The sequence below is a fragment of the Aethalodelphis obliquidens genome, unplaced genomic scaffold (genome assembly GCF_003676395.1).
Source record: "Aethalodelphis obliquidens isolate GAN/ISIS:26980383/991018 unplaced genomic scaffold, ASM367639v1 scaffold93, whole genome shotgun sequence".
Classification (NCBI taxonomy): domain Eukaryota; kingdom Metazoa; phylum Chordata; class Mammalia; order Artiodactyla; family Delphinidae; genus Aethalodelphis; species Aethalodelphis obliquidens.
In genome coordinates this window covers 2,525,794-2,669,972 of record NW_020838037.1, presented here as the reverse complement: position 1 = coordinate 2,669,972, position 144,179 = coordinate 2,525,794, and the positions used below count along the sequence as shown (strand labels likewise).

The 144,179-nt window shown below is 36.8% G+C and overlaps 2 protein-coding genes and 2 pseudogenes across 5 annotated transcripts; all 4 read right to left on the bottom strand.

Annotated features, from left to right (window-relative positions):
• Positions 1-41,364: 41,364 nt before the first annotated feature.
• Positions 41,365-56,259, bottom strand: LOC113614307 (caspase-12-like; annotated as a pseudogene).
• A 7,020-nt stretch (positions 56,260-63,279) lies between these two features.
• On the bottom strand, positions 63,280-81,291 carry LOC113614303 (caspase-13). 4 transcript variants are annotated; one of them, XM_027095698.1, is made up of 10 exons: positions 81,229-81,290; positions 77,192-77,443; positions 72,831-72,940; positions 71,642-71,815; positions 70,187-70,421; positions 69,202-69,345; positions 67,959-68,068; positions 66,312-66,415; positions 66,083-66,085; positions 63,542-64,142 (listed from the first exon to the last, which is right to left on the bottom strand). In XM_027095698.1, exons 1-8 carry the CDS (start codon positions 81,233-81,235, stop codon positions 66,317-66,319), a joined length of 1,131 nt encoding a protein of 376 aa, XP_026951499.1. In that variant the 5' UTR covers positions 81,236-81,290; the 3' UTR covers positions 63,542-64,142; positions 66,083-66,085; positions 66,312-66,316. The 4 variants fall into 4 exon arrangements, with proteins under 4 accessions (XP_026951498.1, XP_026951499.1, XP_026951501.1 ...); XM_027095697.1 differs by lacking the exon at positions 66,083-66,085 and having other exon boundaries at positions 63,280-64,142; XM_027095699.1 differs by lacking the exons at positions 63,542-64,142; positions 81,229-81,290 and adding an exon at positions 80,950-81,196 and having other exon boundaries at positions 65,642-66,415.
• Positions 81,292-88,141: 6,850 nt separating this feature from the next.
• On the bottom strand, positions 88,142-100,162 carry CASP1 (caspase 1). The gene is made up of 10 exons (XM_027095674.1): positions 100,098-100,162; positions 99,211-99,477; positions 97,131-97,193; positions 94,023-94,138; positions 93,208-93,381; positions 92,503-92,737; positions 91,891-92,034; positions 89,197-89,306; positions 88,652-88,754; positions 88,142-88,241 (listed from the first exon to the last, which is right to left on the bottom strand). The coding sequence occupies exons 1-9, from the start codon at positions 100,102-100,104 to the stop codon at positions 88,656-88,658; spliced, it is 1,215 nt and encodes a 404-aa protein (XP_026951475.1). The 5' UTR covers positions 100,105-100,162; the 3' UTR covers positions 88,142-88,241; positions 88,652-88,655.
• Positions 100,163-104,269: 4,107 nt separating this feature from the next.
• On the bottom strand, positions 104,270-114,064 carry LOC113614306 (caspase-4-like; annotated as a pseudogene).
• Between the last annotated feature and the right edge of the window lie 30,115 nt (positions 114,065-144,179).

The following is a 144,179-nucleotide window of genomic DNA, read 5'->3' as shown; positions in this document are numbered from 1 at the left end:
AGTTACTACATCATTTAAGGACATTGAGGTTTCTTTAATTGTGAAATATTCATATGATTGCTAAATATGTTCCATAGAGCAATTTGTGACATAGTTGACATTTAAAAAAAAGATAATGCTGTCTACCTCAATATGTTAATTATACTTCTGTTTATCTATAATATTCCAATAGAATTTGCTTTTAAAGTGGTCTTTTTTGGTCCAGTGTATTATGGTCAATCTACACAGATTCAATCAGTGTTTTGTTTTATTCCTCTACCTTCCTCATCACCCTTACCATAGAAAGTATTGGATGATCTTCTCTAGAAGGACATTTATGTTTTATCTTTTTGTTGTTGTTAGTTTCTGCTTTATAACAAAGTGAATCAGTTGTACATATACATATGTCCCCATATCTCTTCCCTCTTGTGTCTCCCTCCCTCCAACCCTCCCTATCCCACCCCTCTAGGTAGTCACAAAGCACCGAGCTGATCTCCCTGTGCTATGCTGCTGCTTCCCACTAGCTATCTATTTTACATTTGGTAGTGTATAAATGTCCATTCCACTCTCTCACTTTGTCACAGCTTACCCTTCCCCCTCCACATATCCTCAAGTCCATTCTCTAGTAGGTCTGTGTCTTTATTCCCATCTTGCCCCTAGGTTCTTCATGACCTTTTTTCCCCCTTAGATTCCATATATATGTGTTAACATACGGTATTTGTTTTTCTCTTTCTGACTTAGTTTACTCTGTGTGACAGACTCTAGGTCCATTCACCTCACTACAAATAACTCAATTTAATTTCTTTTTGTGGCTGAGTAATATTCCGTTGTATATATGTGCCACATCTTCTTTATTCATTCATCTTTTGATGGACATCTAGGTTGCTTCCATGTCCTGGCTATTGTAAGTAGAGCTGCATTGAACATTTTGGTACATGTCTCTTTTTGAATTATGGTTTCCTCAGGGTCTATACCCAGTAGTGGGATTGTTGGGTCATAAGGTAGATCTATTTTTAGTTTTTTAAGGAACCTCCATATGAGATATCATCTCACACCAGTCAGAATGGCCATCATCAAAAAATCTACAAACAATGAATGCTGGAGAGGGTGTGGAGAAAAGAGAGCCCTCTTGCACTGTTGGTGGGAATGTAAATTGATACAGCCACTATGTCTTTCTTATATTAGCTACAGTACTTATATTCCAGGCATTCTCCATGTTATTATAAAAAATATTTCATGGATCATTTATTTTTCCAATAATAATATGGTGCTGTATAGTATATAAACACTTTTAGCCTAGCATAAGTTGAGTCACCTGGTAAACACACTCTGATATGAAGATTAGTGCAGGAAGTTTGCTGAGGAATATTCTTTAGAAACAATTTATATGAGGGACAATAAAAAACAGCATTGGGCTGAGAAAGAATATTAAATACAATGCAATTTCAACTGAGGCTTTGGCTAATCTCATGGGGAGCACATTCATGCTAGGGTGAAATTTTAGGGACATATAAAATAATGGGACTATATATTTGTATACCTCACCCCCCCTAGTAATTAAATGTGGGCTATACCATAGGAAGGGACATGTTCTTGGTTTTGCCTGTTCTCTTCTTCTTAGTCTAATTCATGTGTGGGCTTAGTAGAGAACCCTCAGCAGCCAGCATTCCTTGGGGAAGAGAGTGTCTTAGTAATAAAGGGGGATCTGCATAACATAAAGCAGTGTCTCACTGAGCCAATCAGATGCACTTGATTTGTATGTAAGGTTACTCCATCTAGGAACAGCTCCTTCAGAATTCTAAACTGTCTCTTTTCATAGTGAAAAGAGAAACTAGTGAAAGAGAAACTAACATAAAGTGGGAGGAAGTATGGCTCCAGGTGCTGCACTGTTCTCAGGGCTACAATTGATATTCATAATTCCTTTGTTTTCTACTTTCTATATTCCCTTCACATTTAACTAGTATCTCTGCTAGTTTTGGAGAATTATCTGGTTACATGACCCAGACCCACATCACTAAGGTGTCCAAGATCCTGTTCACTAATATCTTTCTAACGTTCTGGCTGCTGTACTTTATAATCTGTCATCTAAGTTAAGGAGGAGAGTACCAAGACTTACCCCAATTCACCCTCTGGATGCCAAGTGTAGTTCCCTGTCCTCCTCCCTCAATGCATAACATCAACCCTGTTTTATGACAGTCAAGGTCATTTACTCATACCTGGAAAATAACTCCATTCTTTGTTTGCTAGACCCTTGGCACAAGGAGCCCAAAATGACTAGCATTAGTCATAGCTAAATTTTAATGAGATTCTTCCTTGGTGCTCTGGGAGAATCATATGTCCTCTGGAAACTTCTGGAACCAAAGATATACAAGTAGTACAAACAGGAAGCACAAACTCTCCTATTGAATCATTAGGAGTATTGGGAAGTGGAGCCACTCCTCTGCTACTCAGAATTCCAGGACTCATGTGTTTTACCTACTAGGGGCATAGCATCATAAAATGATTATTGATTTAGAGTGTAACCTACATCAGAAGATTGGTGTGCCATTTTAACAGAGTATGTATAATATCCAAACTGGCACCTCTGCTGCACCTCTAAAAGGATCTTTCATCATTCTTTCAGATTGGCAGTCTTTGCAGTATGTATTAGAACTGGTAGATTTTTATGATCATATGCCCATTCCCACACTTCCTTTGCTGTAAAATGGTTTCCTTGGTTTACATAATATTATTTGAAAATCATATGTAGATGGGGATATATATGACCTTGGATAGTGTACTTGTTTAGGTCCTGTGGATAGGAAATAAATGAAAACTTAACCAAGAATATGTATTTATTCCAGTCACAATGACTTACTGACCTTTCCAGGAGAGAAGAAATTCAATGTAATCAACATTCCAACAAATGCTTTGCTGTTATCCTCTATGGATAGTGCTCTATCAAGGGCTCAACATTGGTCTCTATCTTGGACAGATTGGACATTTAACAGTGGCAGTGGTCTTAGATATGTCAACCTTTGAGATACTTGATAAATAGTTTTTGGTTGATACTTTACTAGGCATGCTTTAAAAATCAGGGAATCTAGCTCTAACTGAGCTCACACAGAGCTAAATTTTTCTGACAAGAAAATCCAAGAGGAATATTAAATACCTAAAGAAAGAAAAGATCAAATCTAGAAGACACAATAATCAAGAAATATTCAGTAGTAATGTTTGGAGTGAAATGCTTTGTGATGTGTAAAAGAAACCTTTCTTCTGTTTCTCTTAAAAAGATAAAAGAAATTTAATATATTTTCCCCACACTAATATTCATGGTATACATTTTCTTGGGTAACGCCAAGAAAGGTTTTTTCCTGCCTCAAGGCTAGCGTTAAACAAAAATATTGTAGCCACAACAGAGAGTGAATTTTACTATACTTATATATAAAACAGTGAAAGACACTATCTCATAAGCACATTGTTGAACAGCATTTAATAACTGAACTTTATATGCTGAAAAAGGAGGTACAACTTCTTCCTCTTGGTTGTTTCATCTGCAGTACATACCAGAATACCTCAAATATGTAAGGTTTCCACTTCATTTTTAATGAAAAAGTCAATATATTTGTACTTTTTACACTGTCTAGTTGCACATATATATACATATGAATATTTTGTTTCATTGTGTATGAGTTAGCAAAAATAAAATATACTTCATTTAGTTGTTACTAATGCATTTATCTGTTCAACAAATATATATTTTATCTATATTATGTTTTAAGCATTATACTAGTAACCAGGGGCAGACAATGTCTTCCTTGTATTTTATCTAACAGAGAGATATACCATTTAGCAACAATTAAAATAAAGAATGATAAATGCTATGAAAGGAGATAAACAGATATTGGTACCCAACATTCCTAATAGGTAAATTAGGAAAATCAAAAAAAAAAAAAGTAATAGATTGATATTAAGACCAAAATGATGATTAAAAGTTATCTATCAAAAAAAAAGAGGAAGCAGAGATACACACCAAGTGGTCTCATGAAGAGGTGTGGTGCATGTCTAAGGGAAAGCAAGAACAATGAAGGTCAAAAGGATCTTGCTGTGATTTATGTCATAGAGTGTTCTGCCTGTGTTTTCCTCTAAGAGTTTGATAATTTCTGGCCTTACATTTAGGTCTTTAATCCATTTTGAGCTTATTTTTGTGTATGGTGTTTGGGAGTGTTCTAATCTCATACTTGTACATGTACCTGTCCAGTTTTCCCAGCACCACCTCCTAAAGAAATGCAAATAAAAACAAAAATAAACAAATGGGACCTAATGAAACTTAAAAGATTTTACACAGCAAAGGAAACCATAAAGAAGACCAAAAGACAACCCTCAGAATGAGAGAAAATATTTGCAAGTTAAGGCAACTGACAAAGGATTAATCTCCAAAATTTACAAACAGCTCATGCAGCTCAATAACAAAAAAACAAGCAACCCAATCCAAAAATGGGCAGAAGACCTAAATAGACATTTCTCCAAAGAAGATATACAGACTGACAACAAACACAGGAAAGAATGCTCAACATCTTTAATCATTAGAGAAATGCAAATCAAAACTACAATGAGATATCCTCTTACACCAGTCAGAATGGCCATCATCAAAAAATCTAGAAACCATAAATGCTGGAGAGGGTGTGGGGAAAAGGGAACACTCTTGCACGGCTGGTGGGAATGTAAATTAACACAGCCACTATGGAGAACAGTATGGAGGTTCCTTAAAAAACTACAAATAGAACTACCATACGACCCAGCAATCCCACTACTGGGCATATACCCTGAGAAAACCATAATTCAAAAAGGGTCATGTACCAAAATGTTCATTGCAGCTCAATTTACAATAACCAGGAGATGGAAGCAACCTAAGTGTCCATCATCGGATGAATGGATAAAGAAGATGTGGCATGTACATACAATGGAATATTGCTCAGCCATAAAAAATGAAATTGAGTTATTTGAGTAAGGTGGATGGACATGGAGTCTGTCATACGGAGTGAAGTAAGTTGGAAAGAGAAAAACAAATAAAGTATACTAGCATATATATATATGGAATCAAAGGGGGAAAAAAAAAGGTCATGAAGAACCTAGGGATAAGATGGGAATAAAGACACAGACCTGCTAGAGAATGGACTTGAGGATATGGGGAGGGGGAAGGGTAAACTGGGACAAAGTGAGAGAGTGGCATGGACATATATACACTACCAAACGTAAAATAGATAGCTAGTGGGAAGCAGCCGCATGGCACAGGGAGGTCAGCTCGGTGCTTTGTGACCACCTAGAGGGGTGGGATAGGGAGGGTGGGAGGGAGAGAGACGCAAGAGGGAAGAGATATGGGAACATATGTATATGTATAACTGATTCACTTTGTTATAAAGGAGAAACTAACACACCATTCTAAAGCAATTATACTCCAATAAAGATGTTTTTAAAAAGAAAAAAGAACGATGAAGGGATAAGAGGATTGGTTGTTACTTTATTTTAGAGTACAAGACAGGGAGTACCTAGAGATTATGAAAGGCAAGGCTTGACTATGGTAGATCAGGTCTGGTAGATTTAATCCTAAGGACAATGGGAAAATATTGGAGAATTTAAAGCAGGAAAACTTTCATAGGGTAAGGACTCCAGTAAGGAGATATGAAAAATTATTCTTGTGAAAGGCAATATTGGACTTAATGAAAATTTTGGCAATAGAAATGGAGATAATGGGTAGCTTTGAGAGACATAGGATTTAGAGGTCGATTTGGTGTGGATGTAGAAAAAAAGGGAGAAGGCAAGGAGGGCTCTTTGTTTCTGGCTTTGCTGCTGGTACAATTAATTCAACAGAGAAATTTAGATGTATAGCATGTTGGGTGTTGAACTGCACCCTGCAAGCCTGCAAGCCCTGTACTTACTCAGCTTCAAGACTGAAGAAATATCCCGTATCTGCAGCAGAGATATCAATAGTTTAATGGATAAGAGGATCTTACATGTCTGAAGCAAGGTCCTGGAGTGACACACCAATGTGTGGGCAAGACATGGTGGCAGTCTTTGCACTGAGGGGGAGGGGGAGGTTACCAGTTATAGGGGGAACTGATGTCAGTTTGGCTCATCAGTTACTAGGGAAACTAGCAGAGGGACATGGCCCTCACTACCCCTTTTTTAAGCTATCATGGTAGAGATGTTTTGATCTAAAGATTAGAACAATCACTAGCTGAGGTGGGGGCAAATATGTAAGAAGGTCAGTCATGTGAATACTGTGTAGGTGAAGCAGGCACTGGTTGAGCAGGGGATGTACAGAAAGCAAGAGAACAGCTATTTTTGGTGGCCTGACCATATACTGGGCAATCAGAGATAAGATGACATCACATTTGAACTTGCAATACATCCACTGGACAGTTTGAATAAAGGGTTGGGTTTATGGGTCTAGACCTCAGGAAATACAGATTTTAAAGCCATGTCTGTATACATGGCCACTGAATCCATAGAAACAAATAAGATATTCTACATATAAAAGAGGACAAGTGAGTCTATAAATAAGGAACTGAGAATACCAAATATAAAGTAAGTTGTAAAAGTGGAGCCTGTCTTTGGAAAATTAATGAGAGAAGTGCCACTGAATGCAAAGAATATAGGAGGTTAAAAATAAACCATGACTTTTTTTGGAGAGAAGTCAAGTAACTAAATTTTTCCTTTGGATTTAAGAGTGATTAGTGACCCTGGAAAATGCATTTTCTGTGAGGTAGTTGTGACAGGAGTCAGATTTCAGTAGCTTTACAAATGAGGGGACATTAGAAAATTAAGAATATAAATTGAAACAAACCGTTGAATGATGCTATTATAAAGGACTTTGAGATTTTTAAGCTGGAAGAAATATGACCAAAGTCAGAAGATATCAGCAGAAAAGAAGCTGTGGTTACACATGATATCTACACAAGAGTTATACAGGAGCTATGTGGCTCTAAGTAGAAGATAAGGATAAGTGGAAGGCTAGCATTCTATGTTCAAAAACTCCTATTACTTTCCACCATCTCCAAAACAAGTCACATCATTCATCCTCTCTCATTCTTTATGTGTTTATTTATGACTGTAGGAGTATTATTCTTATTGTTCCTTTATTATTGACCAGCCATCACATTTTGGAGAGAAATAAAATCTTATCATATAAAACAATGAAGAAATTACACACTTACCTAACTGTCTTTTAAGAGTAAAAATACAATTAACTGTTTCCACAATGGCATTTCATTAATTAAACAAACATGAACTGAGTGTCTACTAAGTGTGAAACACTGGAGATATAGAAAGGAATGTAATATTAAAAAAAAAGGGGGGGTTCCAGTCCAAGAGGGTGATATAGGAGGGTCAGGAACTCACTTCCTCCTATGCACTGAATTCACAGCCACACACAGACCAACTCTTTCTGAAAGAAGTCCAGAAATTAACAAAACCCCACAGTACCCACATCAAAATGGGTAGGACAGGCTGAGACACACTCTTGCCATAAGCACCACCCCTGGCACAGTAAAATACCATCTGGAGGGAACTCACAGATTCCAGCTTCTCCCTGAGGTTCAAAGGGTTTGGATCCAATATATAGCACCTCATCTTATAATACGTCCACCTGCGGCACAGCCCACAAAACACCTAATTCTGAAAGTCAGTGAGGCTTGCATCCATGAGATGCACAAGACTGTAGCAGACAAAGAAGCAATTCTTTTTCTTTTAAATATTTTTTTTACTGGAGAATTGTTGATTTACAATGTTGTGTTGGTTTCTGCTCTACAGTAAAGTGAATCAGTTATATATATATATATATATATATCCACTCTTTTTTAGTTCTTATTCCCATATAGGTCATTATAGAGTATTGAGTAGAGTTCCCTGTGCTAAACAGTAGGTTCTTACTAGTTATCTATTTTATATATATTAATAGTAGTGTGTACATGTCAATCCCAATCTCCCAATTTATAAAACCTCCTTCTTTCCCTCTTGGTAACCATAAGTTTGTTTTCTACAGCTGTGACTCTATTTCTGTTTTGTATATAAATTCATTTGTACCCTATTATAGATTCCACATATAAACAATATCATATGATATTTGTTTTTTTCTGTCTACATACTTCACTCAGTATGCCAATCTCTAGGTCTATCCATGTTGCTGCAAATGACATTATTTAGTTCTTTTTTATGGATGAATAATATTCCATTGCATATATGTACACAGTTTCTCTATCTATTCATCTGTTGATGAACATTTAGGTTGCACCCATGTCCTGGCTATTGTAAATAGTGTTGCAATGAACATTGGGGTATGTGTATCTTTTTGAATTATGGTTTTCTCTTGATATATGCACAGGAATGGGAATGTGGGATCATATGGTACCTCTATTTTTAGTTTTATAAGGTACCACCACACTGTTCTCCATAGTGGCTGCACCAATTTACATTCCCACCAACAGTGTAGGTGGATAACCTTTCCTCAGCATGCTCTCCAGCATTTACTCTTTGTCGATTTTTTTGATGATGATCAATCTGACTGATGTGGGGTGATACCTCATTGTATGTTGATTTGCATTTCTCTGATAATTAGTGATGTTGAGCACCTTTCATATGCTTTTTAGCCATCTGTATGTCTTCTTTGGAGAAATGTCTGTTTAGATCTTCTGCCCATTTATTAATGGGTTTCTTGTTTTTTTGTATTTTTTTTTTGATATTTAGCCACATGAACTGTTTGTATATTTCAGAAATTAATCCCTTGATGGTTGTTTCATTTGCAAGTATTTTCTTCCATTCTGTGGGTTGTCTTTTTGTTTTGTTTATGTGCAAAACCTTTTAAGTTTAATTAGGTCTCACTTGTTAATTTTTGTTTTTATTTTCATTACTCTAGGAGGTGGTTCAAAAAGATCCTGCTGTGATTTATGTCAGAGTATTCTACCAATGTTTTCCTCTAAGAGATTTTGTCTGGCCTTACATCCAGCTCTTTAATCCATTTTGAGTTTATTTTTGTGTATGGTGTTAGGGAGTGCTCTAATTTCATTCTTTTACATGTAGCTGTCCAGTTTTCCCAGCACCATTTATTGAAGAGACTGTCTTTTCTCAATTGTATATTCTTGCCTCCTTTGTCATAGATAAAGTGACCATAGGTGTATGGGTTTATCTCTGGACTTTCTATCCTATTCCATTGATCTGTAGTTCTATTTTTGTTTCAGTACCTTACTGTTTTGATTATTGCAGGTTTGTAATATAGTCTGAAGTCAGGGAACTGGATTCCTCCAGCTCCGTTTTTCTTTCTCAAGATTACTTTTGCTATTTGGGGTCTTTTGTGTTTCCATACACATTGTTAATTTTTTTGTTCTAATTCTGTAAAAAGTGCTATTGGTAATTTGATAGGGATTGAATTGAATGTGTAGATTACTTTGGGTTGTATAATCATTTTGAAAATATTGATTCTTCCAATCCAAGAGCATGGTATATCTCTCTATCTGTTTGTGTTATCTTTTATTTATTTCATCAGTATCTTATAATTTTCTGAGTACAGGTCTTTTGCCTTCTTAGGTATGTTTATTCTTAGGTATTTTATTCTTTTTGATGTTATGGTAAATGGGATTGTTTCCTTGATTTCTCTTTCTGATCTTTTGTGGTTAGTGTATAGGAATGTAAGAGATTTCTGTGTATTAATTTTGTATCCTACAACTTTACCAAAATTATTGATGAGCTCTAGTAGTTTTCTGGTAACATATTTAGAATTTTCTATATATAGCATCATATTATCTGCAAACAGTGACAGTTTTACTTCTTCTTTTCCAATTTTGATTCTTTTATTTCTTTTTCTTCTCTGATTGCCATGGCTAGGACTTCTAAAACTATGTTGAATGAAGGTCGCAAGGGTGGACACCTTCTTCTTGCTCCTGATCTCAGAGGAAGTGCTTTCCATTTCTTACTGTTGAGAACAAAGAAACAATTCTTAACAAGCTATCTCCCTAGGGCTCAACACAGGGAGAGCTGACAGAAACACTAATCTCTCAGTCTTTCTCTGAAAGAGGCCTATTTGCATACTTTAAAAGCTGCAACCTGAGAGTCAAGCTTTTAATTTAGTGTGCATCTAGAGTATGACTGTGATCCTTTCATTAGACCCAGGAGTCCTATGGGTGCAATCTCTGTATTCTCCCTCTGACCCACTCCAAGTACCTAGAGTCTCCCTGGAAGAAGCTTGTTCACAGATCTTGTTCTCCAGCTTTTGTAGCAGCCACCCAGGGAATGTACCCCTTGATTGACTGGCTCCATTAGCCAGATGGGCTTCCATTCCCTAGCCCTGCAGAACTGTAGCAAGGAAAAAAATAGTTCTTTACCAGTTATCCTTCAGGGTTCAGTGCAGATAGTCTTTCCCTGAAATAGGCCTATTTGCATACTTTAAAATCCACTTCCTGAGCATCTGTCTTCCAATCTAGGTGTTGACTGAGATCATCACCCTTGGAACACTGACTAGTCTTGACACAATCTCAACTACTAGGAGCTGCTAAACAAAGATGGTAGCTTGGACAATCACAAAGGATTGAGAGAGAATCAAGAGCTTGGGCTGGGCTGAACAATAAGTTTTATCTCCTCCATGAGACCACACTTTCAAGACTGGGAGAGGTGATTTTATATCCAATGTATAGCACCAACATAGAGAGTTTAGGAAATTGAAGAAACAGAGAAATATGTTTCAAACAAAAGAACATGATAAAACTCCAGAAACAGATCTTAAAGAAATGGCCATAAATAATTAAAAAGATAACAGTATTAAAAATAATTATAACTATAATAATTTGTTAATGGATTCAGAAGGTAAAAATATGTAAATTGTGACATCAAAAGCATAAAATGGAGGGAGGAGAGTAAAAATGTAGAGCTTTAAGTTTTCTATTATTTATATGTGGAATCCTAAAAAAAAATAAAACTCATAGAAACAGAATTTTGAAAAGTAGTTGCTAGAGGCTGGGGTGTGGGAGAAACAAGGAGAAAATGGTAAACGTGTACAAACTTTAGCTATAAGAAGGTCTGAGGGGGTTTCCCCGGTGGCACAGTGGTTGAGAGTTCGCCTGCCGATGCAGGGGACATGGGTTCGTGACCCGGTCCGGGAAGATCCCACATGCCTCGGAGCGGCTGGGCCCATGAGCCATGGCCACTGGGCCTGCGTGTCCAGAGCCTGTGCTCTGCAATGGGAGAGGCCACAACAGTGAGAGGCCTGTGTACCACAAAAAAAAAAAGAAGGTCTGAGGAGATAATTTAAAATATGGTGACTATAGTTGATAACACTGTATTGTATAATTGAAATTGGCTAAAAGAGTAGAACATAAATATTATAAAAATGAAGATAAGCATATGAGGTGAAGGATGTGTTAATTAACTGGATGGGGGAACCGTTTCACAATACATATATATATATCAAATTATTATGATGTACATTTTAAATATCTTATAATTTTATTTGTCAATTGTACCTCAATAAACCTGAAATTAAAAATAAAATAAATAATATAACAAAAACAAAAATCTGCCTCATATTGCTAACATAGAGCCCTTACTTATAATTCATTTTTATATTAAAGTTAATGTAGTTTCAAATATATTTTATATATAGATAAATTCCATTAAATTCCAAGGTAAGGGATGAGGTATATCATTTCTTGTTCTTTCCCTCTTCCCTTCATGTCTAATACTTTATCTAATAGTTCTTTGAATAAATGAAATAATATTAAAATCACCCATTTAATTACTACAAAATTTTCTTCTGCAAAAATATTGGTGACTAAATGATTAAAGATATTTACCAGTATGAGATATTGAATTGCTCTTGAATTTAAGGTAGCCATATTGTCTGGCTGTGTGTTATGTACATGAGGTTGGCCCAACTTGATATAATAAAGGGAGAAACCCAGAAATTTTCTAAGGGAAAGCACAGTAATCTTTATCAATGCCCTAACCTTAACCATTTTGCTTCAACTATTTTGGACTTAAAAGTATTTAGACTAGTCTTGGAAATTTCAAGGTGAACTCTTCATCATGTAACATGACTTTATCATGTCAGCTTATAAATTGACCTTCATCTGTTTCATTTCTCATTTAATTCTTCATCAAATTAGAGAAAAAATATAGTAACTATGACCATTTCCTTTCAAAGTTACTTTAACAGAAAACAACAATGTACAGGTAATTGGATCTCTGAAAGTAAAAATGAAAGTACTACCTAAAGTAAATATCTTCTCACTAATAAAAATGTGTTGTTCTCAAGTAACTCAATAACAAAGACAATCTAATAAAAAAAATGGGCAGATGACTTGAATAGATGTTTTTCCAAAGAAGATACAAATGGCCAACAGATGTTTTAAAAGGTATTCAATATTACTCATCTTCAGGGAAATGCAAATCACAACCATAAGGAGATATCCCCTCATACATACCAGGATAGCTATTATCAAAAAAGATTAAAGATAACATGTTTTTGAGGGTGTGGAGAAAAAAGAATGCTTGTACTGTGCTGGTGGGAATGAAAATTAGTACAGCCATTATGGAACATAATTGTTCTTCAAAAAATTAAATAGAGGTTCTTCAAAAAATTAAATAAAACTGTTATGTGATCTAACAATTCCTCTTCTGGGTATATACCCAAAGGAAATGAAATCAGTTCCTGGAAGAGGTATCTGCACTGTCATGTTCATTTCAGCCTTATTCACAATAACCAGGACATGGAAACAACAATCTAAGTGTCCACAGATAGATAAATAAAGAAATTATTGAATAAATCCAACCTTAAAATAGAAGATCTTTACATTTGCAACAACATGGATGAAACTGGAGGACATTATGCTGAGTGAGATAAGCAATACACAAAGAGAAATACTGCATGATTTCATTTATACATGGAATCTTAAAAATATTGAATGTGTAGAAGCAGAGAGTAGAACAGTGGTTATCAAGGGTGGGGAAATGAGGAGATGTTGGTCAAAGAGTACAAAATTGCAGTTATGTAGAAGTCTAGAGATCTAATGCACAGCATGATGACTGTAGTTAATAATACTGTATCGCATATTGAAAATTGCTAAGAGTAGATTTCAAGTGCTCTCACCACACACGCAAAAAATTGTAAATCTGTGACAAGATAGATATGTTAATTGGTTTGAAAGTAGTGATTATTTCACTATTATATGTATATTAAAATATCATGTTGTATACCTAAATACATACAATTTTTAAAAAATAAAAAATGAATAAAAATGTATTGTGATTTTATTTTCAAATCTATGTTGTAAATTCATACATAAAATGAAAAGTAATTTTAAAAATTATTTTAGTAAAGTGAAAGTCAGCACCACAAATAACTTTTACATGATTCTGACTAACTGGCATAAAGGAGTCATTGATATGCAAAACCTGTCACTGTCGAGCTTGCACCATCTGTAAAGCATAGAAAGTAGTTTAGTTATAGTATTATGTATTTGAAAGTGTAATTTTAGTTTAGTATATTTTTGTTACACAAATTTGAAGTACAAATGAAAAAGGAATAATAACAAAATAATGAGGCTCTCAACACAGCAAGCAAGTTGGAAATTCACCAATTAACAATGATTGCAGATTCTGTACAGCAAGTATAGCACTTACTATACACTTTAAATAAATGTCTCTTTAAGGAAACTGCAATTTAATATTTCTCATAAAAATATAGAAAACAACACTGTCTCAATACAAAATAAAATAAAAACATAATGATAGACAGCTGAAGTAATTGCTGTGTTCAAGTTATCTTGTCCATTTTTTCATTAAAAACATACGCCCTACTTTCTTATTCCCAGCTCCAGAGATGAAAATATATATGTGTGTGTGTGTGTGTGTGTGTGTGTGTGTGTGTGTGTGTGTGTGTATTGCATTTTAGATTGAAGCCATGCTCACATACCTTTACAAAAAAAAGAAATAAAAGGAAACTAAATTGGAAAAGAAGTAAAGCTGTCACTGTTTGCAGATGACATGATGCTATACATAGAAAATCCTTAAAGATGCCACCAGAAAACTACTAGAGCTAATCAAAGAATTTAGTAAAGTTGTAGGACACAAAATTAATGCACAGAAATCTCTTGCATTCCTATACACTAGCAATGAAAGATCAGGAAGATAAATTAAGAAAACAATGTCATTTACCATTGCAACAAAAACAAAAAAAATACCTAGGAATAAACCTACCTAAAGAGGCAAAAGACCTGTATGCAGAAAACTATAAGATACTGATGAAAGAAATCAAAGACAACACAGATGAGGTGATATACCATGTTCTTGGATTGGAAGAATCAATATTGTGAAAATTACTATACTACTCAAAGCAATCTACAGATTCAGTAAAATCCCTATGAAATTACCAGTGGCATTTTTTGCAGAATGAGAACAAAAATATTTACACTTTGTATGGAAACACAAATGACCCCGAATAGCCAAAGCAATCTTGAGAAAGAAAAACGGAGCTGGAAGAATCAGGCTCCCTGACTTCAGACTATAATACAAACCTGCAGTAATAAAGACAGTATGGTACTGGCACAAGAACAGAAATATAGACCCATGGAACAGGTAGAGTCCAAAGATAAACCTATGGTCACATATGGTCACATTATCTATGACAAAAGAGGCAAGAATATACAATGGAGAAAAGACAGCTTCCTCAATAAGTGATGCTGGGAAAACTGGGCAGCTACATGTAAAATAATGACATTAGAACACTCCTTAACACCATACACAAAAATAAACTCAAAACAGATTAAAGAGCTGAATGTAAGGCCAGACACAATAAATGTCTTAGAAGAAACCATAAGCAGACACACTTTAGCATAAAGTGCAGCAGGATCTTTTTTGACTCACCTCCTAGAGTAAAGAAGATAAAAACAAAAATAAACAAATGGGATCTAATGAAACTTAAAAGCTTTTGTACAGCAAAGGAAACCATAAACAAGATAATAAAACAGCCCTCAGCATAGGAGAAAATATTTGTAAACAAAGCAACTGACAAAAGATTAATCTCCAAAATACACACAGTTTTAATATATGTGATTTCTGTAACCACCACCACTGTTATGTTGATGAACTGATATACTTTTGTAGCCACAGCAAACTCCCATTTCCACATCTCTACCCTCTGACAAAACTGGTCTGCTCTTCATCTCTATATTTTCTTCTTATTTCAAGAATTTTGTAACTATGGAATCAAACAGTACATAATCTTTGAGATTGACTATTTTACTCAGAACAATTTTCTTGAGATCCACCCAAGTTGCTGTGTTAATGGTCCATCCCTTTATACTGCTGTATAGTATTCCATCATGTAGAGGTACTACTTTTTATTTAATCATTTGTTCATAGAAGAATACTTGCCTTATTTCCCATTTGGGGCTATTATAAATAAAGTTGCTATAAACACTCATAAACAAGTTTTTGTGTAAACATAAATATTCATTTCTCTGGGAAAAATGTCCAAGAATGTCCAGTTTTTGATAGACTTTATTCTATACATTTGAAACCTAATAGACTATTAAAGAAAAAGTTTAGTTGAATAAAAAAAATGTATTTTAGTAGGAAGACAGACAATAAAGTAAATAAATAAATTTTAAAAGTAATGCAGATCATGATAAATGCTGTGAAAGAAAGAAGCTGTGATGCAATGGAGGGTGAGTAGGGCAGGAATCTACTTTAGATAGAGTAGTCAGTGCAAGATTCTGAGAAGAGGTAAAATTTTTACTGAAAACTGAAGTGAAATGAACCAACTTTGAATATTAGAAGTTATTTTTTATTTTTCTGTATATTTTCTTGGAGAATTTACTAGGTCAGTGATTACAAAACCCTGCCTTCTCTGCCATTACCACAAACAAATGAAGTTAAACTTAAAATATGAAACGTTTGCATGGTGACCATTGATATATAGGTGGCTAATATTTCACAGAAAATGTAGTAACTATTAGATCCTACCACATCAAGTTTAAAGATATATGTAGGACAAGCATTGCCAAAGTTTCCTGAAAATCAAAATCTAATTGAAAAGTGGGCAATTAGTGCAACTCTCTAGGGTAAAGGGTGGGTAATCTAACTACTGGGATATTGTACTTTTTTTGACTAGAAGAATTCCTTAAATGTTTCTTCAATTAGATCATGTTGTGACTTCAAAGATCATGACACAGAAACAATATATTGTCATCCATGGAAGTTATCAATAAACCATCATCCATGGAAGTTATTAACAAGGCTCTTGTTTTGGATAGGCTGTGCTCCAAAGCCTAAAGTCTACATAGATCATCCGTAAAATAGGATATAGTGAAAAATAATTTCTGAGTTGGGGAAGATGGCAACATTTAAAAGAGCCTTCTTACTCTCCTGGATGAGTGTAATCACGATGTAAGGAGATGGAATTGGATCAGTAAACCTGTTTGAAGACAGATTACATGGTAAGACTTTAAAATTCAACAGTCGTTAATTAGTCTATTGGGGAGCTCTGTTTTAGAAGCTTGTCTTATTTTCCAAACTGTAGAGGCAATAGTGAATATGATTCTGATCCTATCATGAACTTTTTGATGTAGAAAAATGAAATAGGCTTATAATGCTTAGAACTGTGGGCTGGGGACTGCATTTAATGACCTTGCTTTCTGACCAAGACAGCCTAACATTTTCCTTGGCATGACTAAATTTTAGACAGGCTGTTACCTCACTATAGGACTCTGACCTCCCTTTTCTTAGAGCATTTACCTTAGAAAACTTACAATTGTAGATTTTCTCTCTGTTCCTTGAGATGTAAATCTTCTTCTAGTTTCTTGCCAGTATTACTATCCAAGAATGTCTTTCTCAAGAAATATAGTGCCCCTATCTTCCAGTCTTGGTGAGAAGGCAGGATCCTAAATTCCATAAACACCAATCAGCAAACACATATGGCCTAATGCATTGACCAATCTCTCCACTAATGTCTCTCAGTACTTTTCCACTAGCTCACCCCAGTGCTTAAAGATTCTTCCTGTATTTTTCTCAATGGAGTTGACTTCAAACTTTCTCCCCTATTGCAATAAATTGTTTTTTGTTTATTTTTCTGGTCTGTTGAAAATTTTCTTTTACATTTCCTGAAACAATATTCTGATTAGGTTATACATTTAAGTTGCAATCCAGCGTTTCCTAAAGTTGCTTAACACTTTCATTCTTAGTAGTGTGGATAGTCAAAAGTTGAGAGTGAAGGAAGGGTCTGGACCAGAAGATTGACATGTAAACATGTTAGAGTTTAAGTTAATGGAGATTAATAAAGGTAGAATTGTCAGATAGAAACAATATGACAACTCAGGAAGGGACTTGAGTACCTCGAGACTAGGTAAATCAAAGTAGAGGAGGAGTGGACACTTCCCCGCAGAAAAGAGATCGACAGAGTGAGGAATTTTAGCCACATAAGCACCATTTAATAGATTGAGAGTGGGTGTGATGGTGGTAGAGAGAGGCAAAGAGCAAGAGATCCAAGCATATAGTATGTTTAAATAAAAGAGCAAATCTCAGCAAGAGTCTGTATATGGCATATGGCATAGGACCCTAGCCATAAAAACTATCCTTCCTTTCCAGGGAATTTACTGAGTCAGTCCCAGACAAACAATGATTACAGTTTGCATTTTAAGAACCAGTACCTCAAAAGAGATATAATCCCATTAATGAAACTTGCCATCATTCATCTATGCTTATATTACACTTATGTTGGGATTTTTTGTCTGAAATTATCTTCTCTGCCCTTTCTTATCTATCATTTACCCAATGTTTAAGACTCAAATATTAGACTCTTTCTTTATAGTGCACCTCTAGGTTATTTGCTCCTCCTTTCTGTTCTCTGTGTATCCTTTGTCCCAGATGCTTACCTTGAACATTAAATAGCTATTTTTGAGAAGACTCCCCATCAAACTGTCTGTGCCTTAAAGTCAAGGACCATATTTTATCTCTCTTTGTATCTCTAACTTCCATTAAAATCACTACATCAACTTTTACTCCAATATAGTTTTATATTGGAGTATAGTTGATTAACAATGTTGTGTTCACGTCAGGTGTACAGCAAAGTGATTCACTTATACATATACATGTATCTATTCTTTTTCAGATTATTTTCCCATTTAGGTTATTACAGAATATTGAGCAGACTCCCCTGTGCTATACCGTAGGTCCTTGTTGGTTATCTATTTTAAATATGGCAGCGTGTACATGTCAATCCCAAACTCCCAGTCTATACCTCCCTCCCACCCTTCCCCCCTGGTAACCATAAGTTCATTCTTAAGACTTGAGTTTATTTCTCTTTTGTAAATAAGTTCATGTGCATTGCATCACTGTTTATAATAGCCAAGACAGAGAAGAAATATAAATTTCCATCAACAGATGAATAGATAAAGAAGATGTGGTACATTTATTCAATGGAATATTACTCAGCTATTAAAAAGAATCAAATAATGCCATTTGGGGCAACATGGATGGACTCAGAGATTATAATACTAAGTGAAGTAAGTCAGACAGAGAAAGACAAATATCATATGATATCACTTACATGTGGAATCTAAAGAACATGAAAAAAGGTTGATCTAGTGATTTGAATGGAAGTGAAGGTTTCAAGTTTTATTTGTGGAAATCCATTCTGGAGAGTGCAAATATCATTGTGAAGAAGATTTTCTTGTGGTCAAATAGAATTGAAGTAAAGAGGAATAAATCTCTCAAATTGCAACTCTTTTTTATTATTCTATGAGTCCTTATCAATATCTAACACTCTTGAAAGAATCATGGAGGCCATGGATCATGTTTTATCTTCATGCCAAGATGCTAGAATTCCATGGATCGATGGACTTCTAGTATCTTGGCATGAAGATAAAATACTTTGAATTTGAGTCATAAATGGTATGTAAATTCTTATCTATAAGTGATTTTATTTCCATTCCATCTAGCTTAACATCCAGTATATCCAGCATTGGTGAATTCATATACTTTTGGGGAACATATATCTTAGTTGGGAATTTTTCCCATATCATAAATATTTCTGAGGACCAATTCTGTTTCATATACTATGGTAGGTGTTATGTATACAGAAATAAAATAGGCATGTTCCTAATCCTAATGGAATGTTTAGTACTAAGGGAAGACAAACATTAAAAAAAATAAAACAAACACACACACTGGAAAATATATAATTACAAATTGTGATGAATGCACTGAAGGAGAAAAAACAATAATTTTTATGCCAGTAAACAGCAAATAAACAGAGTTTGTGGAGTAACTAAGGTGAGAAATTTCTTGGTTAATTGTGGTTCAGAGAATGGAGAAAAGACAGTCTCTTCAATAAGTGGTGCTGGGAAAACTGGACAGTTACATGTAAAAGAATAAAATTAGAACACTCCTTAACACCATACACAAAAATAAACTCAAAATGGATTAAAGACCTAAATGTAAGGTGGGATACTATAAAAACTCTTAGAGGAAAACATAGGCAGAACACTCTTTGACATAAATTGCAGCAAGATATTTTTTGACCTACCTTCTAGAGTACTGAAAATAAAAACAAAAATAAACAAATGGGATCTAATTAAACTTAAAAGTGTTTGCACAGTGAAGGAAACCATAAACAAATCAAAAAGACAACCCACAGAATGGGAGAAGATATTTGCAAATAGTTTTTGCAACCGACAAAGGATTAATCTCCAAAATATACAAACAGCTCATACAGCTCAATATCGAAAAACAAACAACCCAATCAAAAAATGGGTGGAAGACCTAAATAGATGTTTCTCCAAAGAAGACATACAGATGGCCAAGAAGCACATGAAAAGATGCTCAACATCACTAATTATTAGAGAAATGCAGATCAAAACTACAATAAGGTATCACCTCACAATCTTCTCTCTATATAGTTTTCTTTAGATAAGGAAGAAAGTCAACACTCTCCTTTTCCAGTTCTAAAGTTTTTAGAAAATGTGAGTGATTCTTCCTGAGAATTGTCATGTCAGACCAAAGATACACTCAAATCCAGTAGAGGATTGAACATTTCTGAGACTGAAGGGCTATGGAAGCATGCCAAAGCAAGGCCGAGTGGGAGGTGTGAGAGGTGTGTCTTCCTTCTCTCATATCTCAGAGTGTGTGTGTGTGCGTGTGTGTGTATGTATGTATGTGCACACTAGTTTAGGGAAACTATGTGTATTCTATGTAAGTTTCACTTATATAATTTCTTCTTATCTTCAAAATGCATATCTTCTTTTAAAGGCCAACTTTAATTAGAACATTTCTCCTATTTGCCTTCCTTAAACTCTCAAAGGATCCTAGACTCCCTTTTCCTTTTTGGATCTTTCAAAGTCTGGCGTCTCATATATTGGACTGATGTTAATGGAGGCTTTTTCAGCCTAAGGTTGGCTAACTCTGATAAAAGCCAAGGGCTCCATTCCCTTGAGATAGATAATCTTCTTCATTCTCTCCACCAGTAAATGTTAAAGATAATTTTTTCCCAAATTACTCAAGGGAAAACACATGAGTTTTAAGCATATTAAATATCCTCTAAAGAGTACATGGTTTAGTCTCACTAAAGAATGTAAATTTATCCTATAAACTTGATTTTGATCTGACTTGAAAAGTAACAGCCTTGGCATTATTGTTCTCGAAGCATTTGCCTCCTTTGCAAGTCTTCTTTCAACACAAAAGCCCACAGCATTAGCTGAGAAGTATTATGTAGGAAATTATGTTAATGAAGTGGTAGTCTTCAATATACTAACCGAGAAGCTATCCCAGAATTTGAAACAGAAAGTCTTTCAGACTAAATAAAAATGAAAATGTGGCTTATCAAGTCAATTAAAACACTGAGCAAGAAGGAAGGAGAATGAAATAGGTCAAATTAACACATTTAGATAGGTGCAAGCAGGTTAAAAGGACCACTCTCCTTGAGTCCCGATGTTCCCAATGTTCATAAATCCTGCTTCTCTCTTGCTATATCAACCTTCACAACTGAAGTTTTAGTGATGAGGACCAGAGTTGAGGTTGGATCAAGGAAGAGTAACAGAGGGATATATCTTGAGCCAATGACACACACCTGTTCTGTCAGAGTTGCAGGGGAATTGTACTTGATGCAAGAGTAGCTGCCAATTAGCTTGTTTAACAGCCTTTGGTCTTATTTGCATTCCTTGGGTAGAGCACTTGTATGACCAGAATGGGACTCTATTGGATTGTCAACAAATGGTGTTAAATTCATATATGATCAAGTCCTAGTCTAGAGGTTGCATGATCACAAAGTTGGTCTTTCATCCCTTTGTATCTTTAAGCAGCATATTTTTATTTCATTATATTTTATATTTATTCTGTCTTTGTCAGTCTTACTAACTTACTATCTATACTTACTAAATCATATGAATTCTGCCTACATTCCAAGAGTTACTTTTTATTCATTATATATAAACCTATCCTATGAGTTTTGCTTATATCTCATATGTTTACTTTGTAGCATATTACTATTTATACTTAACATTTCTTATGAATTCCATCCACTTTGTTGTTTTCTTGTTTTCCAGAGTAGAATTGAATATTTTCAGCAGTACAGAAAATGCCCATTACAGAATACCATTAGCTGAGCCATTTATTTATTATTTTTTTTTGCGTTACGCGGGCCTCTCACTGTTGTGGTCTCTCCCGTTGCAGAGCACAGGCTCCAGACACGCAGGCCCAGCAGCCATGGATCACAGGCCCAGCCGCTCTGAGGCATGTGGGATCTTCCTGGATCGGGGCACAAACCCGTGTCCCCTGCATCGGCAGGCGGACCCTCAACCACTGCACCACCAGGGAAGCCCTGAGCCATTTAATTTGATGAGTATCATAATCACAAAACCTATTCTTTCTATTCGCCAATATATCCCCAACAAAAAAGGAGAATTTGCGTGTTTTAATGGCATCAAGACACACTTGCAGTAGTTCAGGTGAGAGATGATGGTGTCTCAGCCTGGACTGAAAGTATAGGATGTTGAGAAATGGATGAAACAGAGAGGGAATCTATATATCTAGGTGACAAAATTTAAGTGGGGTTTTCAGAAGAGAATGATATCAAAGATACTCCCAAGTTTCTTTATCTATACGTGTATCACTAGATAAAAAAAAAAAGTGAGAAGAGTGGAAAAGAAGTAAGTTGGGGACTGTACAGGTGAGTAATTTACACAAATTCAATTTTGGAATTATGCTCCAAGGGAGATATGTAGTTTGTAATTAGTTAAATACTAATGTGAAATTTAGAAGACAAAACTATCAATTATATACAGTGAGAATATTTTAAAATATATTGATAGATAGTATTAAATACCATAAAATTGAAAAATATCATCTAGGAAGAGAATGTAGAAGGGAAGAGAGACTCAGTGAATCAATATTATGAGCATATATACATACATGTTTATAGGGTATCAAATGCAGGTTACTTTTTAGTTTTGTATTGTGTCAACTTACTAAGCTGGAACTAGGTTTCTCAGAATTTCCTTCCCTGCAAGTTCAAAGTTAGATTCAGCCACAAGAGATATTTTCATGAGATTTGGAATGTCAGTGAGGCAGCCGCCATGTTTTCTTTAAATATGGAAGGTCAGTGAAGGACATGAGACAATTTACAGCATTACCACCTACATGCTTAGCTTGGAAAAACAGCCAGGCCCAAAACTCCTCCAGGTCCAGTCTGATTTCCTCCTTCAGCTTTCTCATCTCTTGGGTCTGATAAATGTTGAATTACAGATGTGAGTCCTGAGGACACAGCCATCTCTGAAGTTGGAGGCTTGGAGACAGTGAAAGACTGATGACTTTTATCTTGGTTTCTATGTAATCCTCGTAGGTTTCAGCTGAGTTGCTTCCTTCACTTCAAGTCCATCTTCGCTCACCTCTTTTTTTCCCAGTGAACTTTAGGCCCCAGTCATTGACACAGGCATTATCTTTACGCAGACCATTTTATCAGCTTCCAGGTAGTTCTGCTTCTCTGACTGAATCCTGAATGATACAGTTATGAACAACCTGAATTTTGTGGTAATACTAATGTAGCACTGAGAAAAGAAGAGCAGAATGACCTTGACAACCTACAGAACACAAAGCCCGGCACTGTACCAATCATTAAACGATTCTTTATTAATTTCAAATTCACCCTTCCATATTCTCCTTCATGATGTTGGGGCTGGAATTCTGCAAACAATTTTTCTTTGGTCAGCTAGCATCCAGTTAGGCTCTACCAATAAGGGGTAAAGACAGAGATAAGAAAGCATAAGGATAAGAGAAGAAATTACTTGTTTATCTATTCCTGTCAGCATTGGCAAAGCAATGACCCTTTATTCCAGAAGCGGTAATTAGTTTCAGATCTGGGCTTATTGCAACACTCCTAGAAGCAGCTTCATCCCATCCCCTTGAGAGAACTCATGTCAAAAGTGGGTAGAGCCTTTTCCTCAGAGGTCTAGAGTCTACTTCATGGAATTTCCATGATCAGGCTTTAAAAAACCAAAGCTACACCATTATGCCCTTTCTCAGGGGTCTGAGTACTAATTTCGAAGGCCCTCCCCTCTGAATAACTTAGGTTTTGATAACCACAATTACTTCTTTTGAATTCCCTCTACCCTAGATTGATTGGTAAATGCTTCCTGCAGATATCACCTTAGTGTTTCCTCAATATTCCTTTTTTTCTTTTACAGTGTTTGAATACCAAATTAATAAATCCGTATATTAAGTTTCATCTCTTTATCTATATACAATAGTATCTTTTGTTGTCCTGTGTGGACAGTGCCTGATAAATACTGCCCCCCAAGAACATGTGAAAACATATTGGAGGGGCTTCCTTGGTGGCGCAGTGGTTGAAAGTCCGCCTTCTGATGCAGGGGACACTGGTACGTGACCCGGTCCGGGAAGATCCCACATGCTGTGGAGCGGCTAGGCCCGTGAGCCTGCACGTCCAGAGCCTGTGCTCCGCAATGAGAGAGGCCACAACAGTGAGAGGACCACGTACCGAAAAAAAAAAAAAGAAAGAAAAAAGAAAATGTTGGAGGAGTACCCATAGCTAAGAGAAAAGTATCAAAGAAAATTACCCTGGAAAACTGAATCTTCAATAAGAAAATATTTATAAAGTGTTTTGTGAGTTGTTCCAGGGAAGCAAGGTTAGTACACAGAAAGGCATATAATGCATTCAGAGGCACATAAAACATGGAGACTTGAAAGTATTTCAACATAGCTGGGATTCAAAATAGAAGAGGAAATGTTGGAGGAAGTAAGGACACAACAGAGTTTGTGAGTTATGAGAGTATGTTTGTAGCTTACTCTGAAAAGAATAGGGAACTAATAAATTTGTGAATGATGAATGACATTCATTTCAGAGCAATCTCACCAATGATAGTCTAGTGTATTAGAGGAAGACAAATGTGAATTTATGTTGACCAGTGATGAGTCTATGTATTACTTCAGATGAGAAATAAAGGGGGTTTGACCTGAACAGGTGAGAGTGATTATGGGGAGAACAAAGAAGATTTGGAAATGCCAAAGTAAAGCTGGCAGATTTGGTGATTGATTTCATGTCAAAGGAGGAAAAAGAAGGAGCTAACTTACAAAGCTGGGATTCTGGCAAGGAAAAGTGTGGGGATGGAAATGCCAGCCATCAACATAACAATTTTGGAAAAAACAGAATTGGACTGAGATTCTTAGTTCAGTTTTCAGAACATGATATTCATTTTAACATTTGGGCTGCTGTAACAAAATACCACAGACTAGTGACCTATAAACAGAAGAAATGTACTGCATACAGTTCCAGAGGCTTCCAGTCTGAGATCAGGGTGCCAGCAAGGTCAGGTGAAGTCCCTCTTCTGGTCACAGATTTCCCCTCATATGTTCACAAGAGGAAAGGAGTTAGGAATCTCTCTGGAACCACTTTTATAATGGCAGTAATCTCATTCACGAGGGTTCTACCCTCATGACCTAAGCATCTCCCAAAGTCCTCACTTTCTAATACTATCAAATTGAGCATTAGGATTTCAACGTATGAATTTTGGGGGGAACACAAACATTCATTTGATAACAGTGTGTTTTAGATATTTATGTTAAATAAACTCTATATAAGTAGCAAACCTGTCTATCTTTTTCATTGTTGTATCTCCAATGGCCACTATTGAACTAGTCAGAGAACAATCACACAAACAGTATTTATAGAATGAAAAATGTTTGGTTGTGAAGAAAAGAATGTATTATGAATTTCTAGCACATAAATAGTAGATGTTCTCAAGAAGAATCTAGAAAAAAATGGCTTAGGTTTAATAAAATAAGAAATAGCAATTCTCAACAAAAACTAAGTTTTGCACTGAAAAAAAGTTTGTATTGCAAAGCTATTTGCAAAGTGTATTACATATTTTATCTCTCTAGCTACATGGCAAAATGTTTTCTAGATGTATTGATTCACCTAGTCAAAAATTGGTGTCTTCTCTGTGCCAGACACTATTCTACACTCTGTGAATACAATAACAAACAAAGTCACTGCCCTCATGGAGCTTATAGTCTCATGAAATGAGATGGACATATAAATAGTCAAAACAAAATTATGTGGTGTGTCGTACGGTAATCAGTACTGTAAAACAAATAATGAAGCAGGGTAAGGATGTAGGGAGTATCAGAGACAGGAAAGGGCATGCTGTGTTATTTAGAGTGGTTAGGGAAAGCTTCACTGATAAAGTTAGGTAATTTAGCAGACATCCAAAGAAGGGATGTAGCAAGTCTTATAGATATGGGGAAGGGAGGGGTTATTTTTCCAGCCAGGGGTTTTAGCAAATTCTGAAGTAAGAATGTGCTTTTAGTTAGAAGGAGAAGCCCTGGAAGGGTTTGAAGTCACTGAGGTAGCCTAGGTGCCAGTTCCTATGAGTTTAAGACAACCCTATATAGAACTTGTGGGCAAGAGGAGGCACCAGCTAACATTTAAATAGTATACAATGACCAGTAAGTGTGGGAAAGAAGCTTAATCAATTTATAAATCAAATACATAAAAATTAAAATGATTTTGTTTTAACCTGACAAATTAAGGAGATTGATCATGCATGATATTGATGAAAATATAGAGAAAGAGACTATATCACTTTTGGCTCATGGGGAGGGCACATGTGGACAATTTTTTGAATAATACCTTACATAGAATTTTTAAAATTTAATGCTTTTGACCCTGTCATTTTAGTTTTGAGAGTTTATCCTAATAATATTATCAGAGAGAAACTTAAAGATATATTTATAAGGATTTTTTAAATTTTAAAATTGCTTAAGATAAAAAATTTGGAAATTACCTAAATTAGTAATATACATTCTAATATATCCATTAAATGGGATATTAGGTATCCATTGACTATGGAAACAATGTATGGTAGAGACACTGTTGAGACCAAATATGTTTTCTTTTTCCTTTCTTAGTAGAAACTCCAATTTTTTTGGTTAGGCATGTGGCAACATGCAATAAACACTTAATTTCTCAGCTTCCATTGGAGGTATGATTTGCTTTTTGACTAAGTTACGGTTAATTGCTTATTGGAAGAAAAGATACTCTGAAAGGGATTGGGCATGTGCTTTTTCATCTCTTCTTTTTTCTTGACAAAGATTTTGTCTTAGTAATATAATCATTGCTTGATATCAGAACACCTATTAATATACTCTATCAGTAGTTCAAATAGAAAGATCATATTTTCTTTCTCTTTGCTCTAGTCTACATAAGGGCCCAAATAACATTCATCTCTTAGAGGGAGAAAAAACATATGAAAATAACAATGTAAATATACACTTTATTATCAAAAAATCTTGCTTAAATCAATAGAAGGAAAACTATCCTTACTGATGAAACACTGGAGGCATTTCCACTAAAATAATAATTAAGAATGCCCACTATCACTATTTTAATGTTTATTTTATCTAGAGGTATGTGATAAATATAAAATTTCATGAATATGAAATAAAAGCTGTGAATAGTGGCAAGGGAAAGACAAGTTTATGATTTGCAGATAACAAAATTTTATATGTAGAATTTTCAAAAGAAAAACTAAGTGAAAGATTCTCTACAACAATGAATGTTCAATATGGCTGCTGAATTAAATTTATATATAATTAAGAATCAACAGTGCCTGTCATTTTCTTTTCTTAACACTCACAGCAATAACCAGTTGGAAACTATGGAGGAAGTTATTTTCATTCAAAACAGTAAAAAATACAATCTATTCAGGAATACCTTTATTGAAAAATTTGAGGAAGTTATGTGAAGGAAAATCTAAACTTTTGCTTAAAGATAAAAATATAATATGTGGCTTAATGATTACATAAAACATAGTCCTAAGGATGTACTTATTTTAATTCCATTAAAACCCCCTTTTAGTTGTCAGAAAACTTATAACATCTTTCTAAAATTCATCTGAAAACATGTACAATACAAGAATAAGAAGATTGTGAACAGGGAGAACTAAAGAAGACTATAAAGCAATAGTAATTAACAGTGTGATGTGGCATAGCCCTGAAAGATAAATCAGTGCATGTAACAGTAATGACTTCTACTATCAAAATTACCCACTATGTGACAGGCAGTGTAACAGGGAGGCACTTCATACACATAATATTGTACCTGCTCTATATGAGTCAAGTGTTAGTGTATCCACTTCATACTTGGAAAATTGTGTCAGAGACGTTAGCTAATTTATTAAAAATTATAGATTTTTATAGATGCAAGATTTAAAAGAAAGACCCATGCTACATTGGAGGGGCTAATCAGAGAGAATGATTTCCTGACTTTCAATTTTCTAGACCAGATTTCCAGAGACATGGCTATTTTTTTGTTTTCCACTTGTAGGAATATTAGATTACCTGTTGTATGCTTACTTTAAGACTGTTATTTTGGTGGTTTTTTTTTTTTTTTTTTTTTTTTTTTTTTTTTTGGTGGTTTTTTTTTTTTTTTTTTTTTTTTGAGACTAGTTTGAGTGGATTCCAATCCCTGGTAGTCAAAGATTCCCTAATGTAAAAACCAAAGTCTAGTATCTTTATTATATATTATCAAAAAACAAGTAGCCCAGAGCACATTCTAAATTAATATTAAACAATTAGTAAGAAAATGAAGCATGAATCAACAAGTATTTCTTTCACAATTTGTAATTCGTTGGAAAAAATAGCAATAATATTCTTAATAATAGTATCCCACAATTCATAGGAAACAACATATATAATTTAGAGAAAGATAAAAAAAATCTTAAAAGCAATTTTAAAAAATTATGGATGAAGTAGTGCAATATTTAATTTAAAAAGTAGAAGTAAATGCAGAAAAAATATAAGTGGATGTCATTACTGAAAATGTCAATGTTCTACATGTCACATAATATCATACACAAAATACAATATCAAATGAAGAAATACTTGCTAACATATGACCATGATCTAATAACATAAGAACATGGTCTAATCCTTCCTTCTAATACAGGGAGTATTTGCATAAGTTGATAAGAAAAACACAAAAAACTTGAAACAAAATAGGAAAATAATATGAATTAATAATTCATATTAAGATCTAGCTAATAAAGACATTAAAGATATGTTCCAATGAAATTGACTATTTTTTTTTTAACATCTTTATTGGGGTATAATTGCTTTACAATGGTGTGTTAGTTTCTGCTCTATAACAAAGTTAATCAGTTATACATATACATATGTTCCCATATCTCTTCCCTCTTGCGTCTCCCTCCCTTCCACCCTCCCTACCCCACCCCTCCAGGCGGTCACAAAGCACCAAGCCGATATCCTTGTGCCAGGCGGCTGCTTCACACTAGCTATCTACCTTACGTTTGTTAGTGTGTATATGTCCATGCCACTCTCTCACTTTGTCCCAGCTCACCCTTCCCCCTCCCCATATCCTCAAGTCCGTTCTCCAGTAGGTATGTGTCTTTATTCCTGTCTTACCCCTAGGTTCTTCATGACATTTTTTTTCTTCATAAATTCCATATATATGTGTTAGCATACGGAATTTGTCTTTTTCTTTCTGACTTACTTCACTCTGTATGACAAACTCTAGGTCTATCCACCTCATTACAAATAGCTCAATTTCGTTTCTTTTTATGGCTGAGTAATATTCCATTGTATATATGTGTCACATCTTCTTTATCCATTCATTCAATGATGGGCACTTAGGTTGTTTCCATCTCCGGGCTATTGTAAATAGAGCTGCAATGACATTTTGGTACATGACTCTTTCTGAATTTTGGTTTTCTCAGGGTATATGCCCAGTAGTGGGATTGCTGGGTCATATGGTAGTTCTATTTGTAGTTTTATAAGGAACCTCCATACTGTTCTCCATAGTGGCTGAACCAATTCACATTCCCACTAGCAGTGCAACAGTGTTCCCTTTTCTCCGCACCCTCTCCAGCATTTATTGTTTCCAGATTTTTTGATGATGGCCATTCTGACTGGTGTGAGATGGTATCTCATTGTAGTTTTGATTTGTATTTCCCTAATGATTAAAGATGTTGAGCATTCTTTCATATGTTTGTTGTCAGTCTGTATATCTTCTTTGGAGAAATGTCTATTTAGGTCTTCTGCCCATTTTTGGATTGGGTTGTTTGTTTTTTTTGTTATTGAGCTGCATGAGCTGCTTGTAAATTTTGGAGATTAATCCTTTGTCAGTTGCTTCATCTGCAAATATTTTCTCCCATTCTGAGGGTTGTCTTTTGGTCTTGTTTATGGTTTCCTTTTTTGTGCAAAAGCTTTGAAGTTTCATTAGGTCCCATTTGTTTATTTTTGTTTTTATTTCCATTACTCTAGGAGGTGAGTCAGAAAGGATCTTGCTGTGATTTATGTCATAGAATGTTCTGCCTATGTTTTCCTCTAAGAGTTTGATAGTTTCTGGCCTTACATTTAGGTCTTTAATCATTTATAGCTTATTTTTGTGTATGGTGTTAGGGCGTGATCTAATCTCATACTTTTACATGTACCTGTCCAGTTTTCCCAGCACCACTTATTGAAGAGGCTGTCCTTTCTCCACTGTACATTCCTGCCACCTTTATCAAAGATAAGGTGTCCATATGTGCGTGGGTTTATCTCTGGGCTTTCTATCCTGTTCCATTGATCTATCTTTCTGTTTTTGTGCAGGTACCATACTGTCTTGATTACTGTAGCTTTGTAGTATAGTCTGAAGTCAGGGAGCCTGATGCCTCCAGCTCCTTTTTTTGTTCTCAAGATTACTTTGGCTATTCGGGGTCTTTTGTGTTTCCATACAAATTGCAAAATTTTTTGTTCTAGTTCTGTGAAAAATACCAGTGGTAGTTTGATAGGGATTGTATTGAATGTATAGATTGCTTTGGGTAGTAGAGTCATTTTCACAATGTTGATTCTTCCAGTCCAAGAGCATGGTATATCTCTCCATCTATTTGTATCATCTTTAATTTCTTTCATCAGTGTCTTATAATTTTCTGCATACAGGTCTTTTGTCTCCTTAGGTAGGTTTATTCCTAGATATTTTATTTTTTTGTTGCAGTGGTGAATGGGAGTGTTTTCTTGATTTCACTTTCAGATTTTTCATCATTAGTATATAGGAATGCCAGATTTCTGTGCATTAATTTTGTATCCTGCTACTTTACCGAATTCACTGATTAGCTCTAACAGTTTTCTGGTAGCTCATTAGGATTCTCTATGTATATTATCATGTCCTCTGCAAAGAGTGACAGTTTTACTTCTTCTTTTCCCATTTGGATTCCTTGTATTTCCTTTTCTTCTCTGATTGCTGTGGCTAAAAATTCCAAAACTATGTTGAATAACAGTTGTGAGAGTGGGCAACCTTGTCTTGTTCCTGATCTTAGTGGAAATTCTTTCAGTTTTTCACCATTGAGGATGATGACAGCTGTGGACTTGTCATATATGGCCTTTATAATGTTTAGGAAAATTCCCTCTATACCTACTTTCTGCAGGTTTTTTTTTATCATAAATGGGTGTTGAATTTTGTCAAAAGCTTTCTCTGCATCTATTGAGATGATCATATGGTTTTTCTCCTTCAATTTGTTAATATGGTGTGTCACGTTGATTGATTTGCATATATTGAAGAATCCTTGTATTCCTGAAATAAACCCCACTTGCTCATGGTGTATGATCCTTTTAATGTGCTGTTGGATTCTGTTTGCTAGTATTTTGTTGAGGATTTTTGCATCTATGTTCATCAGTGATATTGGCCTGTAGTTTTCTTTCTTTGTGACATCCTTGTCTGGTTTTGGTATCAGGATGGTGGCCTCGTAGAACAAGTTTGGGAGTGTTCCTCCCTCTGCTATATTTTGCAAGAGTTTGAGAAGGATAGGTGTTAGCTCTTCTCTAAATGTTTGATAGAATTCGCCTGTTAAGCCATCTGGTCCTGGGCTTTTTTTGTTGCAAGATTTTTGATCACAGTTCCAATTTCAGTGCTTGTGATTGTTCTGTTCATATTTTCTATTTCTTCCTGATTCAGTCTTGGCAGGTTGTGCATTTCTAAGAATTTGTCCATTTCTTCCAGGTTGTCCATTTTATTGGCATACAGTTGCTTGTAGTAATCTCTCATGATCTTTTGTATTTCTGCAGTGTCAGTTGTTACCTCTCCTTTTTCATTTCTAATTCTATTGATTTGAGTCTTCTCCCTTTTTTTCTTGATGAGTCTGGCTAGTGGTTTATCTATTTTGTTTATCTTCTCAAAGAACAAGCTTTTAGTTTTATTGATCTTTGTTATTGTTTCATTCATTTCTTTTTCATTTATTTCTGATGTGATTTTTATTATTTCTTTCCTTCTGCTAGCTTTGGGGTTTTTTTGTTCTTCTTTCTCTAATTGCTTGAGGTACAAGGTTAGGTTGTTTATTCGAGATGTTTCCTGCTTCTTAAGGTGGACTTGTATTGCTTTAAACTTCCCCCTTAGAACTGCTTTTGCTGCATCCCGTAGGTTTTGGGTCATTGTGTCTCCATTGTCATTTGTTTCTAGGTATTTTTTTATTTCCTCTTTGATTTCTTCAATGATCACTTCATTATTAAGTAGTGTATTGTTTAGTCTCCATGTGTTTGTATTTTTTACAGATCTTTTCCTGTAATTGATATCTAGTCTCATGGCATTGTGGTCGGAAAAGATACTTGATACAATTTCAATTTTTTAAATTTACTAAGGCTTGATTTGTGACCCATGATATGATCTATCCTGGAGAATGTTCCATGAGCACTTGAGAAAAATGTGTATTCTGTTGTTTTTGGAGGGAGTGTCCTATAAATATCAATTAAGTCCATCTTGTTTAATGTATCATTTAAAGCTTGTGTTTCCTTATTTATTTTCATTTTCGATGATCTGTCCATGGGTGAAAGTGGGATGTTAAAGTCCCCTACTATGAATGTGTTACTGCCAATTTCCCCTTTTATGGCTGTTTGTATTTGCCTTATGTATTGAGGTGCTCCTATGTTGGGTGCATAAATATTTACAATGGTTATATCTTCTTCTTGGATCGATCCCTTGATCATTATGTAGTGTCCTTCTTTGTCTCTTCTAATAGTCCTTATTTTAAAGTCTATTTTGTCTGATATGAGAATTGCTATTCCAGCTTTCTTTTGGTTTCCATTTGCATGGAATATCTTTTTCCATCCCCTTACTTTCAGTCTGTATGTGTCTCTAGGTCTGAAGTGGGTCTCTTGTACACAGCATATATAAGGGTCTTGTTTTGTATCCATTCAGTCAATCTGTGTCTTTTGGTGGGAGCATTTAGTCCATTTACATTAAAGGTAACCATCGATATGTATGTTCCTATTCCCATTTTCAAAATTGTTTTGGGTTCGTTATTATAGGTCTTTTCCTTCACTTGTGTTTCTTGACTAGAGAAGTTTCTTTAGCATTTGTTGTAAAGCTGGTTTGGTGGTGCTGAACTCTCTCAGCTTTTGCTTGTCTGTAAAGGTTTTAATTTCTCCATCAAATCTGAATGAGATCCTTGCTGGGTAGAGTAGTCTTGGTTGCAGGTTTTTCTCCTTCATCACTTTCAGTATGTCCTGCCACTCCCTTCTGGCTTGTAGGGTTTCTGCTGAGAGATCAGCTGTTAACCTTATGGGGATTCCCTTGTGTGTTATTTGTTGTTTTTCCCTTGCTGCTTTTAATATGCTTTCTTTGTATTTAATTTTTGACAGTTTGATTAATATGTGTCTTGGCATATTTCTCCTTGGATTTATCCTGCATGGGACTCTCTGTGCTTCCTGGACTTGATTAACTATTTCCTTTCCCATATTAGGGAAGTTTTCAACGATAATCTCTTCAAATATTTTCTCAGTCCCTTTCTTTTTCTCTTCTTCTTCTGGAACCTCTATTTCGAATGTTGGTGTGTTTAATGTTGTCCCAGAGGTCTCTGAGACTGTCCTTAGTTCTTTTCATTCTTTTTTCTTTATTCTGCTCTGCAGTAGTTATTTCCACTATTTTATCTTCCAGGTCACTTATCCGTTCTTCTGCCTCAGTTATTCTGCTGTTGATCCCATCTAGAGTACTTTTAATTTCATTTATTGTGTTGTTTATCATTGTTTGTATCATCTTTAGTTCTTCTAAGTCCTTGTTAAATTTTTCTTGCATTTTGTTCATTCTATTTCCAAGATTTCGGATCATCCTTACTACCATTATTCTGAATTCTTTTTCAGGTAGACTGCCTATTTCCTCTTCATTTTTTAGTTCTGTTGCATTTTTATCTTGCTCCTTTATCTGCTGTGTGTTTTTCTGTCTTCTCATTTTGCTTATCTTACTGTTTGGGGTCTCCTTTTTGCAGGCTGCAGGTTCATAGTTCCCGCTGTTTTTGATGTCTGTCTCCAGTGGCTAAGGTTTGTTCAGTGGGTTGTGTAGGCTTCCTGGTGGAGGATATTAGTGCCTGTGTTGTGGTGGATGAGGCTGCATATTGTCTCTCTGGTGGGCATTTCCACGTCTGGTGGTGTGTTTTGGGGTGTCTGTGGCCTTATTATGATTTTAGGCAGCCTCTCTGCTAATGGCTGGGTTTGTGTTCCTGTTTTGCTAGTTGTTTGGCATAGGTTGTCCAGCACTGTAGCTTGCTGGTCGTTGAGTGAAGCTGGGTGCTGGTGTTAAGATTGAGGTCTCTGGGAGATTTTTGCCATTTGATATTATGTGGAGCTGGGAGGTCTCTTGTGGACCAGTGTCCTGAAGTTGGCTCTCCAACCTCAGAGGCAGAGCCCTGACTCCTGGCTGGAGCACCAAGAGCCTTTCATCCACATGTCTCAGAATAAAAGGGAGAAAAAGTAGAGAGAATTAGTAGAAGTATGAAGAAAGAAAGGAGGAAAGGAGGGAAGGAAGGAAGGAAGGAAGGAAGAAAGAAAGAAAGAAGGAAAGAAAGAAAGAAAGAAAGAAAGAAAGAAAGAAAGAAAGAAAGAAGCAAAGAAGGAAAGAAGGCAAGAAGGAAAGAAAGGAGCGAGGGAGGGAGAGAGGAAGGAAGGAAGGAGGGAAAGAAGGAAAAAAGACAGAAAGAAAGAAGATACAGTAAAATAAAATAAAGTATAATAAAGTTATTGAATTAAAAAATACTTATTTAGAAAAAAGAAAAAAAAAAAAGGGACGGATAGAACCTTAGGACAAATGTTGGAAGAAAAGCTATACAGACAAAATCTTACACAGAAGCATACACATACACCCTCACAAAAAGAGGTAAAGGTGAAAAAATCATAAATCTTGCTCTCAGAGACCACCTCCTCAATTTGGGATGGTTCGTTGTCTAAAGGAGGGAAGGAAGGAAGGAAAGAAAGAAAGAAAGAAAGAAAAAAAGAAAGAAAGAAAGAAAGAAAGAAAGAAAGAAAGAAAGAAAGAAAGAAAGAAAGTAAAGTATAATAAAGTTATTAAAATTAAAATTAATTATTAAGAAAAAAATTTAAAAAAAAACATGGACGGATAGAACCCTAGGACAAATGGTGGAAGCAAGACTATACAGACAAGATCTCACACAGAAGCATACACATACACATTCACAAAAAGAGGAAAAGGGGAAAAAAATCATACATCTTGCTCCTAAAGTCCACCTCCTCAATTTGGGATCATTCCTTGTCTATTCAGGTATTCCACAGATGCAGGGTACATCAAGTTGATTGTGGAGCTTTAATCCGCTGCTTCTGAGGCTGCTGGGAGAGATTTCCCTTTCTCTTCTTTGTTCTCACAGCTCACAGGGGCTCAGCTTTGGATTTGGCCCTGCCTCTGCGTGTAGGTCGCTGGAGGTCGTCTGTTTTTTGCTCAGACAGGACGAGGTTAAAGGAGCCGCTGATTCGGGGGCTCTGGCGCACTCAGGCCGGGGGGCAGGGAGGGGCACTGCTTGCGGGGCGGGCCTGCAGCGGCAGAGGTCGATGTGACGTTGCACCAGCCTGAGGCCCACCGTGCGTTCTCCCGGGGAAGTTGTCCCTGGATCCCGGGAACCTGGCAGTGGCGGGCTGCACAGGCTCCGCGGAAGAGGGGTGTGGAGAGTGACGTGTGCTCGCACACAGGCCCCTTGGTGGCAGCAGCAGCAGCCTTAGCATCTCCCGCCCGTCTCTGGGGTCCGCGCTTTTAGCCTCGGCTCGCGCCCTTCTCTGGAGTTCCTTTAAGCAGCGCTCTTAAACCCCTCTCCTCGCGCACCAGGAAACAAAGAGGGAAGAAAAAGTCTCTTGTCTCTTAGGCAGGTGCAGACCTTTCCCCGGACTCTCTCCTGGCTAGCCGTGGTGCACTAACCCCTTCAGGCTATGTTCAAGCCACCAACCCCAGTCCTCTCCCTGCGCTCCGACCGAAATCGAAACCTGAGCCTCAGCTCGCAGCCCCGCCCGCCCCGGCGGGCGAGCAGACAAGCTTCTCGGGCTGGTGAGTGCCGGTCTGCACTGATCCTCTGTGCGGGAATCTCTCCGATTTGCCCTCCGCACCCATTGCTGTGCACTCCTCCGCGGCTTCGAAGCTCCCCCCTCCGCCTCCCGCAGTCTCCGCCCGCGAAGGGGCTTCCTAGTGTATGGAAACTTTTCCTCCTTCACAGCTCCCTCCCACTGGTGCAGGTGCCGTCCCTATTCTTTTGTCTCTGTTTTTTTCTTTTTTTCTTTTGTCCCACCCAGGTACGTGGGGAGTTTCTTTCCTTTTGGGAGGTCTGAGGTCTTCTGCCAGCCTTCAGTAGGTGTTCTGTAGGAGTTGTTCCACGTGTAGATGTATTTCTGGTGTATCTGTGGGGAGGAAGGTGATCTCCGCGTCTTACTCTTCCGCCATCTTCAAAGTCCCCCGAAATTGACTATTTTTATCTATTAAATTAGTAACAGTATTAAAAAGAGACATGTATCTTCATTCCTCTGCCAATCATTATCAGCATTATTTCTTGTATGCATATAACAAATCTTGGCAACAAAAAAATGTAGAAGTATTTAGACTTGCATCTAGAAATACCAAAAAGGTTAACAAGTATTATTTCTTCATTAAAATTTTTGTTTTTCTATACTTAAAATTTGTTTTGTAATGAGCATGACATATTTATGGTAAAATGAGAAAGCAAGCATAATTTTAAAAGAATTTATGAAGCATTAATACAGCAGTAGTATAGGAGTGATTTTACCCTGTTATTTTTGGAGGATGGGCAGTTGGGAAGTTTATATAAAAATATTCTTAATTAAGTTGACCTTTTAAAATAGTAGATTCATAGGAACCATAATGCCTTAATTTTCCTGGAAAAAATAAAGAGAAGAGAACATGAGTAATTGGGCTTCTAGAGATAAGATATAAATAGAACTCATCTCTCCTGTGAGATGTATCTTCACAAAAGGGCTATGGACCCGTCATCCCCAAATGGGAAGATCTACGCTAGAAGCTCATTGCCTCAGCATAGATCCAGCAATAACTGTTGACACTGTGGTCCAGGCAGCCCTCATCACAAACAGAGAAGGTATGTGACTCAGCAAAACTGGCTTCTCAGAAGTCAGGAAGCTAAACACCTGCTCTACATAGCATGTCCTATTATTTGGTTTTGTGCATGCATAAAAACTAAATATTTTATATTCACTGAGTAGATCCTTGAGAGAAATGAGGACTGAAATGTTTTCTAGCAAGCTACCATTGGACTTATCATTTCATGTGCAGTCATTATACAATGGCTAAAGTCAAATAAAACTACAGTTTCACCAGCAGCCAGTAAGAAAAGGCAGATAAGGCAAGCCTCGGTGACTACGGTGCTGCAGCACTCTGTCATTGTTCTCCATTCTGTACAGACTTTTTGTATAGACTCTGAGCAGGGAGCACCCAAATCCACTTCTTGGATACATTTACCTGGATGCTTTGCATGATTTTAATTCCCAGGGAAGAGGTAGAAATATCGTGTCATGGATAGTCTTTCAATCGTGGGCATCTGGGTCAGTACATTTGGGGTCTCAAATGTATGTTGAACCTAAAATAGTAAAGAAATCTTTTTTAAAAAATTTAAAAGGGAATTCTGGACTTCTTCTCAGAAGTGAGTATATAGTATACAGTTTGTATTAAGGCTGTGGTCAGATAGTACAATATAAACAGAAGAACTTTTTAGCTTTTCCTTGGATATAGTACCTACACAAATGAAATAGTACTCTCAAAAGCACTCATTAAATAAGCAAGCCTATCAGAATAAGAAAAACTCACTCTGGTTCTACGTAGTGTGCTTCCAAAAACTTCCTCTTTAAATAAACTTGGAGTACAGGAAGGAGCATCAAGATGACTTAAGAGCTTCAGGATTCACAGAAAAGCTTTGCAAACAGTTCTACAGAGTTTTCTGGGACATAAATTGAAAAGACATAGAGATTCCTACCTTTCGAAAAATCTCCTCCAACTGGTAACACCAAGAATATTCGTTGAAGTAGTAGATAAGTTGGGAAATGAAAAGAGAGCCATTTGTGTCAAGTATCCAAGAAACATTGCCTTAAAATAAACAGTTTTAAAATAATGGGGGGATTCAGCCACCATATAAGTGTACAAGACTCTTAGAGCCATAACTTTTGAACAAAGTTTGATTCTGGTGCTTCGTAGGAAGGAGGGAGGTCAAATCTGGACAATGCTGAGATGTTTACATAACAGTCCCAAAGAAGCCATCATAGACCCTCAATTATAAATTCCTTTGACTTTCTTAGTAGGCAGGACCAACATTACAACCTCTAGGACTGCAAGTAGTAGAAAAGAACATAAATCCTTTGAGCATTTACTACATAATAGAATAAAAGAAGCCAGGTCTTGGCAGTCCTTGACTCTGGGCCTGCTCTTCATCCATACTGTTTTAATACTATAATTTTTTGCACTCACTGTTTTATTGAGTGAACATCTATTTCTTTTTAACATCTTTATTGGAGTATAATTGCTTTACAATTGTGTGTTAGTTTCTGCTTTATAACAAAGTGAATCAGTTATACATATACATATGTTCCCATACCTCTTCCCTGTTGCGTCTCCCTCCCTCCCACCCTCCCTCTACCACCCTTCTAGGTGGTCACAAACCACCAAGCTGATATCCCTGTGCTATGAGGCTACTTCCCACTAGCTATCTATTTTACGTTTGGTAGTGTATATATGTCCATGCCACTCTCTCACTTTGTCCCAGCTTACCGTTCCCCCTCCACATATCCTCAAGTCCATGCTCTAGTAGGTCTGTGTCTTTATTCCCATCTTACTCCTAGGTTCTTCATGACCTTTTTTTTTTTTTCTTAGATTCCATATATATGTGTTATCATATGGTATTTGTTTTTCTCTTTCTGACTTAACTTCACTCTGTATGACAGACTCTAGGTGAACATCTTTTGAATTATTATCTCTCTTTACCATTGCAATGTGATCAAATTTCTCTTATCAGAAAAAGCTAATATTCTCTGGTCACTTTATCTGCAACTACCTTCCTATTTCTCCTTCCTTTTTATAGTTAAATTTCTCCAATTTATCTATACTCAACATCTTCATTTCCTCCTAGCCTGCTCACTCCTGTCTGTCTTCTCCTTCTCACAACAACTTTACCAAATGACTTTCCCCAAGGTCATACATGACCTTTAATTCATTAAGTCTAATGGTCATTTATCAGGCCCCACATTTACCTGGTCTCCCATTCACATCAGAAAATATTGGTAACTCCAACAGATTCTTTCTTCATAACTCTGACAACACATCCTCCTAGTTTTCTTATTCCCTGACCATACTTTCTTAGTATAATTTGTTGACTAATATTTCTGTCTCAGATCGTGAACTCTAGAGTTCTTCAAACCTTAGCTTTAGGATCTATTCTCCTTCTATTCTCTGTTGCTAGATAAATTGATCCATTTTTAGAATATTAGATATCATTCTTAGGCAAGCATCTCCCAAAATTCAAACGCTCTCTCCTCTGGAATATACAGCTATGTAACTCTCCACTCTTCATTTCATCTTGAAATATGCCAAAGGCATCTCAAATTTTCTGGCAGGATTTCCATTTTAATGAATAAACCATAGTTCTCCACTGCAAACTTGAGTCATGTCTTCATGTTCATCAGACATACTTGCTAAACTACTAGGCCATATAAATTTTATATACTAATTATTTCCTGGGTCCAAATATTTACCTCATCCCAAGAATATCATTATCACCTATGGCTTGTAATACTGCAATAGCATTTTAACCTATCTCCCTACATCTAATTTTGTTGTACTGTAATTCGTTCTCCACAGAATCCTCACAGTGATCATCTTAAAAGAGACACACAGATGGCCAAAAAGGACATGAAAAGATGCTCAACATCACAAATTATTAGAGAAATGCAAATCAAATCTATAGTGAGGTATCACTTCACACCAATCAGAATGACCAACATCAAAAAGTCTACAAATAATAAATGCTGGAGAGGGTGTGGAGAAAAAGGAACCCTCCTAAATTATTGGTGGGAATGTAAATTGGTGTAGCCACTATGGAAAACAGTATGGAGTTTCCTTAAGAAACTAAGCATAGAGCTACCATATGATCCTGCAATCCCACTCCTGAGCATATATCTGGAGAAAACCATAATTCAAAAAGATACATGCACCCCAATGTTCATAGAAGCACTATTTACAATAGCCAAGACATGGAAGAAACTTAAGTGTCTATTGACAGATGAATGGATAAAGAAAATGTGAGATTATATATATATATATCTCACAATGAAATACTATTCAGCCATCAAAAAGAATGAAATAATGCCATCTGCAGCAACATGGATGGACCTAGAGATTATCATACTATGTGATGTAAGGCAGACAAAGACAAATATATGATATCACTTATATGTGGACTCTAAAAAAATGATAAAAATGAACTTATTCATAAAATAGAAATAGAATCAGAGACATAGAAAACAAACTTATGGCTTCCAAAGGGGAAAGGGGGGGATGGATAAATTAGGAGTTTGGGGTTAAAATATACACACTATGATATATAAAATAGGTAACCAACAAGGACCTACTGTATAGCACAGGAAACTATACTCAATATCTTGTAAAAACCTATAATGAAAGACAATGTAAAAAAAGAATCACTTTTCTGTACACCTGAAACTAACATAACATTGTAAATCAACTATATTTCAATAAATTTTTTAAAAAGAAAAAAAAGCAAGAAAATCTTATCATTTCATTGCTTAAAGGTCACCTAAGCAATGAAATAGTATAAAGTAAAATTAGTAGTATAAAGTAAAATTAGTATTAAAATATATTAGTGCAAAAGACCAAATCCTTCCTTAACATATGAGGCCTCGAATTATGTGGCTCTTGTGTACTTCTCCAAATTCCTTCTGGTTACTGTCCCCTGGCTCTGTGTTTTAGCCACACTGGTTCTCTGGTTCTCTTTTCTAAGCTCCTTTCTTTCTTTCTCACGCCTTCCTCGTACACTGCTTTTTTTTTTTTCTGTCTGGAATATTCCTCTCTTACCCTTGTCAGCCTAAAAATGTTAAGAGGCAATAATCAAGCAAAAACATTTATTTGGGATCAAAGAATTGTTATTCAGGGCACACAGATTAGGGTAGCAATCCAAATAGTGTCCCACTAAGGGTCAAAATCAGAGGTTTTTAAAGACAAAAAAGGGAATCTTTACATAATTTGCTTACAAAGAATTTTGATTGGTGTTGCAAGGCAGAAAGCTAGACTTGACTGAACATGATTGGTTGCCAACGCTATCACTCAGCAAAAGTCCATTGCTGGAGCAAGTAGCAGGTATTCTTGCAGAGTTATTGGAATATTTGGCATATTTGTAGTTTGGTCCAGCTCAAAAGTTCATGTTTCAGGGCTTCCCTGGTGGCGCAGTGGTTGAGAGTCAGCCTGCCGATGCAGGGGACACGGGTTCGTGCCCCAGTCCGGGAAGATCCCACATGCCGTGGGGCAGCTGGGCCTGTGAGCCATGGCCGCTGAGCCTGCGCGTCCGGAGCCTGTGCTCCACAACGGGAGAGGCCACAACAGTGAGAGGCCCACATACCGCAAAAAAAAAAAAAAAAAGTTCATGTTTCAGCTGGTGAGGATGTGCATAAAGCTCACTTCGTTAATGGCCTCTCGGCTCCATTTTAAAACCATGTGACATAAGTGAGTCTGTTTGATTTTGTCTTTCATGCCCTTGATATGGGTAATTCCTTCATCTTTCAAATGTGAGCACAAAGTTTTTCTTTAAAACACATCACATTTGACAATCATTATTTATTTCTGTTAAACATAACAGATATTTTCCCCCAATTAATTTCTGTCTCTCTGGCCTGACCATACACTCTGTAATCTGTAATGTTTAGTGACCATGCCTGCTTTAACTGTGTATCACATGCCCTGCACCTAGTACATTATCTGCACATAGTTATGTATATAAAAATATTAATGCAAGAATTTCACATATTAGACTTTATTTCCTCAATTAAATTAAATAATCTCTTAGAGTATGTATCAGACTGCATATACTTTTTGAACTTCCTTCAATAGCTAAAAGCACAGAACTCTTCTTTCAAATAAAATATAATTAAAACTCCAATATGTAAAACAAAGAGAAGTAGAACTATTCCAGTTGTGTAATGGGTGTTTCCTGTATGGTCTCTTTCCTATTTCCCCAGGTAGACTCAGAGGGTCCTCTAATCCCTTCCTAGTCACAATCAGCCATGAACCAACAACACTGCATCACCATGGAGCTTTTAAAAAGTGAAGAATCTCAGGCCCTGCCCCAGACATACTGAATCAGAAATCTATGTTTTAATGAGGTTCTCAATGATTCCCATGCACATTAAAATTTGAAATTACTACACTAAAGCACTTAGAACTTGTATAAACTAGGTTTTAAAACTTCCCTTGTTATCTAAATCATTGATAAAACAATATCACGAATGACTGTTAAATAGATTTTCTACAGGTATGACCATGAGCAATCAAGAATATCTTTTATTTCTACCTTCTACTCTGACTTTCCTGCCAAAGAAGGATTTTCAGTCACTGATTGCACTCTCATGAAGTCAGGTATTTGAATGTTAACTAATAACCTAAGACTAGATTCAAATAACAGGCCGATAGGTGTTGAGCAAGCATGTGTTGAGCAAGCTTTACAGTTTCACTGGTTGGCTCATTTAGTTGTTAGTAGATCATCAGGTGGACCAAATCTGAGAAGATGATACATTTCTGTGCCATTGCTACATCTAAAAAACCTCTTGAGTTATGTATAGACTATCTTAAATCTGGGTCTTCACCGAAGTCCTGTTTATTTTGAAAATTTCCTCCAGTATCAATACATACACGTTTCCAGTCATGAAAATCTCAATACTTAAATATCTTCCCCACCTAAATATCTCATTAGTTAGGGAAGAAATGTTCTTATATTAGTGATAAGATATGATCATAACCAAGCCTGTGATCAAGAAACTAATAGGAGATCTAGAAATTTTTCTCTCTGAAGTCACTTACATGGAGTCAAAGATTTGAAAGCAATGAAGTCTTTCTCCACATGGCCGTTTGTAATGGCATCATTCCAGATGGAACACTGCAAGAACTGGTCATACCTATATGCAGAGGCTTCTCTCATGTCAGTCACCCAAAAAATCCCAGCACCTTCTGAGACATCCATGTCTTATAAAAGATGTTATATTAACACACACACATACACACAGAAAGTCTTTTACAATTATTCCTTTCAATATGGCATTTATTAAAAATGCAAATGTCTTGCTACTAGAAAAACTGCCTCACTGACTGGGAAACACATAAAGCCCACTTAAGTTTAGAATGACCATGTTGAAAACCTAGTCCCAAATAATCAGGATATTCCTCATTATTCTAGGCTACTTATCATTTCTTAAAAAAAAGAAAAATAGTACAGGCTTATTACAATTTCTTTCTGGACTGGACCTAAGAGTTGTACTGAAATATTGTTTCTCTCCCCATTCCTGGGAAAATGAAGGTTAGACACTAGACTAATAGAAAGAAGTACATGGCCACTCCCTGGGTTTCCTGAACTCAGACTCACTGCCTCGGCAGGCCTGCATAATGATGACCTTGGGTTTATCTTATAGACTCTGGCAGTTACAGCTGTTGAAAATTTGGAAGATGGTATCATCACGAAGAATATCTGGGTCTGTCCCACAGATTCCATCCAGGGTGCCATGTGACATAAATACAAGGAATATGCTGTCTGAGGATTGGGGATCTTGGCGGGCAGCAAACTGTCTTAGTGCTGTTTCCATTTCCTGAAAAACACTCCAGAATTACTATTGAGGAATTCTCCTTATATAGTTTATACTCAAATACTAGGTGGAATTCACAAAAAGGAGCAAGCACTAGAGAATCAGGTGATTTGGACTGAATGGAATTGTAAGAGAAATTACATTCTGACATAAAACCAGGAAATTAGATGTGTAAAATATTAAAGTTAGTAGAGATTTTACATAACATCTAGCCCAATGGTTTTCAATGGAAGCTTACACTTAAGAAGATACTGGGAGATGGAGTATAATGAGGGGCAAGTGAGATGATATGTCTCTAATACGAGAGCTTTGCTTTCATCTGTTTTACATGTTGGAGTTCCTGTAAGTTTTTATTAAAAAAGAGAGAGACAGACACAGAGGCAGAGACAGAGACAGAGAGAACTTTCTATTGACAAAAATTAGAAACACAACAAATTCCTTCATCTTGGAACAGCAGAAAGTTAGGTTTAAAATGGTTTGTCTAAAGCCCTCTGGGATTATTTTTGGCATGGCCAGAATAACAACATTTTCTTTATGTGTGTATGTGCAATTTTTTTCTACACACTTTTACATTTACACACATGATGTTGAGATTGTAAAAGTCTCATAAGCTTTTTCTGTAGATATCAGTAACTTTCAGGGTCCAGAGCTTATGTCTCACCCAGGCTATCAAGTAATAGATGCCTCCCAGATTGAGAACTTTAGAAAGATCCCACATTTGGGGGGAAATACTGCTACATAGAGCTGATCTAAATATTTTCTATGAGACTGTGCACGGGAGGAGGCTGAAATAAAGGGAATCATATTCTGGAGCAAATATAATTTCTATAACATGCATTTTATTCTTACAGCTGCTAAGAAAGAAGTTCAAAACTGTTTAGGAGGGAAGGAAGCTTGTCCCACTCTCCTGGTCCATTACCAGAACTGTGAGATCCTCTTTTACAACCACTGAGTATCCAAGGTTTTCAAGCAAATCTTGCATTCCCAAAAGGTCAACCTCAGAACCATATCGATTAGAAAGACAGTCAAATTCTTTGTTGCAGATGATGAGGGCCAGGCATGTCCAGACTTCATTCTCCATTACTGGATATAAATGCAATTAACAGACACAAAATGAGTTGCTCCAGACCTCCTAATTTTGCCTCCAAAGTTCATACAAAACAGGCCCTTTCAATTAAATAGTGGATGGCTGGAGAGCCTGGAAATGGAAATATATTCTCTTGAGGAAAGAGACAATACCTGAAATTGAAAACATATACTAGGTCTGAGTATACACTCTAGGAACTTGGCTTTGGTTGGGTGGTGGATAGGAGTTCAGAATGTGATGGAAGAGACAGGAAATCAAATGTAAGAACCAGTTAATTAGATAAGATGATTAAATAACATCTTGTGCCTTTGGTCTGATCTTAGGACGTTTGTAACAGGAACTAAAATTGAGTGAGTCCCAGTATCTTGTTTAAATGGAAAATCTTCCAAAGCATATCACCTCATCTGCCTGTGTTGTCTTCAGTGTATGGAAATGATCAGGAGGACAAAGTTTTAACTTCCCATGTTGGGAAGCCTGTGTTTCCTGAGGAGCTAAAAGAGAAAAAATAGCTCATTAAACAGTAGCATCCACTGCCATGAAGTCATGCAGATCTTTTGACTGGGCTTTCATTCTCCAGAAATGCTTACTGCCAGCCCACCACAAAGTTTAGTATAATAAGAAAATCATTTCATATTTAAAATGACTAAAACACAAATCTTGAATACTCCCCCTTTTGCTTTCTGCTTCTTACTGAACCCACCATAAATTTCTGTTTTTGGTAGTGGTCATAACTTTGATTGCTTTCTCAGACCCAACACACTAGACTCACATAAACATGATATCTAAGATTGGGAAGGAAGCCTAATGTTCATCTTGCCTAATAAGGTCATTATTCAGATATTTGAACTCTGCTGACTATATGCCTACTTTATTATTACCACTCTCTGAAATATCTCCACTAACAGGGTACTTACAACATTCTAAGGCATTTTTGAACAGTTCTGAGCATCATAAAGTGTGAACTTTCCAAGCACTGATATATATTTTCCACATTGGGAACATACAGAAAGAAACATCTAATTCCTCTTCCTGTAAAGCCCATGAATTCTCCCATGACTTCAATATATCTTTCCCTATGTTTCTATTTTTTTATGTAAATGCCCCATATAAATAATTATTTTTATATTAATGTGTTTAATCTCTGTATTCCTAGTATCTAGAATGATACCTGGCACAGATTAAAAGTTAATGACTGCTTGTTAATGAAGAGTTATCTTCTCATACTTCAAAATAGCTATCAAGTATCCCCTGGTTCACATTTTCCCTTAGGCAACAAACGTTCTATTCCTTCTAATATTTTTGCATAAGAATATCATTGATGGAGGTCAAGATGGCAGAGAAGTAGGAGAATGTGGATGGAGCTCATATCTCCCCACAAATACATCAAGAATACATCTACAAATGGAAAAATTCTCACAGAACATGGCTAAACACTAGCAGAGGGGGGCTTCCCTGGTGGCACAGTGGTTGAGAGTCCGCCTGCCGATGCAGGGGACACGGATTCATGTCCCGGTCCGGGAAGATCCCACATGCCGCGGAGCGGCTGGGCCCGTAAGCCATGGCCACTGAACCTGCGCGTCCGGAGCCTGTGCTCCGCAACGGGAGAGGCCACAGCAGGGAGAGCCCCATGTACTGCAAAAACAAAAAATAAAATAAAATAAAACACTAGCAGAGGACCTCAGGCACCTAAAAGGACAAGAAAAATCCCTGCATAACTGGGTAAGATGAGGAAAGGAGAAGGGAAAAAGAAGAGGAGAGGAAGCAGGATGGGAACGGCACCCCTGGGTTGGGGAGCTGAAGGAGGGGAGAGGTTACTGCATCCAGGGAAGCACCTCACCTGTGGGAAGATCAGTTGGGACAAAAGGGGAGCTTCTGAGGCTGTTGGAAGAGAGTGCAGCAACTGGTTTGTGGCAGGCAGGACAGAGTGAGAACTACACAGACAGTCTGTGCCACAGCCCTGCATGCCCCAGCCTGAGATGCGTGTCCACTGGTGTGCACAGGGCCTGGGTGTTGGAACATGGTGTATGGAGAGCAAACCCAGGGAAAGGACTGCTGTTGGCTGCAAGGAGATAGCTTGAGGGGACAGGAGTGAGGAAATCCACAACCAGGAATTCTTGTGGAGGAAACCTGGACTGCCGTAGAAGAAAAGTGCTAAGGTTAAGTGACAAGGGGTGGAGATGTCATTGCAGCCTTTCTCCCCACATGTTGGCCGCTGCCTCCCCAGGCCAGCTCCCTCATGCCCAGGACCACTGCCTTACTGCATTCCCATAACCACCAGGGCTCTTGTGACCCTGGCCTCAGTGCTGCATCCAAGCTCCCTCCCCACTGGGGCAGACTCGTGTGCTCCAGGGAAGACTCAGGGGCAGACCTCTGTGGGTGGCCCACATGCAGAGGTGGGGCTGAAACCACAGCTGAGCCCACAGGGAACATGCAACTAAGGAAGAAAAACTCAAATCTCTCCTCGCAGCTGTGTGAAGATTCAATTGACACCCCCGTGACCAGCCTTGTAATCTCAGCACCTACAGAATGTCTGAATGGGCAACAAGTGCTCCCACAGCCAAGATGGACCTAGCTTTAGCATTTGTAGACTTTGTGGGCACATATACATAGGGTTTGGGCCAGGCTAGAGTCAGAGCTGCCCCCATAGCACCCACAGTAGGTCCAGATCCATGACTACTTGCAATCCTGGGACCTGAATTCAGTGGATCTATGCTGGAGGTCTGGTGAAAAAAACATCTGAGAGATACCAGGGCCAGTGGCTGGCATACCCACAGTTAAGGTGGGACTGAAAGCAGTGCCAACAGCAGTGTAACCTGAGAGCTCTCACAATGGGTGAAAGGTGACACAACAGAGCACACCCATAGGTGAACAGCTCCAGAGGAGGAATACTCAGTGGCTTCCTTCCCAGTAGGAGTACTGCAATCCTGCCTACCTCAAACCACAGATCAGAAACACAGCTAAGAAACAGATCTGGGGGCCTCTCTTCCAACAACTAGGGATCATACCCCACCTCTGGCAAGGAAGTAGCAACCACAGGGCAAAGGGGAGGCCCTGCTCAATATCCAGTGCAAGCTCTGGACACTACAACATCAGTCACACCTCCTATAAAGGGAATAACAGTCATCATACAGTGAGGAAAGAGGTGGCAGACATCTATATTAAAAACAATGCTTGCACCAAAAAATATTAAACCCATGCAGGCTACACAGAGAGGTTCCACATAAAATAGCCCTCCAATACAGTCTGAGGGTCTGGCATTGGATGGAAGAAGCCACAGAGCATTTTAGTCTTGAAAGCCAGCAGGCTTGAGTGCAAGAGCTCCACAGTGCTGGGGGAAAAAGAGACTCCACTCTTGGAGGGACACAGCACAAAGCAGTACCTCCATAGGAACCCAGGCTACAACTACCTAAGGGTCTTAGAGGGTCTCCTGGGAAGGCAGATGTTAACTATCACTCACTGTGAAGGCAAGGAAACTGGTAGTAGAAGCCCCAGGGAATATTGAATGGAGATCTCCCAGAGGTCCAAATTTCAGCAGAAAGACCTGGTCCCATCCAACAAACTTTAGGCCCCAGAGCTGGAAAGTCTCATGCCAAACAACAACCAAGGTAGGAACACAGCTCCACCCATCAGAAAACATGCTGCCTAAAGTTGTACTGAGCTCACAACTGCCTCAAAACACACCCCTAGACATGGCCCTGCCCATCAGAGGGAAAAGACACAGGCCCATCTGTGAGAGGGCAGGCACCAGTCCCTTCCACAAGAAGACCTACATAAGCCCCTTGACCAACATCACCCACTAGGGAGCAGACACCAGAAACAAGAGGAACTAAGATCCTGCAGTCTGTGGAAAGGAGACTGTAAACATAGAAAGTTAGATAAAATGAGATGACAGAGAAGTATGTCCCAGATAAAGAAAGAAGATAAAACCCCACAAGAACAACTAAATGAAGAGAATATAGGCAATCTACCTGAAAAATAATTCAGAGTAATGATATTAAAGATGGTCCAAAATCTCAGAAAAAGAGTTGAGGCATGGATTGAGAAAATACAAGAAATATTTAACAAGGAACTAGTTGATTTAAAGAACAGAGATGCACAATACAATACATGAAATTAAAAATACACTAGAAGGAATAAAGAGCAGAACAACTTAGGCAGAAGAATGAATAGGTTAGCTGGAAGACAGAGTGGTGGAAATCACTGCCAAGAACAGAATAAAGAAAAAAGAATGAAAAGAAATGAGGACAGTCTCAGAGACCTCTGGGACAATATTAAATGCACCAAAATTTGCATTATAGGGGACTCAAAGGAGAAGAAAAAGAGAAAGGGCCTGAGAAAACATTTGAAGAGATTGTAGACGAAAACTTCCCTAACATGAGAAAGGAAACACTCACTGAAGTCCAGGAAGTGCAGAGAATCCCATACAGGATAAACCCAAGGAGGAACACAGCAAGACACATATTAATCAAACCGATAAAAATTAAAGACAAACAAAAATATTAAAAGCAACAAGGGAAAAGCAACAAATAACATACAAGGGAATCCCCATAAGGTTATCAGCTAATTTTTCAGCAGAAACTCTGCAGGCCAGAAAGGAGTGGCACGATATATTTCAAGCAATGAAAGGGAAAAACCTACAACCAAGATTATTCTAACCAGTAGGTCTCTCATTCAGATTCGTTGGAGAAATCAAAGACTTTACAGACAAGCAAAAGCTAAAAGAATTCAGCACTGTGAAGTGAACTTTACAACAAATGCTAAAGGAACTTCTCTAGGCAAGAAAGAGACCAGCAACATAAAACAATCTTGTACATATATAGAGTACTAAATCAAAACCTCAAGGGAACAACAAACCCCAAAACTACAATAGATGTATACATAAAAAAGAAAAATCAACACAAACACAACACTAAAGATGGTCATCAAACCATAAGAGAAGAGAACATAAGAGGAAGGGAAAAGAAAAAAGACCTACAAAAACAAACCCAAAACAATTAAGAAAATGGCAATAGGAACATACATATCAATAATTACCTTAAATGTAAATGGATTAAATGTTCCATCTCAAAGACATAGACTGGCTGAATGAATATAAAAACAAGACCCATATATATATATATATATATATATATATATATATATATATATATATACACTGTCTACAAGAGACCCCACTTCACACCTAGGGACACATACAGATTGAAAGTGAGGGTATGGAAAAAGGCATTCCATGTAAATGGAAATAAAAAAAAAGTTGGGGTAGCAATATTTATAGACTTTAAAATAAAGACAAAAGAGGACAAAAGACAAAGAGGACACTACATAATGATCAAGGGATCAATCCATGAAGAAATTATAACAATTGTAAATATATATGCACCCAACAGAGGAGCACCTCAGTATGTAAGGTAAATGCTAACAGCCATGAAAGGGGAAAATGACAGTAATGCAATAATAGTGGGTGACTTTGGGCTTCCCTGGTGGCACAGTGGTTGAGAGTCCGCCTGCTGATGCAGGGGATACGGGTTTGTGACCCGGTCCAGGAAGATCCCACATGTCGTGGAGCGGCTGGACCCGTGAGCCATGGCTGCTGAGCCTGCGTGTCCGGAGGCTGTGCTCCGCAACAGGAGAGGCCACAACAGTGAGAGGCCACAACATTAAGAGGCCTGCGTGCCGCAAAAAATAAAAATAAATAAAAAATAAATAGTGGGTGACTTTAATACCCCAATTACACCAAAGGACAGATCTTCCAGACAGAAAATTAGTAAGGAAACACAGAGTTAAATGACATATTAGACCAGATAAACTTAACTGATATCGATAGGTAATTCCACCTAAAAGCAGCAGAATACACTTTTGTCTCAAGTGCACATGGAACATTCCCCACAACAGATTACATCCTGGGCCACATACATCAGAGAAAGGAACATTCCCAAGCTCATTCTCCAAGGCCACCATCATCGTGATTCCAAAACGAGCCAAACATATCACAAAAAAAGAAAATTATAGGCCAATATCACTCATGAATATAGATGCAAAAATCCCCAATGAAACACTAGCAAACTGAATCCAACAACACATTAAAAGAATCATACACCATGTTTGAGTGGGATTTATCCCAGGGATGCAAGGATTCTTCAACATATATAAGTCAATCAATGTGATACACCACATTAACAAACTGAAGAATAAAAACCATAAGATCATTTCAATACATGCAGGAAAATCTTTTGACAATATTCAACACCCATTTATGATAAAAACTCTCCAGAAAGTGGGCATAGAGGGAACCTACCTCAACATAATAAAAGCCATATACCAGAAACCCACAGCAAACATCATTCCCAATGGTGAAAAACCAAAAGCATTTCCTCTAAGATCAAAAACAAGACAAGGATGTCCACTCTTGCCACTACTATTCAACATATATTTGGAAGTCCTAGCCACAGCAATCAGAAAAGAAAAAGGAAAAAAAGGAATCCAAATTGGAAAAGAGGAAGTAAACTGTCACTGTTTGCAAATGACATGATACTATACATAGAAAATCCTAAAGATGCTACCAGAAAACTACTAGAGCTCATCAATGAATTTGGTAAAGTTTCAGGATACAAAATTAATGCACAGAAATCACTTGCATTCCTATACACTAACAATGAAAGATCAGAAAAAGGAAATTAAGGTAACAATCCCATTTACCATTGAATCAAAAAGAATAAAATACCTAAGAATAAACATACCTAAGGAAGCAAGAGAACTGTACTCAGAAAACTATAAGATACTGATGAAACAAATACAAAAAACAAAGAACCTTCTGTTCTTTCCCTCCTACCAAAAAGAAAGATATGGGGCTTCCCTGGTGGCGCAGTAGTTGAGAGTCCGCCTGCTGATGCAGGGTACACGGGTTTGTGCCCTGGTCCGGAAAGATCCCATATGCCGCGGAGCGGCTAGGCCCGTGAGCCATGGCCGCTGAGCCTGTGCGTCTGGAGCCTGTGCTCCGCAGCGGGAGAGGCCACAACAGTGAGAGGCCTGCGTACCGCAAAAAAAAAAAAGAAGAAAGATATGTTCTTCCTCTGATCTAAGCGTGATACCACTCCTTATGAGTCCCTTTCCCTCTCACACACAGGAACTTTATTCAAGCATTTATTCAGCCCTATCTTCTAGAGCATCAATTTCTACCTCTCTCCCTTCTATGCTATCCCCGTTGGCATATTAGAATCTTAATTTATCTTTTAAAAACACATTTCCTTGACTCTGTTTCCCCTCCATCTATTGTACCATTTCTCTCCTCCACTTCTCAGCACAGTCGTTAAAGGCATTGTCTATTTTCACCATTTTCATGTTTTCAACTCTGATTTTTTTTCTTGTATGCATAAAATGGCTATTATCCTCACAACTTAAGCAAAATACCTGTTATCAAAGTTACCACTGACTATTTGTTGCTTTCTTAGCATTTAGCATGGTTGAACACATCTTTCTTGAAACATGCTCTCTAGGCTTCTATGATCCTACATTTTCCAGCTACTCTTTCAAAATCTGTCTGTTCATTGCTAACTTTTCCTCTTCTGCCAAACTTCCCAAAGTGGAATTATTCTGTATTAGAGTCTCTGTTATTCTCTATCAACATCTCTCCCTAGGTGGCCTCTTCTAGGTGGTACCAACATCTCTCTGTGAATTCCTCAGTTGTACATCACCTGTTTATTCAACATTTTCTCTTGGATGTAACATGTTTTAAACTAAACTTACAAGGAAGGACTTCTGATACCGTCTTCTTCTACAAATAGGTTTCTCGCAAGTTTTCTCTAAACCACAAATTTTCTCTGTCTCAGGAATTGATATCTTTCACCCAGTTGCCGAGCCCAAAACTTAGAATCGTTTTTTTTCTATTTTTTTTATTGGGGTATAGTTGCTTTACAATGTTGTGCTGGTTTCTGCTGTACAATGAAGTGAATCAGCTGTATGTATACATATACCTCCTCTTTTTTGGATTTCCTTCCCATTTAGGTCACCACAGAGCATTGAGTAGAGTTCCCTATGCTATACAGCAGGTTTTCATTAGTTATCTATTTTATACATATTAGTATAAAATACATACAGGTTAGTGTATATATGTCAATCTCAATTTCCCAATTCATCTCACCTCCCTCTTTCCCCCCTTGATGTCCATACATTTTTTCTCTACATCTGTGTCTCTATTTCTGCTTTGCAAACAAGTTCATCTGTACCATTTTTCTAGATTCCACATATATGCGTTAATATACCATATTTGTTTTTCTCTTTCTGACCTACTTCACTCTGTATGACAGCCTCTAGGTCTATTCATGTCTCTACAAATCCTTCATTTCTTTCATTAGCCCATATCCAATCCATCTGTAGTTTCTATTGATTCTATCTCCAAAATAGATCCCAAATATAACCACTTGTTATCATCTCTATTACTGCAACCCCAGCTTAAAAGCTATTATCTCTTAACTGAAACACTGAAATAGCTTACAAGTAGATTTTCTATTCTATGTTTATCACTCCTCTGCTCAAAAAATTCTAAAGGCTTTGCATTGCAAATAAAATCCGAATTGTTTTTCCTTCTCTCAGAGACCCCACATACTGTGGCCATCCCAGTGTATCTGACAGCTCCTGCACCCATATTCCCCTCATTTCCTACTCCCCAGCCAGACCAGCCTTCTCTATTACCCTTTTGCATGACAAGACCTTTCCTGACTCACAGCTCTTGTTCTTGTTTCCTCTTTCCATGGAATGTTTTTGCCTTAAAGTTTGGCACAATTCCCTTCCTATTGTTCAGTTATATACTGAAATATAATCTCAAAAGAGTTCTCATAACTGTTCACCCTGACTCATGTGTACCACTACCCTCAACAACAATATCACTTTCTATGACCTAATCCTCTTTCTTGTGTACATCCCCTGAAATTATACTGTTTATTTTTTGAGAGTTTACTATATATCTGCCCTCACTACACTGTATGAAAGCAGTAACTTTATCTTGCTCACTGCTATAAACACAGTAATTAAAGTAGCATACTGTAGATTTTCAATTAGTGTATGAATATATAATGTATGAATGAATATAACAATGAATAAAGATGACAAAGTTTTTATTCCTTTTGTAAGTTTTTCTGTAACTTTTGAAAATATAGTACTCAGAAGACAATACTATCATTACCCTTTTTATGGATGCTATGGTTCTTTAAAGTGGCCCAATAATTCATCAGATTCTTTGGTGACCACATAAGTATGTGTGACTTATGCTGTTTTTTTTAATGTGTTTCTTAATCACATCCTTATTCTGTTTTGTGCAGTTGGTAGTTGCCTATATCTTTGACGTTTTATGAATCCTTTCAAAGATGTGATCAACTCCATTTAAAAATGTGAGTCTCAGAAACGTTGGTTATACCAGCAAATATGGTTAATCAGTGACAGAGGTGGGCTCAGTGTTACAGATTTCTTGGGTTTTACGTCAGTTCTCTTTCCACTACACCATAAGGAGTTTCTTTATCTGTCTTTGCTCTAATAATGTCATTATGTGTCCATGATATTACCTATCATAGTTAGAACAGATACCTGGGACAATCTAGCATTCTTCTCAGTTTCATAATCTTCACTTTCAACTTCTACATTCTTAGGAGAATTGAATATCAGGGATGTAAATGCTAACCTTACTTTTAAGGGACTTTGTTAGGTGCAGAGGAGAGAAATAAGCCAGATTTTCTGAGCCTCAGTTTAGTGGTCTTTCCACTATAATGTAGGGACGTTGTACAGCTGCCTTATCCCAAGTAATGAATGAGGGTTCCCATGAGCCACTGGGTTTGGGGGCAATTACCTGTTGGAGGGAGAACCAATGCCTGGGCTGATTCAACTTTTTCCTCATCTCTACTTTTTTCACTTTCATCTTCAGATTCTGAGGTGGAATGAAAAAATTTAAGGATCAATGCTCTATTCTGAAGGGTATTTCCAAAGATGAAAACTGACTGAGAACATAGAATTTCTAGGCTTTTAAGGAAATACTTTCTAACTGCACTAGAGGTCTAAGAGTTTTCACTTGAGATGTGAAATTTGGAGTCAGTTACCTGTCAAAGAAGAAGATGACTCCGTGCTCTCAGATTCATCATTCTGAGTTTCCAGATGAGATCCTGAAATAATAGTAAAATAAAATTTGTTAGCAGAACTAAATTTATAGAACCTATACACTTCAAACTCTTTCCCTTTCACTGACTAGGAAATGACTCTGCTCAGCATGGGGCTGACTACTCTGTGGAGCATGGTGATTTGCCCCATTCTCTAAGTTCCAGGTTTGTTTTAAAAAACTGTAACTTTGTGCCAAGTGAAAAAGGAGGCAGATTTTCTCTGAAACAAAAAAGAGCTCATTATCTTCTTCTTCTGTAATTCAAGGAATATTCAAATTCATTAATCAAGGTTTTCTGAAATAGTACTTTTCATTATGAGGAAGAAAAATACATTGTTGTACAAAAGTTAGTCTTTCAACAATAGCAAAATAGTCTCAGAGGGTGTTCCAAGAATTGGGGATATACTGATGTATAATTTTACTCTGAACTAGGGGTCAGCAAACTATGGCCCACTGCCCAAATTCAGCCTGACACCTGTTTTTGTAAATAAAGTTTTATTGGAACACATCCACACTTATTTTGTACTTACTTTCTATCACTGATTCTATACTACAACAGCAGACTTGAGTAATTATTACAGAAACCATATGGTCCAAAAAGCTTGAAATATTTAACCTCTGGCTCATCAAAGAAAAAGTGTTCCAATACCTGCTCTAGAGAGAAGGACACATCTGTGTTCCTCAAACTTTCAATTTCCCTTTGTCTTCCTTTAACAAGGAGAAATACAGGTTCTCAGAGATTTTTTCCTTGGGTAATCCACAGCTAAGAATAAGATGGTGGATTTTGTTCTACTGATCATTCTGTATCTGGGAATGACTCTAAAGGCCACAGTGTATGGCCAGAGTAGCACAGATTAATTAAAGACTATCATTTAATTTAATACAACACCAGCACCATTTATTCCTTTAACAAATATTTACTCATCACCTAATCTGTGTCAGACTGGGGATGATAGAACAGGGACTGGGTAGATCAGGGCATTTTGTGGCAGTAAATAAGATAGACAGTCAGGCAAAGAAGGTGCTAGAAATGTGAATAGTATATTATCCACTTGCAAAAAGAAATACGAAGACAAAAACTGCATGAGGATAGTAGATAAAGAACAAGTTACTAGCCCTTTACTGAGATACTCACTTAAACTCAGTTGTTTCTTGGGGTTGAAGAAATGGTCCTTAAATATTTTGCCTGCCATTTGCATTTTCTCAATGAGATCATAAACCAGGTCTCCAGTCCTTTTCACGATGTGGTCCACTTCTTCCCCTAATCTTTGTAACTCACCCCTATTTAACACTTTATTTTCCATCAATCATCAAAAATACCATCAAGCACGTTCCTGGACCTTAACTTCACCATGTTGACTGGACCTTCTTTTGGTAGTCTCTTCTCTGTGAGAATGATAGGATTTTAGATACGGAGAGGAGCTTAGATATCTGATTCCAGGCCAGTGGTTCTCGATTTTAAAAAGAATCTCCTGAAAAAGCTTGATAAGCAGAACTTTTTGCACTCCATTCTCAGAAATTCTTTTTTGATAGATCAAGGTGGAGCCCATGAATTTACATTACTAACAATTTCTGAGGTGGTGCCAAAGCTGCTAGTCTGAGGACCACACTTAGACTAATACTTATGGATGATCAATTCTCTAATTTTTTTTTTGGATGGGGAAACTGAGGTCCAGAGAAGTGAAGCAACTTCACTGTAAGTCAGTGAGAGTTGACTGACTTCCTGTCATTTTTATCAATACCTAATTTAAAAACACATTATATTCAATATGTATAGCAGTAAAACATATTACACCTGTAAAAGAATGCATTTTTATTTCCATGGGCAGGGCTGACAGGGCAACTCTCTGTGCAGAGATTGAGAGCACAAACTGTATCTGGTTTGCTCACTGTTATAAACAAAAATTCACACAGAGAGCAGAAATATGGAGGAAACTCAAGTTACTCTGCATTTTTACTGCATGGCCTTTCACTATGACAAGGTAACATTTAGGTGAGAACTCTGGGTCAAGTCCAAAGTGCAAAGAAAAGCCTAAAATCAACAAGAAAGATTTAAGAACATAGGTCCGGATTTTCTAAATTTTCCATTTTTCCAAGAAGTTGTAATGTATTGTCTAAAACACTTTGTTACCATACTCATTACTGTGCCCCAAGCTTCCATCCCTTACAGTCTCAGAGTAAAATAGTTGTGTCTTGTGTGTGCCCCCTTCATTGCTCCTTCTCCTCTCACCCGTTCCTTCCTCCTGAGCTCTTTCTCCCCACAAAACATAGCCATAATGGAATATTACTCAGCCATAAAAAGAAACGAAATTGAGCTATTTGTAATGAGGTGGATAGACCTAGAGTCTGTCATACAGAGTGAAGTAAGTCAGAAAGAGAAAGACAAATACCATCTGCTAATGCATATATATGGAATCTAAGAAAAATAATTGTCATGAAGAACCTAGGGGTAAGACAGGAATAAAGACACAGACCTACTAGAGAATGGACTTGAGGATATGGGGAGGGAGAGGGGTAAGCTGTGACAAAGCGAGAGAGAGGCATGGACATATATACACTACCAAATGTAAGGTAGATAGCTAGTGGGAAGTGGCCGCATAGCACAGGGAGATCGGCTTGGTGCTTTGTGACCACCTAGAGGGGTGGGGTATGGAGGGTGGGAGGGAGGGAGACACAAGAGGGAAGAGATATGGGAACATATGTATATGTATAACTGATTGACTTTGTTATAAAGCAGAAACTAACACACCATTGTAAAGCAATTGTACTCCAATAAAGATGTAAAAAAAAAAAAAAAAACAGAAAACCTGGAGTGACTCACCAGCCATTGCTGCTCCAGCTCCCTGGGCAGGAAAAGCAATGAAAATGAAAGCAGCTTTCTTTCTTTGTTCTCAGTGGACCAGCATTACCTAAAAAGGAAACTGTAGCTTCTCAAATTCTCTCATACTTTGACAGGATAGAATTTGACTCCTCCTCTGATATGTAGCTTCTCTTTTTTAGAACACAGGAAGTGAATACTGACTTTTCTCCTTACTGTAACAAAGTCACCAGAATGAAATACATACGTACACACACACACACACACAAGGGTACAAACATAAGTTTCTATGTTCTGTTTTCCAGACTATTTTTAACACAGTTAATAAGTCAAATTGACCCTTATTTGTCTCTGTGCCACCCCTTAGCCACTAAATAGTAGGGGTGCCTCACTTGACTGATGTCTCCTCAACCCCGGAAATGAAGTGTGAACTTAGAAGCCTTGGGTGAAGGGGAGCGAGAAATTGACTGAGATATGCCAAACAGTTTTAAAAACCCAGATAAATGATCTCTTTACTTCTCTCCTCATTTGCTATTTTGTCAGTTCTGGGTATTGTTTATCCATGAGATTCATGTGTATACTTTTATCTCTTAAATGCACAAGGAACTCTTAAAAATTTCTTAAAATAATACATAGATGTTTTCCATGAAAATGAAACAATAGAAAATTTTGTGAAACAGAGTAAGATCATCCAGCTTCTTTAATTTCACATTACAAACATACAACACTATAAATATATAATGCAATTATATGTTTAGCTTCTATCTTTGTGAATCTTTTTCTATTCTTATAAAAAACACATAATACAATACTGATTTTATTAATGGCCACAATCATTGGCCTACTTGTATCCATGCCCTTTGCTCTGACTACAGACTGGCCTTGTAACTTGTTTTGGCCAACATGATACAGTAGAGGGACATTGTGTAGTTCTGAGCACAGATCTTCAGAAGCGTTGTACACTTTAACCTCTTGGACACCTGAACTTCCATGTGAATAAGCCTGGCCTAGTTTACTAGAGAATAAGAGACATCACATACAGGAAAGCCCAGTTGTCTCAGCCAAGGTCATGCTAGACCAGTTTTTTTTTTTTTTTTAATTGGAGTATAGTTGTTTTACAATGTTGTGTTAGTTTTTACTGTACAGTGAAGTAGAGCTCCCTGTGCTATACAGCAGGTTCTTACACATTAGTGTATTTATGTCAATCCCAATCTCCCAATTCATCTCCCCCAACCTTCCTCCCTTGGTGTCCATACGTTTGTTCTCTACATCTGTGTCTCTGTTTCTGCCTTGCAAACTGGTTCGTCTGTAACATTTTACTAGATTCCACATATACGCATTAATATATGATATTTGTTTTTCTCTTTCTGACTTACTTCACTCTGTGTTTACACTTTAGAAAGCCAGATGCTTTCCAAAAATATAGTAGGTCCCAACAATGTCAGTATAGATGCTTACCCTACATGCAGGTGATCTCAGACACATGAATAATTCCAAAGACAAGAGCCACTCAGTGAACTGGTCAACTTGTGAACAATAGTAAATGTTTATTGTTTTAAGCCACTGCAGTTTGGGGTAGTTTGTTGCTCAGCAATAGATAACTGATAAACACATATTTACCTATAACTTCTTTCCCATATTATCAATAATTTGCTTTTTAAAAAATTGACAATGTATGACAAACCTCTAAAAAAGTCAAGACATAAAGAACTATCTCATTTTTGATGACTATACAGTATTAAAGTGTTGATAGATTATAATTTTAAAATATTTTGTCAAATTATGCACACTTAAGGTAAATAATCCAGTAGTACAGCAAAGTGTTTAATAAAAAACATATTCTGCAGTATCGCTCCCAATCTTCGACCCTGTATCCTACATGTCACTTGCCTAAATGATTTCTATTTTTATTTTCTAGTGGTAATCTTCAGAATTCTCAATAACTTGCCTATTTTATCCCTCTATTTTCTTATATATCAAATACAAACAATGCCATTGATTACCTTGAAAAATGAGATGCAGTTCATTTACACTGCCTCATTTACATCTTATTCTACCTAATATTTGATATCACAATTTTTAAATATTAAATAATATATTTAACCCTCATTTCCTCTTCCATCAGTGTTGCTCAGTAGCTTACTTTTCTTCTACGTAAATTGAAGATTTTTGCCCTCATACAATCTCCTCTGTCTTTTCTCACTTCCAATTATACCAATATTTTTAACCTATATTTTTATTTTACATTGTCAACTTATTAAGATTTTCATTCACTTGTGTATCCACAACCAAGCCTTCTGTGCTTTGTCTGTTATAATAACCAAATGTTAAAGAACCAATGAAGAACATTTACATTATTTTTGGCTATGTACATATTGCAATCTGTCTGGAAAAGTGATATGTTGGGACTATACTTCCTTCTCTTTGGGTCCAATCTCCCAAATAATTTTATCCCAAAGAATATTTCTAGTCTCAAGATCTACTAACTCACAATTACCTGGTCTCCTATACTTGGCCTTCACTCCTGTAATTCTATCTAAGGCCAAACCATCACTCTCTTCATTCTATTCACTCACTCTCACTTACACAAGGACATTGTTTAACAATAGTCACATTGCTCTCTTACATCATTGATTTTCCCACTTACTCATATCAACACTATAACCATAAAAATACATTATAATACTCCATATTAAAAAATCCTCCCTGATCCCACTTCCCCATAACTCCTCAAAATCATTGTCTATCATTGCTGTCTCCAAATGTTTTTTATTCTGTCTTGAACCAGCTCCAATCACCATTTTGTCTCTAGCCCCCTACCAAAATGACTCTTGTTAATGTAACCAGTGACTTCCACATTGTCAAATTAAATATTTAATCCCCAGTAGCCTTTTTGACCTATAGAAGCACTTCACAGTAATATTTTCACCTCTTCCTGAAACCCTTCATTCATTTGCCTTTCAAATAACAACCCTGTGTTGATTCTCCTGCTACTTCAGCTGGCTGCTTCTTCTAGTAACGCTTGCCAGTTAATTCATATCTTTTGTCTCTGCTCTGTTTTTCCTCACTTATTTAGCAGCCTCATCCAGTATCTTGGTTTTCAATACTGTTTATGTATAGGAAGGCACCCAACATTTTAACATTCAGCCTATGCCTGTTCCCTGAATACCATATTCATATAGCCAATGTCAACGGGCATCTATTTGAATGTCTGGTAGATATCTCAATCTTGACACTTCAACCCCCACCTCCCATCTACCTCCTCTGAGAGTGTTTTCCATTTCATTCTTACAGTTATTCAAGCCAATTTCATTGTTCCGGTTATTCAGAGTGGAACATGTAATTCTTTTTTTTTTTTTCAAAACTTTATCCAGTCTGTTGACTTTATTTTCAAAACATGAATTTTGCTCATGACCGTCACTTCTACTCTTATCTATTCTTACTGTCTCACCTTCCAAACAAACAGTATAAACAATCTGTCAAGTTCAAGAAAATACTCTGTTAGATTTTCTATGGGATTCTGTTGGGTTTATAGATTAATATGGGTAGAAAATTGATATTTTTACATTTATTTGTCTTATCAATGATGGTGATCTATCCCTCATTCTAGTCAATCTTCTCTTATATCACTCAATGTTTTTAAAAAAATATTTTTCCACATATACTTTGCAACTATTTGTTTAGAATTTTCTATAAGTATGTTATATTTGTTGCTTTTGCAAAGAGAGGCTTTAAAAAAGCAAAAAGTACTTCCTAATTGGTTGTCTTTTGAATATAAGAATGCTATTAAATGTTGTATATTGACTCAATTCTTGCAAATGTGGGGACTATATATTAATTCTAAGAAATTTTCAATAAATAATGTCATATTTTTCAGGAATAGTGATGGTTTTGTTTCTTGGCTTCCAAATATTTTTACTTTTGGTTTTATTGTCTTGGAAGTCTAGTGCAAAATTGAATTTTTATCTAAAGATAATACTTCAATATTTCTGTACAAGAAAGCTATAGATTTTCTCATATTAAGTGCTATTACTCTGTTCCTTTTTTCCTGATAGGCTTTTATTAGATACATGCTTTTAGATTAAGGGATTGCTTTTCTCTCTGTTTTTCTTTTTTATTATGAACAAATTCTGAATACTATTGAATGCCTTCTAAACTTCTTAAAATATCACAATTTTCCCTTTAATCTCTTATTTTGAGGAATGCTATCATAATTATTTTTATTATCAAACTATAAGTGCATTCCCAGAATAAATACTAGCTGGTTAAAAAATATTAGTAATGTTTCATATATGGCTAGAATTGCTTTGCTAACATGTTATTTAGAATGTTTACATCAATGTTCCTGAAAAATCATCCTGTATTTTTCTAACTTTGCTTCTACCTCTCTAGTTTCATATCAGTTTTGTACTAGATCTGTAAAAGAATTGGAGTTCACTTATCTTTTCATTTTATGGAAGCATTTATGTAAAATTGAGTTTATCAATTTCTTAAACATTTTGTAAGACATTTGTCTACAGTCACTTGGATCTGTTAATTATTTTTGCAGTAGATATGACAAAAATAATTAATTTAATGTTTATTGATCCATTTGTCTTTTAATTTCTTTATATATTAATCTTGTTAATTCACTTTTTCTAGAATTCCATCTATGTTATGTATTGTATTCTCTTATGGTTTTTTTTAAAATTTATGTCTATCTCTATTTGTTGCACTTTTTTTATCTCTAATATTGTCTTTGTGCTAATTCTATTTTTTCATACTCAATCTTGCTGAACGTCTGCTATCTGACCATTCTTTTTTAAAGGACCAGGATTTTTCTTAAGTGATCTGTTCAATTTTTTGTTTTGTTACCATCTCATAATTTTTTTCTTTTTAATATTTATTATTTGCTTTCTTCTATTTTCTAAGTGGTTCAGTATTTTTCTGACTTCTCAAGTTGAATGCTTAGTTTATACTTTTTTCCTTTCTTCTTTTTATATGTGTTTATGTATATTTCATAATTTATGTTTGTATATGTATATACTATCTGTGTGTGTTCTTATTTCTAACTATGTGGAAATGTGTGGCAGTCTTTATGTTATTAGGTTTCTAATATTATCATGCAGTAGTCAGAGAATGAAGTCTCTCCCTGTATATTTTTGAACTTTGGGATGTGTCTCATGTCTCCACATGGACAAATGAAGTCCAGAAACCTAAACATCATGAATCTTTGTAGTGTTAGTTAACCTTACAATTCAAACTTCAGTTAAATTGAATTACAATTCAAACCCATACAATTTCAGTTTCTCCTTGCTTTGGAGATGTAAGGTGGTACAGTGGTTAATAATTCAGATTCCAGAGCAAGCCAGATTGCCTTGAAATCCTGGTGCAGCCACCTACTAACTGTGTAACTTTGGGCACATCACTTAAGCTCTATTTTCTTTTGTTTCCTTACCTGTAAAATGGTAATATTGATAGTGATTATTTTATAGGGCTGTTATGAGGGTTAAAGTAGCTACTTATATACACACAATCCCTTATAACAATCAAAATCCTTAAAATAATCCTGACATACAATAATAAATATTACCTATTATGGTTGTACTTGACATCTAGAGAATCCTTTTACTTTTTTAATGCAGTTCATCATGTACTAAAATATTTATTCAGAATTCTGTGTGTATGTAACAGAAGTGGTACATCTCCTTACTTAGTAGCTCAGATGACCATGTGCCAGAATTCTTCTACCAAGATTCACCCTTCCAGAAATTTTAACATTCTCCTCTTCCATTGCTGACACTCCCCAATCTCTTTGCTGTTCTTTATCTAATAACATTTGTCTTTCCATACAAACATACTCAGTTACACAATCTTGAATCAAAAGCCCAATTTATTTTAGACAATAACCAAATATTTGCTAAATAATAAAATTTTCCTGAAGCTTGGAAATATGCAGAAATCTGGAAAGAAAATAATCAACAAGAAAGCAAATTAACTTATAGATGGGAAGAAAGACACATAGGCATAATTTGCTAAAATCATAACTTACTGAAGAAAAAAATGAACTCAAGCTATGATGTTGGTTAAATAATATATTAGGAAACTTCTTCTGCACAATTCTAGGCCTGGGGCTTAATGAGTGTATAAAGGAGGAGCTGACCAATTTACAGCTCTTGTCTCCAGATGGGCACCATCTCCTTTCACCCTATTGCTGAGGGCAAGTCATGACCAGTTCCCCTTACTCAATGAAGTGCAGATATTATATGCAATAAAACTAGAAAATCCAGTTTGCTTCTTCCACTTCATTTCCATACATCCACCATTTTAACTGAAATTCTATTCTCTATTAGAAGACCCCCCAAAACGACAGTTCATTTGTTTTCATTTTCACTGAAAGACAAAAGGTTAAACATGCGTTCTGTACTGGTAAAAGTGCTTCTTGAAGTTGAAACAGCTGAACTTCCTGTGATTTTCTGAAGAAGAGAAAAAGAACAGACGGTTAAGATAGTGATCCCTGGAAGCCTTCAATCCAACCCTTACTGTGATTCTTCCATATGCTTTTGCCATTTCCCTTGGCTTCTATCTGTGACCTTTGTAGTCTATTCATCAAAAAGTACTCAGAGTGATCTTTGCAAAATCTAAGTTAGATTATATCATTTCTCTGTTCAAAAGCTCTTGAAGGGTTTCCTATCTCACTTAGGATAAAAGATTTTAAAACATTTACATGTGATCATCAAGGCCCATGTGATCAAGCTTCTCACCATTTTTCTGAATTTTACCCTGCCATTTTTCCCACTCTTATTCTCTAGCCAGCTGCCTTCTTGCAGTACTTTAAAAGTCTTAAGCACACATCTGCCTCAGGGCATCCGTACTTCCTATTTCTGGTATTGGGATTCATTTCCCACTAGAGCCATAAGGTTCACTCCCTTACTCTATCCATTCTTTGTTCTGATTTCAAATCACTTCATTACTTCAAAGCAGCCTTTATTGAGTAATCTATTTATAACAGTATGGTATTCATCTTTTTTTTTTTTTTACCTTGCAGTACGTTGGCCTCTCACTGTTGTGGCCTCTCCCGTTGCGGAGCACAGGCTCCGGATGTGCAGGCTCAGTGGCCATGGCTCACTGGCCTAGCCGCTCCGCGGCATGTGGGATCTTCCCAGACTGGCGCACGAACCCGTGTCCCCTGCATCGGCAGGCGGACTCTCAACCACTGCGCCACCAGGGAAGCCCCGGTATCCATCTTTTTGTGTCTCTTTAGCCCTTTTTATTTTTTCTTATTAGCTCTTACCACTCTCTAACATATATTAACTTGCTTGTGTATTTAGAGTCTGTCTCCACTCACTAAAGTATGAGCTTTCTGAGAGCAAGGACTCCATTTATTTTGTTCACTGGTACATTCCAAGCATCTAGAACAGAACTTGGAACATAGTAAGTGCGTGATAAATATTAGTCAAATAAATAATTCAATCCCCAAATATGGTTCTATTGGACTAATTAGGCAGTCAAAGCTATTCTGCTGAAGTATCTATGCATTTATGTAGCCAGGGTGTCAGAAACCAGGGGTAGAAGATGGTGGGTAAATATTTCAAGAATTGAGATAAAATTTACTATAAAATATAAACTTAATTATGTTTCTGAGAGGGAGATTAATAATATGCTTATAATATAGTGTGATATAAAGCTGTTATGAGTGAGTAAATAATTGTTGGGTCTAAACTCAATAAACACATTCTAAAATAATTTGACCAAAAATTTTTTGTTTAAGTGTTAATATGGGTGATTGAAGGGGTTTCTGAACAGTAATTAAGAATCTGAGGGGCTTCCCTGGTGGCGCAGTGGTTGAGAGTTTGTCTGCTGATGCAGGGGACATGGGTTCGTGCTCTGGTCCAGGAAGATCCCACATGCCGTGGAGCGGCTGGGCCCATGAGCCATGGCCGCAGAGCCTGTGCGTCCGGAGCCGGGAGAGGCCACAACAGTGAAAGGCCCTTGTACCGCAAAAAAAAAAAAAAAAAAAAAAAAGAATCTGAGAACTGACTCAGAATGTTCTGTGATCTACACTGTGAGAACAGTCAGAAAACCAGAGTCTTCATTGACACAAACTCTTCCAGGGTGCATTTTATACTGTATAGTAATGGTAGCTCAGTATCAGTAATATGACACCTGCACTCAGAGGACCACAGTCCTGCTTTCTCTACAGTCACCTCTTTTTTCTGTTTTTTTTTTTTTTTAATCTGAGGCAATATTTGGTAACTAATAATGTGTGTGTGTGTGTCAGAGAGAGAGAGAGAAAGAAAGAGAGAGAGAGAGACATGAATATAAGTAATAATGGAAGCATGAGTACATGTCTATGCTAATAATTGTTACCCTGTGTCCTTCACTGTTTATTACTTTCTGTCTTGATTTGGCTTACCTTCTTGGTTGATTGATTTATTGATTGATGATTGTAGAGATGGAGGGGTGGATCCAGATGCATATAAATAAGGTAAAAATTAGCAACTAATCAACAAACTACATAAACAAGGAATACTAATTTACTAATTTGACTACTAAAGCAATAGGCTGTCATTGGTCGTTGGACCTCACTACTAATATCACTGTCCCACTTATTCTGCCTGCCAACAAAAACTCTTGATACTTACTATTTTCAATTGCCAGGAAAGAGGTAGAAATATCTTGTCATGGAGAGTCGTTCAATGGTCGGCATCTGGGCTTTAACACTTGGTTTTTCAAATGCTTTTTGTACCTAAAAACAAAAAGAGGTTCTGGCTGATACGTACCTCTTATGCATTCTCAAAATATGTTTTGCACAATGAGCCAAAAAATTCTTCGAATGAAGGGTGCTCCTAGGATCGATGGAACCAAGCCCTTGGACATTCTTATTCCCTGTCACTGCTACCCTACCCCTTAGAAATGACACCTAATGTCAGAATATGCTCTTTATCTCAAAATACACACTTCATGCCTAATTCAAGTCTTTTCAAACTGCATTTTTTTCCTAGTTTCCACTTCTGATCTACAGATCTGATGATTAATTATCCCTTGGTGTTCGTTCATGAAAAGTGGACCTCAGAGATCCTCTATCTTCAAACTCTAACAAGGTTAACTCCTCAATTCAATAAGGTTAAAATCCCAGGATTTTGTCCTTAAAGCCTGAATGATGAGCAATATTCACATTCACCATCAAGATGAGCTCTGAAGTATTTTTCTGTAGACTGATCAATGAGATCCTACTTACCTAGATCCACTATTTCTAATCTCTTCTGAGGAATTCCCTTGAAAGTATGTCTAAATCCTATTCATCCAATAGGACTTAACTTCCTAAGCTCCTAGTCACAGAGACTGTGACTCAGGTTACAATGCAATCTTCTCCAATTTACTAAAGGTATATCCTTCTTTTCCCATGGGAGTGCTATTGTTCTTTATGGTTTTAGTTTAAAAATAACCACACTTTCCCACGTTCTTAATACCAATACTTTTCTCCCTAAAAAAGGAGGGACATTTATTCACTCATTCATACATTTATTTATTCAGTGAATATTAATTCCTCCCTTCCAGCTTGTTGAGTGTTGAACAAATCCCTGCCTTCATGAGCTTGCATGCAAGTGAGTAAATACAGACAATAAACAAACAAAATATATACTGGGTGGGTGGTAGTAAGAGCTATTGGAGGAAAATAAATTAGGAAGGAAGGGGTAAATAAGGAATGTCCTGAGTTGGGGAAGAAGTATCAAGTCTTCCCTTCTGGGCCACTCTATTCAAAGAATTTTTCTCCTACATTCTCTTTCATGTGTCCTAGGACTTTCTCTTTTGGATCCTATCACAACCTGTATCACACACTTTTTATTGTTGTTGTTGGACTACTTATTCAGTACCCATCTCTCTCACAAGAATGTTAGTTCTAGGTAGCCTTATGTCACATATGTCTCATTTACCCCTGTGTCATGAAGATATAACCCATTACCAAGTAGACCATCCAATGTATATTTATTGAATAAATGAAGCAGTGAAAATTAATCCAAAATACTTTCCATTCTTTGAATTTTAAGAACTTATAGCCCATAACACACAAGCTCACATGTTATAATATTTTGTTCTATTTTGATCTTTTGCTGTGGTACATTAACATAGTCTTTTTGTAAATCAGATTTTAAACACATGGATTACAGAAACCAGTACCACTCTACTTTCGTTTGTCTGACAAAAATCTGTCATTGTCACTTGAAAGGCAAATAATAGTAAACTCTTCCTGAACAAATACATGATTAGAAAAGGAGAGAGGAGCTTACCTTTCTAAATACTTCCTCTAGATGACAGCACCAAGAATATTTTTGGAAGCATGTGATGAGTTGAGTAATGAAGAGAGAACCTTTTGTGATGTCTCTCCAGGCCACATTATCTATGACGATAAGGAATGGTAAGCCTTGGGCTGTGGCCTTCACCATGTTTTTTTTTTACATTTTTTGTCTTTTAAAACATAGCTTGGGAATTATCTTGACATGTTTAGGGGAAGAACTTACAACCTTTCATTAACTCATTTTCCATAAAGAAGTTGAACTAAAGAAGCAGCTCATCAAAACTGTAGGTCATTGCATAGTGATTACCTTGTATTTTGGGAATTGACTTTCTACTATGTGACTTATGCTTATTCATTTGGCTTTTAAAGGAGGCTTGAGAGATAATTGTAATTATCCCATTTTACAGATGAAAAATAGAAGCTCAGAAGGATTAAAGAATTTCCTCATGTTCACATAGGTGATTGTTTACAGATTATATACCATGATGTCTTTCACAATACAGTGAGCAAAATAAATAAAAAGATCTAATGAAACTTTTGGAGGGAAGGGAAATGTTTTTGGTATAGATAGTGGTAATAATTTCACAGGTATATACTTATCTCCAAACTCATTAAACTGTATACATTAGATATGTGCAGCTTTTTGTATGTTAATTATACCTGCATAAAGTGGTAAAAGTACTTAAAAATATGTAAATTAGAAACCCTCAGATATAAGGCTTCTCAAGATGATTACCTAAAGTTCAAGGACTAGATACTGTTCCCCTAATAGTAGGCCTAATAAGTCCCATTGTATCATTTTCTTCTTCCTTTAAAAGGGCATCCACCTTCTTGCTGGGATACCACTCTAAATAGTACCAGATGGGAAATATGGAGAAAATGGCTTGGAGTTGATAATTTTTGAGAAATGGCCATCAGTCCCTAGATCCATAAAAACTCTACTCAAAATGTTGAATGGATTTAATAGAAAACTGAATCAATCATTTGTTTTTAACTAGTGTGATGGTAAAGGGATTTTCTTGTATTAGGTTGTTTGAATGGTTACTATACCTTTGTCTGTAAAGTGCAACATATAATAAAAGTCAATTTTTAAAAGTGAAGAATAAGTAAAATATATTGACAGCATTCAAAATTTGCATCAAATAATTGCTGCCCAGAGCTCATCTTGTTTTTTTAGAATCTTCAGAGGTAGCCTCAGACCCACAAATCCATGTCTGCAATTGAAAGACACATACGTGGGGTTGAGGAGCAGAAAGCAATGAAGTCCTTCTCCACATGGGTCTTGTAAATGGCATCCTCCTCCAGGTTCTCAGGTGACTGTGAAGAGCTGTCTGCCAAGGCTGCTGGAGAGTCACTGACCCACAATTCCCCATGATTTGCTGTAGAGACATCAATTTCCTACACACTGTGTGTCTCCCTCAGTATGACTGTTACAATTGCCCACCTCATTCTTTTACAATGTTTATTCTAACCAGTTTCACACACACATGTGCACACATACATACACACATACAGGTGTATCTCCACCCCACATACAACAGTTTGCCTTTTTATTGTGTTGTTGAGCAACATGCTAATTAATAGTGACAGCATTTTAGAATTGGAAGAACCCACTTGCTGAGAATAACAAAGAAGTTAAAGCCTTATCTGCATAATTTCAGAGCATAGTTATCATTTTATAGCTAAATTATTTTGGCTTTTCATCTTCAAACACTGTTCCAAAAAGCTAAAAGGGAACTGGGAGTCAGGAAAAAAAAGCAAAGAAAAATGTCACTGCAATCCCAGTTTCCCTCATCTACTTATTCATTTCCCTTTCAATAATATATGAGAAAAAAAAAAAGATACTGCTATCACATAATAGCCTGACTTTCAAATGAAATTATTCTCAAGCCAGAGAATGTCAAAATGTCTGTAAAACATTTACAAGTAAAGTTGTCATTTAAATGATTTCATTCCAAGGTTGGAATATTTTTGTTTAACTTTGATTTGAGAATTCTGGTGATCTCCTTCACCACTTACCTTGAATCAAATTGAACAGAAATTTCTCAGCTAACAAAACAGAGTCTCATGATACCAGCCCCCTAATTGGAATTTCCTAATAATTCAATTTAGTTTATTTTCACTGGATGGGGTTTAAGATTGTTTCCCCTAGAAACAAAACATACTACAGTCCTCTGCAAACACCTTTATGACTTTTGGATTTTTCATCTCAGAACTTACCACCTCTGCAGGCCTGGACAATGATGACCTTAGGTTTGTCCTTTAGACTGAGGCAATTGCGGTTGTTGAATATCCGGAAGATGGTGTCATAAGGTAGCACATCTGGGTTTTCATCACTATGCATAGTCCCACAGATCCCATCCAGGATGCCATGAGACATGAACACCAAGAATGTGCTGTCTGAAGATTTGTGCTCTTCACAGGCAGCAAATCTGCACAGCACTGATTCCATATCCTGAAAAAGACTGCAAAGTGTTACTTTAACAGGACAAGCATTAAAATTAAACTGACCTCCTATTTATTATGATCAGTATAAGAAACATCTGTAACGTTCCAATAATGGTGGCTTTACATAGTGGTTACTTGATGATAGTTTTATTTTTATTTCTATAATGGATCAATGCGTTCAACTTTTTGTTCCTTCTGACATTATATAACCTGTCCCCAATACATTTTACATTTGCTTATTGTCGTTATATACTTTCATTTTCATCTCTGTATTTTCTCTCATTACTTAATAAAAACCTTGAATAATAAATGTATCATACCACTTCCCTTCTAAGGCACTCCCCACCATACTTAGAATAAAATAAAACTTGTGACGTAAGTATACTTCTCCCTTCTGACATTCTTCCTCCTCCTCTAGGCTCTAGTCACACTGGTCTTTCTGTACTTTTCAAGTGCCAGTTTCATATTAGGTTCAGACTTTTCACTTGTAGTCGAGCCTGCTTGGAATATATTTCATTCACATCTTTCCAGAGTTATCTTGTCTCTGATAGTCATGTGTCAGATCCCATATTACCTCCTCAAAATGTCTTTCTTGGCCATTCCATCAAACATTATTACTCCTCACTCACCAATTTGTTCTTATGTTTCCTTTTTCCTTTTCATTTCCTTTTCACTTCTTTTCAATCTTAGAGACACACAGATACATCAAATCTCTGAAATGTTCTGTTTTGCTTATAGTTTGATCACCCCCCACCAAGTGAACCTAGATCAGTGTGAGCTGGGAACCTTCTGTCTCATTTACAGACCCATCCCCAATGCCAAAATAGCCCCTGGAACAGTCAGGATTCAGTATTTATATGGTGATCACACTCCTGCTAACATTCATTACTCCAGAATTTTCTGGGAAATATTGGGGCTGAATCTCAATCATCCCACTTCAGAATTAAGAATTTTGTGGGTACATATGCCAATCAGTTTTTGTACAGTTTTATGGAACTGAGGATATTTGAAGATCTAAAGAGATATAGATTTCACCTGTCTTAATATTTTTATTTTATAACACACATTCACACACTTAGATACACACACACACACACACACACACACAACACACACACAAGTGAGACCTATGGTTGTTAAAGTTATTTGCTTAATATTATAAAGTTCACTTGTTAGGAAGATATGTGTTGAATATGTATGTGTTTGGGGTGGGTGAGGGGCCCTTACCCTGGCTGTGAGTTTCTCTTCCACATCCACACTGTAGCCAAGGCCCTCAAGCAGCCCCTTCATTCCCATGATGTCATGGGCTGCCCCATTCCTGAGAGGGAGATGATCAAACTCTGTATTGCATATGATGAGAGCCAGACGAGTGCGGGCCTTTATCTCCTTTATTGGATAGATCTGCAGGAAATTGATATGCAGTGAGTTTGATTTACCTAAATCTCTCTTAAACCCTCATACACTAATCACTGTTGCTTTTAAGGGCTTGCATAGATGTCCTCTCTCCTATCCTGTACCAGAAGACACTGTCTTCTCTCTTTTAGTAATGGATTGAATCGACAATAGAAGGAAGTACAAATTGGAAGGGAATTATTTTTCAAAAGCCCAGACAATGATCCAGATTATATTTGTGATGGTTACTCGAGAATCTTCAGGAGACTAGAACAATTCCTACCCTCTCCTTCTCCTCTTTCTTCTCCACCTAGTCAAATCTTTCTTAACAATCAAGTTTCAGATCAAATTTTGTAAAAACCAGGAGATATTTGCCATTGACTCCAGCTAAAAATAAAGATCCTTTGCCTTGGGTAACATTATTCTGGTACTATTTTTTTTTTTTTTTTTTTTTTTTTGCGGTACGCGGGCCTCTCACTGTTGTGGCTTCTCCCGTTGTGGAGCACAGGCTTCCGAATGCACAGGCTCAGCAGCCATGGCTCACGGACCCAGCCTTTCCGCGACGTGTGGGATCTTCCCGGACCGGGGCACAAACCCGTTTCCCCTGCATCGGCAGGCGGACTCTCAACCACTGTGCCACCAGGGAAGCCCATTCTGGTACTATTTTAATTTATAGTGTTTTGCAGGTGTTAATAATTTTTAACTGGAATGCAAACAATTACTACTCAGCCATGTTATCTTATAAATATTTTGATTCTATGACTACAGCTAAAATTCTAATAAATCCCAAATATATAGGACAACAAATAAATGAAAAAAGTGAGAGACTTGTATTTTATCATAGGGTTGAAAGAGAATTGGAATCTGTGTGAAGCCATGTGATTTCTTCCTGCTCAAAGCATCTATGAAAAAGGAATCCACTGTCCCACCCTGCCACTCTGTAACTAATGCTTTAAGAAATTGTGTAATTAGTGAAAGCAATTGTTTTTCTCTCTTCCTCTCTTTCCTGTACAGAGCACAGTACCTCTTCAGCCCTTTCTTTACACAGTTTAAGAAATTCTTCATGGGGGCAAAGCTTGAGGGTATCTGTAGTTTCTGCTGACTCATCTGGTCCAGTCACGATTTCCTCAGGAGCTGCAGAATACATCGCATAATATAAATTGTGATATCTGACGATGTGACCCAGTTATCACCTAAGAAAACTGACAGAAAAGGGTTATCCTGGGAAAAAGATTTTTAACATGTTGGGTTATAGTTGTATCTAACCTGTGTGTGAGGAGACAGATGTATTACGACTGGGAAAGAAGGGAGAAATCCTTGGTAGTAAAAACAGATCCACTCAAAAATGCAATAATAGATTTTGATATTATGAAGAAGACACCTTAATGATTTAGGGTCAAAGTTAGCCTTCCCTTTACTCATGAAAACAGTTTGATTTTTCCAGTGGTTTTACTCTAGGGTATTACTCATCTGTGTGGACTTTCTACTGTCTGTGAGCAAGAGTACATTTAGTAAATATTTATCAGAGTGCTATCTACTAGAAATAGAATTAAGTCACACTCACATTGAGTCACTTTTTTTTTTTTTTTTGAGAGTATGCAGCACTTATTACAAAGCCAGGAGATACAAATATCCCAGGGCAGGAGGAGGATACAGCCACAGCACCTCAGACACAGGACAAGGTGCAAACACAGACAAACCTGTTGGGGGACACCTGACCCCAAACACATAGGTTTTGATAGAGTCTTGCCTCCTCCCTTCATCCTGATCTGATCTATGCACATTGGAAAAAAAACTGGTGGGTGGGGGTCTGTTGGGGTCTGTCCCTCAGGGGTTGGACCACTTGATTTCTTGGGGATGGAGCTGAGGTCAGATCTCACAGGTTCTGCCTTCCTGTGCTTTTAGATGCCTGTTGCTCTTTCCTGACTTGGCCTCAGCTGCAGGTGGGGAGGGCACTGCAATTTAAAATTTTCTAATGTCCACATTGAATATAAACAGACAGAATCAATTAATTTAACAATATATTTTGTTTAACAATATATCCAAAATAGTATCATTTTAACCTGTTACTAGCCACAATTTATGCACTTAAAAGCCACGTGTGCCCAGTAGCTATCATATTGGGTAATATGACATCTCAAGTCCACTCCTAATTCACACAACAAACACAGACACATACACACTCAAATACTTAATAGAATCCTAAATCCTGTACCAACCAGGTATTATTTTTTCAGCAACCTCAGCGTGAATTCTTAACCTTTCCGGAGGAGATAGGCTTCAATGATTCACCGAGTTGTGAAATCAGCTATTTAAAGTAGAAATGCTATGCATTAATCATAGTATTGCATCCAGTGTCGAAGGTACAATTTTTTTGTCAGAGATGCTACATTACTCTGAATGTCCTTGCCTCCAAAGTGCTGAATAACCAGCCCTAAATTTTCAACCCATGTTTTAAAATGTGAGGAAATAACTTCTCCTTGTTGGAAATGAGAAATGTAATATTTTCTGAAACTGTTTGGCCTCATTTGACTAAGATTGTGCAAGAGACTGGGAAAGTCCAGAGCCCTCCCTTGGAGAAGGAAGGAAGAGATTCCTCATAAATAAAAATCAGAGGAGGTTTATCAAGACCTAACATAACAAGGTTTTTGTCTATGAAAGGAATAAACCTTTATGTTCATTTACATGAATGAACCAAGACAGTCTCTTATTTTATTTTATTTTAATTAGAAAGGCAATATTATCTTCTGTAAATTTTTCAGTTTTTAAACTTTATAATTTTTTTCAATTTCATTTATTTGTTTCCATTAGTTTTTAAATAATATTTTTTTATAAATGTCTTTCTAAAAAGTATGCTAAAAATGTAAGCTCTGGAGATACAGCAAATGGTATGTCTTTAAGTCTACCAAACTGTCTTAACATTTATTTCTGTAGATAAAGTACTGACACATACTCTCCTTTCCTACTGCAGAAGATTCTGCCAATGTGAAGAAGTCCAGCGTCTTGGGATAGTCCCTGGTCAGAGGGTATGTTTTGTCATTGAAAGTCTCCTGTTTCCAGGTCATTGACAAGTTTGGTGTACTCTTGAATTTAATAAATGTCATCTCCTAATGACCATTATATGTCTATATATAGATACACTATTTACAGAGAAAACTGAAAATTAGACTATCTTATGTCTAATAGTAAAATTATCATGAAACTGAATCATTTCATTACAATGTAATATAGTGTAGCCTGCTGTTCAAAAGGAGTACCCATGGGCCTGAGAGCACAGCAAAAAGAAATAAGAAAATAAGCAGATTAGATAAAAACTTTAATATCTGAGTTTTATCTGTTACCTAATGAAATGCTCAAGAAACCCCTTAAACTGAAACAAAACTAAAGATACTGATATTAGATAAGACAAGTCCTTCTCCCTTGGCAAGTAGGAATTTGAGTAATTATCTCTCTGACTGAATAACAGTGCTTGGCACATAGTATGTACATATACTGCTAAATAATTGAAACAAATAGCTTAGATTCTTCCTATCCCCCACTCCATTTCCTCAGTATCTCATTAAGAACCCTCTGAATTATATCCATGCCCAAAAGGCCTGGCTAGGACTTTTACATATTCTAATAGCCCCACTCACCAAGCTTCCTGTTCTCCTGGGCCAGTATACTCTAGGTGTCCTGAGATTCCTCTGGAGGTTCCATGTACAGTAGAACTCAGGGGGCTACTGGATACTTCATGAAACGGTCTATACCTGCCACCTGCCTGCCACAGACTCTGCTGATGGGATAGGTTATTTCAGTTTAAGGTTCATTCTAGTTCCTGGGGTTGCTAAAATCATTTTGAAGTTCCCCTTATTTCAATTCTGATTCCCATTTGTTGAATTATCTCTGATCTTGTTTTTATTTATTTTATTTTATTTTATTCTATTCTATTCTATTCTATTCCTTTATGGCTTATTTTAGGATATTGAATATAGTTCCCTGTGCTATACAGTAGGACCTTGTTATTTATCCATTATATATGTAATAGTTTGCATCTGCTAACCCTAAACTCCCAATCTATCCCTCCCCCACACCCCTCTCCCTTGGCAACCACAAGTCTGTTCTCTTATTTTGTTTTTAAATCCAAATTGTTTTTATCCCATCCCAGGTTTAAGAGAAAGTAATAAACCTGCACAAGGACCAACTTAAATGTTAATGATAACATAGCCTAGGCCACAATCTTGGACATCTATTAGACTAGTGTATAATTCCTGCTGGTGGGAGTGTCCCTTCTCCATAGAGAAGGGATTATTGAAAAAGCTTATTTGCTATAGTGAGGTCTCTACAGTTATGTTGCATGTTGTTTATTATTGCTTATCATTATTGATAAATGCTAGTATTCAGGCTGGAATTTTAGGTTAAACTCTATACCAAATTGAGTCCATCACTGGTGAACTTGGATCTGAGGATATTTAGACTCTAGTAATATTCATAATTCATTTAAAGTGAAGTTTTGAAAGATGTTAATATATTGGACAGTTTATATTGAATAAGTATTCTCCTGATCATATTTTGTAACTCACAGAAATGAATAAGCACAGTAAACATTTAAATATTATAAGCTAAAAATAATTCTGGTAACTAATATTTATTACATGCATGTTCTTCATTTGCCTATTCATCCTATATTCATTACATGCCTGCTATGTCTCTGGCACTCTGCTAAGAGCTATTATTCATTAGTGAAGAAAACATTTGTGATCTGGATTAAGAAACTCAGTGGATTATAGTCCTGTCTAATGAGATAAACAGGGGAAAGAAGTGTAATAGATTTGATGTGGAGAATAAAGTGTTTCATTTTATATATCTTAGCTTTGTGAAGCCAGTGGAACCTTCAAGTGGAAATGCTGAATATGCAGCTAGAGCTAAATATATCTGGAGTTCAGAGGAGAGTTCCAGAAAGGAGCTAAAATATTAGGAATTGTCAATCTGTGTCTGCCATTATGTTCCTAGCTTTACAAAGCCTGTGATGAAGTGACTGAAATTGTCCCCATTTCACAGATGCTCATACTAATGCTTAGGGAGGTTAAGAAACTTGAATGAAGTCACATAGTGTCCAAAGTGACAGAAACCTGAGTTCAACTCCAGGTATCCCTTACTACAAAGTCTCTACAATTAGCGATCTCTATGATCAACCTAAACACAAGGACTCAACTTCTAAGCTAATTGGAAATTAGATACCTTCCCACAAATGACAAGGTGGCCTCTAAAAGGACAATGATAGGTTTAGTGAAAATTATACTTTAGTAATAGGAGGATGGGGAACTTAGAGGACAGTGGAGCAGCCTTGGAGCCAAGTAGATCTGAACAATTTAAGATATCCCTTGAAAATAATTCCAGTCTTACCTTTTATACTGGTGGAATTTTTGTCTATGTTTAGGAAGGTTTGAACAAAGATTTGACCTGCTTCATGGCGTTTCTGTCGCATACAGTCCACCAAGACCCGTGCCTTGTCTTCAAGCTTGGCATTATACATTTTTTTCTTCTCCTCTTCCTCCAATTTCAGGACATTTTTTCCTACCAAGTCATCCAAAACGCCAGTAATGAGCTCTTTGCCCACAGATTCCAAAATCTTAAGTGGGTTTTTGTTGTGTGTGTCTTCTGTCAGAAATACAAAGCTTCCTTTTACTTGATCTTGTCTCAATAAAAAATCCAGAATTGAAAATAATCTGATGACTGATCTTTCAATATGGTAGATCAATATGACACCAGGTTAATATATTACTGTCTGGGATAATTAGAACTTTTGTGGGTGATTAAGGAAGTCAAATTAATAAGTATTTTATTGTAATACCACAGGTATTATTTGAATGGATAGTGCATGGGAAGGCAGGGTATCTCATCAATACTTAATTAAATCTACAAAGACAGTTATAAAGTTCATCTAGATATAAAGATAGTCTTGACACAAAATGACATATTCTAAAAAAAAATGCACCAAGACATTGAACAAGAACTTTGCCCCAGAAGCACCAGCCTCATTGTTCATGTTGTCTTGAAGTATCCTTTCAGTAAATGTTTATTGGGCAAATATTATGAGAAAGAAACATGGACATTACAAAGCATGAATAAAAAGTTACCCAATATCAGTTCATTTAATAACAGCTAACATCTATTATGCATTTAGGATTTAAAAAGAAATATATTTAAAGCAATATACAATATTTTTATTATTTACAAGTCTCTGTACTAAATACTTTATAAATATTAATATGATGGACCCTCACAATAATCCAATGAGATGGTTAATATTTTCCCTATTTTACAGATCATTTAAATAAAATGCCCAGATCACACAAATTAGGATTCAAATTCTGTTCTTACACCATATTCTATAAAGTTAAACATAGTACAGCTTCAGTAATAATAGTTGATATTCATTGAGGCCCCATTGGTCTCAAGTGCTTCATATGAATCTTATAAGTTAAAGTTAATAAAAATTCCATGTAACATGTATATTAATATTTCTATTATATAGTAAAGGAAACAGACACAGAGAAGTTAGTTAAATATTTGATCCAAATTGTGTGAATAGTACACCATGTTTAGTAAGAGGGTAGGAAGGGATTCAAACTCAGGGGTTCAGAATCGACTCCCCACTCAAATCATCAAACTACTTTACATGATACTTGGTAAAGAGTTACTTAAGAGAATAGAAAGTGATTCAGGGACTCAGAAAAGACTGGGTAAATTTCTGCAGATGAGGTCACAAAATGCTTCTTCTTAGAAAAGGTGGCAGAAACACTGGTCTTACACTAGAGTATACACATGTCAGAACAGAAAGATTGAAGAATTATGAACAACATGCAGGTTAATCTATGAAATGTTTACTCTGACTGAATTCTGGGTTTCTATTTTATTTATTTCTGCCTTCAACAGGTTGAGTGTTGACTGAATAAGTGGTACTGGGAGAAATATGGTAAACAATAAAACCAAAGAATGTTTACTTTACATCCTCTTATTATCTACACATTCTCATGTCTTCAGTTATTAGCTTTAAATAATAAATAAATTATCCCTGAATTTATAGATTCAGCCCAAAGGTGGATCCCCAAATTGAGGCTCATATATTCATCCCTTCTCTGTATCCCACAAATTCATTACACTCTTTAAAAGCTGAACTTCTCATTTTTCATCACCTTCTTCATTCCCTATATGTACTAGTTAACGGTATCTTACAGTCAAGTACACCAAATCAGTAAAAGTTGGTGATACTGAACCTCTTCTGCTTTCTTTGTATCTTATTTTCCATCTCACTTCAAACTGTATTGATTTTATCTGCTATATATTTGCAGAATCTGACTACTTCTCCCTCTCTAACTGTTTGATACTCTAGTTCAGGCCAACATCCTTTCTTGTTTAATTACTCTAAGAGTCTGATAAATCTACTCTTGTCCCCTTCTAATCTGTTCTTCTCAATGAAGCAAAGTCAGTGTTCTAAAAATCTAGACATAACCATGAAATGTCTCAGCTTAATCTAATCTAGGTCTTCTCATTCAGCCTCATCCTCTGCTACTATACCCACCTTGCTCATTACATTTTAAACACTTTACCTTTCTTTCAGGTTCTACAAAGCCTTTACTTAGGGATCCTTATGTGTACAGTTTCTCACACCCAACATTCCTTTCTATTTCTCAACTGCTTCCTGTTTATCTTCAGGTCTCAGATGACATGGCATTTTCTTTAGCAAATTCTCCCTGATGCTTAAGACTAGACTGAGTGTCAGAGCAATATGCTCCCAGAGAAACTTGTTTCTCCCTAAGCTAACATTTTTTTCCTTATAGTTGTTAATTAGTTAACAATGGCAACCAAACTCATTAGTTTATGTTTATTGAGTCACTTTACTTGTTTTGTCTACCGCTTTTCAGTTTATCATATCTATTATCTAATGATGTCCTGATTCCAATTCAATAACAAGTAAGGTCATCCTGCCTAGCTAAAGAGGCAGCCATGAGTGTGAATTTAATGTACTACTCCCCAGTCAAATGCTGTATGAGCACCATGAAGAAGATAAGAAAACAGTCAGTCCTTACATTTTAGGAGCTTAAATTAAATGTGTGAGATGAGACAGAAACCTTGGAAAGAATTACACTACAGGGAAAATAAGAAATAAAGAAACACAATAGCAAGAAAGTGTGAGCGGGGGCGGGGGGGGAACGCAAGTAAATGTTTGTTAATGAAGCTGAAATCATGCTTTAGAGAGATTAATGGTAAAGTGAATAAATATATTTTGAAAGGTAGGAAAACCTGTCTGACAAGTTCAGACATTTTTTAAAAGGCAATACAGAGCCATTGTATGTTCCTGAGTAAGAAAATTGCATTTGTAAATACCTAGAAGGTAAGAACTGAAAGATAAGGATCTGATCATCTTTCCTAACAATGCTAATCTGCAGACAAACCTAGTCCAGCTACATAAGAATCATTTGTAGATCTTTAAAAGATTATAAATGCTTACAGTCTACCCATGGTTGAGTAATTCGGGGTTATGAAGGGGGAAATAATCTAAATTTGTTAATGTCTACAGATTATTTAGATTTGTTGTAAGGTTTAGAAACCACTGATCTAGTTGAACCTCTTCCTTTTCAAATGAAGAAAATGAAGCCAAAGAAGTGATATATACACTAACATGTATAAAATGGATAACTAATAAGAACCTGCTACATAAAAAAAAAATAAATTAAATAAAATTCTAAATTCAAAAAGAAGTGATATGATATACCTGAATACTAGCTACATAAATAGCCAATGATTCCATCTCTTATACTTTCCAGTTTCTGTGTGTAAGATATGTGACCTGAAAGCAGTATGCAGTATGGATAGGAGGGTTAAATTCTGGAGAGAGGGAGACCAATTAAAAACTGTGATAGCAATCCAAGAAATACTGTGCTAGAGTAGTTAGCACCACAGCTAGAATGGGAGGAAAATGTAGTTACTTTACAAAGACAAAGAGCATAATTCAATATAGGATATAGTAAGGGGGGGTGGGAATTCAAAGACTCACTTATCTGATTACGGGGACAATTTTATGGAATCAAGAGGAAGCTGAGAAGATTTCAGAGTGCATTTAGGAATTTTCAGAGTTTTCTCACACATAAATAACTTACTCTATTTGTCTTTATCCACCCTTCACTTTGATTACCAGGAGCTGCAAAAAAGGAAATAACTTCTTCCTGGCTCTGAGATAATCTGGACACCATACTCTCCTTCAGCATCTCCGAGACAGTGTCCCCCCCGTTCAAGTTACACAGAGCTAATAAGGAATTTAGTTTGCACAGGATTGGCTCACTTCCCTTTTGTATATTTCTTCCTGTCACAAAGCAATTAATAAGTGTTTTCTAAGACCCAAGTTCCTGACCCTCAGCTAGGAAAGGACCCTTACTCACCAGCCATATGTAACAACGGTAGTCCCTTCCTGATGCCTTGAGAAGAGCACAGGCTTGAAAATGAAAGTTACTGGATGCTTCCTCCATTCAGGGGGCGGGGACTCCTAATCATAGATTGGGAAACTGCTGCTCAGAACTTCTGCGTTCACTGTCAGGAAGTCCCCTGTAGTCAGCAAATGGATTTCCCAATCCTTTGGGAAGGATTATTTCTTCCTTTTGGAAGAAAAAAAATGAATTGACAAAATATTTTCCAACCTATGTTGGAACCTCTGACTGTTTTTTTCCCTCATTTTCTTTTTCTTTCCTCATTGCTCCACACCTCGTTCTCTCTGTCCTTCTGCTTCTGATCTCTCATTATTTCTCCTTTGCTCAGCTACTAGTGCAAATCATGAGAAGTTAAAACTAACAGGTTCCCTTTCATTTCTGGATAAGGATTACCCAAATAACTTTAGTTTCCTGTTTTAACTGTGCTGATCATGGTGGTATTATTCCCTCTCCATCTCCCTATCATCTTACACTTTTATTGGAAATAAGTTCTGAACCCTTGTCTCCATTCCTTTCATGATTTTCTTTAACTGCCTAAGCTTCCCTTAACATTTAATTTTTACTGAGGGTGACTATTCACCTCCCTTTTTGTTATATTCTGAACTAAGACTGACCATAGAAGTAGTCTCAGGCTGTAGTAGAATGATTGTGTGATAGTACAAAAGATATATATCCAGAAGAACTGTTAGTGAAAGGGAAAAAAAAAAAGACTATGAAATGCTCAACTTGAAGGTCTTGAAAAGGTCAGAAATTCTAGGTCCATCCATGCTGCTGCAAATCATACTAAGTGAAGTAAGTCAGACAAGAAAGAAATATCATATGGTATCACTTATATGTGAAATTGAAAACAAATGGTACAAATGAACTTATTTACAAAACAGAAATAGTCACAGAAGTAGTAAACAAACTTATGGTTACCAAAGGTGAAGGGGGGTGGGAGGGATAAATTAGGAGATTGAGATTAACATATACACACTACTATAGATAAAATAGATAACTAATAAGGACCTACTGTATAGCACAGGGGACTCTAGTTAATATTCTGTAATAACCTATATGGGAAAAGAATCTAAAAAAGAGTGGATATATGTATATGTACACCTGATTCACTTTGCTGTACACCTGACACTAACACAACATCGTAAATCAACTATGCTCCAAAATATATATATGTATGCCAATTAAAAAAAAAAAATAAGTGTATTTTTGACAAGTCCAAAAAAAAAAAAAAAGGACAGAAATTCACCTTCATTGTTAACGGGTTAGGATTAGAAAAGGCTCATATTTGCAAGTAAAAGAGTAGTTTTTCCAGTTCTTCCTAAGTCTAACCTTGCTAAGTAAAAACTTCACCCCAAACTCATTATCTGTGCACCACACAGGGACATTGTTTTGCATACAAGTCACCCTAGCATTTATTCATAGGGTGTCATGTACTGTCTGCTGATTGTTTCATGTTTGTTGACTGTCCCATCTTATCAATAAGACTGTAAACTACCATGTACCTAGAGTTGAATCAAATTACTTTGTATATTGAAGAATCCTTGTATCCCTGGGATAAACCTCACTTGATCATGGTGTATGATCCTTTTAATGTGTTGTTAGATTCTGTTTGCTAGTATTTTGTTGAGTACTTTTGCATCTATGTTCATCAGTGATATTGGTCTGTAATTTTCTTTTTAGTGTGATATCTTTGTCTGGTTTTGGTATCAGGGTGATGGTGGCCTTTTAGAATGAGTTTGGGAGTGTTCCTTCCTCTGCAGTTTTTTGGAAGAGTTTGAGAAGGATGGGTGTTAGCTCTTCTCCAAATGTTTGATAGAATTCACCTGTGAATCCATCTGGTCCTGGACTTTTGTTTCTTGGAAGGTTTTTAATTGCAGTTTCAATTTCATTACTTGTAATCAGTCTCTTTATATTTTCTGTTTCTTCCTGGTTCAGTCTCAGAAGGTGTACCTTTCTAAGAATTTGTCCATTTCTTCCAGGTTGTCCATTTTATTAGCTTAGGGTCGTTTGTAGTGGTCTCTTATGAGCCTTTGTATTTCTGCAGTGTCAGTTGTAATTTCTCCTCTTTCTTTTCTAATTTTAGTAATTTGAGCCCTCTCCTTTTTTTTTTTTTCTTGATGAATCTGGCTAAAGGTTTATCAATTTTGTTTATCTTTTCAAAGAACCAGCTTTTAGTTTCATTGATATTTTCTATTGTGTTCTTTGTATCTATTTCATTTATTTCTGCTCTGATCTTTATGATTTCTTTCCTTCTACTAACTTTGGGTTTTGTTTGTTCTTCTTCTTCTAGTTGCTTCAGGTGTAAAGGTAGGTTGTTTATTTGTGATTTTTCTTGTTCTCTGAGGTAAGATTGTATTGCTATAAACTTCCCTGTTAGAAATGCTTTTGCCACATCCAATAGGTTTTGGGTGGGTGTGCTTTCATTTTCATTTGTCTCTAGGTATTTTTTGATTTGATTTCCTCTTTGATCTCTTCAATGATCCTTTGGTTGGTTACTAGCATATGGTTTACCCTCCTTGTGTTTTGTTTCTTAAAGTATTTTTCTTGTACTGGATTCCTAAGTTCCTTGTGTTTTGGTCATAAAAGATGGTTGATATGCTTTTAATTTTCTTAAATATACTGAGGCTCACTTTGCGGCCCAGCATGTGATCAGTCCTGGAGAATGTTCCATGGGCATTTCAGAAGAATGTGTATTCTGTTGCTTTTGGATGGAATGTCCTATAAATATCAGTTAAGCCTATCTGCTCTACTGTGTCATTTAAAGTTTTTGTTTCCTTATTTATTTTCTGTCTGCATGATCTATCCATTGGTGTAAGTCAGGTGTTAGAGACCCCCACTAGTATTGTGTTACTGTAGATTTCCCCTTTTATGGCACTTAGCATTTGCCTTATGTATTGAGGTGCTCCTATGTTGGGTTCATAAATATTTATAATTGTTATATCTTCTTCTTGGATTGATCCTTTGATCTTTATGTAGTATCCTTCCTTGTCTCTTATAACAGTCTTTATTTTAAAGTCGAGTTTATCTGATATGAGTATTGCTACTCCAGGTTTATTTTGATTTCCATTTGCATGAAAAATCTTTTTCCATCCCCTCAGTTTCAGTCTGTATGTGTCTCTGGGTCCAAAATGGGATTCTTTTTTTTTTTTTTTTTTTTTTGCAGTACATGGGCCTCTCACTGTTGTGGCCTCTCCTCCTGTTGCGGAGCACAGGCTCCGGACGTGCAGGGTCAGAGGCCATGACTCATGGGCCCAGCTGCTCCATGACATGTGGGATCTTCCCAGACTGGGGCACGAACCCATGTCCCCTGAATCAGCAGGCAGACTCTCAACCACTGTGCCACCAAGGAAGCCCCAAAGTGGGATTCTTGTTCACAGTATATATATGGGTCTTATTTTGGTATCCATTTCATCCAGTCTGTGCCTTTTGGTTGGAGCATTTAATCCACTTATATTTAAGGTATTATCGATATGTATGTTCCTATTATCATTTGTTTTTTGCTTTGGGGTTTTTGTTTTTGTAGGTCTTTTTCTTCTTCTTCTCTTGTGTTTCCAGCCTAGAGAAGTTTCTTTGGCATTTGTTTTAAAGCTGGATTGATGGTGCTGAATTTTCTTAGCGTTTGCTTGTGTGTAAATCTTTTGATTTCTCTGTCAAATCTGAGTGACAGCCTTGCTGGGTAGAATATTCTTGGTTGTAGGTTTTTCTCTTTCATCACTTTAAGTATATCCTGCCACTTCCTTCTGGACTGCAGAGTTTCTGCTGAAAAATCAGCTGATAACCTTACGGGGATTCCTTTATATGTTATTTTTTGTTTTTCCCTTGCTACTTTAAATATTTTTTTCTTTGAATTTTATTTTTGTTATTTTGATTAATGTGTGTCTCAGCATGTTTCTCCTTGGGTTTATGCTGCATGGGACTCTGCACTTCCTGAACTTGGGTGGCTATTTCCTTTCCCATATTAGGGAAGTTTTCTACTATAATCTCTTTAAATATTTTCTCAGACTGTTTCTTTTTCTCTTTTTCTTCTGGGACCACTATAATTTGAATGTCGGTGCATTTAGTGTTGTTGTAAATGTCTCTGAGACTGTCCTTATTTCTTTCCATTCTTTTTTTTCTTTATTCTGTGCCTTGGAAGTTATTTCCATTGTATGTTCCAGCTCACTTATTCATTCTTCTGTCTCAAATCAATCAATGTGATACACCATATTGACAAATTAAAGAAGAAAAATCATACAATCATCTTAATAGATGCAAAAAAAGCTTTTGACAGAATTCAAAACCCATAATAAAAACTCTCCAGAAAGTGGGCATAGAGGGAACCTACCTTAACATAATAAAGGCCGTATACAACAAACCCATAGCAAACATCATTCTCAATGGTGATACACTGGAAGCATTTCCTCTAAGATCAGGAAAAAGACAAAGATGTCCTCTCTCACCACTCTTATTCAAGATAATTTTGGAAGTCCTAGCCATGGCAATCACAGAAGAAAAAGAAATAAAAGGAATCCAAATTGGAAAAGAAGAGTAAAATTGTCACTGTTTGCAGATGACATGACATTATTCATAGAAAATCCTAAAGATGCCACCAGAAAACTACTAGAGCTAATGAATGAATTTTGAAAAGTTTCAGGATACAAAATTAATGCACAAAAATATCTTGCATTCCTATACACTAACAATGAAAAATCAGAAAGAGAAGTTAAGGGAAAAAATCTCATGTACCATTGCAATAAAAACAATAAAGTACCCAGGAATAAAACTGACTAAGGAAGTAAAAGACCAGTATGCAAAAAACTATAAGACATTGGTGAAAGAAATCAAAGATGACACAAACAGATGGAGAGATATACCATGTTCTTGGATTGGAAGAATCAATACTGTGAGAATGACTATACTACCCCAAACAACCTACAGATTCAATGCAATCCCTATCAAACCACCAATGACATTTTTCACAGAACTAGAATAAAAAAATTCACAATTTGTATGGAATCACAAAGACCCTGAATAGCCAAAGCAATGTTGAGAAAGAAAAAGAGAGCTGGAGGAATGAGGTTCCCTGTCTTCAAACTGTACTACAAAGCTACAGTAAAAGCAAAGCTACAGCACTAGCAGAGAAACAGAAATACAGATCAGAGTAACAGGATAGAAAGCCCAGAGACAAACACACACACATATGACCACCTAATCCACAACAAAGTAGAATATATAATAGAGAAAAGACTGTCTCTTCAATAAGTGGTGTCTGGAAAACTGGACAGCTACATGTAAAAGAATGAACTTACAACACTCCCTAACACCATACACAAAAATAAACTTAAAATGGATTAAAGACCTAAATGTAAGATGGGAAACGATAAAACTCTTAGAGGAAAACATAGGAAGAACACTCTTTGACATAAATCACAGCAAGATCATTTTTGACTCACCTCCTAGAGTAATGAAAATAAAAACACACAATAAAAACCAACAAATGGGACCTAATAAAACTTAAAGCTTTTGCACAGCAAAGAAAACCATAAATGAGACAAAAAAGACAGCCCTCAGAATAGGAGAAAATATTTGTAAACAAAGCAACTGACAAGGAATTAATCTTCAAAATACACAAACAGCTCATGCAGCTCAATATCAAAAAAAGCACATGAAAAGATGCTTAACATCACTAATTATTAGAGAAATGCAGATCAAAACTACAATGAGATCTCACCTCACACTGGTCAGAATGGCCATCATCAAAAAATCTACAAACAATAAATGATGCAGAAGGTGTGGAAAAAAGGGAACCCTCTTATACTGTTGATGGGAATGTAAATTGATGCAGCTGCTTTGGAGAATAGTATGGAGGTTCCTTAAAAAACCAAAAAATATAACTACCATATGACCCAATAGTCCCACTACTGAGCATATACCATGAGAAACCCATAATTTAAAAAGACACCTGCACCCCAATGTTCATTGAAGCACTATTTACAATAGCCAGGACATGGAAGCAACCTAAATGTCCATCGGCAGATGAATGGATAAAGATGATGTGGTACATATACACAATGGCATATCACTCAGTCGTAAAAAGGAACAGAATTGGGTCATTTTTAGAGATGTGGATGTACCTAGAGACTGTCATACAGAGTGAAGTAAGTCAGAAAGAGAAAAACAAATATACATTAACTCATATATGTGGAATCTAGAAAAGTGGTACAGATGAACGTATTTGCAGGTCAGGAATAAGGATGCAGATGTAGAGAACGGACATGTAGACATTGTGAGGGGAGGGGGCATGAGATGAATTTGGAGATTGGTATTGATGTACGTGCACTGCCCCGTGCAAAACAGATAGCTAGTGGAAACCTGCTGTACAGTGCAGGGAGCTTCTGCACTGCAGTGACGTAGATGGGTGGGAAGCGGGGAGGTGGGAGGGAGATCCAAGAGGGAGAGAATATATGTATACTATAGCTGATTCACTTCTTTGTACAGCAGAATCTAACACAACATTGTAAACCGACTATACCCAAATTAGAAAAAGAAAAAACTTACTTTGTATTCCTGAAATTCATTAAGGAAGGGTTAGAATTACATTAAGTGTAGTCATGACTTTTTCATCCTAAATTCTGGGATTTTGGATGAGTTACTTATCACATTACCTTCTCTGAATCTCTTGTTGAGATCTAAATTCTTTGAATTCAGGTACCTACTGTAATTTTTTCTGTATTCCTAAAGCAGAAAGTCTAGCAAATAGTTTCTAGAAGGAAAGAATGGTGTTAGCCAGTTCAGGTCTTATGAAGTCTGAAGACTCCAAATCCATTACTTGCTCCAAATTCCATCCCCTGCCTTCTAAGAGTGGTGGAAAAAAAAAAAAAAGACAGCCTTTCATTTTTATTTCAGATTTATTGGAATGTTTAAAGAAATGTCTCTTTTCTGCTGACAGGATCCCAAAACATGTATACAGTGGCAGAACTCCTGGCTTCCTAAAGAAAAGGAAGAGGAAATAAAAGAAAAAAATGAATTCTACTAAAAGAAATTCAAGTTATAAAATCACTCCACCAAGGGGTCACACAGACTCATAAGAGGGAAGAGCCCATGTTATGTCTAAATATTGCCCTGCTGAGGTAAAGGGGAGGAACATCTAAAACTGAGCTTTCATCATCTCTGGCCACCTCTCAATCTATATCAGCTAACCTTGAGAAAGGGCCATCTATCTCTGAAGAACTTTGAGAGGAGTGCAGTGTGCTCTGCACTAAACAACAGAAAGGCATCCTTTCATTATCCACTGTTTATTATATTAGACCTTGAGATCTTGACCAGGATGTAGTTCAGCACTCTTCCCCCAACCTCGCCCCACCCATACTACACACACACATCTGTCCCTACAACTTACTTTTTTAATATCCTGGAAAGAGGTAGAAACATCTTGTCAAAGTCACTCTTTCAGCAGTGGGCATCTGTGCCCTACCATCTGGCAGCTCAAATGAAAATCGAACCTAAAAGTAAACGAAGGTCTGTAGATTTTTCTTTTCCTGAGTAAAAGAATTTTCACTTATGCTGGAAAAATTGCAAAAAGTATAGCAAAATAAGTGATAAAAACAAAAAGTTTGTGCCTCTGTACAGATCAGCAATACACATCTAAGATGGAATGACCATGCTTTTAAAAGCTACTGAATCTAATAGATATGAATACAAGCAAATTAAAGTCCACTCATTTGTCTATTCAGAAAAGAGAGGAGTTCAAATAATTGATTGTCTTCTAGGGGGTTTCTAGGTCACAAAACTTGGAACTGGCTTCCAGGTTGGCTGACTCATCAAAGACCCTCAAAACTCATTTGAAATGGAGAGCAGTTTTTAGTAGAAAAACATGTCCAGAGCTGCTCCGTAGAGAGTTAGAACAAACAGGTAAGTAGAGTGTGAGAAGTATCTAGCACCTACCTTTCGGAAAATTTCTTCCAGGTCACAAAACCAGGCATATTCTTGCAAATGTTCAATGAGTTTAATAATAAAAAGAGAACCCAATACAGGATGTCGCCAAGAAACATTATCTGTGAAGAAAGCACATTCCAAATTTTATGCAAAGTCTTGCCTGACCACAAAAATGGAGTCCTAGGATTTCTATTCCAGCTGAGGCAGGATGTTGAGTTTATGTTGTTTCCTACAGACTGTATGCCATTTTAAACTGAATATATTCATCATTTAGTGTGTATATTTTCATTGATACTTGACAATAAAGTCATGTGAAGTATGCTATATAAGGTATAGATGTTAGGACAGCACAGTCTCTGAGTTCAAGGAAACACAAGTCTAATAAACAAGGAGAGAAAGGCAGAATGGGGTGGAAGGGAGTGACTGGGCTTTGAGAAAGAAATACCTGAGTGTGGATCCCAGGAGTACTACTTAGTGACTTGATAGTTAATTATATGTTCTGAAATGCAATGGCTTTGACTGCAATGGGTAGGGTAATAACTTCTGCCACAAAGATATATTTTCATATTAGATGTAATGTATCACAAGGATCTGGGGGAATATAAGATATATAATACCCAGTCTATACAAGGTAATCATATTAATAATATTTCAGTTTATCTACTTTATAATTTAATTAAAATCAAATAATACTGACCATAAGGTATTTAGACAAAGAAAATATTAACTAAATATGAAAATGGTACCAACAGCAAAGAAATACATACCTAGAAAACATTTCAGAGGGAAAGATCATATTCTATTGGAGGACAAAACAGTCTTATGGAAAAGACATTGAAAAAGAATAATTATACAAAATAGTAGGGACATAGAAGTTATAAGCCATTTTAAAGTTATGCAAAGGAATATATAAGAAAAGTATCAATACCTGTGCATTTAACATGGTTACATGCTTTAAAAACCTTTTTGCCAATAAACATGGTAATAAAAGGTAAAATAGTAATGGATTAATATCCTATCTAAAACTACAACTGTCTTACGAAGCTGGTTCCAGTTAAAGGAAGTAGGTGGGAGAGAGTTGCAGGCTGGTATCTCTGTAAGTTCTTTGTGAAATTAGGTAGGGGAAGGTCACTTTTCTTCAGAAGAGCACTACATACAATGTAATTGGGATTAATACCAGAGAATGTGAAACTAGGTTTACTTTTGGAAACTGAAGACAACTGAACTGGAGTTTCTATGAATCATCTGGAAAGGAGGGTAAGGAAAGTGAATGAAAAGGAGACAGAAATCACCAAGATGGATGACAAGAAGACAGGGGGCTACAAAGTCTATAATTGCCAGGGGTAAATCTCTTGTGGAAGACTGGGATCAAAGGATTAAAAAAAAATAGTTATGTCTAATATTAAGTCTGCTAAATATACACAAACTGTAAATGTGTGGAGGTTTTGCTTAGTGTCATTGTTTTCAATTGTTGAAAAAAATTGATTTCTACATCAAGATATAGTCAACACACGAAGTGAGAGAGTGTCATGGACATATATACACTGCCAAATGTAGAATAGATAGCTAGTGGGAAGCAGCCACATGGTACAGGGAGATAAGCTCGGTGCTTTGTGTCCACCTAGAGGTGTGGGATAGGGAAGGTGGGAGGGAGACGCAAGAGGGAGGAGATATGGGGATATATGTACATGTACAGCTGATTCACTTTGCTATAAAGCAGAAACTAACACACCATTGTAAAGCAATTATACTCCAATAAAGATTTAAAAAAAAGGTTATGATCAACAGAATGCAAAAAGCAGGCTATCTCCGGAGAGATGCCACCTTATTATAGAAAATAATCTGGAAATGAAACTATTTGATCAGAGGCAAGTCTTTAAGGTTGGAAGTAATCAAGAGAATGTCAATGTCCAAGAAATTCCAAAGCATAGTGTATGACTTTTATTTAAACCTTTATATGGAAAGTAACTCAAGGTAAAACCTTGAATTAAGTTACAACATAGAAACATCTTTAATAGTTGCCATCATTTAATGTGCACTTTACTCTGTCATGCTCAATATTTCATATTTATTATCTCATTTAATCCTTACAACAATGATATTTGTATTCACATATATTAGTGAGGAATTCAAAGAAAGCCCAGAGAAGCTACATACAGAGTACTAAATGACAGAGTCAAAATATAATTGGCAGTACTCTTAATCTAAAACCTAGACTTAGAATCATTCAGGTTGTTTCTGTTTCATAAACTCCATATTTCTGTTTGAAACAACTTTAACTTAGGGACCCAATATGCTTTGTCTGCTTTTCTCCTTCTCCCTACCCCTTTTATAAATACCACAGTTTTATAATACTTGTCTAGGCAAATTGAACTGTTGAGAGATCCCAAAATGTAGACCTTTTGGTATGTGGAGTCAGATTCTAATTTACTTCAGTGTGGATATGTTTCTATTTATTTCTCACAGTCCAGGAAAATATTTTGCACCATGGGAGTTTACTAGTTACTAATTTAGTAAAAATATATGTATATTTATTTGGTCTCCATGGATAAGGGGAATTGAAGGTGTAACTGAGAGGAAGGCTTGAGTTAGTCTTCAAGAGTCTCATGAAAAGTTCAACACAGATATCCACACTCTAATGGATGGTTGTGAGTTTCTGCATTGGTAATGCCCACAAACGTGTCTTACACAGATACCCGTTACCTGGTGTTGAAGAGCAGAAAGCAATAAAATCCTTCTCTACGTGGGCTTTCTTAATGGCATCATCCTCAAAATCTTCTGGAGCCAATAAGGAACAGTTTCCAGAAGCTTCTACTGAATCTTTTAGCCATACCACTCCTTGATTCTCTGGAAAGACAAGATTTGGTTCCTTGTTCTATCAATAGTCAAGAGAACTTTCTCCCCTAAACATCTGTTCAACCATATTTACTAATTTATTTGTCATTAGCTTTAATTCACATGCAGATACACACATAACTTTCAAAAACTATCTTTTCAACAACGTTTATCTTAAGAGGCTCATCTTATCTCTCCTAACCCTCAAATGAATATATCCCATCCAAGTATCCCAACCAAGTATCAAAGTCTTAAGATTAAAAGTGGTATCTCAGCTGAAAATGGAACAAATATCTTCCAACCAGTCATACAATTCATAGAAGCTACACTCTTGTTTGTAATGTCAAAGAACATCTACTGTCACCAAAAAAGATTGTAACCTTTTTTGAGTAGACTCAAAGGAATTGAAAAATACTGGATACATACAGATGATGAGATCAAAACTTCAGCGTCTGTGTTCTAACAGACATCAGCACTCACCACCACGGCAGGCCTGGATAATGATCACCTTGGGTTTGTCTTTCAAACTTGGACAATTCCATGTGTTCAAAATTTGAAAGATGGTGTTGACTTTTAATACATCTTGGACTTCTTCAGAGTATTTCTTCCCACAAACGCCAGTCCGGATTCCATGAGACATGAGCACCAGAAAAGTACTATCAGAGGTCCGGTGCTCTGGGCGAGCAGCAAATGCCTTCAGCTCTATAGTCATATCCTGAAAGAGACATACCACTGATTTTGAACTATGTGATTGGTTATCATGGCACCTTGGAATCCAATAAAGAGACATTAAGGAATTGCTGAATGATATGAAAATCAATGAAATACAAAAGGAAAATTTAAGTTTCAATTCACGGAAAGGTGAAGAAAGTGTTATGGGGTGCCATTCAGGGATTTCTGGTAGAATGTAAGGGACTATTTATTTATTTATTTAGCTGTGGACATTATTGAATTAATAGAACACTTCCCAGTTAAAAGTTTTACCAGACCCTTGCTAAAAGACTCTATGTTAAAAAAAAAAAAAAAAAAAAAGACTCTAGGTTAGAAGCATGAAGTACCCTACAAGAACAAATTTAGATTTTAGACTGTCAAGAGATTAAGTTTCTGGTTCTACAACCAATCTTTCTAACATATTTAGGAATATAAAGGGCATGACCATTGTCTCTACATTATGACAGACATTACCGAAGCGGTGAGATTTTCTTTCACATCCACACTGTACCCCAGACCTTCTAGTAGCATCTTCATGTTTCTGATATCAACATCAGCTCCATCTCTCCTGGGAAGATTTTCAAACTCTGTGTTGCAGATAATGAGGGCAATACGTGTGCGGATTGACCTTTCCATTATTGGGTAAATCTGTAAGAAATGCAGGTTGGATGCACAGTCTTGTTCTCTCTAATTAAATATTCATCTTGTAGGTATAAGACAGCTTCTCCTCCCTTAGTCCTACATAGAAACCTAATCTCTTGTAAATGGATAAAAGCAGAGAGGGAGAATGAGTCCTACCATAGGAGTGGAATGAAATTTGCAAATGCCCAGATGGCAGCTGAGCACTTGATTTAATTACTTTTGAGAGGTAGGGCTGTGTGAGATGAACTGGCTTGGAGTCATAATGACTCAATTTTAAAATGTATTCCTTGACTTACTGGTTTAGCCAAAATAGTTAACAATCCATGTCTCAGTTTCCTGATCTCTAAAATGGGTTATTTTGAGGGTTCAAGGTGTTATTAATAGCAACTTCCTTAGAACAGTGTCTGATTCATATTAAGCATTAAATAGATACTATTGTTGTTATCATTATAATTATTCACTCAGGGGATTGGACCAAACTTGGAAATCTTTACATAAACCTGGGAAATAGGAAACCTTTATGTAAGGGAAGAGCAGGATGGTTTTCCAGAACCTCTCAAGGAAATTAGCTCTAAGGCAGAACACTGCAGTTTTGAATGGTCTCCAGTGTATATTTCACCCGGATCCTTATGTTCTGAGCACAGCACCTCTGCTGACTTTTCTTTCCATATCCTTTGGGCTGTTTCTAGGGGGCAAAGCTTGAGGTTCCCTCCTGGCCCTGAAGATGCAAGCTTAACTGGGTTGTCCTGCATTGCCTGAGGAGCTGCAAGAGACAAGAAACATTATGAATAATGGCATTCCTGAGTGTCCCATTTGGTGCTCCTCCTAGAATCATCTGTGTGTGAAGCCACGGAGGAGGAAATTAATCTTTAGGAAGACAATCCTGCGCTAGTCCTTAGCATCATTAAATGCATCTCTGCTAAAGGAATATATTCCAAGCCAGAGATTTCCAGTGGTGTGATACAGTCATCACAACGCTTCATCTCTTGGAATCAGCATTTCACAAATCTTTTTCATTAAAATAATCGAAAGGGAGTTTTTTAAGGCCATGCATGATAAAATTCTCAGAAAACAATATGTTAGATAAAATAGTTAAGATATAAATGTATTTCAAATAATTGAAAGTTAGGATAATGGAGGTAGACCTTAATGAATCTATTTCAATGATTTTTTTAAAAAAATACGTTTATGTATCTATTTATTTAGTTATTTATTTGCTTAACAGGCATGATAGGCATTAGAGATGTGAAGGAAAGAAAGAAAGAGAGAAAAAAAGTAAGAAAGAAAGAAAGTGAGCCTTTGTCCTAACCTTTAAGATCTCTCTACTGTGTGTACATATAGTGAGAAGGAGAAGATATTGAATACATGAACTAGAATTAATATGAAATAGAATGATAAATATGAAAATCAAGGTGTACTCTTAGAGAGATTTAAAGCACTAAGCATTGATTGCACAAATATATGAGGAAGAGTTTCCACAGCAGTTCATGTGATAAAAGCCTTGGGGGTTTCTTTGATCACAAGTTCAACACCATCCAATAATGTGATGTATTTTCTAAAGAAATTAACATAATCTTTGTCTCCAAATAGAAATAAGTTTTCTTGATATTTGGAAGATCCTTTAGAAACTGAACTATTCAAGCAAGAAACATATTCAATTTTGAAAGGGAATTTGAAGAAAATGATGTATATTCAGGTAAACCAAGGTAGCATGAAGTGTGTTGACTGTGGAGAAAGTAAGAGATAATTAGAATGGATATATCTGAGAAAACTATAGAAATCAGTATTATGTGGAAGAAATGTATTCCTTCATAAAGGAGTCTGAAGAACAATAGAAAACATTAAAGATAAATATTTGGATTTTGTTAGAACTAATTTTTCTTATGGCATTTGGTTTTATAGTGAGTGTCCCATCCCATGAAATAGCTAAGAAAATATGCACCCTTAATTGATTCACTAGAGTAATTTCTAAACTTGGTGAAATATTTGCTTCTGTGGCCTCTAAATTTCTTCCAAATTAAGGGTATTTTTATTTTAAGAGAAAAGGGTCACTTTGTGATGAAATCTATCCACAACTGTGGATGAAATACTGTTCTAGGACAAGTAAAGCACTGATTATTTGATAAGCAAGAAGCTAGATTCAGACAAATATAAAGTTTGCTAATAAGAAATCTAATGTATATTGACCTTGATTCAATAAAGGTGAGACCACCATTTTCAGGGTAGAGAATGAAATATTTTTAAGAACTTCTTTGTGATTTGGGACCTAGGTATTTCTTGTGCTACCTTCGATATTGTGTAGAATTAAAAGTTTTTCATTTAAGTTTTGTGGCAGAGACTGGCTAGCTGTTCAACAAGACACTTTATTCTTTTTTTCCTGGACACATAGCTGATCTATATTGCCAACAAATCCAGTGACTTGGTGTGACTATATAACTAAGTTCTAGACAATGGGATGCAAGTTGAAATACTGTGTGATTCATCCAGGTCAAGCCTAGCAAAGTCTATCACAAATGATCCCACATACTCTTTCCAATGTCATTAACTTGACTGTTATTACCACAGTTATTCTGACATCATATGTTGCAGATATCAGATGAGGGAAGAGGCCTAGGTATCTGAATTAGCACTTGGAGGAAAGCTGCCTTCTGATGAAAAATGCCCATTTTAGAATTTTTGTGATTTGGGAAAAGCTTTTCTATCATATCTGAGCCATTATAAATATGTCTGTGTTATAACGTTCCATATCATCTTAACTGATACAGATATGTGTAGTGTCATTTCCATCCCTAAATTTATGGTTGGCTTTAATTTGATGGCGGAGCTTCTTAAATGCCTATTCATTCACTACTCATATATTCATGTAAGTTCAATAAAAGCAAGACCCTTTCTTGTTTCGTTCATTACTCTCTAAATAGTTTATAGAATAGGGTCTGTAACACAGTTGGCATGTGCTAAATATTTTCTAATGGCATAGCAAATAGTAGTGACTCTGGCCACATTAGTCAGTGAAATAGTCTTAACAAATATATGTTCATAGACATTACAGGTCAACTTCTATTAGATGTTATCTATAAATAAATCAGATATGTTCAATTTCCTCATTAAGCTTAAAGTTCTGTGAGGGAAAAGGATGTATTTACTAAAAAAAAAATTACAAGAAAAATATATTGAGAGTTATGACTGGAGAATTATGGAACACTGTAGCAATGGGGGCTCTGAAATCTAATTGTAGAAGTAGAAATGCAGAGACAGATCTGAATTTGAGAGAGAAATCAATAAAATCTGGCTGCTGCTTGAATGTTGGAAGTGAGGAAGAAGAAAGAGTCTATGATAATTTCAGGTTTCTGGTTTGAATAACTGGGTGATGGTGGCACCATTAATCAAGATAGAGGAAAGTGGAAGGGAAGCAAGGTGGGGGAAGGATGGAAAGCTATCTCTGGGCTCATGTAGAGTAAAAGTGTCTGCAGGAGATATGAGTGTACACGTTCAGTAGACATTTAGTGAAGTGTGGCACTCAAGTGGTTAGTCAGGATTTGAGATACAGATTCAGAATTTGTTGGTATAAACATGATAGTGAAGCTATAGAAACAGCTCCTGCTAAAGCAGAATAGAGTAAGAAGAGAAAATGGTATAGAATAAATCTGTGGGAATTACTCATAGCACCCCTTACCCTGGATTCATCCCATTAATCTGTAGTTAATGTCAGGGAAGGTGGGGTTCAAAGAATGACATTGCTTTGAAAATACCATTACCTGGGAAAGGAGGAACCACCACTTGGGATTCTTGTGTATTAAGATAATTCCCAGATTGTGAACCTGAGGAAAGATGAAGGACATTAAAATAGTCACAGTCTCTGAAGATTCTTACCCCAATGTGTTAGACACACAGCCTCTGTAATCTGCATTTGACTTACTCACTCAAATCTATTAATATCTTCTCTGGGGTCACTATGCATTGTGATTGTCAATTTCAAGGACAAGGATTGAGATTTAATTTATTTAAGGTTTTATAAGGATCTCACTGTGGCAACACCCACCTGAGAAACTTATTCCAGAAACTTAAGAATTGGCATGAGCCAACAAATTAAAAATACTCCAAGTTTTTCTCTCATAGTACCTATTGAAGACAAGATTTCTATAGGCAAAATATGGTTCATGTCTCTGTTGTGAATGGAGGAGAGCCATAGGACATCCCACAAAACTTCAAGTCCAAGGAAGCAGGCTGCAGTTTGTCCCATCTTTCCCATGTAGACTGCTGGACTAAATTAACCATCAATAAATTCAAGAACATTTTCTGGAGGAGGCCTTGCTATTGTAGTATTGTGTCTGCTAAGAAGTTATTTTATATCTCTCCCTTTACAGTACATTTAAATATTACATCCAATTATCATATACGAGCACCCTGAAACAACTGGCAAATAGACGAGGAGGAAACAAGTCATGACAACCCTGACAGAGGAGGCATCATCTGACAACTAGGGAGGCAGACTCCAGGAATTAGAATTATCACGAGTTGTATAAGTGCCTCTACAGTTCAAGGACTATGAGTTAAAAGAAATATGACAAGGAAGAAGACACTTTGGTTATTATACAAATATTCTAGAACCTTACTGTTATTGATTGATTGTCTTTAATTCTTGAGGCAGGGGTTAAAGTAAAATATGTATCAAAAAAAACAAACACACACAAAGAAATTCGACACAGAAAACATTTGCTGTGTCACTCAGAGGGGCACAGGCTTCTCTCAATCCTTAGGAAAAAAATGGCTTCTTGCTTTCAAATAACATCTTCTTCCCCTGAATGACTTCCAGAAGCACAAAAGAAACCCGTAACTGTAAGTCCATCAGAGCTCCTGTTTTTTTTTTTTGTTATTTGTTTTTTTTGTTTTTTTTTGTTTTATGGAGGAACTAGGGAACTACAGAAGTGTCAGCTCAGATGGCTGAACCTGTACTGGGCCCTCAGGAGACTAGAGTAGGGGAGCTGGGCCTCCCAGAATGGTCCCCAGCAGAGTACCATGCTAGTGCACAATTTTATTCAAAAGAAAATGCAAGGGGGCAACTAAAAGAGTCTGCTTAAAATCCTTACTTTTCTGTAAAAGTTGAATTTATTCTCTGAGAGTTCCACTATCCCTGAAATATATTTTATTCCACCTGGAGAGCAAAATTTGGAGAGAAATTGGACAAAGTATTTGATTACAGACCTTAAACCTTTGTATCTGATGACTACATAAGTTCCTAGGGACCTCTAGGCTTTAACTAACTATTTTAACTAACTAACTAGATGAATCAATAGTGCCTTGCTAGGAGGACTAGAGGATATAGCATGAAGCTTTTCAAGACTGTTCTCATGACCTTCAACAAATGAGCTACGACATTCTCAGGATAGGAAATAAGCTTTAATCAAAATAAGGCCACTAAGGGCTTCCCTGGTGGCGCAGTGGTTGAGAGTCCGCCTGCCAATGCAGGGGACACGGGTTCGTGCCCCGGTCTGGGAAGATCCCACATGCCACGGAGCAGCTAGGCCCGTAAGCCATGGCCACTGAGCCTGCGCGTCCGGAGCCTGTGCTCACAATGGGAGAGGCCACACAGTGAGAGGCCCGTGTACCGCAAAAAAAAAAAAAAAAAAAAAAGAGAAGCCCTGTAAGACCAAAAGAACAGGAACAAAGAAGAAAAGAGACAGAGGGGATGCAGAATGACCACTGATATAGAAATGGGGCCCTGAAGCCAGAGGTAGGGAAGTTGTTTGCAAACTAACATGACCAATGAAGAAATCAGATGTTAGGCATAAAGAAACATGGCCTACATGAACTTCAGTCTGAGTCATTGACCCTTACCTGAGGAAAGCCCCAGTGTTCCTGCAAGGAGGGAGTCATCTTCACGAATATGACTGATGCAAATTTGGCATGCCTGGGGCCCTTTCCGAATAACAGAGTCTATTAAAGCTCGGGCCTTATCCATAACTGTAGCATTTTCATCTCTTACTTTCTCCATCTCCTGCTGGTTCAGCACTCTTTTCTCTAATAGCTCATCCAGCAAGCCATTTATTGTACCCATGCCCACTGAGTGGACAAACAGCTTTCTCTTCTCCTTCAGGACCTTGTCTGTTGGAAACACAAGGATGCCTCAAGTCACAGAAACAGCCTCATATTCCTTTCATCTCAGCAACGGATTATAGAATCCTTTAGATTTAATCAATAAAATGTCCCTCCCCACAGAGTGTGGTAATCCTGAGGACACCCACATCTCTTATTCTTCCCTCAGTATTACCCATATGCTCACTGTGTGGCCTGAAGACTCAGATTTACTACCTCCAACTTAGTACCTGAAAACCAGGGGTCGTCATAACGTACCTCATGTTTATTCAACTGTGCGTAATAAAATAATGAAATAGTGATTGCCCATTTCCTTTGGGGCAACAACTGCTGGTACCATTCTATGCCAATTCTGCATCGTCTGTCAGACTATGACATTTAAGAATTCAGTTAAGATTGCAAAATGACAGCAGGATACCAGCCAGTAAAGCCCGGTTCCTTTCTGGACCTTGTCTTCCCTTTTTAAAGACTGGGGGGCTTCTGGGCCCCTTCTCTCCTTCCCTTTGCCCCCACCCCTCCCTCTCTTTGCACTCCCTCTGTTCTGCTCACCTAAACATTCACAGAACTTAATTATGGTTTCTGCAAAAACCAGCCCCTTCCAAAACTATTCTTTCAAGAAAGAAACTCACCGGCCATAGCTTTTCTCTCTTAGCCTTGGTGTGTTGTATGAAACTGAAAGCATGTTCCACCTTCCTTTTCAGCAGGGCGTGTACACATTGCAAAATACCCATGACACATGCATATATATGCATTTTTTGTTGTTGTTCCAAAGAAATTATCAGATTACTGAAACTTAGGCCACATCAGGGAGTGTATCCTTCACGAGAACTTGACTCACGTCAGGGTAGGAAGGGAAAGGGGCTTACAGAATAAGAAAAGAGTGAAAAAGTATATATACAATTAAACTCACATAATAATGAAGTGTGATCTGCAAAAGCAACTCATTCTTTGGTATCTTCATTCATTCAGGCTGCTCTAACAAAATACCACAGACTGTATGACTTATAAACAAGAGAAATGTATTCCTCACAGTTCCAGAGGCTCAGAGTCTAAGATCAGGGTGCCAGCATTGTTGAGTTGTGGTGAAGTTCCTTTTATGAGTTGCAGACTGCCAATCTCTCACCATTGTCCTCACATGGCAGAAAGAACAAGGTATCTCTCTGGGAATCTCTGTTATAAGGGTTCTGCCCTCATGATCAATTCAACACCCAAAGGTCCCACCTCCTAATACCATCACCTTGGGCATTAGGTTTTGAACATGTGAATTTGGCACAGACATTCAACCTACAGTACTGGGAGAAGATGAACCACTGTGATCCATGGTCCCACCTCATGACTCTGGGCTGTGTCCTAGGAGCTGTTTGTCTCTGTGAAGCTTTTAGGAAGGGAACTTCCTAAAAAGTTCTACTGAAAGAACTTCCTACATTTTCTATTTTTAGGAAAGAAACATTTCTCACCAGAATCAAATCTAACACTCTTCTTTTCTAGTGGCTCTGTTTTGAGGGGCAATGCAGAGATAAAAGCACAGGCTCCAGACTCAGAATGTTGGACTTAGCATTTTAACTATATGTTCTTGGGCAAGGTATAGAACTTTTCTATGCTTTGTTTCCTCTATCTGTAAAATGCTTTCATTAATAGTACATACATACACAGTTTTGAGCATTAAGTAGGTGAAAATGTGGAAATTGCATAGAACATTTCCTGACACATGATAAACAAACAATAAGTGGTGTTATTATTTATAATATAAATATTTTACACTAGAAAAATAGCCAAGGTTAATTATCTGCAGATTTTCCTTCTATCTTTTGTGCAACACATTTATTCATTCATCTAGCAAATATATATGGATGACCTACTCCATACCAGACACTGTTATAGGTGCCAGGGTTTAGCCAAAACAAACAATGGTCCCCTACCCACCATGGCCTCACATTCAAAATGAAAAGACAAACATGAAACCGAACATGCGTAACTAGGATATTCAGAATATTAGATGTGGTAAGTGCTACGGAGGAGAAATTAATTAGGGAAGCAGGTTATGAATGTTGGAAGACTCATTAATACTAAAAATAAAGGAGTCCGGAAAGGCACAAGAAGTCATTGCTTTTTGTAAACACATGTACAATTAATTATCCCAGAAATAAACTCAATGTGGCCAATTTATTTTAGATATATTTGATATATTTGATGAAAAATGGGCTAGTAAAAAAATGCATATATTAGGCCTTCATGCTTATCAGTTTACTTACTGAAAATACTTTTGGAGAATGTAAATTGGTACAACCACTATGGAGAACAGTATGGGGGTTCCTTAAAACACTAAAAATAGAACTACCATATGATCCAGCAATCCCACTCCTGGACATATATCCGGAAAAAAACATAATTTGAAAAGATACATGCACCTCAAAATTCACTGCAGCACTATTTACAACAGCCAAGGCATGGATGCAACCTAAATGTCCATCAACAGAGGAATGGATAAAGAAGAGATGGTACATACATACAATGGACTATTACTCATCCATGCAAAAGAATGAAATAATGCCATTTGCAGCAACATGGATGGACCTAGAGATTATCATACTAAGTTAAGGAAATCAGACAAAGACAAATATCATATGATATCACTTATATGTGGAATCTAAAAAATGATAAAATGAACTTATTTCCAAAACACAAACTGACTCACAGACTTTGAAAACAAACTTATGGTTACCAAAGGGAAAACGTGAGAGGGAGGGATAAATTAGGAGTTTGGGATTAACATATACATACTAGTATATATAAAATAGATAATCAGCAAGGACTTAATGTCCATGGGAAACTCTACTCAGTATTCTGTAATAACCTATATGGAAAAAGAAGCTGAAAAAGAATGGATATATGTATATGTATAACTGAATCACTTTGCTGTACACCTGAATCTAACAGAACATTGTAAATCAACTATACTCCAATATAAAATAAAAATTAAATTAAAAAAATTTAAAAATAAAACAAAAAATAAAACACTTTGGGCATTATTACCTTATTATCTTAAGACAATAAGGATCCAGAGTTACTAAAATGTTCTCTGTGTGTGTGTGTGTGTGTGTGTACATTCACACATGCTTGAAATATCTAAATTAAATATTGATAGCTCTATGACTATTGTTTTAAAACTCTGTACAATTACAAACAAACTGGCTTTTGCATGTGGGCACCAGTTTTGCTCCCTGCACTCTAGGCTAAGTGTTAAATTTATTTTAATTAGAAAATTCACTGTGTAGATTTTAGTAGTATGCCAGTGTATGCATATAATACAGTTTGTTTACTCCAGCACCTATAATGGGCATTTGGGATATCTTCCATGACTCTACTTAAATATTTGAAGATATAGAATACTGTCACAATACCTGTTTACTTCCTTTTCTGCTAATCCTAATATTTGTGCCAGTTATGGATCAGTTTTGAGTGACTTATTATTCAGCTAATGGTGAGTTTTACTTTCTTGATTCTTTGCATACTTGACATTTTAAAATTAGATGTCACGTATTTTGAATTATATATTTTCATTTGAATTATATATTTTCAAGTGCTGAATATATATATATATATATATATATATATATATATATATATATATATATATTTGTAGTATGTGGGCCTCTCACTGTTGTGGCCTCTCCCATTGCAGAGCACAGGCTCTGGATGTGCAAGCTCAGTGGCCATGGCTCACGGGTCTAGCTGCTCCACAGCATGTGTGATCTTCCTGGACCGGGGCACAAACCCATGTCCCATGCATCGGCAGGCGGGCTCTCAACCACTGCGCCACCAGGGAAGCCGTTGAATATTTTTGTATGTATTCTTGTGCTTTGTTCTCAGATTCATTAAGTTACTTTATAACAGTTTGATCTTTTTGGGTCTTGCTTTTAAGATCTGTTAGGAAGGACAGAATTATTTATTTCAGTGCTTTTTATACTCTACAACTTAGAAAAGACAATTATGAATAGTCTGCAGGCAAATTATGAGATTTTCTAGTCTGGCTGGTGGCAATAGGCACTATTCCTGGCTCTGTATATGCACCATAGTATTGTTCCCTCTAATTCCTTAGGATAGTTTTGTCTTGACTCAAGTAGTTTCCTCACACACATGCTGTACATTTCTAAAAACTCAATGAGGACCCTCTGAAGACCTCCAGAGTTCTCTATGATAGTTTCTTCTCTTTGATAGTTTCTTCTGTGAAATCCATCTACATTTTTTTCTCCCTGAATTCTCAGTTCTGTCTCCTAAGGGATTCAAACAGCTTCTGCCTTGCTCCTGCCTCCCTGTGCTTTCACCTGGAAACTTCCTCGAGATAGTAAGTTGAGGTAATTGTAGGACTCATCCTTGTTTATTTCACATTTCTCAGAGATCAGTATCCTTCATTACCTGATGTTCATTTCACTGAAAACTGTTGCTCATATTATATTTTGTTTATTTTTGTTTGTTTATTTTAGATAGGAATATAAATCTAGTCTCTATTAGGCCATCTTAGCTGGAAGCAGAAGTCTCTTACTCTTAGATTTTAGCAATAATTTTTACCTCAGGGTTTATGCACTGGAGACCTTAACCCCGAAGAATTTTTTCTTCAATCCCCATTGAAACCTGATTGGCTCAGTCTTCTGAGATTCTCATCCCAAATTCTTGTCCCTTAAGGCTTTACCTCAGATTCTTTTTCACTCATTTCCCACTCCCTGCCATCCCTCTTCCATTGGCCAGTAAATAAATGTTATGCCAGTCAAAAACACACAAAAATTGCCCCATGCTACCAAACTTACAATTTGCAGATGACCGCATCTGACATAGAACTTTTCCCGTATTCTTTCTCAAAGAACCCCATTATTCTTTTCCCTAGAAGTTGGAAATTACATATTTTTTTAACAATGTGATATTTACTAGTTGTACCTCCTATTAGAATATTAGCAGGAACGCATCTGTCTTTTTTACTGCTTTATCTGCATCAGATAGCTCTAGTTTTTATCTATAAAGGAAATAAATATATATCAAAAATAAATTTTTATACAAAAGGTGTCCCATAATCAAATATTTAAGTAAATACTGTTTCATACCACATTATCTTAATAAATTATATTTTTCTCTACAATATTCTTTATCTCTTTCTTATAAGATTTTTAATATTTTGAATAGAGAAGTTCAACGTGTATCAACTTTCTTCATCTACCAGAGCTTAGTAATTTAGAATAATTAAAAAAGCAAGGTGTGTCACGGTGAGAATAATACTCTGTCATTGGTATAAAATATGAGGATGAGTTGTTATACACGTTTGTTTTGGATTGTATGAATAAATACACAGCATGTCAGATAATATGGTACTTACCATCACAAATATTTCTGTCAGATAACACCAAGAATATTTTTGAACATAATTTGAGTTGTGATATTAAGAGAGAACAACTTGCACTTCTCCAGGGGACATTATCTGTGTATAAAGGAAATTATAAATCTTGTGTTACAACATCTATCCCTTAAATAATGTAATAGATTGTGAATATCTCTAGACAGACTTAAGCAAGTAGGAAAAATAAAGACAGATTTCTGGGCTGGCTTTATATGTAAAGTAACATAGTGTACTTTGAACCACAGAAGACATCATGCAAGGATTATAACATAGATGAGGGAATAAATTTATATGGTTTAAAATGTAAAACTGATAAGTTTATATTGATACTATAGATCATATTTTCTAATAAATATTCTCTCACCTAATCTTGCAAATTTTCTCAATTCAGAACAGCTACAAATTGATAGAGCAGTTATTGAACCTATGTCTATTTGGCTCAGAAGATGATTCAGTACAACACCATTGATGCCCTCTTTAGATAAGAGGCCAGCCAGCAGGTAACCCTGAGAGTGTTCTCTCTTAATTAACAGTGTTTTTTCCAATTCCTAGAATAGTCACAGAGACTGCTTTTCTAAGTCTGCTATATTCTGTTTTTTTAGTAGCTCATTCCTGGACATAAAAGTCTACATGTTTCTGACTTTGGAATTATCCAAGGTTCTAAATAATATAGTCTCTCTATTGTTTTTGTTGGTTTAGCTAAAATAGTCTTAACTTCAGAGTTAAACTGACTTGAATTCAAATCTAGCAAAATACTACCACTGTTTATTCAGGCAATTTACACGATTTTTGTGAACTTAAAACTTCCTTATATAAGAATGAAACAACAGAGTTTATCTGACAGAAATGTGCTAAAGATTACATAAGAATATACCTATATCTATCTATCTATCTAATACATGAATACATATAAATGTATAGGTATAAAATAATTAGATAAATAAAATAATATATATTAAGAATAAGCTTTTACTTGAGCATTTTAGAAATTCTGCCTGTTTTTGTCCAGACCTGGAAATTCTCTTCTCTCTATTATACTATCTTCTTTTTCAAATTATATCACCTTAAATATGATGGGCTTTGGACCCTCTAAAACTCTAAACTCTTTTTTATCCCTAGTTTGCAATTTCACTTTACCAGGTGCTACTAATTATGATGATCTTTTAACAATATTTTATAACTGTATTTCTTATTTTACAAACTAGAAAATACACTTTCTGAAAAGGAGTTCACCTCATTTTTCTCTTTTAAAAATCTCCTCAGCAGTAAAAACAATATTATTGTGCAAATTAGATTCACTGAACCAATACTGTTGTATGTCTAGTGACTGATCACTTACTCAGAGCATAAAGAAGGCTGACATATGTGTAGATGTAGAGGCAGAAAGAGACTGGATGACCATTAAGAAGCTATAAAAAAGGCTTCAGAAACTTAGATGGGCTCTCTGTTCCTTTAAAAATGCCTTCCAAAGACTTTTAGCCTATGTTCTTTCCTGGGATAATGAGCCAAGTCATGTAGGCAAGCAGGCCTTATCTCCATAAATCCTTGACTACAAATAAAAGATACATACATGGGGTTAAGGAGCAGAAAGCAATAAAAACCTTCTCCACATGAGTCTTGTGGTCACCATCATCCTTCAGCTTTCTGGAGACTCTATGGAGCTGTCTGCTAAGGCTGCTGGGAATCACTAATCCACAGCTCTCCACTGTTTGCTGAGGGGACACCACCCTGTTATTCACTGACGAGCCCATTTTAGCAATTCTTTGACAAGCAAATATTGATAAATAGGACACCCTTTTATGAAGGTGTTCCAGTTAATTGCACGCATGTGCACAAACACACAGTATATAGGCTTAACACAACTGTATCTCTACTGACATCTAACAAGATGTAGATGAATAGCAACTACCTTCTGGACCTGGAGGTACCTATGGATCAGGGGCAGTAATGGTGTAAAAAATACTATTGACTATTCCTAAGTAAAGTGAGCAGTTTTTGGTTTAGTGATAGTACAATAACAACAGTGCAAAGTCAAGGAAGGTAATATCTGCTCTATTCAACAATAGACATAAGATACTAAAACAATCTTTTCATTCCCTTTTCTTTCCTATTGCTGCTCCTCTCTTCTAAGCTATTCCTCAAGTGAAATAATCATATTAAAGTCTGAAGTAAAATATTTATGAGAGAATGCAATATCATAATAATTTGTTTTAAGTGCTGGAGAGGGTGTGGAGAAAAGTGAACCCTCTTGCACTGTTGGTGGGAATGTAAATTGATACAGCCACTATGGAGGTTCCTTTAAAAACTAAAAATAGAATTACCATATGATCCAGCAATCCCACTACTGGGCATATACCCAGAGAAAACCATAATTCAAAAAGACACATGCACCTCAATGTTCATTGCAGCACTATTTACAATAGCCAGGTCATGGAAGCAACCTAAATGCCCATCAACAGATGAATGGATAAAGAAGTTGTGGTACATATATACAATGGAATATTACTCAGCCATAAAAAGGAACAAAATTGAATCATTTGTTGAGACGTGGATGGATCTAGAGACTGTCATACAGAGTGAAGTAAGTCAGAAAGAGAAAAACAAGTATCATATATTAATGCATGTATGTGGAACCTAGAAAAATGGTACAGATGAACTGGTTTACAGGGCAGAAGTTGAGACAGAGATGTAGAGAAAAAACGTATGTGAGGAAAACCACGGTGTGGTGGGGATGCTGGTGTGCTGAATTGGGCGATTGGGATTGACATGTATACACTGATGTGTATAAAATTGATGACTTATAAGAACCTGCAGTATAAAAAAACAAACAAACAAACAAAAACAATTAATACTAGACTTTCTTTGGGTTATTTGTATGGAAATATGTTAACATAAATGTTTCAGACATTACATGAAATCTCTAAAAATCTTATATGTTCTGGTCTAATGTTACAAGTCATAATTCTAGTTATTACTTTAAAATGTATATCTCAGAAATAACTAAATTTCCTTGTCAATTTCATTGTTATGAATCTTCATCAAATCTTTAACCGTGGTCATTTTTAAGTCTTCTGTCACTTACACACAGTTCTGGGTGTACTCTGATGCTTTTGCAAAAATGTTCCTATAAAAGTGTTTCATCTTCAAGGAATTCATGAAAAAGACTCTGACAAGTACAGGTTTCTGGTAACTGACTATACTGCTGAACTGAATGAATAAGCATTTTCAGAACTCTAATGGAAAACTGATGAATTCATAAAAGTGCCAACAAAAGATCAAGATTAAAAAAATTAATTACATGGGACTGTGTGAACTGATGAGGATGATTATAATTTTTGTGACTTTCTGTTTGAATTAAAAAAAAAAATCCCACAGAGACTCAGAGGCAAAAAATATACAAATCAATTATCGCTGCAAAGTAAAGGAGCTGTCACAGTGGAGGATTACTAGACTGAATGTCAATATTATGGCATAGTATGAGTGTGTTTCGTGTTTGGTAATTGCAATCGTTGCTTTTTCTGTGGTCATACATTTACAATGCTTGATGTCAGTTTATCTCTTGTAAAAATAAAATACAGTGTGTATGTGTGAAAAAAAAATTTGGTTTTGATTTATTGAGGTATAATTTACATACAGTAAAATTCTCCCTTTTCAAGTGTACAGTTACTTAGTTTTTATAAATACATAAAGTCATGTAACTACCATTACAATCAAGATACAGCATAACCCTTCCATCTTCAGCCCCTGACAATCATTCACTTGATTTTGTCCCTATACTTTTGCCTTTTTCTTAATGCCATATAAATGTAATCATATAATATGTAGAACTTGAGGTGTGGCTTTTTCCATTTACTTAGCATTGTATTAAATTTTGTTCCCTCACTATCATGTGAAACACTTCTCAGTTAAGAAATTTGATTTAGCAAATGTTGAAATTAAAGCCATTTTATGGCACAATTTTAATAATTCTATGTAAAGATAATTTAGAGTTAACGTTAATATCATCATTTGCTGTAGTTCACTGAGAGTGGATGGCATTTATATTTAAGGTGTATACCAGTTTCTATTTGTCACCCCTAAGTATTCTTTCCAAAGATATCTATTTAGTATAATGGCACTAAAGTGAGGCACAAGGTCATTTTCACTAGATATAAAACACACAGTAAAACCTTGCATGATACACACATCCCTGACCTCTGGATCCCATCAGAATCATCACCTCTGCAGGTCTAGATGATGATGACCTTGGATTTATCCTTAAGATAAGAGCAGTCTTGGTTGTTGAAAATTTGGAATATGGTATCATAAGATAGCACATCTGGCTTTTCATCTCTATGCATAGTCCCACAGATTCTATCCAGGCTGCCATGAGACATGAACACCAAAAATGTGCTGTCTGAGGACCTAAGTTCTGAGTGGGTAGCAAATGTCTTTAGGACTAACTACATGGTCTAAAAGAGATCCTTTAAACATCAGATAATAATGTCCACCCTTTCTAACAGTGATGCTTTGAGCAAGGGAAAGAATAAATGTAAAGTGCCTGGCACTTTGCAGTGTCTGATGTATAGAAGGAGCTCAGAAGTGGCCGTTGCTATTGCTATTTTCTTGTTGCTGCTGTTTGTATCATATTATTATATTAATGCTGGCAAATTTACATGATATAACATTTTCATTTTAACCATTCATAAGTGTAAAATTCTGTGGCATTAAATACATTCACAATGTTATATGACATCACCATTATCTATACTAACACTTTTTTATCATCTCCAAGAAAATCTCTCTACCCATTAAACAATAACTCCCACTTATCCCCTTCTCCCAAACTCTGGTAACCTCTGTTCTACTTTCTTTCCCTATGAATTTGCATATTCTAAGTACAGCATATAAGTGGAATGAAATAATAGTTGTCCTTCAGTGTCTAATTTATTTTAGTAAACATAATGTTTTTAAGGCCCATTCATCTTGTAGCATATATCAAAATTTCATTTCTTTTTATGGCTGAATAATATTCCATTTATATTTATACCATATGTTGTTTATCCATTCATTTGTTGATGAACGCTTGGATTATTTCTACCTTTATCTATTGTGAATAATGCTGCTGTGAATATTGGTGTACAAATTTATATTAAAAGTCCTGATTTCAATTCTTTTGAATATATATACCCAGAAGTGGAATAAACCTTCTTAATTTTGATGAAGTCTAGTTTACCTATACATTTTTTTTTATTGCCTGTTCTGCTGACGTGAAGTTGTTTCCAAATCCAATGTGATGAAGATTTTCTCCAATGTTTTGAGAGTTTTACAGTTTTAGCTGTTAAATTTACTTTGATTCATTTTTGAGTTAGTTTTATATATGGTATAAGGTAAGGGTCCAGCTTTATTCTTTTGCATGTGGTTTATCCAGTTTTCCCAGTACCATTTGTTGAAAGACTGTCCTTTCCACTTTGAATAGTCTTGGCACTCTTCTAGAAAATTAATTAACCATATATATGAGATTTATTTATGGTTTTTCTATTCTGTTCCATTGATCTATATCTGTATCCTTATGTCAGTACCATATTGTTTCAATTACTATAACATTATAGTACATTTTAAAGTTGGGAAGTATGAGTCCTCCAACTTTATTCTTTTGTTTCAAGAATTGCTTTGGCTATTTGGGGCCCCTTGCAATTCCATATGAATTTGAGGATTGGCTTTTCTATTTCTAAGAAAGAAAAAATGCTATTGGAATTCTGAGAGGAATTGTATTGCATCTGTAGATCACTTTGGGTAGTATTCGTATCTTAACAATATTAAGTCATGAAGATGGGCTGTGTTTCCACCTACATAGACCTTCCTTAATTTCTTTTAGCATTGTTGTGTAGTTTTAAGTATACAAGTCTTCATCTCCTTGGTAGATTTATTCCTATGTATCTAATTATTTTTAGTTCTATTTTATAAGAAATTACTTTCTTGATTTTCTTTTCATATGTTCATTGCTGGTGGACAGAAACACAACTAAATTTTGTGTGTGTTGATCTTGTACACTGCAACTTTGCTGAATTTATTAGTTATAGTAGATTGTGAATTATTTAACATTTCCTATATTTAGGAGATGTCATCTGTGAATGAAGATAATTTTACCTCTTCATTTTCAGTTTGGGAGTCTTTTATTTATTTTTCTGTTTGGTAGCTCAAGCTAGAACTTCCATTACAATGTTGAATAACAGCAGTGAAAGCTGTACCCTTCTATTGTTCCTGAGCTCAGTGGGAAAGCTTCCACTATTTCATCACTGAGTATGATGTTAGTTGTGGGTTTTCTATAAACATACTTTATCATGCTGAGAAATTTCCCCTTTATTTCTAGTTTTCTGAAGAGTTTTTTTATGGAAGGATGTTGGATTTTGTCGTATGTCATTTTCTGTATCAACTGAGATTACCATGTTTTCCCCATTCATTCCTTTAATATGGTGTATTATACTGATTTATTATTTATATGTTGAAACACCCTTACTTCCCCAGGACAAATCACCACTGGTCAAGATGAATATCCTCTTAATATGCTGTTGGACTCTATTATAATGTTTTGTTAGGATTTTTACATCTATACTCACAAGGGATATTATTCTATAATTTCCTTATAATGACTTTATTTGACTTTAGTATTAGAATAATTCTGGTCTCATAAAATATGTTAGGAAGTATTCTTTCCTCTTTAATTTTTTTGAGAAGTATTGGTGTTAATTCTCCTTTAAATGTTTGGTGGAATTCACCAGTGAAGACATCTGGTCTGAGACTTATTTTTGCTGTGAGGTTTTTATTATTAATTCAATCTCCTTACTAGTATAGGTTTATTCTGAATTTCTTTATCTTCATGATTAGGTTTTATTAGGTTGTATGTTTCTAAGAATTTTTCCATTTCATCTAAATTATCCCGTTTGTTGGTATACAATTGTTCATATACTCTTTTATAATACTTCTTTTATCTCTGTAAGGACAGAATTAATATCCCCACTTTCATTTCTGATTTTTTTTTTTTGTGTGTGTGTGTGGTATGCGGGCCTCTCATTGTTGTGGCCTCTCCCACTGTGGAGCACAGGCTCTGGACGTGCAGGCTCAGCAGCCATGGCTCACGCTCCACGGCATGTGGGATCCTCCCGGACTGGGGCACGAACCTGCGTCCCCTGCATCGGCAGGCAGACTCAACCACTGCGCCACCAGGGAAGCCCCAATTTCTGATTTTTTTTATTTGAATATTCATTCTTTCTTTTTTCTGTCAGTTTAAAGTTTTGTCCATTTTGTTGACCTTTTTAAAGAACCAAGATTTTCCTTGATTTTCTCCTTGTCTTTTTATTCTATTCAGTTATCACACTTTTCAGTTCCAAAATTTCTTTTTGATTCCTTTTTGTAATTTCTATCTTTTTATTGATATCCTCATTTTGTACATATATGTTATTTTTGTCTTTGCCCATATCTTCCTTTAGCTTTTTTGTGCATTTTTAAAACAGTTGTTTAAAGACTTTATCTAGTAAGTCTGGGCTTCCTCAGGGATATTTTTTTTCCATTTTTATTTTTGTTCTTTTTGAATAATTTGTGCTTCATTGTTTCTTCATGTGCCTTGTGATATTTTGTTAAAAACTGGGTATTTGAATTTTATAAAGCAATGACACTGGAAATCATATTATTCTCTTACCCCAGGGTTTTCTGTTGTTGTTATTGATATTGTTGTTATTATTGTTACTATTATTTATTATTAATTATTCATTATTATTGTTTTTGTTTCAGTGTATCTCTGTACCAGAGATCAGCCTGATATCTTAAGGTCTTATCCAGTATTTTTGATCCTGGGTACAAGTGGTGGCTTTTATTTTTGAACACTGAAGATATTCTCCACCTATTTCAGTCTACACTAACTTTCCCTCGTATTTTCAGTTGTTTTTGAGTGTCCAAAAATAATAAGTGTCCAAAAAATAATAACTGACTCCTTTAAGTCTCCTAGAAGCCATTTCAATCCATGTGTATTGAATATATGGTATCCAGCTTCTGCACCCACTGCTCAGCAATCCAAAGCAGGAATGCACAGTCAGAACACAAAACCCTGATATGTGGAGGACAAGGCTATTACTGCCCATTCTGGATCCAAGAAGTGGCACCATAAATGCATACCATAGGACTTGGGAGAGGGGTTAACCAATACTGCGCTCAAAGTTGAAATGGACTGAAATTAGCTGAAATTTACCAGTGAGATGTTCCCTGGAAGCTGCAAGTTTTCAAATAAGCTCCAGAGTTCCAAAATAGTAACTTCAGAATGTTTCTGTCAGGAGGAGAGATGGATTCTGGCCACTTCCTACTTCACTACCTCCCTGATGTCACTCACTTGGGCTGGTTATTTTTTACTTGCTGTCCCAAGATCTATTCTCTGCTCTTATCTTCCCTGTTTTATGACTATGGATCATACCCATTGGACTACTATTGTCAACAAATTTGAATTGTGATTGGCCAGTAGGATTCACTACCTGAGGAATGAAGGAAACTGGAGAGTAATAGAAGACAGAAGTTAAGATATTCTACACTTCCACATACCTACATGCCCCAGTGTTAGCACAATTCTGTCAGTGGCTGTGTCCTCTATGACTGCAGTGCTTTCTGGATGAACCCCTTCCTCAGCTGTTACCACATCACCACGGTCTGGAACAAAGTGTGTGTGTGTGTGTGTGTATAATTCCTAAGAAAAGTGAGCAGTTTTTGGTCTAATAATAATCAAATAACTACAATAATAATGACAATATTATGGCTGAAATACATACACACATGGGCACACAAATATGTATGTGTCATATATTTGTATATGTATGTATATACACTGCTCAAAGGAGGTATAGACAATTATAGACACCAGGTTTAACTTTTTAAAGTTTAAGAAAGCAAACTCCAGGAAAGTAAATGAATGACCTCAAATTACAAAACTATTTAGTCATTAGAGCTATATGGGCATGTAGGTTTATATGTACTGCACAGGGAAGGGACTCTTACCCTTGCTGTGAGATTCTTTTCCACACGCACACTGTAGCCTACATCCTCAAGCAGTCCTTTCACCTAAGTGATGTCACGATTGGACCCATTGTGCCTAGAGAGGTGGATAAACTCTGGGTTACAGATGATGAGGACTAGTCCTCCTTCTCTCATATTGGATAAGTCTGCAGAATAAAGGCAAGTTAGATGCATTGCGTTTCTTCTTACATATCCACATCATAGTCAGAGTTACACTCTAAAAGATATGACAGCTACTTGATTGTCTGTTAGCTTTTCCCAGAACTATTTCTTCATTCTTCCCTACTAATGGATAGTAGAAGGAGTTTCTGAAATGAAACAGAGGCAATGGGGAAAAGATTCTAACTCAGGGTACGACAAAAAGAGCAAAATGTCAGAGTGGTAAGCAAGAACAGACATGAGTTTTTTACTCAATGATTTTGTACAGTTTGCTAGAATATTTTCTCTCCTTGTTTCCCTCCTCTCTTCCATTTAGTCAAAGCTTATCTAATATTCAATATTCATCTCAAATTTTTTGAACATTGAAGATATTCTCCACTTATATCAGTCTACACTAACTTTCATGTCCCTTATAGGGACATTATTTTTAATATCTATATATTAAAATATACATATTTTAGCATCTACATATAATGTATTGCATCATTATTATTTCATTATTGCATAAATAATATGTTTGGAGAGTAAAATTGCTTTACAATGTTGTGTTAGTTTCTGCTGTACAATGAAGTAAGCCAGCTATATGTATACCTATAGCCCCTCCCTCTTGGACCTCCCTCTCCCCACCATCCCACCCATCTAGGTCATCACAGAGCACCGAGCTGAGCTCCCTGTGCTGTACAGCAAGTTCCCACTAGCTATCTATTTTACACATGGTAGTATATTTATGTCAAACCTAATATCCCAATTCATCCCACCCTCCCCCTCTATGTCCACATGTCCATTCTCTATGTCTACGTCTCTATTCCTCCCTTACAAATAGGTTCATCTGTACCATTTTCCTAGATTCCACACATATGCATGAAAATACCTACCTGTAATTGTATTTTAACTCCTATAATGCCTTAAGACAGAATTAGAAAATATAACTTTCAGAACCTCTGCATATTTTGTATCTAGGGAAACTTCCACTTCATTTTACCCTCCATTTCATTCATTGATCATCTTATCCTTCCAGCCTCTTTTTTGTGTAGTTCCAGGAATTTTTCATGAGGACAAAAGCTTAAGTTTTCCTATGAGTTTTCTGCATTCTGACTCTGTTCTTCTAGCAAGAATTTCTGCAAAAGTTTTAAAAGACGTGGCATAGAGTTGTGATATCTAGTATATTGGCTCTCTCCTTGGTCCCAATACCCTAGAAATCATCACAGAGAAGGGGACTTATTCTCTTGAAAGAAAGAAGAAAACTTTGTAAGAAAATATCTTAGCTTTTAACAGTTATAGTTTTGTCCAACATCTTGTTAACAGAGATGAATTGTCAGGCAAGAGACAGCTCCTTTGTCAGGAAAGTTATCTGATTTTGAGATCTACACACAAGATTCAGAAATGCATGCATGTGACTCTTTGGTGAAGACTAGAAGGAAATGTGTCTGATAATAATAGTCTATTGATCTACCTCAATTCTTGGAATTCACTAAGAATCTCCTTTAAGTCTAGTCTCTGATTCATAAGGATTGTCTGGCTTGTCCCTGAGAATAATAGGGGAAGTGACTTTTGTTTTGCATAGGCTCCTCCCTCTCTTCTCCCAGATTAAAAAAAGATCTGGGTTCTTGCTTCAATTGAACAATGGAGGAAATGTTTTGTTTTTTTGTTGTTGTAGCTGTTGTTTTCCTTTCCTTGCTCAATAGTGGAATAGGTGAGTGACAGGACAACATGAGGCCTACTGTGGTGTTGGTGACAGGATTGGGTAGAGGAAATGTCCTTGCTGAAGATCCAGAGCTCAGAACAAATGTCAGTCTCCTGGAGCAAGTGTGTTCATGATGATCAGGAAGCCAGGTTCCAGCTGGAGAATATTGATAATCATTTCTTCCCTGACTAGTCTTTAGCTTACTTTTGGGGGACATTGCACCCAAAAGCTCCAAATGAGCTTCCAAAGAAGGAAACAGAACTGGACAGAACAGGTCTTTTGGCTTCACTTACTATAATCCTAGAATAGAGTAATAAAACAATGAGATTAAGGTGTACTTGATGCTGAGTCACCAATAACAGGATTCCCATAGACATCTATTTTATCATTTTAGCATCATTTGATAGAAAACCCTGCTTGTTCAAGAATCACTATAGCTTAATAGTCATAAGGATGAACTTTGGAAGCAGGCTTGAATATTCTTTCTACCATCTATTAGCCAAGTCAACTTAGATTTCTTAATGTCTCTGTTCTTCAGTTTCCTCCGTTGAAAAGGGAGGACAAAAATAGCAGCTTCCTCATTAGATTTTTGTGAGTTAATATTGCTACATGAGAAATGCTTAGAGCAGTGCTTGCATATATTAAGTTTTATTTTAGTGTTAACATCATCATTATTATCTAGCTAATACAAATATAATGTGGACTCATAAAACAATGGAATCATAATTAGATATTATATACACATGTGTAGTTCATATTGAATCACAAGGAAGCAATATTCCCTACCTGACATTGCTCTTGCAGATTGAGGTGAGTTATTTAATCTAGAGTTCAGTACTGTCTTTGATTCCAGGGATTGTGAAACTGTCCTGGTGCTTTATCATAGACTCCTTTTTTACTTTTTATCTCATTGTGATTTCATCCATTCCCATGACATTAAACTGAGAGCTCCCAACTGTATGTCTCCAATTCTTCTGATGTCTAGATTTATGTAATCCACCATCTTTTTAACATCTGCTCTTGGATACATAATAGGCATCTTAAATTTAATGCATAAAAACTTTTGATATCTTCAATAATACTAGCTGATTTTCTCTCATGTTTCTGCTTCTTAATAAATAACACTACTCTCCACTCATTTGTCCAAGTTGAAAACCTAGAGATCTTTGACTCCACTAGTTCCCTCATCCTCTACCAATTCCATCCTCCTCCAGTATCCATTTTATTAGCATATCCTGTTAACTCTACCACCAAAATATATCCTATTTATCAGTTCTTACTTTCTCACTGCTACCCTCCTATTCCCATAACCCATAGTCTCCCATACAGATAATTGAAACAGCCTGAAAACTTAACCTCTCTATATCTATTCTTATCCTACTATTTTCCACTGTCCCAATAGTGACCAGAAAAGTCTTCTGCCTTCAGTTCAATGTCTTTCAGAACAAAGATCCTACAAAAATACCAGTGTAAATATCCTCGAGTAAAACTTAGATCATAATCATAGACATCCATCAGACAATCTCACAGTCCCTTCTCTAAGGAGAAACAAGGTGTCAGATATTTCTCTGTCTTCACAATTAGATGTAATTGCCTTCTGAGCAATTATATTGACACTGAATGAAACACTCCAGTGGCTTCTCATCCTACTTAAAATATCCTTTTGACTCTAACATGCTATTTAAAGACCTATATGATCAAGTCCCTGGCTAAAATTTGAGTTTATTTCATTCTTGCCTAGCAACATATATAATTTTTCTGTGTGTTTCTCAAACACCCCATGCCTGTTACTGCCTTGAGACCTTTGTACTTATTGTCCTCTATATTTATGGTTTCATTTCCCTAGATATTTGTAAGACTGGGTTTTATTACTTATATCACTTGTATGACCTAACTGACTACTAATCCAGGTAGTCTTTCAGTCATTTTCCATCCTAACCTATCCCCTTATCATATTTTGTTTTTCTTTATAACTCTTTTCAACATCTGAAATGCTTCTTTTTAACTTCTAGTGGCCACTCCCTCCCCACGCCAGTCTAAAATCCATATGTTTTATTTTTAAGTTACATATGCCCAAGATGAAAAATACTGTTTGTTAGTAGTTACTAAAAGTTTTTTTGAGAAAAATGAACCTGAACCAGGTTAAGAGTTGTGAGCTTTGGCCTCAGGAAAGTGGGAAGTCCATGTGTTTTAAGTTATGGAAAGACAGTCTATTGAGTTACTTATTTTGTACCTGTTAAGCTGACTATTGACATTAATATTTAGTATCTTTCATGAAGGAAAAGCATTTGGGTATCTCACAGTGAAGACTATGAAAAACATTTCTAAGATTTCTAATTGTAAAAAAAAAGAATGTAGGGAAAAGAATAACAATTTGTTTATGCAGAAGGAGTGGCATGTCTGTCCTATTGTTTTTGAAAAACATGAGTTGTATATTTTGGTAGGGGGAGGGAATGTTGCTAAAGAAATGGCTTAAAAGCATATCTAAATCAACTAGGTAGAGAGGAGGGGAGGGGGAAAGTTCTTCTACTTTCAAGAGCCTTAATGGACAACAAAGGCCTACTGTCAATGAACAAAGTAAAGTTCTTTGTCTTTTATTTACTTAGAGAGATTAGAATAAAGTCTTCCAAATGATTTCTGTAGGACTGAATTATTATTCTCTAATATCCCCTTCAAACAGAGAGTAAGATATGGTCTAAACATGAAGCAGAGACCTGGAAGGTTTTTCAAGGACAAAGCAAAGGAGAACAGAGATAGCAGGCCAGCATGGTCTGTGGCACATGAATGGGTGCCTGAGGGTGAGTAAATATGAGGGTAAGAGCTCATAAGTCACTTATTAACTGGCAGGTGAATAAGAAAGCAGATATTAGGTACAGAGATACAAGGGTAAATTGAGACATCCCTTGAACAGAATTAAGGAATCTTACCTGAAGAAAATCCCAAATTGTAAGCAAGGGTAGAATCTTTCTTGCAGATTTGGCAATAAATATTTGTCTAACATAGGACACTTTGAGAATCACAAAGTCACTCAAGTCATGAGTCTCAGCTATAGTTGTAACATTACCCTTTTTCCCTATTTTGATCTCATCTTGGTTCAGCACCTTTTTATTTAGTACGTCATCTGAGTTATTGTGTTCTCATATACTGAGTCAACAAATATTTTTATTTTCTCTGTTAGTCTATTATCTGTTGGAAGCACAGAAATGTTGAGACTTATAGCCATCTTAATAAATAACACTCTGTGACCTCAATAACTGAGATTCTCTTTCTTCTATATTCCTTCTTTAATGGCTAGGAGTCCCAGGGAGTGGCTAATTTACCGTATCCAAGATCCCTTTCATTCTTTCTAAGTCCATGGATGCCCATGCCCATAATTCTACCCAGCTAAGTCAAAACAATTCTGTACTTATCCAAACCATTCTTCTTGTTCTGCTTTGGTGAGTTACCATACAGGGCAGAAGGAGCTTCACCTGTGCTACTTCTTTGTTGTACATGGATAGGAAAATCAGAATCACTAATGGTCACATTCATGTCATTTTTATTTATTTTATTTAGGGACAACAGCCCATGGTAATCCTGTCATGCAAATTCTGAAATTCAGTCATAGAACATTTGAGCATTCAGGAAGACCCACTAAAGAACCTCAGAAAATGAGGTCACGAGACTTTCTGGCATTTTCCCTCTGAAATGCCAGGAAAGTCCAGCTGAGTACCTGACTTCTCATAACCTGAAGAATATAGGTCAAGGAAGAAGACTCCTTCCTTTCCCCTCTAGCTAAATATCGCTCACACAAACAATAGAGTCCAGTAAAAAAAAAAAAATATTAGTCAATATCACCCCCCAAATATCTCTCCTAAAGACACAACTTGATGAAACAAAATAAAACCAAATGCTACCAGCCTTTGTGACTCTCTTTTCTGCTTTTTTTGTTTGTTTGTTTGTTTTTGTTTTTTTTTTTTTTGGCCATGCCATGAGCCATGTAAGATCTTAGTTCCCTGACAAGGGATGGAAACTGTGCCCCCTGAAGTGGAAGAGCAGAGTCTTAACCACTGGACTGCCAGGGAAGTCCCATGTGGCTCTCCTCTTATGAGTCAGAAAAAAAACAAAGAAAAAAAAAATCCTCAGAGCAATCAGGTTCTTCCTGTCCAGGCAGGGCACATTCACATCTTGATACATAGCTATTGCATTGCACATGTGGGTGGCTATATATATATATATATATATATAGCATTTTTTTTTTTAACATCTTTATTGGGGTATAATTGCTTTACAATGGTGTGTTAGTTTCTGCTTTATAACAAAGTGAATCAGTCATACATAAACATATGTTCCCATATGTCTTCCCTGTTGCGTCTCCCTCCCTCCCACCCTCCCCATCCCACCCCTCCAGGCTGTCACAAAGCACCGAGCCAATATCCCTGTGCCATGCGTCTACTTCCCACTAGCTATCTACCTTACTGCGTTTGTTAGTGTGTATATGCCCATGACTCTCTCTCGCCCTGTCACAGCTCACCCTTCCCCCTCCCCATAACCTCAAGTCCGTTCTCTAAGAGGTCTGTGTCTTTATTCCTGCTTTACCCCTAGGTTCTTCATGACATTTTTTTCTTAAATTCCATATATATGTGTTAGCATACGGTATTTGTCTTTTTCTTTCTGACTTACTTCACTCTGTATGACAGACTCTAGGTCTATCCACCTCATTACAAATAGCTCAATTTCGTTTCTTTTTATGGCTGAGTAATATTCCATTGTATATATGTGCCACATCTTCTTTATCCATTCATCCGATGATGGGCACTTAGGTTGTTTCCATCTCCGGGCTATTGTAAATAGAGCTGCAATGAACATTTTGGTACATGACTCTTTTTGAATTTTGGTTTCCTCAGGGTATATGCCCAGTAGTGGGATTGCTGGGTCATATGGTAGTTCTATTTGTAGTTTTTTAAGGAACCTCCATACTGTTCTCCATAGTGGCTGAACCAATTCACATTCCCACCAGCAGTGCAAGAGGGTTCCCTTTTCTCCACACCCTCTCCAGCATTTATTGTTTCTAGATTTTTTGATGATGGCCATTCTGACTGGTGTGAGATGATATCTCATTGTAGTTTTGATTTGCATTTCTCTAATGATTAATGATGTTGAGCATTCTTTCATGTGTTTGTTGGCAGTCTGTATATCTTCTTTGGAGAAATGTCTATTTAGGTCTTCCGCCCATTTTTGGATTGGGTTGTTTGTTTTCTTGTTATTGAGCTGCATGAGCTGCTTGTAAATTTTGGAGATTAATCCTTTGTCGGTTGCTTCATTTGCAAATATTTTCTCCCATTCTGAGGGTTGTCTTTTGGTCTTGTTTATGGTTTCCTTTGCTGTGCAAAAGCTTTGAAGTTTCATTAGGTCCCATTTGTTTATTTTTGTTTTTATTTCCATTACTCTAGGAGGTGGGTCAGAAAGGATCTTGCTTTGATTTATGTCATAGAGTGTTCTGCCTATGTTTTCCTCTAAGAGTTTGATAGTTTCTGGCCTTACATTTAGGTCTTTAATCCATTTTGAGCTTATTTTTGTGTATGGTGTTAGGGAGTGATCTAATCTCATACTTTTACATGTACCTGTCCAGTTTTCCCAGCACCACTTATTGAAGAGGCTGTCCTTTCTCCATTGTACATTACTGCCACCTTTATCAAAGATAAGGTGTCCATATGTGCATGGGTTTATCTCTGGGCTTTCTATCCTGTTCCATTGATCTATCTTTCTGTTTTTGTGCCAGTACCATACCGTCTTGATGACTGTAGCTTTGTAGTATAGTCTGAAGTCAGGGAGCCTGATTCCTCCAGTTCCTTCTTTCGTTCTCAAGATTGCTTTGGCTATTCGGGGTCTTTTGTGTTTCCATACAAATTGTGAAATTTTTTGTTCTAGTTCTGTGAAAAATGCCAGTGGTAGTTTGATAGGGATTGCATTGAATCTATAGATCGCTTTGGGTAGTAGAGTCATTTTCACAATGTTGATTCTTCCAATCCAAGAACATGGTATATCTCTCCATCTATTTATATCATCTTTAATTTCTTTCATCAGTGTCTTATAATTTTCTGCATACAGGTCTTTTGTCTCCTTAGGTAGGTTTATTCCTAGATATTTTATTCTTTTTGTTGCAATGGTAAATGGGAGTGTTTTCTTGATTTCACTTTCAGATTTTTCATCATTATTATATAGGAATGCCAGAGATTTCTGTGCATTAATTTTGTATCCTGCCACTTTACCAAATTCATTGATTAGCTCTAGTAGTTTTCTGGTAGCACCTTTAGTGTTCTCTATGTATAGGATCATGTCATCTGCAAACAGTGACAGCTTTACTTCTTCTTTTCCAATTTGGATTCCTTTTATTTCCTTTTCTTCTCTGATTGCTGTGGCTAAAACTTCCAAAACAATGTTGAATAATAGTGGTGAGAGTGGGCAACCTTGTCTTGTTCCTGATCTTAGTGGAAATGCTTTCAGTTTTTCACCATTGAGGATGATGTTTGCTGTGGGCTTGTCATATATGGCCTTTATTATGTTGAGGAAAGTTCCCTCTATGCCTACTTTCTGCAGGGTTTTTATCATAAATGGGTGTTGAATTTTGTCAAAAGCTTTCTCTGCATCTATTGAGATGATTATATGGTTTTTCTCCTTCAATTTGTTAATATGGTTTATCACATTGATAGATTTGCGTATATTGAAGAATCCTTGCATTCCTGGAATAAACCCCACTTGATCATGGTGTATGATCCTTTTAATGTGCTGTTGGATTCTGTTTGCTAGTATTTTGGTGAGGATTTTTGCATCTATGTTCATCAGTGATATTGGCCTGTAGTTTTCTTTCTTTGTGACATCCTTGTCTGGTTTTGGTATCAAGGTGATGGTGGCCTCGTAGAAGGAGTTAGGGAGTGGTCCTCCCTCTGCTATATTTTGGAAGAGTTTGAGAAGGATAGGTGTTAGCTCTTCTCTAAATGTTTGATAGAATTCGCCTGTGAAGCCATCTGGTCCTGGGCTTTTCTTTGTTGGAAGATTTTTAATCACAGTTTCAATTTCAGTGCTTGTGATTGGTCTGTTCATATTTTCTATCTCTTCCTGATTCAGTCTTGGCAGGTTGTGCATTTCTAAGAATTTGTCCATTTCTTCCAGATTGTCCATTTTATTGGCATAGAGGTGCTTGTAGTAATCTCTCATGATCTCTTTTATCTCTGCAGTGTCAGTTGTTACCTCTCCTTTTTCATTTCTAATTCTATTGATTTGAGTCTTCTCCCTTTTTTTCTTGATGAGTCTGGCTAGTGGTTTATCTATTTTGTTTATCTTCTCAAAGAACCAGCTTTTAGTTTTATTGATCTTTGCTATTGTTTCCTTCATTTCTTTTTCATTTATTTCTGATCTGATTTTTATGATTTCTTTCCTTCTGCTAGCTTTGGGGTTTTTTTGTTCTTCTTTCTCTAATTGCTTGAGGTGCAAGGTTAGGTTGTTTATTCGAGATGTTTCCTGCTTCTTAAGGTGGGCTTGTATTGCTATAAACTTCCCCCTTAGAACTGCTTTTGCTGCATCCCATAGGTTTTGGGTCGTTGTGTCTCCATTGTCATTTGTTTCTAGGTATTTTTTGATTTCCTCTTTGATTTCTTCAGTGATCTCTTCATTATTAAGTAGTGTATTGTTTAGCCTCCATGTGTTTGTATTTTTTACAGATCTTTTCCTGTAATTGATATCTAGTCTCATGGCGTTGTGGTCAGAAAAGATACTTGATACAATTTCAATTTTCTTAAATTTACCAAGGCTTGATTTGTGACCTAAGATATGATCTATCCTGGAGAATGTTCCATGAGCACTTGAGAAAAATGTGTATTCTGTTGTTTTTGGATGGAGTGTCCTATAAATATCAATTAAGTCCATCTTGTTTAATGTATCATTTAAAGCTTGTGTTTCCTTATTTATTTTCATTTTGGATGATCTGTCCATTGGTGAAAGTGGGGTGTTTAAGTCCCCTACTATGAATGTGTTACTGTCGATTTCCCCTTTTATGGCTGTTAGTATTTGCCTTATGTATTGAGGTGCTCCTATGTTGGGTGCATAAATATTTACAATTGTTATATCTTCTTCTTGGATCGATCCCTTGATCATTATGTAGTGTCCTTCTTTGTCTCTTTTAATAGTCCTTATTTTAAAGTCTATTTTGTCTGATATGAGAATTGCTACTCCAGCTTTCTTTTGGCTTCCATTTGCATGGAATATCTTTTTCCATCCCCTTACTTTCAGTCTGTATGTGTCTCTAGGTCTGAAGTGGGTCTCTTGTAGACAGCATATATAAGGGTCTTGTTTTTGTATCCATTCAGCTAATCTGTGTCTTTTGGTGGGAGCATTTAGTCCATTTACATTTAAGGTAATTATAGATATGTATGTTCCTATTCCCATTTTCTAAATTGTTTTGGGTTCGTTATTATAGGTCTTTTCCTTCTCTTGTGTTTCTTGCCTAGAGAAGATCCTTTAGCATTTGTTGTAAAGCTGGTTTGGTGGTGCTGAACTCTCTCAGCTTTTGCTTGTCTGTAAAGGTTTTAATTTCTCCATCAAATCTGAATGAGATCCTTGCTGGGTAGAGTAGTCTTGGCTGCATGTTTTTCTCCTTCATCACTTTCAGTATGTCCTGCCACTCCCTTCTGGCTTGTAGGGTTTCTGCTGAGAGATCAGCTGTTAACCTTATGGGGATTCCCTTATGTGTTATTTGTTGTTTTTCCCTTGCTGCTTTTAATATGCTTTCTTTGTATTTAATTTTTGACAGTTTGATTAATATGTGTCTTGGCGTATTTCTCCTTGTATTTATCTTGTATGGGACTCTCTGTGCTTCCTGGACTTGATTAACTATTTCCTTTCCCATATTAGGGAAGTTTTCAACTATAATCCCTTCAAATATTTTCTCAGTCCCTTTCTTTTTCTCTTCTTCTTCTGGAACCCCTATAATTCGAATGTTGGTGCGTTTAATGTTGTCCCAGAGGTCTCTGAGACTGTCCTCAGTTCTTTTCATTCTTTTTTCTTTATTCTGCTCTGCAGTAGTTATTTCCACTATTTTATCTTCCAGGTCACTTATCCGTTCTTCTGCCTCAGTTATTCTGCTATTGATCCCATCTAGAGTACTTTTAATTTCATTTATTGTGTTGTTCATCGTTGCTTGTTTCATCTTTAGTTCTTCTAGGTCCTTGTTAACTGATTCTTGCATTTTGTCCAATCTATTGTCCATTCTATCTCCAAGATTTCGGATCAACCTTACTATCATTATTCTGAATTCTCTTTCAGGTAGACTGCCTATTTCCTCTTCATTTGTTAGGTCTGGTGCATTTTTATCTTGCTCCTTTATCTGCTGTGTGTTTTTCTGTCTTCTCATTTTGCTTATCTTACTGTGTTTGGGGTCTCCTTTTGCAGGCTGCAGGTTTGTAGTTCCTCCTGTTTTTGATGTCTGTCTCCAGTGGCTAAGGTTGGTTCAGTGGGTTGTGTAGGCTTCCTGGTGGAGGGGGCTAGTGCCTGTGTTGTGGTGGATGAGGCTGGATCTTGTCTCTCTAGTGGGCAGGTTCACGTCTGGTGGTGTGTTTGGGGGTGTCTGTGGCCTTATTATGATTTCAGGCAGCCTCTCTGCTAATGGGTGGGGTTGTGTTCCTGTTTTGCTAGTTGTTTGGCATAGGTTTTCCAGCACTGTGGCTTGCTGGTCGTTGAGTGAAGCTGGGTGCTGGTGTTAAGATGGAGGTCTCTGGGAGATTTTCGCCGTTTGATATTATGTGGAGCTGGGAGGTCTCTTGTTGATCAGTGTCCTGAAGTTGGCTGTCCTACCTCAGAGGCAGAGCCCTGCCTCCTGGCTGGAGCACCAAAAGCTTTTCATCCACAGGCTCAGGATAAAAGGGAAAAAAAGTAGAGGGAATTAGTAGAAGTATGAGGAAAGAAAGAAGGAAAGGAGGGTCGGAAGGAAGGAAGAAAGAAAGAAAGAAGCAAAGAAGGAAAGAAGGCAAGAAGGAAAGAAAGGAGGGAGGGAGGGAGGAAGGAAGGAAGGAGGGAAAGAAGGAAAAAAGACAGAAAGAAAGAAGATACAGTAAAAATAAAATAAAGTATAATAAAGTTATTGAATTAAAAAATTCTTATTTAGAAGAAAAAAAAAAAAAAAAGGGACGGAAAGAACCTTAGGACAAATGTTGGAAGCAAAGCTATACCGACAAAATCTTACACAGAAGCATACACATACACCCTCACTAAAAGAGGTAAATGGGGAAAAATCCTAAATCTTGCTGTCAGAGACCACCTCCTCAATTTGGGATGATTCGTTGTCTAAAGGAGGGAAGGAAGGACAGAAAGAAAGAAAGAAAGAACGAAGGTAAAGTATAATAAGGTTTTTAAAATTAATTATTAAGAAAAAAAATTAAAAAAAAAAAAACATGGACGGATAGAACCCTAGGACAAATGGTGGAAGCAAGACTATACAGACAAGATCTCACACAGAAGCATACACATACACATTCACAAAAAGAGGAAAGGGGAAAAAATCATAGATCTTGCTCCTAAAGTCCACTTCCTTAATTTGGGATGATTGGTTGTCTATTCAGGTATTCCACAGATGCAGGGTACATCAAGTTGATTGTGGAGCTTTAATCCGCTGCTTCTGAGGCTGCTGGGAGAGATTTCCCTTTCTCTTCTTTGTTCTCACAGCTCCCAGGGCTAAGCTTTGGATTTGGCCCTGCCTCTGCGTGTAGATCGCTGGAGGGCGTCTGTCTTTTGCTCAGACAGGATGGGGTTAAAAGAGCCGCTGATTGGGGGCTCTGGCGCACTCAGGCCGGCGGGGACGGAGGGGCACAGAGTGCGGGGCGGGCCCGCGGCGGCAAAGGCCGGCGTGACTTTGCACCAGCCTGAGGCGCGCCGTGCGCTCTCCCGGGGAAGTTGTCCCTGGATCCCGGGAACCCGGCAGTGGCGGGCTGCACAGGCTCCGCGGAAGAGGGGTGTGGAGAGTGACCCGTGCTCGCACACAGGCCCCTCGGTGGCGGCAGCAGCAGCCCTAACTTCTCCCGCCCGCCTCTGGGGTCCGCGCTTTCAGCCGCGGCTTGCGCCCGTCTCTGGATTCCGCGCTTTCAGCCGCGGCTCGCACCCGTCTCTGGATTCCGCGCTTTCAGCCGCGGCTCGCGCCCGTCTCTGGATTCCGCGCTTTCAGCCGCGGCTCGCGCCCGTCTCTGGGGTCCGCGCTTTCAGCCGCGGCTCGCGCCCGTCTCTGGAGCTCCCCCAAGCAGCGCTCTTAAACCCCTCTCCTCACGCCCCAGGAAACAAAGAGGGAAGGAAAAGTCTCCTGCCTCTTCTGCAGGTGCAGGGTTCTACCCGGAATCCCTCCCGGCCAGCCGTGGTGCACCAACCCCCTCAGGCTGTGTTCAAGCCACCAACCCCAGTCCTCTCCCTGCGCTCCGGCCTCAGCTCGCAGCCCCGCCCGCCCCGGCGGGTGAGCAGACAAGCCTCTCGAGCTGGTGAGTGCCGGTCGGCACCGATCCTCTGTGCGGGAATCTCCCCGCTTTGCCCTCCGCACCCGTTGCTGTGCACTCCTCCGCAGCTTCGAAGCTCCCCCCTCCGCCTCCCGCAGTCTCCGCCCGCGAAGGGGCTTCCTAGAGTGTGGAAACTTTTCCTCCTTCACAGCTCCCTCCCACTGGTGCAGGTGCCATCCCTATTCTTTTGTCTCTGTTTTTTCTTTTGCCCTACCCAGGTACATGGGGAGTTTCTTGCCTTTTGGGAGGTCTGAGGTCTTCTGCCAGCCTTCAGTAGGTGTTCTGTAGGAGTTGTTCCACGTGTAGATGTATTTCTGGTGTATCTGTGGGGAGGAAGGTGATCTCCGCGTCTTACTCTTCCGCCATCTTCCGCCTTCCCTCTATATAGCATTTTTAAATGAGACTCTGTTTTCGTCTCTCAGGATTTCTTCTTATGAAAGAAGGAGGTAGAATTCCATAGGCTGCCTTTCCATTTTTGTGATTCTTTCCTTTGCCATGAAGAAGCTTTTCAGTTTGATGTAGTCCTATGCTATCATTTTGCCTTTGTTGTTTGTGCTTTTGGTGTCATATTCAAAAAGTCATTTGCAATACCCATGTCGATAACATTTCTCCCTATGTATTCTCATAGGAGTTTTAGGTCTTACATTTAAGTCTATCCATTGTGAGTTAATTTTTGTGAGTGATATAAGATAGGAAACCAATTTCATTCTTTTGTACATGAATATACAGTTTTTCCAAAACAATTTATTGATGAGACTATGCTAATCTTATTGAGTATTCTTGACCACCTTGTCAAATATTAGTTGACTGTATATGTATGGGTTTATTTCTGGGCTCTTGATTCTGTTACATTGGTCTATGTCTGTTTTTATGCAAGTGCCATACAGTTTGGTTTGCTATAGATTTGTAATATAGTTTGAAATCAGAATATGTTATCCCTACAGCTTGTTTTTTCTCAAGGTTGTTTTTGCTACTTGGAGTCTCTTATGGTTTCATATGAATTAAAGGGGTTAATATACAAAATATACGAGGAACTCATACAGCTCAATAGCAAAAACAAATTGCCTGATTAAGCAATGGCTAGAGGACCAAATAGATAGTTTTTTTAAAGAAGACAAACAAATGGACAACAGGTACATGAAAAGGTGCTTAAAAACACTAATCATCAGGAGAATAAAAGTCAAAACCTCAATGAGATATCATCTCACACCTGCTGCAATGCCTATTATAAATATAACAAGAGATAACAAGTGTTGGCCAACATGTGGAGAAAGGGAACCCTCATACACTGTTGGTGGAAATATAAATTAGCACAGCCACTATGGAAAATGGTATGGAGGTTCCTCAAAAATTTAAAAATCAAACTACTGTGTGATTTATCAATCCCATTTCTGGGTATACATCTGAAGGAAATGAAATCACTATCCTGAAAAGATGTCTTCATCCCCATGTTTATTACAATATTATTCACAACAGGCTGACATGGAAACAACCTAAGTGTCTATCTACAATTAAATGGATAAGTAAAATGTAATATATATATAAAATTATCTCACTTACATGTGGAATCTAAGAAAGCTGAACTCATAGAAACAAAGAGTAGATTTTGGTTGCCAGGGGCTAGGGGTGGGGGAAATGAGGAGATGTTGATCAAATAGTAAAAACTTCCTGTCATAAGAATAAGTCCTGGGGATTTATTTTATAGCATGGTGACTATGGTTAAAATACTGTATCATGTACTTGAGAATTCTGAGAGTAGACCTTAAAATGTTTTCAACAACAACAGCAACAAATAAACCTATCTGAGCTGATGGAGGTGTTAACTAAATGTACTGGGGTAATCATTTTGCAATATATATCAAATCACCACGTTGTACACCTTTACACAATATTTATTATACATCAATTATATCTCAATAAACCTGGGGAGGTGGAGAAGAATGACGTAGTAGAATTAAGCATTGACCTGGGAGATTGCTAAGCTGAAGATTAAATCAATCAGATTTATTGCAAGCTCCCAAGCTCATGGGCACCTCCTCACAGCTCTGATTGGCCGGTTAGTCAGGCATCACAGATAGAAAGCAGACTCCAAGCAGCACCTACACAGACCCTCTGTGCTCTCATCATCACCCAAACTGAAGCCTCTTATCTTATAGAGGCTCTTTTTTACCTAAAAGAAGACTGACCTAAGTGATTTTTCTGGCCAGTTTTAACAGGTTGTTTTATCATATGGGGGCCCATGAAACAGTTCTGCTACTCATCTCCTCCACCCATACACATGTTCTGTTTATAATTAGAGATAAATTCCATACTGTCCTTTACTCCCATTTGCAACTTTAATAGAAGAGGGTGTAAAAATACTTTAAAATAATGTTTGTCTTTGTCCTCAGTCTTTATTTAGCAGAGAAACATCAAAACAACTATGAAAGCAACTTATAAGATAAGATCTTTAGAAAGACCTGGTACCTAGCACCCCAGTTGACTAAGAAGACCTGTTATAGTTTCCTCTATAGATGCAAACTGGTTCAGTGGTTCCACGTGTAACACAAATTCAGTAATTTTCTGTCTGTTATTAATCACTTGCTTCTTTTTAATTACAGCCCATGTATTGAATGCCAAATTTCTGAATCAATAAATTAAGGACAATAAGAGTGTAGTAAAAAGTCACTAGTAAATGAATTTATAAGATTCCTGTATCCCAAACTTAGTTTTTCTACTTTCTAGTTCAATGATCATAAACAAGTAAGTTAACCTTTCTTAGTCTCATTTTCATAACAACAAATAGAGGTATCTCATGTACCACCAATTCACAGAGTGTTTGTGAAGAGTTACTAAGAACAAATAGAGGTATCTCATGTACCACCAATTCACAGAGTGTTTGTAAAGAGTTACTAAGATACCACCAATTCACAGAGTGTTTGTGAAGAGTAACTAAGATACTTAGTTACTAAAAGTTACTAAGTTACTTTCCAGCTAATACTTAACAAATAAAAAGACAAGACTCCCAGTTAAATAATGTCCCAAGTATGTCATGGGGCATATTTATCTAAATATCTGGGACTTACTTATAGTAAAAATACTATGTTATTTAAATTGTCCAGTGTTTTATCTGGAAACATTATCAACATTTTGAGCCAAATAATTCTTTATTTTAGAGGGCTGTCTTGTGCACTGTAAGATGCTCAGGAGCATTGTTTACTTCTATCCACTGGGTGCCAATAACACTCCCTCAATTGTGACAACCAAAAATGTCTTCAGATATTTCCAAATATCTCCCCCCACAATCCTCCCTCCACACTGAGCCTCTCTAAATTTTGAGTTAGATGTAAGGTCCCTGCTCTCTCGCTTACAATTTATATCACCTTGGGCTTAGTTTCAGTTGCTTTTACTATATAATGGGGATAACAATAATATAAAGCTTTTTTAGATTGTTATGTGGATTAAATGACAAAGTTTATTTAATGAACCCGTATATAGTGATATGTGCTTACACATTTCAATTAGGTACTAATTTAATATACATGATGATTCTGTAAACTGGTCAATATTAAGTTCATTTTACAGATTAGATAATCAAACTGAGGCACAGAGAAGTTAGACAATTTGCTCAAGGTCATACAGCAAGTAAGTGGCAGAGCCAGAATTCAAACTCAGGTGGTCTGGTAGCAGAATCTAGTTCTTCATTATGCCAGACTGCCTCTCAGAAATTGGGTGTGGATTACATGGCAGGCATCTGGTACATAGTAAGAGATTAATAGATTATATTGGTTGCTAGGGTTAGATTTGTGTTATTCTTTTATACAACTGTGAATTCAGGTGTTGTGCCATATGGTTTCTTTTGTACTTTTATACACAGTGTCCTTACAATTACCTTGTAAACTAGAGAGGACAGGCAGGTAGCAGCATCTTTATCTGATGAATAGTGAGCCTACATAATTGCCGGAGAGATGGAATGAGCCTGAATGAGAATCCAGTTTTTCTCATCCCTGGGCCAGCTTTCTTTCATATCAAAAGTCACTTCCCTTTTGAACATTGTGTCAAGTCCTCTAAGAAGACGAGGAAGGTAAGATTAAAAGGCTTAAGACAGGCTGGAGGACAAAAGCACAAGAGAAAAATATGTCACAATAAAAGAGAACAGAGAATCCCTAAATGGTAGGACAACCTAAAAACCTACCTGTATTTAAGGGGCACCTACTAAGTGTCATGAACTGTGGTGGATGCTTTATATACAATCAGATATTATTCAGTCACAGTCCTGTGGAGAAATGTTAGTGCTGTATCATAATTATACAACTGATTAAAGCTCTAGTTTACAGCTCTTGTGGGAAGTCACATTGTTAATATCTGGTAGAAATCAAATTTAAATTCACTCTTCCAGTTTTGAAACCTGAGCTATTCCATGTGCAAATACAAGAGAGGGAAGGACATTATATATACACAGAGAAACATAAAAGTTGAAAACACAGAAATCAGAGTGACATAGATGGAGAAAATGACAGAGGTGAGGAGGAAAACCTATTTCCTTTTAAACAGAGAATGCTTGTTTTAGAGCAAGGTAAAAAGAAAATTATCTAAGTAAATTGTTTTCTTTACAAAGGACTTATCACTAACTGATATTTTCTGTTGTTTATGTATTGCCTGTCTTTTTCTACTACAAAATGAGTCTCCTGGAAAGAATGACCTTTTCCATCTTCTTTGTTTTCTATGTCTACATCACCTAAAATAATGGTTTTGGTCTAGAGGGTAATCAGTATATATTGTAAAATATGAATGTTTTATAGAGTGAAAGGGAGAATAAATGTCAAACATATTTGTGAATAAAAATAGTTTTGAAAAATATCTGATAAAGTAGGGCAATTAATTTAAATTACAAAATTAAACATGAAGATAAATGTAGGAAAGATAAATATGAATTATTGAATTTAATCATAATACATTCTCCTATTTATTTTGATTCATTAAATACATATTTATAGAGTACATAATAAATGTCAGACATCTAGGGAGGCAAAACAAGAATAAGATATTGTTCTTGCCAAATATTTGTTACTGACTACTTGGGGAATACCAACATGTGGTATCATTGCTTTTACAAAATTAAAATATGCATATGTGGGGAGGACATGCATGTGATCAATTGCTCCACTGCTAGGTGAACAAATTTGGCAACAGCTTTTGTGTAAAATAAAAGTTCTGTACTATTTTAGTCTCATATTTTTTTTTCTTGCGGTATGCGGGCCTCTCACTGCTGTGGCCTCTCCCGCTGTGAAGCATAGGCTCCGGACGCACAGGCCCAGCAGCCATGGCTCATGGGCCCAGCCGCTACATGGCATGTGGGATCCTCCTGGACCGGGGCACGAACCCGTGCTCCCTGCATCGGCAGGTGGACTCCCAACCACTGCGCCACCAGGGAAGCCCTAGTCTCATAAATTTAATCAGTGCTAGGACAATTCAATAATATCTTAGGCTCTATTAATCTTAATTCACTCAAAAATATGTACTGTGACCCTACTAAATATTATACACTGTTTTCAGTGAGAATAGCACAAGTTATAGAATCCTGGCTTTATAAAACTTACATTCTAGTAGGAAGACAGTTAATAAGTTCATGGAATCTTCAATTTTAATAAAATATATATTTCCTTGCTCTGTGAAAAAGGCCTAGAAGCCATAATACTCTAGTAACAATGATTACTTCTGGTGTGCAGATATAATTTCTAAATATTATTTTTTACTAAAAGGGATGAGGGATCCTTGGAAAAATATTGAATAGTTGATTCCAGGTCATAGGCAGGAAATGTACAAAATGAATGTGGGATGTCTACTTGAACCAGAAATCAAGGAATCTCTCATGGGGTCATGCTAAAGAGACATAGGGAGCCAACTCCCACTTGCCAAACATGGAGCAATTTTTCCTTCACAAATAATGTCTTCAAATGATTAAGAAACATATGATTAAAAAAAATATGATGTATTTAAAAAAACAGTGTGCACCAATTTTTTTATGGGGTAGGAGAAACAAAAACTCTTCATTTAAAGTTCAAATTGCTAGAATAGTTGTTAATTATTCTGAAATTTGATACTTAAAGAGAAATTAACCTTTTATCTTCTTTTTCCATATGAATTGTATTTTAGGATAACCAAGTTATGCCTAGTACACAAGGGGAAATTCATACTAAGAATAATTCCAAGAGAGGTGGCATCAAGATGGAGGAGTAGGAGAATGCTGAGTTCACCTCCCTCCACGAATACATAAAAACTACAACTACATATAGAGAAACTAATGAAATAAAATTATCTTTAAAGCAACAGAAGAAAATTTTTAAACATAGAATTGTCTCTCTGCCCATTTGAGCAACTACTCCCTCGCCTTTAGTGTGCACCATACATCTTCATTATATACTAACTAAATCCCCGTAGAAGACATAGGAATGCCTACTCACCAAAAAAAAAGAAAAGAAAAAAAAAAAGCAATTAATTTCCTTCTGGGGCCAGTAAGGTAACTCCTTAGGAGATAACATTTCTTTCTCAATTCTGTAGGAATCATGAGAACCCACTACTTATTAGATTATTAGATTATATAAACTAAATATGTTACCTTGATATATAATCCTTTGTCTCAAAAACTTATATAACTGTGCCTTGACCTCTAACAGGTGGAACAATCCTCAGAGCTTTCTGAAAGACTGTCTTCCAGGTTATAATCCTCGTGTTGGCTTGAATAAGATTCTCCATTTCTTTCTTTGATTGACTATTTCTTAATTTTTATTGACACAACTGTCACTGAAAATGACAGGATGGCTAGCAGAACAGCTTTTCTACAACCAAGGTTGTACAGACAGAACCACATGGTGTCTGTAGGAGGGGAGGAGAAGCCATCTAGTTGGGACCTATGTCCCAAGAAGCCATCTAGTTGGGACCTATGTCCCTATGTCCCAAGAAGAAGAGGGGGATATCACAGGCTTGGGGATCCTTTCTGTGGAGTGAAGAGTTTGAGCCACATATGATGCACCTGAGTTCTGGAGTCTGACACTGGGAAGACAAGCCCCCTTAGCTCATTTGAAACCCAGTGGGGCTTACTGGAGGATTGTAAGTAACCAAGACTCTGCTCTTGAAGCAGCAGACTGAAAACCACCTGGTGCTCTGGCTGGCTTTCCAGGACCACCCCAGAACACACTCCAGACTGCAACAAGCTTCTGCTCCAGTCCCTCCTGCTCAGGCACTGCTCCCTGCTAATTTGGTGGCTGTCATTGCCAATGAAAGTATGCAAACTTGGAGGGAACAGAGCTAGCTCAGGCCCCAGCCCTGTCTCTGACCAGGGCAGAGGCAGCCATTGTCAGCACATGCTTTAGTGCACACACACAGGAGGAAGTGAAACCAGCTTCAGGCAAAGGATGCCATTGCTGACTTACAAGTTCATGCACAAACTTGAGAGCGGGTAGAAGAAGCTCCATTGAAGAGATTACCATTGCAGGCACACATGTCCATGTGCACATGTGGGAAATGACAGAACCAACCAGCTCAGTAGTTTGGATCCAGATCTCTGACCCCAACCTAGCCTCTATCCAAGGTGTATATAACAGGGAAACAGTGAAACAAGCTCGGAAGTGCAGCCCCAAGCCTGCAGGCCTGGTCATGGCCTGAACCAAGACAGAAATTGCCATCACACCCTGAGGAAACCCAACTCCTTCAGAGGTCCTCCTCTAGCACCTTGGGACCCATCTCCATGCCCCAGTAAACCAGTGAGCATAGGAGAAGCCCTGGCTTGCACCTGGCTCTATCCACAGCTCTTCCAAATCCTACCAGCCATCCACCAAGGATGTTGTTAGCACAACACAGGGAAAGATGCAGCCTATGCTCACTTCAGATTCAGCTATACCACCAAACCATGAGGCACACATATACTGCATAGGGACCCTCCAACACAAAGAAAAACCTTCAAGACTGGAATAAGTAACTGTTTCACCTAATTTCATAGAGACAGAGAAAGTTAAACAAAATGAGAAGACAGAGGAATATGTTTCAAAAGAAAGAGCATGAAAAAAACCCTAAAGATACAGAGATAAATAATTTACCTGATAAAGAGTTAAAAGCAGTAGTAATAAGAATGCTAATGCTAACTGAATTAGGGAAAAGAATAGACAAGCACAGTGAAAACTTAAGAAAGAACTAGAAAATATATAAAAGAACCAGTAAGAGCTGAAGAACACAATAACTAAAATGAAAAATAAAATAGAAGAAAATAACAGCAGCTTCGATGGTACAGATGAACTCATAAGAGATCTGGAAGATAAAATAATGGCAGCCACCCAATAAAAATATCAAAAAGAAAAAGAATTTTTTAAAAAACATAATAGTTTATGAGACCATTGGAATAACATCAAGTATACTAACATTCACATTATAGCAGTCCCAGAAGGAGAAGAGAGAGAGAAGGGGGTTGAAAATGTATTTGATAAAATTATGGCTGAAAATTTCCTGAACCTAAAGAATGAAACCACTATACAGGTACAGGAAGCACAGAGTTCCATACAAGCTGAGCCAAAGGAGACCAACATCAAGACATATAATAATTAAAAAGACAAAAGTAAAAATTAAAGAGAGAAATTTTATAGGCAGCAAGAAAGAAACAAAGAATAACATGCAAGTGAACCTCTATAAGGCTATAAGATGATTTTTCAACAGAAGCTTTGCAGGCCAGAAGGGAGTCACATGATATATTTAAAGTGCTGAAAGGAAAAAAAAAATAAAAAAAATCTGCAGCCTAGGATACACTACCGAGATATGTTATCATTCAAATTTGAAGGAAAGATAAAGAGTTTCTTAGAAAAGCAAAAAAATAATGGAGTTCATCAATACTAAACCAATTGTACAAGAAATGTTAAAGAATCTTCTTCATGTGAAAAAGAAATAGTTACAACGATAAATAAGAAAATATAGGAATGGAAAAACCTCACTGGTAAAGGCAAATATATAGTAAAGGCAGGGGATCAACTAGCTAAATAAGCTACTACTAAAATTAAAAGAAAAAAATTGTAAAAATCAACAATAACTACAAAAAACAGTTAAGGGATAGATATGAAAAAGGAAAATATGACATCAAAAATACAAAATACAGTGGGGGAGTAAAAATGTAGATTTTTAAAAATGTGTACAGGGCTTCCCTGGTGGCGCAGCGGTTGAGAGTCTGCCTGCCGATGCAGGGGACACGGGTTCGTGCCCCGGTCCAGGAAGATCCCACATGCCACGGAGCGGCTGGGCCCGTGAGCCATGGCCACTGAGCCTGCGTGTCTGGAGCCTGTGCTCTGCAATGGGAGAGGCCACAACAGTGAGAGGCCCGCATACCACAAAAAAAAAAAAAGTGTACAAAATTAAATAACTCCAAGTTTAAAACAAGTAGAGTTACAAATCAACATGTATGAACCCAGTGTAACCACAAATCAAAAATCTACAATATATATACAAAAATTCGGATATAGTAACACAAACATAATATGAAAGAAAATCATCAAACCACAAGGGAATGCACTAAAAGAAGAAGAGAAATGTAGAAAAGAACTACATAAACAATCAGAAAACAACTAACAAAATTTCAATAACTACATACCTACATACCTAAAATCTACTTTAAAATGTCATGGAATAAATGCTCCAAACAAAAGACACAGGGTGGCTGACAAGATAAAAGAAACAAACAAACAAAAACACTTCTATATACTGCCTACAAAACACTCACTTAAGAGCAAGAGACACACAGAGACTGAAAGTGAGGAAAGACGTTGAGATCAACTTCCTCCCCCAAAATACATCAAAAATACATGTACATGTGGAAAACTCCTACAAAACACCTACTGAAAGCTGACAGAAGACCTCAGACTTCCCAAAAGGTAAGAAACTCCCCATGTACCTGGGTAGGTCAAAAGAAAAAAGGAAAAACAGAGACAAAAGAATAGAGACTGGATCTGCACCAGTGGGAGGGAGCTGTGAAGGAGGAAAGGTTTCTACACACTAGGAAGGGCCTTTGTGGGAAGATACTGCTGGGGGCAGAAGGAGGGAGCTTCAGAGCCACAGAGGAGAGTGCAGCAACAGGGGTGCAGAGGGCAAAGGGGAGAGATTCCTCCACAGAGTATCAGTGCTGACCAGCACTCACCAACCTGAGAGGTTTGTCTGCTCACATGTTGAGGTGGGTGGGGGCTGGAAGCTGAGGCTCATGCTTTGGAGGTCAGATCTCAGGGAGAGGACTGGGGTTGGCTGCATGAACACAGCCTGAAAAGAGCTAGTTTTCCACAGTGAGCCAGGAGGGAGTCCGGGAAAAATTCTGGAACTGCCTAAGAGGCAAGGGAACATAGTTCGGGGTGCATGAGGAAAGGGGATTCAGAGCACCACCTAAATGAGCTCCAGAGAAAGGAGTGAGCCACAGCTACAAGCGTGGACATCAGAGATGGGCAAGAGATGCTAAGGCTGCTGCTGCAGCCACGAATAAGTCTGTGTGCAAGCACAGGTCACTATCCACACCTCCCCTTAAAGGAGCCTGTGCAGCCTGCCACTGCCAGGGTCCCATGATACAGGGACAACTTCACCGGGAGAACACGCGGTACATCTCAGGCTGTTGCAACATCATGCCAGCCTCGGCCACCGCAGGCTTTCCCCACATTCCATACCCTTCCCTCCTTCCAGCCTGAGTGAGCCAGAGGCCCCTAATCAGCTACTATTTTAACCCCATCCTGTCTGGGCGAAGAAGATATGCCCTCAGGCGAACTACACACAGAAGCAGCACCAAATCCAAAGCTGAACCCCAGGAGCTCTGCAAAAAAAGAAGAGAAAGGGAAATTTCTCCCAGCAGCCTCACCAGCAGTGGATTAAATCTCCAAAATCAACTTGATATAGCCTGCATCTGTGGAATACCTGAATAGACAACTAATCATGCCAATATTGAGGCAGTGGACTTTGGGAACAACTGTAGAATTGGGGTTTCCTTTCTACTTCTAATTTGTTACTAGTTTTATGTTTATTTTAGTTTAGTATTTAGAGCTTATTACCATTGGTAGATTTGTTTATTCATTGGGTTGCTCTCTTCCTTTTATATATGTATATATTTTTTCCTTTTTCACTTTTTGTGTGTATGTGTATATTTCATTGTGTGATTTTTGAGTGTATAGCTTTCCTTTTGCCATTTGTCTTAGAGTTATGTCTGTCCTTTCTTTTTTTTTTTTTTTTTAGTATACATTTTAGCGCTTGTATAATGCAAGGATTTTTTGTTTTCGTTTCTGTTTGGTTGCTCTCTTCTTTCTTTCTTTTTTTTAAAATACTTTTAATACTTTTTAATTTTAATAATATTTTTATTTTAATAAATTTATCTCATTTTATTTTTTTCTTTCTGTCTTTCCTTTTTTTTCTCCCTTTTCTTCTGACACAGGGTCTTAGTGCTCTGGCCAGGTGTCAGGCCTGAGCCTCTGAGGTGGGAGAGCCGAGTTCAGGATATTGATCCACCAGGGACCTCCCAGCTCCACTCAACAACAGCCAAACTACATTGTTGGACACCCTAGGCCAAACAACTAGCAAAACAGGAACACAAAACCACTCATTAGCAGAGAGGCTGCCTAAAGTCATAATAAGCTCACAGACACCCGAAAACACACAACCGGATGTGGTCTTGCCCACCAGAAAGACAAGATCCAGCCTTATTCACCAGAACACAGGCACCAGTCCCCTCCACTGGGAAGCCAACACAACCCACTGAAACAACTTTAGCTACTGGGGGCAGACACAAAAACAATGGGAACTGTGAACCTGCAGCCTGCAAAAAGGAGACCCGAAACACAGTAAGTTAAGCAAAATGAGAAGACATAGAAACACACAGCAGATGAAAGAGCAAGGCGAAAACAAACCAGACCAAAAAAAGAAGAGGAAATAGGCACTCTACCTGAAAAAAAATTCAGAGTAATGAGAGTAAAGATGATCTGAAATCTTGGAACTAGAATGGAGAAAATATAAGAAAGGTTTAACAAGGACGTAGAAGAACTAACGAGCAAACAAACAATGAAGATGAACACAATAAATGAAATTAAAAATTCTCTAGAAGGAATCAACAGCAGAATAACTGAGGCAGAAGAACGGATAAGTGACCTGGGAGATAAAATAATGGAAATCACTACCACAGAGCAGAATAAGGAAAAAAGAATGAAAAGAATTGAGGACAGTCTCAGAGATCCCTGGGACAACATTAAATGCAAAAACATTCAAATTTTAGGGGTTCCAGAAGAAGAGGAGAAAAAAAGAAAGAGACTGCTGAAATACAAAGGATCATGAGAGATTACTATAAGCAAGTATATGCCAATAAAATGGACAATGGAATAAATGGACAAATTCTTAGAAAAACACAATCTTCTGAAACTGAACCAGGAAGAAATAGAAATATGAACAGACAAATCACAAGCACTGAAATTGAAACTGTGATTAAAAATCTTCCAATGAACAAAAGCCCAGGACCAGATGGCTTCTCAGGTGAATTCTATCAAACATTTAGAGAAGAACTAACACCTATCCTTCTCAAACTCTTCCAAAATATAGCAGAGGGAGGAACACTCCCAAACTCATTCTACGAGACCACCATCACCCTGATACCAAAACCAGACAAGGATGTCACAAAGAAAGAAAACTACAGGCCAATAGCCCTGATGAACATAGATACAAAACTCCTCAACAAAATACTAGCAAACAGAATCCAACAGCACATTAAAAGGATCATACACCATGATCAAGTGGGGTTTATTCCAGGAATGCAAGGATTCTTCAATATAGGCAAATCAATCAATGTGATACACCATATTAACAAACTGAAGGAGAAAAATCATATGGTCATCTCAATAGATGCAGAAAAAGCTTTTGACAGTATTCAACACCCATTTATAATAAGAACCCTGCAGAAAATAGGCATAGAGGGAACTTTCCTCAACATAATAGAGGCCATATATGACAAACCCACAGCCAACATCATCCTCAATGGTGAAAAACTGAAACCATTTCCACTAAGATCAGGAACAAGACAAGGTTGCCCACTCTCACCACTCTTATTCAACATAGTTTTGGAAGTTTAAGCCATAACAATCAGAGAAGAAAAGGAAATAAAAGGAATCCAAATTGGAAAAGAAGAAGTAAAGATGTCACTGTTTGCAGATGACATGATATTATACAGAGAGAATACTAAAGATGCTACCAGAAAACTACTAGAGCTAATCAATGAATTTGGTAAAGTAGCAGGATACATTAAAGCACAGAAATCTCTGGCATTCCTTTACACTAATGATGAAAAATCTGAAAGTGAAATCAAGAAAACACTCCCGTTTACCATTGCAACAAAAAGAATAAAATATCTAGGAATAAACCTACTTAAGGAGCCAAAAGACCTGTATGCAGAAAATTTTAAGACATTAATGAAAGAAATTAAAGATGATACAAATAGAGGGAGAGATATATCATGTTCTTAGATTGGAAGAATGAACATTGTGAAAATGACTCTACTACCCAAAGCAATCTACAGATTCAGTACAATCCTTAACAAATTATCACTGGCATTTTTCACAGAAAGGTTGTTTCACTCTACTACCCAAAGCAATCTACAGATTCAGTACAATCCTTAACAAATTATCACTGGCATTTTTCACAGAAATAGAACAAAAAATTTTACAATTTGTATGGAAACACAAAAGACCCTGAATAGCCAAAGCAATCTTGAGAACGAAAAGCGGAGCTGGAAGAATCAGGCTCCCTGACTTCAGACTATACTAGAAATCTGCAGTAATCAAGACAGTATGGTACTGGCACAAAAACAGAAAGATAGATCAATGGAACAGGAGAGAAAGCCCAGAGATAAACCCATGCACATATGGTCATCTTATGTTTGATAAAGGAGGCAGAAATGTACAGTGGAGAAAGGACAGCCTCTTCAATAAGTGGTGCTGGGAAAACTGGACAGGTACATGTAAAAGTATGAGATTAGATCACTCCCTAACACCATACACAAAAATAAGCTAAAAATGGATTAAAGACCTAAATGTAAGGCCAGAAACTGTCAAACTCTTAGAGGAAAACATAGGCAGGACACTCTATGACATAAATCACAGCAAGATCCTTTTTGACCCACCTCCTAGAGAAATGGAAATAAAAACAAAAATAAACAAATGGAACTTAATTAAACTTAATGACTTTTGCACAGCAAAGGAAACCATAAACAAGACCAAAAGACAACCCTCAGAATGGGAGAAAGTATTTGCAAATGAAGCAACTGACAAAGGATTAAACTCCAAAATTTACAAGCAGCTCATGCAGCTCAATAACAACAACAACAACAAAAAAAAACACCAAATCCAAAAATGGGCAGAAGACCTAAATAGACATTTCTCCAAAGAAGATATACAGACTGCCAACAAACACATGAAAGAATGCTCAGCATCATTAATCATTAGAGAAATGCAGATCAAAACTACAATGAGATATCATGTCACACCAGTCAGAATGGCCATCATCAAAAAATGTAGAAACAATAAATGCTGGAGAGGGTGTGAAGAAAAGGGAACACTCTTGCACTGCTTGTGGGAATGTGAATTGATACAGCCACTATGGGGAACAATATGGAGATCCCTTAAAAAACTACAAATATGACCCAGCAACCCCACTACTGGGCATATACCCTGAGAAAACCATAATTCAAAAAGTGTCATGTACCTAAATGTTCATTGTAGCTCTATTTACAATAGCCAGGTGATGGAAACAACCTAAGTGTCCATCATTGGATGAATGGATAAAGAAGATGTGGCCCATATATACAATGGAATATTACTCAGCTATAAAAAGAAACAAAATTGAGCTATTTGTAATGAGGTGGATGGACTTAGCGTCTGTCATACAGAGTGAAGTAAGTCAGAAAGAGAAAGACAAATACCATATGCTAACACATATATATGGAATTTAAGAAAAAAAAATGTCATGAAGTACCTAGGGGTAAGACAGGAATAAATACACAGACCTATTAGAGAATGGACTTGAGGATATGGGGAGGGGGAAGGGTAAGCTGGGACAAAGTGAGAGAGTGGCATGGACATATATACACTACCAAAAGTAAAGTAGATAGCTAGTGGGAAGCAGCTGCATAGCACAGGGAGAACAGCTCGGTGCTCTGTGAACACCTAGAGGGGTGGGATAGGGAGGGTAGGAGGGGGGTAGAATATGTGTGTGTATAACTGATTCACTTTGTTATAAAGCAGAAACTAACACAACATTGTAAAGCAATTATACTCCAATAACGATGTAAAAATAAGAAAAATAAAAAAAATTTGTAAAGGAAGAACTATATGTTGATCTTCAAGAGTCATCTCGAAAGGCAGGAGGCAACTGTAGCTCACTGTGGGTACATAGACATTGGCAGCAGTCATTTTTGGAAGCTCTTTCTACCATGTGGACACTGGAGCTCACAAGTGCCATTGTGTAATACTCCCTCTAGCTCATTAACAGCAAGATCTGTCCCCTTCCAATGGCCTATTGGTGACAGTGCTAGAATGCGACAGCACAAGAAATTAACTGGACAGTAACACAATACCATTCCATCATCAAGAAGGATGACTTAAGCCCCCCAGAGCCAACAGTGGCCTCTAGGCACAGACCTGCCTACCAGGGGGCTCATGACCTAGCTCCACCCACCATTGGGCAGGCACCTGTCTCAGAATTCCCTGAGCCGCTGGCCCAGCTCTCCAGGAAGCCTGCTATGGCTTCTGGATGAGCCTCACCAAACAGGGACAAAGAACAGTCTCAAGAAAGCCACAAACCCTCAGGCTGCTGACTTAGACTGACATGTAGCAGGCCAGACTCTGCCTTGGGAATATTTGGGCACTTGCTCTGACAACTAGCAGGGACACAATCTTTGGGACACCCCAAACCATGTACTCTGTACTGTTAAAGGCAAACATAGAGTAAAGGTAGGAATCATCCACACAAAGCTAGTAGAAAGGTTAAAAAACAAAAGTAGCAAAATCATTTATATTCACAATAAGAAATTAAGAAATACACAAAACAATTAGATGTAATATATGTTATCAAAAACAGTAATCATGAGTGGAGGAGAGTATAAATGCATGGCTGTAAAAATGCATTAGAAAGTAAGAGAATAGTAACTTAAAACAACCACATATATATGTATAGATTGCTATATAAAAACCTCATAATTACCACAAATCAATAATCTATAATAGATACCCACACAAAAATGAAAAATGAATCCAAACATAACACAACACACAGTCATCAAATCACAAGATAAAACAAAAAAAGAAAAGAACAAAAAAATAGGTATGAAAACAACCCTCAAACAATTATCAAAATGATAGTAAAAACATACATATCAAAAATTACCTTAAATGTAAATGGACCAAATGATCCAATCAAAAGACATAAAGTGGCTGAATGGATACAAAAATATCAATATACATGCTGCCTACAAGAGAGTAACTTCAGATCTAAAAACATACACAGACTGAGAGTGAGGGGATGGAAAAGGATATTTCATGCAAATAGAAATCAAAAGAAAGCTGGGTAACAGTACTTATACCAGACAAAATAAAATAACTTGAGACAAATAAAAATAAAACCACAACTTTCCAAAATCTATGGCACCCAGAAAAGATAGTTCTAAGAGTGAGTTTATAATAATACAGGGCTAACTCAAGAAACAAGAAAATTCTCAAGTAAACAACCTAACCAAACATCTAATGGAATAGAAAAGAAAAACAAAGCTCAAAGTCAGCAGAAGTATGGAAATGTTAAAGATAAGAGCATAAATATATAATATATAGATAAAATATTGAAAGGATCATTGAAACCAAGAGCTGATTTTTGGAAAGATAAAATCAAGAACACCTTTGCCAGGCTCATTAAGAAAAAAAGA

What these genes read in the sequence shown, in the direction of transcription:
- LOC113614303 (XM_027095697.1), bottom strand. An exon ending in AAGAGAAACTCACAGCCAGG is followed by an intron (nt 70,422 to 71,641) that starts GTAAGGGCCCCT and finishes AGTCTTTTTCAG; the next exon opens with GATATGGAATCAGTGCTGTG. An exon ending in TAGAGGAAGTATTTAGAAAG is followed by an intron (nt 66,416 to 67,958) that starts GTAAGCTCCTCT and finishes TTTTGTTTTTAG; the next exon opens with GTACAAAAAGCATTTGAAAA.
- CASP1 (XM_027095674.1), bottom strand. An exon ending in AACACTGGGGCTTTCCTCAG is followed by an intron (nt 97,194 to 99,210) that starts GTAAGGGTCAAT and finishes ATCTTTCCTCAG; the next exon opens with GTTCACAATCTGGGAATTAT. An exon ending in AAGAAAATCTCACCGCTTCG is followed by an intron (nt 92,738 to 93,207) that starts GTAATGTCTGTC and finishes TGTCTCTTTCAG; the next exon opens with GATATGACTATAGAGCTGAA.